Source organism: Pinus tabuliformis, chromosome 1_1 (genome assembly GCF_031772625.1).
Source record: "Pinus tabuliformis cultivar Carrire ecotype Pingquan chromosome 1_1, CPIR1, whole genome shotgun sequence".
Taxonomy (NCBI): domain Eukaryota; kingdom Viridiplantae; phylum Streptophyta; class Pinopsida; order Pinales; family Pinaceae; genus Pinus; species Pinus tabuliformis.
Genome location: NC_142297.1, coordinates 971339571 through 971483749, shown reverse-complemented (window position 1 = coordinate 971483749; position 144179 = coordinate 971339571).

The following is a 144179-nucleotide window of genomic DNA, read 5'->3' as shown; positions in this document are numbered from 1 at the left end:
ACCTTTACTTATAAGTAAATCCACAATGTAGGACCACCATTGGAAGTAGTTGGTGTTGTCAAGAATAACTTGTTATGGACTTTCCATTTTAACAGAAATTGAAGTTTTAGATGTTGAAACTAAGGGTTCCAATGGAAAGATTTTGAAAAATTAGGTTGATTAAAAAAAAACGGCTCTGAAAACGGCTTCTAGATGAAGAAGTTATGGATTTTTGAAGAAAAGTTGTTGAAGATGTCGACAAAGTGTGTGAATGTGCGGAAGTGAATGATAATGTTATATTTAAAAAAATCCCCCCCTTTCAAAACTTAATCTAATTAGCTCACTTTAAAAAAAAATTATGTGACTCACTTTTATAAACAAGTGAAAGTCACTTTTACAATGGTACTTTTGAGCTACTCACTAAATTGTAACTTAAATAAAAGATAAAGAGACTTTAGAATTATAAGTGACTCACATTTTATAATGGGTGAGAATAATTTTACATAAAGTAACTTTAAAACATAAGTTACATGTGCTTTTTGAAAAAGTAACTCAACAAAAAGAAATAGTTGAACCCAAGACCTCTATTCTCATAAAGTAACTTTGGACCAAGTGAGCTAGTTTTTTAGCCACTGAAGCTTTGGGGTGCGTGCTTACTTGGAAAAGATGATTTTTCCTACAAAACAAAAAACCACACAACCCAACATGGACATGCAAAAAAAAAAAAAAACCTTATGGCTTGAAGTTAGCTTTCGCTGGAAACAAAATATTTTTCTCAATGTTTCTGATTTTCCGATATCACACTAAGGCATGGCGGAAAAGAGCATATGCATGAGAAAAATTCTTCCTTTCTATTTTTGATTTTCCTAGATCGCACAGAGACGCGGGGAAAAGAGCATGCGCAGAAATGAAAGGTAAAGATCTAGTAATAAAAAACAAAGAGCTAAATAAACCGAAATATACAGAGAGATGAATAACTAGAACTGCAAATAAAGACTGTATACCTCAAGATCTTAAAAATGATGTAGCTAGGGCTACCGTAAACCTTTTCGCATGAAACGAAAGGGGTTCCTCACTGGAATAGATGCTCCTAACATAATAGAGCAGTCCTCTTGGCCCGAAATCAGTCAGAAATAGTAGATCTAGGAAACGACAGTCGGATGTAGTTGTACCGGCTTCGGATTTGGATCACCAACAGATGTGGCCCTCAAATAGCTCTGATACCATGTAGGAATTTACAGGGTAAGTTCCTCAGATAGAACAACAAAGGACACTGCTCACAAATAGATCACAGATCAATACACCAGTATTCTTAATGTGGTTAAAACCCTCAAAGAGGGAAACAGTCCATGGCTTGAGCCAATGCGGCCACTTCAGGTAATTTATTAATAAAAGAATCAAAATTTACATAAGCTTCTCTCATGAATGGTCACCCTAATAATGATCCTCCATGCTCTTTAAATAGAGATCATAGACCAAGCAGGCGTTAAGCCACAGATCAAGTGTTAGTAATACCAAGGAGAGAATGAACCATCAAATCACTTCATGTCTAGAACATATTGCGACCGTCGGATTGTAAGTTGCAAAAGTACATAGTAAAGAAACACACTTTACCTAACTCTACACTAGACCAAGTTATACTTAACTATTTCCTATGTGTTGGAATATCCTAACATTTCCATTATCCTCTTCTTCCGAGTATCCTCAAACTGAAAGTAAAATCATTGAAAAACATATTATCAACCAAGGTAATAAACCCCAGTAAGTCCTTTCTTGCAAGTATCTATACACACCACAAACTCTTTGTCTGGATCTGCGATCTTTAGAACTAGAGCATTTGTAAGCAACTACTTCAACTACTCAAAACTAGCTGCACATTCTTTTGTGCATTCAAATTTATTACCTTTTCACTACATGGATGTAATAGGATAGGAAATCCATGAAGTTATTGATGAACTTATTGTAATAGCCTGCTAATCCCATGAATGATCTAACCTCATCCACATTCCTAGGAGTTTCACATTCCATGATAGCTCTTATCTTTTCCAGGTCCATTTTTATGCTTTCCTTAGAAACCACATGCCCCAAGTAATGTACCTTTTTCTGAAAGAAACTGCAGTTACTAAGATTAGCATACAATTGATGCTCTCTTAGCAATCTCAATAGTACTGCTAAGTGTTTGACATGTTCTTTCTCATTCTTAGACTATATCAATATATCATCAATAAATACAATAACAAAATTTTCCAGATAAGGACATAATACACTATCAAGCACATAAAAGTAGTTGGAGCATTAGTCAAACCAAAATAAACTACAACAAAATCTTAATGCCCATACATGGTCCAAAAATCAATCTCGTAGTTGTCATCTTCTTCAATGCGTACATGATGGTATCCTAATATCAAATCAATCTTTGAGAACATTGTTGCTCCCTTCAATTGATCAAACAAGTCATCATCCTTGGAAAAGGGTATATGTTCTTGATGGTTACCTTGTTCAACTTCCTATAATCAATGCATAATATAAGAATACCATCATTCTTCTTCACAAACAACAATGGTGCACCCCAAGGCAACACACTTGGCCTAATGTATCCTTTTTCAAGCAATATCTTCAACTGCAACTTCAATTCCACTAGCTCTAGTGTGCTCATCCTGTATGGTGCCTTTGATGCTGGTGCCACCCCTCATACCAACTCAATATAAAAGTCCACTTCCCTGTGAGGCAGAAAATTTGAAATCCTTGTTGGCAATACATCATGGAACTGCTGCAAAATCGGATACTTCTTTAAGACATCTGCATCCTCAACATCCCTACCTTTCTCACTAGAAATATGTAGTGCAAATAATACACATCTTTTTCTGCGACTATGCTTGGCCTGCATAGCTATAACCATCCTCCCTGGTGTTTCCTTTTTCTTACCTTGCAAGGTTATTTTTTCTCCATTGTCATACAGACACTCAATTTCCTTTTCATAACAATCCACCTTGGTCTTGTGAAGATACAACCAATCCATACCCAAAAACATATTTTATGATCCCAACGGAAGTACATTTAGATGTGCTGATGTAAGCATACCATTCAACTCAAATGCACAAGCTCTTATGTAATGATGAACCCTTTCCTTAGTACTTGTAGCCAACTACACTAACCAAGACTCTACACACACTTATTTATTCAAACAACACTTATCCATGAGGTTAGGGTTAACATAACTATAATTAGATCCAGATTCAATCAAAATAGAAAAAAATTGATCATAACACTTACCGTCCATATCGATAATAGATGCTTGGAGATCCACATACCTAATATCCAATGCTGCATAAATCCGAGGAATACTCTATCCAACATCCCCCACAGTCTGTGCCTCCTGAGCACTATAGATCTCCGGTCTTCCACCCTGATGTTGTGGAAAATCTCTCCTACAATGATCTCCACCACAAATCCAACATTGTAAGGTATTCCTTCCATCACCCTTGTTCTCCTCCTTAGACAGAAAGCCCTGTCCACTTCTAGATGCATTGAAATTATTGTGTGATGTTGCATTCTATTTATTACTTGTGCCTTGAGGTATTATTCACTTATTATCACACTTTCCCTTATTATTATCATTACCTTTCTAATCCTATTTAGATCCAAACCTATGCTTTGATTTCTCATAACAATGCTTCAACTTATTGATGGCTTCCTCCAAAGATCTAGGCTCATCAAACTCAGTCCGGTCTTTGAACACTACTAACAACCCTCTGATGAATCTCTGAATCTTAGCTTTCTCCTCCTTCAAATAAGTAACATACCTCAACAACTCCAAGAATATGCTAGTATACTCCTCATCGGTCACAGATACCATCCTCAAGTCATAGAACTCCTTTTCCCTGTCATCATAGTATCTCTTATACATACACTTCTTCCTAAAAATTCTCTCGAACTCACTCGAATTCAATTCCTCTTCTTGAATACCTCTGGCATTCTTTACATCTTCCCACCAACTGTATGCTTTACCTTTCAGAATAAGCATAGCTATTATGGCCTTCATGTTCTTTGAGTAATCATGTAACCAAAAGAAATTATTCATCCCAAGGAACCACGCTTCTACATCCTGTGACTTCTTCATTTCTCCATCAAATGTAGGTGGTTTTTCTTTCGTTAACTCATCCGACAAATATCCCCTGTCACTCCTCTTGTAAGGATGATAAAGATGATGACCATGGTACCTATCTGAACTAGAACTAGAGTAAATCCCATTTCTATTTTCTCGTCCATCAGGTGTATCCAAGAACCTTCCATCTCTAATGGTATCATCTTTATCTGACATGTGCCCACCATGTGACCTGCTACCTTATGCTCCATTAGTCCTGTCCATGAATGATCCTAAGTGATCCTTTTATCTACAATTCTGACAAACTTTGAAGGACAACTGCATTGACCTCTGCTTGTTTCTCCTGTGCCCAAGCAAGTCTCTCTTGTGACTAAATTATTCTATCGTTATATTCTTTTCAATTTCTTATCTCTACCTTCAAAATTCTCAAAGTGTCTACTATGTGAGAGGAGTACTCATCACCATGTTGCTCATTTGATCTATAGGGAGCGTCAGGTGAATTGTAGTCCACCAGTTTTCTTGGCATATTTGATCTTCTTCCTACAAACATACTATTTCAGATAAACCAAACATAAACATAATCAAACATACCTCAGTGAAATTCAAAGGAGGTTATCTTGTCTACAAGATCAATCTAGATTAACATAATACATGTATAAACATAATCATATCAATATTCCAACATCATGCATGACAACACCAACTGCATACCATGACCTCATGCATGACAACCATGCCCACACAATGCATGCATAACAACATATATACACTGACATGTATAAAAATAGATATACATTCGACATGCATTCATGCCAAACACATCCCAACAACACTTCATCAGATTCTACATGACAACACAACTGTAATAATGACTACCACCATGCATACATAACAAGAACATATACAACCTACATGCATGCATGACAACACATTCCATCCATCCAGTCCAAGGGTTGAACCATGCTCTGATAGCACTCTGTAACACCCTCCTCCCACACTTACCCAAGCTTACCGGTACGCTGGATTAAATATGTGATGAAGAGTTACTATGATATGATTAAACTTCCTAAGTGCAGCTAAGGAAGTGGAATCGACAAACCAAAACTTTATTGACCTCCCTCAAGTGCTACCAGATCCGTAGGAGCTAACCAACCACTCCAGGTGCCCAACCTCTGAGTTGACTTAGATTTTCACTGACCTGGGCTCTAATTCTCTTTTATTACAAGATAAGAAAGTGGTTGGGACCCTTCAGTCACTCCCTAATCCTGAATCCCAATGAATGTATACTTTTTCACCAGGTTCTATGTCCACGACTGTGAGATCTGAGGAACTTTTTCAGGGCTAGGACTCAAACCTCTACCCATAACTTAATGAAACACTTAGGAATGATAAATAACAAAGAGACAAAGCCTTTAACTCAGAATTACATCAAGGACTTAACCTGACCCATCCTAACCATGACATACATTACGTCATACACATCATGAGCATGTAATGTATAGGTCACAATTGCACATATGAACACAAGCATCGCATTATACTTATCTTTGAATCGTTAAGAAGGTTTGATTCCCTCTCACAATAGGTGCATCATCATCTATTAGGGCATACATTCATTAACATTTATTTTACTAGCCAAAACTTGATGAGAGCCATAACTCAAGTCTATCATAAAACCATGCCTATAACTAGCATATAATCATAATAATAATGATGATAAAACAATCATCAAATCCACATGATAACAAAAACATTTTATTATGAAATACGATGCAAAAAGATCTCTTACTATCATATGCAAAAGCCAACCAAGTTAGGGACTTCCACGTACCACTCGACCATAGATTGGCCTAAACCAAATCTCCCTTTCAGCCAATCACCCCTGCTCCATATTCCAAGCATGATTGTGGAATCTCATGGAAATAACCAACCAAAACCAAACCAAGGATTTTAGAGGCCAAACCACCTCAACACTTAGCTAGTGATTCCACCTCATGGTCAGACATCACTAACCATCACCAGATCGATCTCTACCCAAGCTATCTAGGGCTCCAGAGTGTTTGTTCAAACCAAAATCTAGGACTAGTAACTCAACCCATAGCTGCGGCAGGGCCCCAAAGCGTTTGTCCAACAAGACTAGTAAGTCAACCCATCAAGGGCTCCAGAGCATACGTCCAACAAGACTAGTAAGTCAACCCATCAAGGGCTCTAGAGCATTTTTTCCAACCAAGGCTTCCAGGACTAGTAACTCAACCCAAGTTATTCCAAGGCTCCAGGAACTAATAACTTAACCCACAACCAAAAGGAACACGAGGAAAAATCAGGAAACAAAATGGGAAAAGCCCCAACACCATGCCTATCCAGGAAATGGAAAGTCTAGGAAAAACCATTGTCAATCTAGGAAATCGTCCATGTCAATGACATATCATAACCAAATAACCACATGCATACATCATGCATGCCAAAAATAGAAATGAAATCATACATGAAACTGGGTACCTACAAAGTAAACCCACTATAGCTATCGATCCCTCTATCCTCTTTCACTTTTCTACTATTCCTTTTCCTTCTTACTTCAAATCCAGGGTATGCCACAATTCTCTAAGAGTGTTCCAAGAAAACTCTAAGTGTGAAAGAGTATGAGAGAAAGATATTAGAATAGAGATATCCACCATAGAACTGTCAAAAGTTGTGAACTAATCCTCAGAAGCCTTTTTATCATTGAGCTCTCTATTTTCTTCAATTTTCTCTATTTTCCTTCAATTTTCTTCTCACATCCAGCCGGTGACCTTTCACCTTCCCTTTCTCCTATTTCCATTATTTTCATAAATAAAATGCCAATTGATGCCACTTTTCCAATTCCTTTTCCTATTTCCATAGCCATTTATTATTCACAAGTGATCCCCATCTCTATGTTTTTGCCCAACATTCAGCTTGGAATATGTGTCCCATGACCTTGTTCTTATTTTTCCTTTATTAAATTTATTACATGGTTTTTTAACGAAGGTTGTTACTATATTCATTGATGATGTATTGATATATTTTAAGAATGAGGAAGAGCATGCAGAACACTTAGTAGTAGTGTTAAAATTGTTGAGAGAGAATCAGTTGTATGCTAAGATTAGAAAATGCAGTTTCTTTTAGAAAGAGGTACACTACTTGGGACATGTTGTTTCCAAGGAAGGCATAACAGTGGATCCAGAAAATATCACAACTATCATGGAATGGGGAGGTTCTAGGATTGTGGATGAGGTCAGATCATTCATGGGGTTAGCAGGTTATTATATGTGGTTCATCAAGAAATTATCACAGATTTCCTATCCTATTACATCATTGAAATGAAATAAATTTGAATGGATAGAGGAATGTGTAGCCAGTTTTGAGTAGTTAAAGCAGTTAAAGTAGTTTCTTACAAATTCTCTATTTCTAAAGATTATGGATCCTAATAAACAGTTCGTGGTGTGCAGAGATGCTTGTAAGAGAGGACTTGGTGGATTCCACATGCAGGAAGGACAAGTAGTATGCTATGAGTCAAGGAAACTGAATGAGAACAAGTAAAACTATGTGACTCACAATATTGAGTTGACAACGATCATTCATGCATTGTAGATGTGGAGGAAATATCTTCTTGGAGGAGATTCATTCTATTAAGTGACCATAGTGGACTAAGATACTTATTTAATCAACCTAATTTGAATGCTAGGCAAGCTAGGTGGTTGGCTACGTTCAGTGAGTTTGACTTTGAGATCATGTAAGTTAAGGGTAAGGAGAACATGGTTTCATATGCTCTTTGTAGAAGTGTATAGGTAAATCACATAACAACTATGAGTTCATATGGGACAGATTTACAGGATCAGATATTACATGCAGGACAACAACATGATAGGTACATGGAGCTTAAGCATAGCTTATAGCAGGGTCACTACAAGAAAAAAGGACATTGGTGAGGGACGAAAAATGTCACCATAAGCTCATTAGTGACGGTCAAAAGAGCCTTCGTCACCAAAAAATGAATGTCACCAAAGGTGGCGTCGCCAAAAGTATAGGTGTTGTAGTGACATTCAAAGTCCATCACCAATAATGATTTATAATGATGAATAATTACCGTCACCATTTCATATGAGCAATGGTGACGGACCATAGCCTCTGTCACAAAAAATTGAATGTCACCAAAGGTGGCATCGCCAAAAGCATAGGTGTTGTAGTGACATTCAAAGTCCATCACCAATAATGATTTATAATTACGGATAGCGATTTTCACCATTTCATATGAGAAATGGTGATGGAACATAGCCTCTGTCACCAAAAACTGAACGTCACCAAAGGTGGCGTCACCAAAAGTATGGGTGTTATGGTTACGTTCAAGGTCCATCACGAATATCGATTATAATGGCGGATAGTGACCATCACCATTTCATATGAACAAAAACGATTTTTTGTGATGGATAATTCATGGCCATCACTATTGGTGCATATATATGATGACATTCACTGACCGTCACCAAAAGCAACATTTCCAGAAGTATAGGTGTTGTGGTGAAATTCAAGGTCCATCATGAATAATGACTATAATGACAGATAGCAACCACCACCATTTCATATCAGCAACAATGATTTATGGTTACAGACCTTTGAGGGTCGTCACTATTGATGCATATATATGGTGGTGTTCATTGACCATCACCATTTCATATTTTAGTGAACGTCGAAAAATATCACCAAAGCTCATTGGTGATGGTCAAAAGAGCCTCCGTCACCAAAAAATGATCGTTGCCATTCCATATGGATGTCAGGGAACGATGGAATCGAACCACCAACCTCTTGCTTGTAAAGCAGGTGCTCTTCCTTTGAGCTAGCACCCTTTAAAGAATTAGACTTTTAAAAATTAGACCTTGAAACTTCATAAATTGTAAATTCTACATCATTCAATAAATTAAAGTCTCGGCAATATTTTACTAAACAAGAAAAGCAACATCAAAGTTGCAGGTCCCTACCTAATGGTTATGGAAGTTATGAAAAGTGGGTGGATGGAAAAATAATTATGTATAAGAGAATCAATATGTTCAGTTGAATACTCAATTAGAAGTGAAACTCTGAAGACATTTATAATATATAAATGGCCTATAACTAGAAAATGCGCCAAATATTGCAAAGGAAATGTCATAAGTGGATAGCATCTGGAAGAAGAACATTAATGAAGACAGATGTAATATGTTATAGGTTGAGTGAAAGAAAAATCTCAATTTTGTTGTTGTTTGGTGTTTAGATATCTGAATGATATCTAAACTTCTGTGCAAATGTAACACGGATCTCCGGAAACCATGAACGACATATGATAAATAAATAAATAAATAAATAAATAAAATATATATATATATATATATATATATATATATATATATATATATATATATATATCCCCTTTACATAAACCAACATGTAATTTGGAATTTCACAAGTCCGCACTCAAAACATGACAACAACCAACAAATAAAAGAAATTGACTTGGACAGAAAGCAATAGCTTCACCTTCATTCTTGAGTTGCTTCTATTTATTTGAATTTGACTTGTGACATTCTTTATCTGACAAGGAATCAAAATCATCACTAGTATTAAATTCATCCAACACAGACTTTGGAGATCCCACTGACATCTGTGTTTTTTTTGCCATGCCTAAAAACCATGGAGATCCATGTCGATAGTAGAATAAGATGTGTGTCTACTACTCAAGAACACATTCCTTATTAACCATTGTTACCTGACAGAAACCAAAAAGACAACACAATATCAATGTACACAAAATCCCCTACCGAAATATAATCATAACCTAGATAAGAAGTCTAAAAGACGTTCTTAATTAATAAAAATTGTATTTGGAAATTTGTTTCTTTAGATTTAAAAAAGACTATTGTACAACACTTCTATCTATTTATCCAGAAAATTATATCATAACATATGTCACATGGTAGCAATCTACAGTACCTAAAGTAAAAAGACAAATTTGCTCAAGAAAATAGATTTAGAAAAGAGCGTTGAAAACTATATGTTTGTCATCAAAGCTTTAATTTGTTTGACAAAAAACTAGTTGGAGTTTGAAAATCAAAATCATTCATAGGAAACGAACAGGAAAATGACCAAAGTTTCTTTCATAAAAATAAAGCTAGAGTCACTATTGTCATTGTAGATAACTGAAATTTGGGTAGTGGTCTAACAGTTAGAGCTTATTTGCAGGGAAGACTCATCAATACCATCATTTTTTTCCATGGTCTGTTGTGTCTCTAGATCCAGATCAGATAGCTTGCTATTCTCAAGTTCTACCTTTCAAGTGTTGATTTTTGGCTCACCCTTTAAAACAAAATTCTACCACTCCATTTGATTTTGTTTTGTCAAGAGAATTGGTAGGAACTTCCCATCCTCTGTTTTACATCAATCAATAACCATCCATCAATGATATAAAGAATAACAGATACACAACAAAGGCCAAAGATGCACTTGTTGTATACCTATGTTCTAGGAATCATCTGACCTTACTGGTGCAAAGAGCTCACCCTAAAAAAATAACATCCACATGGAATTTACAAAAAAAAAAAATCAAGCTCCAAGTAAACCAATCAAAATATGAGCATCCTTTTAATCAATAACATCTATGACTTAAAATAAAAGTGGCTTAGAATTGAATGTTATATCAACCATGTCAAGTAACTAACATCGGGTGAGAAATATAGGCCATGCATATTGGATTAGTGAAATAATTGATGTGATAAAGCTCAAAATCAAACATATGACTTACATCTAAGAAACAAAAACAAATGACTTACAACTAAGACAGGAGGTTGCCCTTTCAACCCTACTGTGAAATAACTCTTCTTTATGTCACGGACCATTAAAATTTTTCTAAGACCAGGTGTAAGTCGTATTATAACATTAACCTATGATAGAGTCTGTGTCCATGACTACTTCTCAAGATCCGCTTCATTACCAGCATTTGGGGCTATATAAGATACATGCAAAAACCATCAACATGAAAATGAAATCTACATCCTTGTAAAAAAATGGGAGGAAAAAAAAATCCACAAATTGAAACAAACTGTAGGATAACTCATTCCTACAACATGATTATCCTGTCATGAACAATAAAAAAGGAAATAAGGAGAAATGTAATTTTTGCCACATTTTGGCAATCATTTCCTTTTGCATATTCTATGAGAAATTGATGAAAAAAGTTAGCTAAAGCTTGTCAACATCAAGATTATAGTAAAACATAAAGGAATCGCTCCAACACATATAATCCTAAACATAAGTATCTATACATATAAGTATTTATTGAGGACATTGTATTTTGTGAAAATATGGAAGTTAAATCTTTGAAATAACACAATTTATGGTACCACTGCCTTACGAAGTCCATTCATTCGAGTATTTACAAAGTCCATTCATGAATTTCTTCAAAGTTCAAAGTTCAAACAATTAACATGTAGCCTAAAAAAAAATCAGATTTGAAAAGGAGATAACCCAAATATGTAGAGTATATATCTCACATTTATATATCCTAATTTCCAGACATTGAAATGACACTTATTAGCATACTATTGTGAATTCAATCCAAAATGATAGAAAAAAATATTGATGGTTATTTTTGTTAAAACTGGAAACTAGGGCCAAATTCCACTTTGAACGGCTCCTTTTGGGAATATAATTATGGCATTGAATTCCTCTTTTAGAGAGGACCAAAATTGATCTAAAGATCATCAAATTTGGATAAGTAGAAGTGGAATTTTGAATTATGTTTCTCTCATGTAAATTATTTAGGTTGGCCTCAACTATATGTCAGCTTAAGAAGATCAAAAGTCACGTCCCCTCAACTCCATTGAATTGTATATATAGAGGAGAATTCTCTCTCATTTTGGACACATCAATCAAAAGAAAAAGATATCTCTGTGGCAATGAAGATTAAGGAGGATAAATTATGTTTATTGTTGGGACTGTTTTGTTTAGGGGTTTGTCATAACAGGTCTGAGTTTGGAAGCAGTGCTTCGCTGTGGTTAAGGAAAATATTATATATTGGTCATGACTTGTTTTGTATGGCACTTCTTCTTGTATTTTGGTCGCAGCTAGAATATATTCGCACAGTTTGACCGTAGGCCTTGAATCACTTGCCCAGGAAGCTGAAATAAAACAGAAAGTCGTTGACCTTATATGATAGTATTCAGGTGTGTGTTGAGGATGACATGGAAACTTAAAAACATGCTAGGACTACTACAAATATTAGAGCCCTTGTAAGAATAAAAATGCCACACGCTTTACATAATTCAAGCGCTGGAGCAACATGCTTCAGAAGCCCTAATCAAGAACTACAAATATAATATCAACGGTGACCTTAATGTAGTCATAAACCAGCTCCTTAAGCTAGTGAAAGGGAGCATCATGTGAAATAAGGAAGGTCACAGTAGAAAGGAGGATTTTTGGTTCAATCAACTTATAAAGTAGTGGACTGTTGTTGGCCTAACCAAATTGATCTTGTACAACAATATGATTTGTCCTCTATGAACAAACTGCCCAGATTATAGGATTGAATGGATCTAAGAGAAGTGATGACTGATCTTCATATTGGAAAGTTATTTTATAGCATTTTAATATCTCTCTTTCTCTATTGAACATTTGATGATAATAATAAGAAGATTCGATCAAGGGTTTTCCCCATCTTGGGGTTTTTCCCTGGATTGATCCATATTCTCGTGTCTTTCTATCTTGGCTTGTCTTCTGCATCTATAGTTTATGTTATTTCGTCAGTTACTGTTATATAATGTATAATGTGATTGGTAAATGGATTAATGGGAATATGGTTGAATGAAGTATCTAACCTAAGCAAATAACATGTTAACTGAAAATTAACATGATATCAGAGATTAGGTGAGGACAAGCCCAAGCTTAAAGAGATTGCAATCACTAAAGAATTTCATTGATACCTCCAGCTCTCCATGGTAAATCAAATCAGAGTTCAAATCTGGGTTATTTCTCAAGGCCTTCTTCAAGCCCTAATCAGTAAACATGGGCACCAATCCTAAAGATATTCAACTATCACGGGCAAAATTTGGAAGACAACAAGGTATGTTCTTGTACTTTATAATAGTCCTACTCATCAAGCTTAAGACTATATCATCATCGTAAGCTTATGGAAAGATATTTTAAATGATCCTTGGAGGTAAGTTCAATCCTCTACAGATCTCTGTTTGAAATACTATTCTCATCTCTAGAGGAATGATCAAGTGCAGGAGATATCTATCTAAGATATATCAAATACTTCAGATAACAAGTATAGGCTTGCATTCATTCTATCATTACTTTTGAAGCTGAGATTCTTTCCTAAGAAGTTATAGTCCTGGACATCGATCAAGAGTACCAAATCCTAGACCAAAACATATTTCAGAAGGGTCCCGGAATCTAAAATCCCCCGATCAAATTATGAGCATGATCACCATGATCATTGATTAGTATCAATTGTTTAGCACCTATTCTCTCTATCAGTGCCTCTGGTTTTGGAAGGATATTTCTCTTTGAATAAGGTCAAGGGATTGCATAAGAGAAAAGCTAAAGAAGGATCATATTGATCTCAAGAGACATATTATGGTTATGTTGGAGGTATCCCTAAAACAAGGTTATCGATAATATGAGCACTAGAAGGTTTGATTAGTCAACACTTGGCACTCAATGGTCATTTTACACAATATCTCGGCCTCCTTGAAGGTCATTGTTGCAGTGAAATTATAGTATATTGATGTTGGTGAAAGCTGCAATAACTATGCAGACTTGGTTATTATTATTTGGAAGGCTCATATCTGAACCCTGTGGCATATTGAACTTGCTCCCTAAATGAAGCATGATAACCTTGTCATTAACATAACTCTGTGGCCTCCTTGAGAGAGAACTGATTCATTATACCATCCTACAACTCGCAAGTTGATTTGCTATTAACTTTAGATATATGTGAGCATGAAAGTTTAAATAAGTCATCTTTGTCAATATTCTGACAAAGGTAAACTATAGCAGCAAGACCAAGATGACTCTATTTGATGGAAAACAATAACACAAATGAGACTAAATGAACACAGTCCACATAAAAATGGTTTTAAACTTATATTGTTGAATATCTTAAAAATGTGATAATTATCATCAACACATGTATCTATTGTCCTTTGATAACACTACAATTTGATAACATAAAAACAATATTGCTGAAACACAAACAAAAAATTTACTACATGTAGAATTGCTTGCCAAGACTCTCATCAGATTTGTAGTCATGCGTTTGTGCATTATTGTTATGACACTCACTATTTCCAAACTAAGGAAAACATGGACAAAGATAAAAATAACTTAGTGAAGTTGAAGGCTCTATTTTCCTTATTAACATGTTCCTTTGACAAAGATATTGGTCATCTATAGGTCTTTGGGCACTCAGCACTGGATGTTAATTGGATGAATGCACAAGGTCAGATTCAAGATATTTCCTTATCTCCCTTAGATACTTTGATGAAATAGCTCTCTATGTAGTTCCAGATGATCAGAACCTCTCATGTGTTCAGAGAACTTAATAGGACAACATATACTCTCTCAAAGGAAGGAATGCAGTTGTAGGAGAACTAAGTTTTGGAGAAGGAATTCCTTAGTGGTCATTTATTTTATTTAAGAGAAAAACATAATAGGTTCCACAACATGGAGACCTTCCTTCAGAGCATTCATATCAAACTACAGTTGTTTAACATTTTTAATTTTCATTAAGCAGAGAAAGGTAATTTTATTGATGTCCAACAAATGACAAAAAGATATGCCAATGAGACTAGAATGTACAATCAGTAATTACCAATCTGTAGGGGTGTCTTGGGTTACCCTAAAAGCATAAAGAGAAACCTGTTTAGTTTTGTTAGAGTGCACTTGTGCCAAAGTCTTAATTCTAAATTTGGTTGCTCTTTACAGAAAACTTCCATACAAGACTCCCTCAGATCCCACTTTTATCAATAAATGGTACCCACATTTAGTGCAAAAACCACTAGTGGAGTTTTAAGGCCTCCTAGTCATTAGGGAAGTTAATTATTAGGATTACTTGTGACATCATATGTATTTTTCAAATGCCAATACACCATATATAATTCTTATGTATTTTAGAAACTCCAATACAAAATCAATAATACTAGGAGTCATCAAGGCCAACAAATATATCTTCAACCATATAGTTGGCCTTGATGACTCCTAGTAATATTGTTTCCTTCACTAAATGTATATGTAAGATGAATTCTACTCACATCCAAATATATGATTCTAAGAAATAGCTTGTAGGTTATTAAGGATCATTTAAGAGATAATGTCCAAATCATGCAGGTTAATTTTGTGTGCAAGAGTTGTAAAATTTAAATATACCTGGCTCTGGTGTGCAATGATCTATTCACATTTTCCTAAAGGCAGACAACATCATGTACCTCATGTGTCGTGCTCTGTTTACTTTGTCCTAAAGGTAGATAACATTGACTAGAAGTGGTGAGGTATACTCATTTGGACAATTGAAAAAAGCTATTTTGTTAACTGTCATGTCTTGAGGCTCCACTTCTCAACATACCACAAACACCTTAAATAGTGTCGGTGGAAAGGCATGACACCATGGAAAAGGTTGTACCACACCTGTTAATGAACTTGTATGAACCTGAAGCTTCTGTAATTCCTGGAAATTGTTTGTATTGATGTTGTTGCTTACCCTTCCCTTTCTTCTTAGAACGCTAAGAAGCATAATGGCCATCCATACTCGAAGCTTCTACAATTCTTGCAAACTATTTTACTATTATTGTTGCTTACCCTTCCCCTACTTCAAGATATTGAGAAGCTTATTGGCCATGCTTCTTGCACTTGATATGTCTAATATTATTCTTCTACTAGTTAGAATAGCTTGAATCTTCCTTCTTCTTCTAACCCTTCACAAATCCTATTTTATTTCCTCCTTTCCTCACCCTCCCAATGAGGTCTAGCTCTGGTACGTCCTCATCACTAGCTGAAACCATCTCCAATCTCATTTCCTCCTCGATAAATGCATCCCACAAAATTTCGATTGAGGGTAGCTTTTCACAAGCACATACAAACACATACAAACTATACAAAATGGTGCCAAGATGGACCAAAGCCATTCAAACTGATCCAAATTAGTCCATTCTCTTCTACCTTGTCATCAAGTGTAGCTCGTTGATCTCTCAACTCTTGATCTTTATGAGATAGATAACTACTGTAGTAGTGTTGCTCATGCAAGTAATCGATGATTTCTTCATTAAGAGCATTCTCTTAGACATGTTCTCTCTCCAATACAATGTACTCAAGGTAATATGCATTTCCCTATCAATCATTTTCTCTACAATGAAAGGGGTTAGATGATTCTTCACCAAATACAAAACTATTCATTCCAGTTTGACCATTTTCTAATCATGGCCAGCCAACTCCATGGTATCTTTTGAAAGTAAAATCTCCTTCTCCATGAGGTACCACAATTCAACCTCTTCCAAGAGATGTTGCATCATGAACTATAATAGAGTTGGAAGTACCCTCAAACATGTGACAATCCTAAATACCCTAACTACTTGTGATTACAACTCTTTAAACAAACATGAAAACATATCGGGAACTAAGAATCAATCATGCAACCTCTTATAGGTGGAAGTCGCCCTAAGAAAACATGCAAAATAACACTCCAATCCCTGGAGCAACTGGGACATCACACCCCATGGGCCACAACCTTTAACTAGTCGAAATCTGCTTCACTTGCTGAAACTCAGGCATCCCACCCTTAAAACCCTTCAACAACTCCCTCTAACAAATTGCAATCCTATCCATGCACAACTTCCTATTAATTTCAGTGAAAGTTCTTGGATACCATGTAATCTAGACAATAGTAAGTAAATTTTTCACTAAAAGAATATTCCTAATATCCTAGGTAATTTAAAGCCCTTGATGGGTATACTAGAATCTACAAAAACACATAGCAGAAAAATAATAAGAGCATGTACACAGATCTGAACTCTCAGTCACATCTACCTTTTATTGAATGCAGAGCAAAGAAAATACAATGCAATACCTCAAAATCAAAAGCTTGCTAACCAACAAAGAAGTGTTCACTACATCTCCTTTATAGAATAGGAAGATGAGAAAAGATAGAAAGTATTTGGTCACATGCATGAAGCACTCAAGGTGATTCAGTCAAATGCCAGCCCAAGTTTCATCATCTAGAGTACCCTTACTGCATGGATAAGTGTGTCAGGTAAGTGCATCTCATTTGGAAGACAAATAGAAGCATCCATCCCCTTCCTTGAGAATTGTGCCCCCGTCTAGACTGGAACCTTATCATGCAAAAGAACTCTAATTATATAGGGTTTTCTACCTTCCAAATATTAGATCATGCATGCAGAACTGAAATGAACTGAAGAAAAAATGGAATTTCTTAATCTTTTTTTTTTTTTTTTTTTCTCTGTAAAACTAGCTAAACTTTCAAATTATATGTACAAAAAAAATTTACAAACAGATAGACATGTCTTCCAGGGCCTGCAGAAGCACCCTGGGAACCTTGACTGTAGACTTGAAAGCTCCCTCGCAGGGGCAGCATCGACAGGACTTCTCAAAACTTTTCATGACTACAAAAGCCCCCACCCAGGGGCATAATCTATCAGAAACTCTGGGGAATATCCATGCAGGGACTATCTTCTGAGAGCGCATGGTAGCCGTGGTGTTTAATGCATTTACTGTAACCCCATATAGACCTAACAGAAGTGAGACTAAACCCAAGACCAGACAAATTTGAACATAACAGGGACACAAGTAACGACTGCCAGCAAACATAACCGAAAGACAAAATCAGAATACCCGTGGAAGCATTAATCCTGGGGTCGGGCGGTGGATGGAGGGCAGGCTGCCAGATGTTCTTCCGCCTCGTCACAGAGGCTTTTGTCCTCGACCACATATGCCCATCCGTCTCCTTCTTCGCGTCCTTCCCACATTTTCCTCCATACCTCTTCGTCGACGCCTGGAGGGGCTGGCCCCAAAGGTGGTAAGAGGGCATGCGAATTGTGGTCCTCCTTGCCTCCGGCTTCAGACGACGGTGGCTCAGTTTCAGTGACCTCTTCCACAGCTGGTTCTTCTCCAGCGTCAATTTCCCTTTCAGAGCTTTCCATTGGCTTCTCCGACGTGCCGTCTCGAACATCAATTTCTTTTCCAGCGCTTTCCTTTGGCCTCTCCAATGTGCCCTGAGGATTTCCATCCTCAGTTCCCTCCGGAGTTCTGGTGAATAAGATTGAAATGTGGGCATTGATCCCTGCATTGTCTGCAGAGTTGCCCAGCGTGAATACCACAGAGCCAAAGGCTGGAAGCCCTGACTTCCCTTCGCTGGAACTCCCAACCTCCAGGAATTGTCTAATGGGGAGCGGGGTTGCTCGGGCTCGTCGATGACAGTAACAGCAGCAGCAATGATGATGCTCATCTGCTGCAGGGGCTCGTGAGGCAGAGCCTCTCCATGGTCCCCTTCTGCTGGGCTGTCGTTCTCGTACCTTAACCATGGTGTCCCTAATGCCTCCTCTGAGAGCCTGAGAATGAACTTGAACTTGGTAGCAGTGCCAATACCTTCCCTTTTTGTCCTCTGGTGCACAGAACTCAGATTGAATTCTCCCTCTTGGTTCCAGACCATTCCATTTTCCCAATTGTCGTTGGTGGTATTCCAATTGCCTTCCTCTCTCAGACCAGTGGCAAGGATGGCCACACAGGCAGGCTTCAGCTGAGCCACGGGGTGATGAAATCTCCACCGGCTTGAACGCACTATGCTTCTGCACCCTCCAGAACTCGGCAGACCAATATTCCCTGCTCGACACATTAAGCTCCTCATATTCTGTTTCAATCCCTCGTTGCAGGCGCTCCATAACTGCGCTCTGCTCTTCCATCTACCCCTTTCCTCAGCCATCAATGGCATTAACTGCTGCATTGCACGGAAGAGGAGAATGAATGCCAGTTGACGGCCTCCTTCAAGGAGCCATGGGTTTAACACGGGGCGACACATGCAGGGCATGTGGCCCGCCCCTTCTCCGCACGTCAGCACCCGCATCCGGGGCTTCATTATCCCTGTGGATGAGACTCTCACATTCCTGTTTGCGTTGGTTGCTAGGAATGATGTCCAGGTTGCCCTCAAGGAAGGGCTGGTCTGAGTCTACCCCAATATTAGCAAGGAGATCTGCTATCTTGTTACCTTCTCTTTTTGTGTGATGGAAGGAGATGGCATTGTAATTGCGTACCTCATCAGCCATGCTGCTGAGTCTGGCTTCTAGTCTCCAGCTATTGGCTACCTTCCTGGCTTGCGAGCCATTTTGAATGCGGATGGCCATGTTTATCAGGATTTGAGAGTCGCCCTCCACGATCAGCGGTTGGAGATTATGACGTCTTGCTGCCAGTATCCCTTGCCACATTCCCTCCAGCTCTGCTGAGTTATTGGTGTCCCAACCTATATTGCCAAAGTATATCTGCTGTGGGATTCCTTTGTGATCCCTGATGATACCTCCAAATCCTGCTGGCCCAGGATTACCTTTCGATGCTCCATCAAAATTGAGCTTGTATGAGTGTGTAGGTGGAGCTTCCCATCCTCCGTCTTCCTTGCCTTTGCAATTTGCTGTCTGCTGAGCTGTTGGCTCTTGTGGCATTTGCAGCCCCCAGTTGTTTAGGATGTTTTTCTCATTGTCTGCAGTGGGGAGATCCTGTTGAGTCCACGCTTTCAGTAGCATGGTTTCTTGGAGGTTATCATGCATTCTGTTCCATATGTCCTCCATATTTGAGCTGAGATTTTTGAATATGCGCCTATTCCTTTCCTTCCAAATATTCCATAGTAGGATGCCTGGGATTATGTTCCATAGGTGGTTGAGCAACTCACTGTTGTAAGGTCTTTTCGGCCATTGCCGAATGGTGTCTATGATGCCTCCCGCCTCTCTGCATCTCCTTTGACTTCTGAATTCTACCTTCTCCCATATCTGAGTAGCAAGCGGGCAGGTATCCAGAAGGTGCTGCAAGGTTTCTTCACTTTGAAAGCAGTTATGGCATAACGAGGGTCCGTGGAAGTTGCGTTTCCTCAGTTTGTCCCAGGTGAGGATCTTTTTATGTCCCACCATCCAAAGAAAATGAGTTATTTTGGGCCAGGCTTTGAAGCTCCATATTCTTGCCCAGAGAGGATCCGGCATGGTGGGGGTGTCTTCTAATAGATTATAAGCTTCAGAAGTGGTGTAAGAACCCTTGGGAAGATAACCCCATCTAAGAATGTCCTCCCTATTATCATACCTTATGCTTCTCTTTTTCAATTCGCTTTCAAGGGCTGCTGCTTCCTGGGTGCTGGTTATGTTGATTATTTGGTTACTAGGTAGCCATTTCCTGAAGCCAGGTCCCATTTCCTGTATCCAAAATTGATGCACCTTGGCCTGCTGCTGCTCCTGTCTGCCATGAATTATTGCTGCCGGCAGAACATTTGAGAGTTTAGGTAGCTGGTTCCAAGCATCGCTCCAGAATCTGGCTTTGTGACCATTTCTTATTTCCCAGAAGCTGTGTTTCTGAATCAGCTGGTGATTCTGTTTGGCCGCATTCCAAATGAGCGATCCTGGGATAGTGGGCTTGTATCTTATGAGCTCTGCTTGAGGCATGTTGTTGGTGTATTTGGCTGTCCAAATTTTTGCCCATAACTTGTCCTGATTTGTCAGCCATTGCCACCAGATTTTAGCGGTCATGATGATGTTACTGTGCTCAGGATCTCGTAGACCGATGCCGCCTTTGTGCTTGGACTTGCAGGTGGTGTCCCATTTTACTAGTGCCCATTTGCGGTTAGTAGCTGAGCTTCCCCAAAGAAAGTTGCGTTGCAGATTCCTCAGTCTCTTTAAGACCCACTTTGGAGCAGCCAGGATGGAAAACAGATAAAGGGGCATTGCTTGGAGGATGGATTTGAGAAGCACGGCTCGGCTTGCCAGATTGAGGGAACGATGCGTCCATAAGTTAAGCTTGAATTCCATCTTCTCAAGGAGGCTACGCCAAGCAGGTTGCTTTATGGCCGAGGCTGTGAGAGGCGCCCCCAGATAAATGGAAGGGAGAGAGGCGGTCTGAAAACCAAGGATGCGGGAGACGGCAAGTTTTACAGAGGGAGGGGTATGGAAGAAAAATATTTGGGATTTAGTGTTATTGACGTGGGTTCCAGAGGCTTTTGAGAAGTCATTGAGCAAGGATTTCAGACATGAGGCTTCCTGAGCAGAAGGGTAACCATAAAGCATGGTGTCATCAACAAATTGTTGATGAGAGGAAGCTGGGGTATTATGAATGGAGATTCCTCGAAGTTGATTGGAGTGCAGAGCCTGCTTGATGTGTCTGCCTAAACCTTCCGCCATGATCACAAATAAGAAGGGGGATAAGGGGTCCCCTTGTCTGATTCCCCTGGAGGGTTTAAAGGGACGAGAGGGTAGCCCATTGACGAGAATGGAGAAGTGGGAGGAGGTAATAAGGCTCATGATCCATCTTACCCAGGTGGCGCTAAAGCCAAAGGCTTTCAGCATGTGCTGTATGTAGGACCAGCTGAGCTTGTCGAAGGCCTTAGAGAGGTCAAGCTTGAGTAACATGCCCGCTTGTTTGGATTGCTTGAGAGAGTGAATGATCTCATGGGAGAGTATAATACCATCCAGAATCTGTCTGCCCTCCACATATCCAGATTGCTCCGGAGAGATGAGCTTAGGAAGAAGGGGCTTAAGTCTATTGGCAATAACTTTGGTGATGACTTTGTAAAGGACGTTACAGAGAGCGATGGGCCTGAATTTGTCAGGGGTGATGGAATTCTCCTCTTTGGGAATGAGAGTGATGAAGGTGGAGTTAAGAGATGGCAGCAGCCAGCGAAGGGCCCGAGATTCCTCCACTATTTGCCAGACCTCTACCTTAATCATATCCCAGAAAGCATGGAAGAAAGTAGTTGTAAAGCCATCAGGGCCAGGAGCCTTACCTTCTTTGAGCTGCGCCATTGCTTCATCAACCTCTTGGATGAGTATTGGACCCATGAGCAGTTCGTTTTGCTCTTCTGTTACTAGCTTGGGAATGTTGCTGGTGATTTTCTCAATCGCTAACCTCCGGTCCGTCATCGGCTCTTGGTGAACCTGCTGGAAGTGATTGAGGAGGATTTCCTCTATTTTTTCATGCTCCTCCTCTTTGGCCCCTTCCTGATTTTGGATGAAGGAAATCTTGTTGTGCATTCTTCTTTGCACTGTTGTGTTATGAAAGAATTTAGTGTTGCGTTCCCCTTCTTTGAGCCACCTGATCCTTGATTTTTGTCTCCAGTAAATTTCTTCCTGCTTCCTCCTTTCTTCGAGCTGATTATAGATGTGCTTTTCTCTGTCTAAGGTAGCCTCCGTATGCCCTGTGTTGATTATTGTCTGGTGGAGTAGCTTGAGCTCCCTATTGAGTTGCTGTTGGGCTTCAAAAATATTCCCAAAGGTCTCCCTATTCCAGCGCTTGAGGTGGCCTTTTAGGTATTTTAGTTTCTGTTGAAGCTGGAACATTTTGGTGCCTGCTGGAGGGACAAAGGAGGCCCAAATAGTTTTGACGAAGTCCTTGAATGCCGGGTGTGTTAGCCAGAAGCTTTCAAATCGAAATGGCTTCCTGGTGCTGTTCCCCGGTCGCTGCCAGTGCAGTGCTATTGGCCAATGGTCTGAGCCTGAGTGAGCCAAAATCTCCGCAGTGAAGTCCCCCCCAAGGTGCACCGCATTATCCGAAATCAGAAAGCGATCCAGTTTGGAGGCGATCTGATGTTTGCCCCTTCTGTGATTGCTCCATGTAAACGTTCCATTGCAGAAGGGCATATCTATAAGTGAGGCGTGTTGGATGAAGTCCTTGAAGTGTTCCACTTCAGGTTCCAATCTAGTTCTTCCTCCCGTTTTATCCTCGATTTTGGTAATCATATTGAAGTCCCCTGCAACAATCCATAGCGGGTGCTGTCTGTTAATGCTGAGCGCTTCGATGGTGTCTAGGAGCGCTTTTTTGCTGCCTCCGTCCTGCGGGAAATAGACATTGGACAAGTTTCCATGTACCTTTGTGCCTAAAATGTGAAAGGCAGCTTGAATGAGATGATGGGAGGCGTGGAAGTCAGTGAGTGCTATTGCCTGAGTGTTCCAGGCTATGGCAAGCCCTCCCGAGGCTCCGGTAGCATCCACAGCCACTGAATGGCAACCTGGCCAGGCCTTGGAAAGTATTCGACCCAGCGTGTGACTGTTACATTTGGTTTCTTGAAAGAAGCAGATTTGCGGTTTCTCCATCTTGATCATGTTTTTGAGCATTCTGTATTTTGCGGGGCTGTTGAGCCCTCTTAGATTCCAAGAGACTAGCTTCATTGATAACTGATTGGGGTGGGGCTGAAGTACTTCGTAAGCTTCGCGTATCTGCCTGAGTCCACTAAGACTTTGCCGACCTCTATTGTGCGTTGAAGCACTGTTTTTCGTCCTCTTTTTTTGAAATCTTTCGGACGCAGTCTTCCATCCCAGGTGCCTCCAGCTTGAATCCCTAGCTGATGTTGTTGGTAGGCTTTGGAGATGACCATTTCTAACTTTTCTAAATCAGTTTCAGCTATGGATTCATACGCTTCTTTCCTGCATGCCAACTCTAGCTCGTTGATATCCAGACCATGAAGGTCTACATTTTCGGTTTCTTCCTCCATTATTTCAACAACATTGGTGTCTTCCTGTGTGGTCTCTGAATTCTGAGTGGGCTTCGATTTCCCATCTATCTCCATTTTCTTAGGGGTATTCACAGGGTTCTCTTGGCTCCTGGTTAGAATGGTCGGGATTATAAAGGGGGATTTCGAGTTGGGAGGGGGGCTGGAAGGGGGGGGGCGGCTTGAGGAGGATGGGTGATCGGAGTTGCTGGTGTTTTCCAAGGGCTGGTCTTCCGGAATGTCATTGAGGGTTTCAAAGCTGTTCTTGGACGCTTGATCTTTGGAGTTATTCTGCTGAGACTTTTGCCCGCTGGTATTTTTCCTGTGCGTGCGTCTTCTGCTGGTTACTTTGGTGAACCCGTCTTGATTGGGCTTGGCTGAGGGGTTCTGAGACAGATCTGGGACATTCAGAGGACAATCCCTAAATAAGTGCCCAAGAGCATGGCATCTCCTACACCGGAAGGGCACATGCTCATAGTCCAAGGGCTGGACCCATTCTTCATCCCAATGGGAGAGCGTTATCGACTCTGGTAGCGCTTCATTCAGCCTTATGAAGACACATATGCGGGCATATGATATGAATCTGCGTGTTTTGGTTTCTTCAGCTGTTCTGATGTATTCTCCCACGCCATTTCCAATTCTCCTGAGGGAGTCTTCGTCCCAATATTCATCGGGGAGTCCGTACAGTCGAATCCATACTGGTGCCCAGGTTAGGTCTTCCTTGTCTGGGTTGAATCTGGGTATCCAGTCTCGCATGTACAGACCCGCTGCATTGAAGAAGTGTGGGCCTGTTCCTAATACTCTGAGTTTGTCTTCAACACAGTAGAAAATGACTGTGAAAAAACCCTTCGGTCCTAATTGCAGCAGGACATCCCCTTTTGGTTTCCATTTGGCAGCTATCCATCCATATAGGGCTCTTTCCGTAGGCCAGAAGCCTATAAATTTCCCTATTATGGCGTGTTCTTTCATGAATTCGATTCTGGCATTTATCAGGTGACCTTGAAGTTCGATTCTTGGCCTTTCTGCAGCTACAGGTTTGCAGGTAGCTGAGGTGACTTTTGGCGCCTCCTCCTTGTCTTTTTTCCCTTTGTCCTGCGGTCCGACGTCTTGGCCGTGATGATCTTCCGAGTTTTTTTTCTCTTGCTGTGTCGAATCTTCTCTGTTCAGGATCTCCCTGTTGATCGAGCCGAAAAGGAGGTCGTTGTCCTGCTCCTGCTGCATTGGGGAGGGCCCTGTTGCCCCCCCTGCGATGCCTCCATGGCGCCTGACTGGCGCAGCACTGGTGCTTTGTTCTCTCAGAGCTTGATTAGGTATGGTTGCAGGGTCTTCGGTCGGCTGTTTGCGCCATCACCGGTTGCAGAGAAACCCTAATCGCCTCTTGCAGAGCAAAGGTCCCGTCCAACCTGAAACTGTCAATCTTTGAATTTCTTAATCTTAAACAACATGCAAACTGAAATTAATTGAGGGTAGAAAAACTAGAAATATATTGTCTACTCTCTTACATAACAACACCTCTCTCATGCTATAACGTGCACAAAAATCATGCCAAACTACTGCCATTATTACTACTGTATGGACCTGCAAAAAGTACACCCTTACTACTGTTGTACCTGCCAATTAAGTGCACTCTGGTACTATGGAGAAGACTGTCAGAGTTAAACAAAGGTAGAAAATCTAACAAAGGATATGAACCATCTGATAAAAAAAAATTACCACAGTGATAAATTGAATCCTTAAAAGAGTGACTAGCGTGGGAAGACACAGATTTAAGTCAAACAAGGTAAAAATATTTTCCATAGATAAGACAAAATTTACTGCATCGTTTTAAGAAAAATCATCTCAATGGGAAAATAAATTGTTTCAAACCCCAAGATTGAAAGGAAATTGACTTAATGTACAGAAAAATGTTGTATTTTGTTATGCTACATCTGCATTTACTCAGAGGTGTTGATTTGATGCTATATAATTCTTAAAGCCATGTTCAACCTACAATGAGTCTCTAGCTTTTTTGTTGTTAAAGTTGCAGGCCTATTTTAGCAAAGCCATAGTCTTTGGATCATGATGAAATGTAGTTAAAGGGTTTTTTTCAGGATTTATATATTTTTCACAGTTTAGTTTCAATTATGAATTTCTCCATACCATGTAAGAAATAAAACAAACCATTAGTAGACAAAGAACATATCAATCAAAGCTAAACATGTAAAATAGAAAGGATAAGGTTTATAAAAATGCAGAATGGAAAGTTTTAACTCAGAAACTGAATAGACAGGTGGTGTTAATAGTACCTATATAGCAGAATTTTATATCAGGAGTAAAGACACACCAAGTCCATTGAATATCTCTTTCCAAGAACCCTTAGTAAGAGTTTGCCAAAATCCCTTTGATTTCCCAAATGCGCTAGTTTACATCCGAGCAAAAGTTGTGTCCAGTGGCTTTCTAAAACAAAATAAACCACCACATAACATAGTGTTTATGTATAAATTTGAGCAAGAAATGTACAAGTCAAAATACCAAAATTTGGCTAGAAAATCCAAATCACTAGGACAAAGCACGAAGAAAAGGAGTTGTACCTGTGTGATAATTATCACACGGAGTAGCAGCTACAGCCAAATTTTCCTTTGTTCCCATATACTTGTTCCTATGTTTCAAGTAAAATCTCTTAGACTATAACTATAATAGTATTGGTTAAATTTCTGATGTATAATTACTTGATGAAAATTGAATAAGCTAAACTAATGGTAAATAATATCACAAGTAATTATCTGTAGATAAGAAAAGGTTTTTCAAGATGGTATCAGGGAAGTGAGGCAGTGGAGTGTGTCTTAGTGGAATGATCTTGCATCAAACAAATCTGTGTATTTTCCCTGGAACTATTTTATCTGTAGATCTGAGAATTCAAGCGTGCATTACTTAAAGATCCATTAGCTCTAGCACCATTATTATACACAACTGCTTTTGAATTTTTGTTTTATCTTATTCTGGAACAGGTGTAAGGAGGTGAGAATGATCATTCTCCATAGTCAAGTTGAAGGGAGTTGTAGCATCAACTGTGTGGAACAGTAAATATTAATTCATGACAATTTTCAATCCCAAGGGCATGGTTTTATGCAGTCTCCTCTACTCCGATTTTCTTTGAGCACCACAAATATCAAAAAATGAAGGCAAAGGCAAGGGGAATTGCAATAATATTACTCTATATTCGAAGAGTTATCACATAATTTCCAGACATGCATTGGAAGATGTACATATATATGGAAAAGATAGACATACTATGCATGCCCAAGAATGTCATATCTGTATAGAGAAAGCCATAATAAACCCAAAAACATGAAAGAGCAAGACCCCCAAACACGCAAAAACAGACCCAGAAAATGCTTACCCAGATAATAGACGAGAAGTTAAGAAATAAACTCACAAACCGGATCAACAACATATATCCATATTCTATCAACCCTCAGGAACAAAACTCAGTCACGGGTAGCTCCATCTCACCAGCTGTAGGCATCCTCCAGACCCGTTCCTTTGAGCGCACAAAGCTTGGAGGTGGGTCGCTCCATCTCACCAACTGCAGGCATCCTCCAGACCCGTTCCTTTGAGCGCACAAAGCTTGGAGGTGGCTCTCAAGTGCAAGCATGCTTTAAGAATTCAATTTTTGTTGTTTTACCAACACCATTAGGACTACCAGTAAACTTCAATGGCTTGTAGAAGGTAATGACAAGGATATTTTCTGGGATTTCCTCTATCCCATCGATGGTATCATTTCTCAGTTCAAGTAGAGCCAAAGAGTCCAAGCGAAAGCCATTATCATTGACCCATATTATCATATTATCAAGAAGGGAACAATATTATCATTGACCCATTTGTCTGCAACTGACTGGTTGGCAGAGAGACTGACAATATCTTCATTCCTAACCATCACAGAGACCTTAATACTGGTGAGAGCGCCTTGAGAATCACTGGATTGGTACTGTAGATTTTAACCCTGCCGACCTTTAATCTCTAGATCAAGTCAATAGATTCTAGTACGGAGGGAAGTTTGTCACCAAACTACTCATAAGCGACATCGATGGTGTAATCCTCTACATATGTGCAACAATGACAAAAAGAAAAAGATAAAACATTGAAAAACTAGTGAAAATCATGCAGGATCTATATATAATCAAATACATAGGAATGATAGTATAAGGCATAACAAGGCCTGGAATTTCATTGGAATGGTTGAAAACAATCAAAATACTATGGGGCCAAATGTGAGCTCAATCCATCAAATTTTCAGAAAAGGGAAGCACAATGAATATCAGAAGAAACATGTAGATTTTTTTTTCAAATTAAATAAACACATTATTTCATTTTTCCAAAAGTATCTTAAAACACCTTGGCACAACAATATCAATAGCAACTAGCGCGGATAATCCCTACTGCCTTCCAAGAACTAGATCCAAATTGTAGCCAGACAATTTACAATGTAAAATTATGGTATTTTACTAGGTAGACTTACCTAGTGCAGGATTTTTTCAAGGGAAACCTGATCAACACAGTAGGGACATTCAAAGACAAAACATTGGAAAACCATTGAGATTTACTTGTATAGACTATTGGTTGAAATAAGGGAAACCCCATAGGAAAATATATGCTAATACCAACAGGAAAAGATAAGGGAACCAGAAGCAGATATATGTTAGTACTAATAGATTATTTATTGGGGTTATTTAGGGTTGTTTGGCTGAATAATTATTATCTTTCTCATTTAGATTCAAATTTTAGCCAGTGATATGATGAGCTATAATGCCTTGATAAATATGTTTGTAATGGCTTTGTGCTTATGAATATTGTTGTATTGGCTTCCAGATTTGTGAATTCTGAAATGATTACACCTGTGGGTTGATTTGTACCAACAACTTCACTCTAACCCTCCTACTAAGAAAAATAAATCGATTTCTTTCCTCTGGAAAAAATGTCAGTACCATAAGGAACCCAACCCATGGAATGTTAGTACCAATAGGAAAAAGATAAGGAACCCATGGAATTTTCGTCCAAATTTCTTCTGACAGAGGATTTATCCCAAGAAACAAAATCAATCACTATCAAAAGCCCATAAGCAAGGCAAAAACATTATTGTATCGCTTGAAATTGCTTCACGAGTATGCAACTTATGAAAACAAGCAAAACCAAAGTGATATTAAAAGAAAATATATAGATGAATGATTACTTACAGGCATGAATTATGACTCCAAGAATAGCTAACAGAAGCCAGAAAACCATTGGTCCTGGAGTTTGCATTGTATCAGTACTTCCCATTACATGAATAATTTGCAGTACCCAAACAAAAATTTCTTAATTTAAAGAACCGAATGTAGAATTTGTTGTCAGGTATGAATGCCTTTCACGTAGATACTCTATGAATGTTGTCACGTATGAATGCCTTTCATGTATGAATATTGTATACTCTAATCCAACTCATACAATGCTTCCCAAATGCTTCCCTTTAGACCAAAGGTTATGAGTTATGACTGTGTGCAGAGGCATGCCTTTTATACATTCTAATAAGTCTTTAGAAAGAAGAAGCCTCCATGTTGATTTGTGTTGAAGGTAGAGCCCGGTGAAAATAAATTTCAAAAACTAAGATTACTACAATTTCTTAATGCAAGTTTTTACTACAGGTTTGATGTCATTACTGTCGACAAGGATTGGCTGAAGGACAATGAATCGAGATTAGAGAAAAACTACGCTTTCCTCTTAGACCAAGGCAATCATCGAAGGTGTTGGTAATGAAATCAAATCCATCTTAGACCAAATGTCCGACTGCTTCTACACTTTCCTCGTATGAATGCCTTTCACGTAGATACTCTAATCCAATACAGTTATATGGGAGACCTGGTCAGTACACCCATCGGTTAAATACAAAAATCTTAGCAATGGCCCATCAAATGATAAGATTCCTACTTATTTTCATAATTTAAGGTTTTTCACCGATCTAAAAATAGAGAATGAATAATGGAACAGGAACATACTAGTTTTGACATCACGGTAGAGGCTCTGCACTGAGATCATTCAGGTTTTCTGCTCTTGCTCCTTTATTATGATAAATGGTTTCTCAAACTCATCAAATGTCAATGCCCTCCCTGCAAACAGTAACAAAATGCAACATAGGGATTAAAGCCTAAACATACAAGTGTGAAGCAAAAAAACAATGGATTTTGAACCAGAGACCTGAGGTGTGTGTACTCCTCTCCTCTCTGTGTGGAAAACTGAAAATGCAGTGAATCTCCTCTTTGTGTGGAACACTCAAAATGCAATGAAATTGAAAATGAAACATACCTTGGTGCAGTCAATGGAGTGAAGATCAGTTGGTGGGGTTAGATAACCCTAATTCACAACACTCTTAAATCTCTTTTTTGCTCCGGCCTTGTGAAAAGTGAACATATACTACCTGTTCTAGAACTTAAACAAAGATGGGGCTAGGAGGGATTTTCAAATATGCTAAAATTTTCCCTCCTAAAAAAACAATAATTACATTATTTTATTTTATAAATATATTATTTTATTTTATAAATACATTATACATTATTTTATTTTCTTTTGGACAATATGTTTTTAGTTGTATTTCATAAACTTGGTGTATTATCATAATAATAATAATAATTTAATTTTAAGATAATTGTTTTTATTCAAGTTTATGGAGGTGGACAGACTCTATTTTTGGAATTTGAATGTGAGACTTGTCAAAAGGAAACATGTACTCTTAACTTGCTTGTATTGAAAATATTTAAGTGTTTTTGCATATTAAGTGGGTGCAAACAAAAGAGAGTATATAGTAAGTCGATTTAATAATTAAAAACAAGTGTTAGTTTCTTAAAAGTCATATGACAAATTTGGAAGGAGTAGGGTATGTACCCTAGGTTAAATATATTCAAATTATTGTGTGAATGGGTTTGTAAGACCCTATGTTTTTATCTTGATAAAATGGATTCCTCTCCGAGTCACTCACATAGTTTAGGTTTTCATAAGCAAAGTAGGTGCTTTGCCTTAAGATGTAAACATTTCATTTTCAATAGTGTGATGATGTGGTTTCTTCAAGGCATTAAAATATGGAACAAGCATGCACATTTGGGATGCTAATGTTATGTTCTACTCGAGGCATGGGTGCATGTCCAAGAAGACTCTAACAAGGGTTGAAGAGATGGAATAGTTAGAGGGGTTGGGGGGTTGTGGTCTCACTTAGAGGTGTAGAAAAGAAAGTTATGCACCATGAGAAGTTGTGAAGCTAACTTAAGACATTTGACAAGTTGCAGAAAGGCAACTTGGTAGTGATACTAAGTGAACATTCTTTGATCAAAGTTGATAACCTCTCCTTGTGCTACCACTTTGCAAAATGAAGAAGAAATGTGAAATATATGTGAAACCCACTAAAGAGGTTGGCAAGGTTGTTGCAATATATATAGGTGGTTTTTTCATGTTGTAGAAGGAGGTATTGGAACTTGGAAGGTGACCATTGGAGTATATTTCTCATGGGGTGTTAAGGAGGTGCAAGGATTTGATAAAGATTGAATTACACAAATCTAACAAATAGGCCATATTGGATTAGAATAGTATTTTTTTTGGACATCCAAAGTTGAAGGTGCATTTTGTGGAGGTGTAGTCTAAGTGCTTGGGTGTGGGCCACATCTTACGGTTATCTTGGACTTTTGGTGTGTGTTAGTGGTGTTAGTGCATTGTGTTTGATTAACACTAGCTAGAATATGTTCCATGAAGGCAAAAAGCGCACGAGTTTTAGATGGTTTAACCATTTCACATTGTAAGGTTTGCTATGTCCTAGTTTTTAAGAGACATTTAGAACCATATTAGAGTGTGATGTTTTGTACCATGGACTTAGGTCCACTTGCATGGGTTGAGGTGTAAAGGTACCCCATGAGTTGAGGAAAATGATTCCAATGCTTACCTATATAGAGTGTTTATGATATAAGATTAATGATTTTTTGTTGGGGAATGGAAGAGGAAGATAAGAAAGGAGAGGCACTAAAGTTTGTTGTAAATAAATGAAAAGGAAGGAAACATGTCTCCTATTATCAAGATTTTTCAAGTTGCCTATTCAATAGGACTAAATTTTAGTTGGATCTAGGGAGTTGGCCTCAAAAGCAATGATTGGGTACTCTATAAATCCAAGACCTAACATATCCAAGATAGTCCATTAAATAGATTCGTCTTGGGAAAAGTTTGCAAAGGCTAAGGTTAAAATATCCCCTCTTTAATGTGGGTTTTAAGCCTTCCATTTGAGAATGCTAAAAACAAGGCCATTGTCTTGAAAGGAAGTCCTTTATTATACTAAAACCTAATTCCAATTCTTAATCCATGGTGTGATTCTTTCTATTTGAGTTTGAACTTGAACGTTGAGATCTATCTTTCGGTCCAGTTATCAATTTGTTGTTTCACTTATGTGTTGAGAAGGTCTTAAGGGCTATAGAGGATAAAACAGTTATTTTCCTATACCCATCCCTTGAAGCCTTGTAAAGAGATAGTGTGCCCCATTTTTTTTCATAATATTTCAACCTCAAGCTCTTCCTATGAGGATTCCCTTGAAGGGAGGGTTTGTAAAAGAAGTGGAAAAGAAAAAAAAATCATGTTGAGTCAGAGGAGGGGTTATAGATTACAGGTGTCTCTAAAGGTCTTGACAAAGGTAAAGGGGAATGGAGTTTTACTCCTATTGCAACGCCTTCTATTCCACCATTGAAGGTGCTAAAGGGAACTAACTATAAGGGTCATAGGTGAATTATCACAAAGATATTAAAAATGAGAAGGTAGGTGTGATTCAGTATAGGATTGATTCTTCAATGGTTGACGTTTTGGGCGAGCTTTCCTAGTAAATGGAAAAAATTGAAGCCCTACTACCTATAGATTAAGTAGATTATGAGAAAATGTTTTCTAAGATTCAAAGAGTCTCTCCATATTTTGTCCATGAGATCCATGGAAACTATGTTCAAGTGTCGATAACTCCTGTTAAGATATCATCCTTGATTCATGGCACATATACCTCTTCGACTAGTGGTGGAGATTCTAACTAATGAGTAGGAAAGGTTGTTCATTTACAAGGTTGGAATCAATCAAGAATTTTCCCTCTCTGCCCAACTCTATGATGAGGAGTGTGCATAATGGATTTATTATTGTAAAAAATTACAAATATTAGATTATCTTGAAGTTTGAGTGCTTGAAGTGATTTCCTCAACCTACAAATATTTAAAGGAACTATGTGTTTTTCAATTAGACCCTTCTGGTAAAGGAAATACAAAAGAGTAAGGCCTTATCGTTATTTTTAAGGGGTTGGCTCGGCCTCACCTATGTACTAAATTCTTTTGTCAAATGACAAATGAAGCTTTGGTTATTGTTGCAAGAAACTAAATTTCTCTCTTCTTACTTGTTTATAATGTATATTATTGATCCCAACAAATTAGATGATGTGATAAGAAACCTCTACTTGAAGGTTTTGGAGAAATTATTCAATATTGTAAAAGTTTACAATGTTTATCTTTCACTAACTTTCTCATGAACAAGGCCTTTCAAACTATTCTAAAAAAATACCTGGAACAATCAATGCTAATATTATCCCTCTTTATTGACATTCATGGAGGAATGTTATTGTTGATAACAAAAATAGGTCACACTTAGTAAGTAGATTTGAGATATCCAAATGGATTGACACTGCGAGCTACCAATGAAAGCCTAAGATTATAGAGAAACCAATGAACACTAAAACACTAATGAAAGTTGAAGTCGTGTTCTAATCAGGGTTGCAAGGGAAGCTACAAAAAGAGGTTACCCTATGGATTAAGGTTTTAATGGTGGAAGAGGGCTTGTTGGTGTTCCAGAACCCAAGCATGATAGTGTAAACACCTAGTACTGGGGGAAGGACCTAAAGGGAAGGATTCTACTGAGCAGGGAACTATGAGAATGTCACGAGGATGGATGAAGATGACTTTTGAAAGGCCAGGGATCTAAGAGCGCAAAGGAGAGCATGTATGGTGTAGAAATGGCTAAGGGCCATGCAGGTGATTAAAAGGCGATAGAAGGAATTGCACCAAGTAGGAGTGGTGTTAAGAGATATGGAAGAGGGAGAAAGTATGGAAGGAAGTTCAATGGGAAGGGCAAAGACAACCACAACCAAAGTGGGTCCAGAAGGTGATAGGGACCCACCCCCGCCAATGGAAATGGGGATAATTGGTAGCGGGGTGGATATGAAATCAACACTAGATGTTGTGCCACAATATGTTGGATCAATTGGAAATGCACTGAGGTACGAGATTTCCCTATCTTTAATGGTATAGATTCAGTAAATTCATTTATCAACAAGATTGATGCAACGATTATTGAAGAACATAAAGTACCTCTACTAAATGTCGCATTACAAGCGACACCGCCAATATGGTGGGGAGTTAACTGCAACTACCTCTGAGAATAGGAGAAGATCAAAATATCCATGGAAGTAAGATTCAGACAAGTGGGGGAGTATGCTCAAGATTTCGTCAAATACAGGGGGGACTCTAATCCTCGACAACATTTGCAAAATTGTAAGGAGAGATGGAATTGGGAAGGAGTTCCAAAGGATTTATGGGTGCATGGTTTTATACACACCCTGAGAACCTTTCCAAAATCTTGGTATGTGCAAGAAGAAATAAGGAAACATACTGGAGATTGAGAACAATGTAAACTTTGAAACAGGAACTGATACTGTTACCCGTTTCGTAGAGATAGCAAAAAGTGACCTGATTTTGAAAAGGGGTGATGCAGAACGAACATGTTTTTTTTAGAGCATAGTTTTTGACACTTTGATTTTTTTATGTACATTACGTTTTAGAATCGTTTTAAAATGGTAGTGATTTTCATGCTGATTTAAAAAAGTGAGTATTCTGCATCACCCCCTTTTTTTAAAAGACCTGTTTTTTGGCTTTAAATTTTATAATGTATAAAATGTAAATAATTATTTTGTAAATTTGATCATTTTTGAATTGGTCGTTTTCTTCACATTTTCTTGTTTTTTATTTTAATTTTAACTCTTTTTTAGTGAGGTTTTTATTGTTTTGCATTTTTAAATTAGGAGGTCGATATTTAAAATTTTCGATATTCTACATATTTATACATCCTTAATTAATTTTTCAATCCACATGAAATAATTGTTTCTGAAAAATAATATTTTTTAACAATGGACATAAAAATAACCATTTTTAACATAAATATAACTAAAAAACTACACGTTTTGATAATTTTTTGCTAGAATTGACATGTCAAAATCACAATTTTTATATGATAATTTTAACTAAAAATGGTTAAATAATAGCTTTTTTTATGAATTTCATGTCAAAAAAATAATAATAATCACTTTTTTTTTCAAAAAATAATGATTAACTTAAAAATCAATGCGAAAATTACATATTACAAATATTGAACGTATAACAATCCTAATTGAGTGTTTATTCTTCTCATAAAATGTCAAAGTCAAAACATTGCAAAGCTTGATTTACAAGCATAACTTAAATTTAATCAACAATGTCACGTAATCCAAACTCTTCGTCCTCTAGAGTTTCATCATTGTCTTCTTCCACAATATTTTCTGTTTCCTTTTGCTCATTTTCCTCTTCTAATGGGTCTTTGATGTCTGTGAATCTCCCAATGTATGTCTTTCCAAACATTCCATGTAATGGTGGTTGGGGTTCCTTTGCCTTTTTTGCCACACGTGATTCACTAAAGTCCCCTTTCTTCATCCCAATTTCTTGCATTGCATCTGGAAGAAATCGAAGAGCATTAATTCTTTGCTGAATGAAATTGCACTGTACTGGATCTTTTTAAATTGCAATGCAATTTCTTCCTTTTTGAAGGCAACATGCTAGTGTTGTACCTAATTATCAAGCACTAAAGAAATAATGAACTAAATTAATACAATGACATATTAATTAAAAAATAACATATTGAAATTCAATTCCATATAATAAAACTTACCTGAGCCAGAAAATAAATCTAGAACCCAATCTCCTTCATCTGAACAAATGTCTATAAGATAGTTAATCAATAATTGTGGTTTTTGATAAATGTTAACTATCTCTCCTTTTGCTTCTTTGTCTTCATATGTTAGTTTTCTCACAACAGCATCATAAGTCAGTATTTGGCTATGACTCTTTTCGTCTACCCGATTAAAAATCATAGACATATGGCTATCATCTTTTGCTCAACTATCAATATGAATGAACTCACAATCATTTATAAATTGTTGATCTTCATTGTTAAGAAGATTTGACTTTTTCCTGTAACATGAAATAGTAAAAGTTCAATTGACTTGTACATAAATAAATTTTTCAACATTAATCAAATATACATTTTAAATGTCTTACCATGTATGCTGCATCCTTCAATTTGTTTTCCCCTTGAAGCTTGACAATATCATTTCCAATTGTGTGTATGAATGAAATGTCACAAATCTCCATAATGGTGATGACGTGACTTCTACAAATCCTGCAACCACTTTACTAAGAGCTTGATAAGTATAAGGGTCACTATCATAGTCAATGTTTGGAATATTGAAACCATGGGGAATATCTGCAATGACTAGGGCATAATCCCTTTTAGGTATGAGTTTAGCAATGTCTTCACAGCCGCCTTGTATTACTTGATATTGAATAGTGTCTAGCCCATTCCAAATGAAATGATTAAGACTTGGATCAAGTTGAACATTCTTAATACGTTGCTTTTTGATTCTTTCGATCTTTATTTTTTCAATAAAGGTTTTGAAACTATCTGGCGCTCCATTATCATCCTTCCTCATATTTTATAAAATAAACAAATATATGTGTAAGTTATAAATTAAAAATAGTACACAGGTGAATAAAAATGAATGTATAAATCAAGATACCTTTTTAAATGCAAGATAAAAAGCTTTTAATGTTGATGTAGAACTTGAATCTGGATAGTTGCGTACAACATCATCCCAACTATCTTCATTCAACAATCTAACCATTTGTTCTTGAATTTTCATATAAACTTTGTGACTGCATAGATAAAGTAACAAAAAGTTAATATAATGATATGTATAACAAATACTACCAAGAACAACATGTTTTATTTAAAATATAATTATAATCTAGAAATAAATAAAAATAATTCAACAAACTTACTTTTGAAATTCTTCAGACATTTCCTCCAATGATAATTCCCCTGACCTCACACGAGATAATATTGTTTTGACAATTTTATCATCTTTCACTCCTTGCACCTCCCTCCAAGGTGTGATAGTCATATCGTCTGGAAGCTGCTTCATTTCAGGAGCTAATTTACTGTTGCCACATATCAATGGCTTAGACTTTTTGACCTTCTGGTTTTTAATGGCAATGTCTTCCCACATGCTAAAAATCTCATCAATCAACTTCCAAACATCTCCAGTTCTAAATGCCAATTGGAAAATGTTATCAACACCTCTGAATAAATCGCTATTTTTGTTTCCTTTTCCACCTTTTGAATTGGTTTTCTCTGCAATTTGATATCCTATTTCCATACAACATTCCTTTCGGAAATCTGCAGTAACATTTATCCTATCCCCGCCACATTTTTCTTCAAATTCACTATGAATAAATCTAACCCTTTGGATGAAAGTCATAGACATCCTATATTCATTATCTGAATTATGATCCCATACCACTAACTTTGCTTCTGTATCTGATAAACCAGCATAAATGATACATTTCATTGTTTCAAAACGTGGGCTATTAGGATATTCATCCATCAATTGTCTTTGAGCTTCTATAGAATGGTTCCCCCCAAGCACATAATAATTGTATTCAAAACATTTTGACTTATCAAAAGATTCTTTGTTGGGAACTTGAAGTGGATCAACAAGAAGCACATAACTAACCACATGAGCATATGGATTGTACCTCATCAATGTCTTCAAGTTGTGAACATGCATATGATGTGGCTTTCTAACTTGATATTGACATTTTCCTTCACTTGCTTTATAGGTTTGCCTAACATTAAGTTGAAATGTGCGACCGCCATCAATTAAGTTTCTCTTTGTCAGGAGTTTGGAAAAAGACCAACTTCCTCAGATCATATCTCTGCAAATATAGCGCGAAAAGATCTGAAATTCGGACCCAAGGTTCAGCGTGATTTCTTCTCAAATGGGTTTTTTTTGCGACTTCTAAAACATCACAGAAAAAACGTTATAGCGAAAATTCCACGATGACCTATTTGGAGCAGCGAAACCCTAGAATCCAAAGCTCTGATACCAAATGTTATGAAACCAGCTCAAGAAAAGATAGAAAAGATAGATCAACGCCTTAGAATTCAGCCTCTTCGAGGGGGAAACCTCCTTTACATTACATAAATGAACAATTCTTTGATGATTCAAATGACAAAACCTCCTTTCTATATATAGGAGTCTAAGGAGTCACAATATAATCCAGCCGACCTAACAATAATAATATAAAGCCACAAAAATAACAATAGAGGGATTCTATGGGGCACATTAATAACAATATGGGGGCAATAGGGGCACAACAATATTAATAAGGGGTATAACTACAATAGTAATGGGGTAATCACTAGTATTATAGGGACCCAACATGCCCCTCTCCTTCAAAAAAGTGTTGTCCTCAACGCTTGAGTAGTTCTGGATACTTCTGCATAAAATTCTCATCCTCCCATGTGGAATCTTCAGCGGATAAGTTCTTCCACTTGATAAGATACTCTGAAATTGATCGATTTCGTAGCTGTCGAGTTCTTGTTTCTGTGACTGCTTCCGGTTCCAATATAATTTTTCCTTCCTCGTCAAGTTCTGGCAATATTGTTTGAACTGGGAGCTTGTCGCCTATAACCTTCTTTAAACATGAAACATGGAAAACTGGGTGCAATCGAGAAGCTGCAGGAAGCTCCAATTTGTATGCCATAGTACCAATCTTTTGCAACACCTTGTACGGACCATAATACTTTGGTGATAATTTATTATCCTTCTTAGCTTGCTTGAGGGACATTTGCTTATATGGTTGTAGCCGTAGGAATACCCAATCACCTACATCAAAACTTCTTTCACTGCGATGTTGATCTGCCTGTTGTTTCATTCTATTTTGTGCCAACACGAGGTTATCCTTTAAGAGTTGGAGGACTTGTTGTTGATGTTCGATGTGATGTTCCACTGCCTGAACCTTAGAATTTTCTCTTAAATATGATGTGATGGATGGTGGTTGATACCCATAAAGTGCCATAAATGGGGTCATTTTTGTTGCTGTATGGAAGGAAGTGTTATACCACCATTCAGCCAGAGGCAACCATTTGACCCATTGTGTCTGTTTATCAGATACAAAGCAACGAAGATATCCTTCCAAACATTTGTTTACTATCTCAGTTTGCCCATCAGATTGAGGATGATAAGATGAGCTATGAGCTAACTGAGTACCAAGACAAGAAAATAATTCTGTCCAAAAATTTCCAGTGAAAATGGGATCTCTGTCACTTACAATAATCTTTGGGTTTCCATGTAGCTTTTGAATTGTTTCCATAAATGCAGTAGAAACTGTACTGGCTTTAAATGGATGTGATAATGCACAAAAGTGTGCATACTTGGTAAGTCTGTCAACTACCACCATGATGACACTCTTTCCCTCAGACTTGGGTAAACCTGTGATAAAATCCATTGAAACCTCCTCCCAACGTTGGCTTGGAATGGATAAAGGTTGTAATAGACCCGGTGTCTTAATTGTTTCAACTTTATTTTGTTGGCAAACCAAACATTCTGCCACAAACTTTTGAATATCTGATTTAAGGCCATCCCAAAAAAATTCCTTCTTAACCCTGTGGTAAGTTTTTAAAAATCCTGAGTGCCCTCCTAAGGGAGAAGTGTGCAATTCCATAAGAATCTTTTGTTTTAGCTGGGAATTCTTACAGAGGTATAAGCGATCTTTGTACCATAACGAATCATTTTTCCAGCTAAATGTATCAGAAGTACTGGAATCTTGTTGTAACTTTCGAATAAGTGCCCACACTTCTTCGTCATTCTTCCATTCCTCCCTTGCTTCGTTTATCCAATCTGGTTGGATAATAGAAATGGCGCACAACAATGCTTCCACATCCTCATCCTTTCTTGAGAGTGCATCTGCCACCACATTTTGCTTCCCTTTTTTGTAGATGATTTCAAAGTCATAACCCAACATCTTTGTGACCCACTTTTGTTGCTCTTCAGAGGATAATCTTTGTTCTAAAAAGTATTTAAGGCTATCATGATCCGTTTTTACCTTGAAGTGTCTTCCCATTAGGTAGGGTCGCCATTTCTTAAGTGCATGGAGTATTGCCAACATTTCCTTCTCATAAATAGCTTTGCTTAAAAACTTTCCCTTGATTGGACGACTTTCAAAAGCAATGGGTCTTTCATCTTGCATTAGAACAGCACCAATTCCATTTCCTGAAGCATCACATTCCACAATAAAGGTTTTTGTGAAGTCCGGTGTAGCTAAGACCGGTGCTTGGCACATTGCCTCTTTAAGATGTTCAAAGGCCTTTGTTGCTTCCGGAGTCCATGAAAATGCATCTTTCTTCAATAATGTTGTTAGAGGTGCTGCTATTCTCCCATAATTCTTAACAAACTTGCGATAATACCCTGTCAACCCAAGAAATCCTCGCAGATGCTTTATGGATGTGGGGATTTTCCATTCCTTAATGGCTTTAATTTTGCTAGGGTCTACCTTAACTCCTTCATGAGATACAATATGACCCAAATATTCCACCTCCTGGACTCCAAAGAAACATTTGGATCTTTTTGCATATAATTGTTTCTCCTCCAATAGTTGTAGCACCCTGTCAACATGTTCAACATGATCCTTCCAAGACTTGCTGTAGATTAGTATATCATCAAAAAATACTAACACAAATTTTCTAAGGAATGGTTTGAAAATTGAATTCATCAAACCTTGAAATGTTGAAGGTGCATTGGTAAGGCCAAAAGGCATGACCAAAAATTCATAATGACCCTCATGAGTTCTAAATGCTGTTTTCGGAATGTCTTCAATCTTCATTCTGATTTGATGATATCCTGAACGAAGATCCAACTTGGTGAAGTAAATTGATCCATGCAATTCATCAATGACAGGAATGGGGAACTTATCTTTAATAGTGAGCTTGTTGAGCTCCCTATAATCTGGACACATGCGCCATGATCCATCCTTCTTGTGCACCAATACTACTGGAGCAGAGAAAGAACTTTGACTCGGTTGAATTATACCAGCCTCTAGCATTTCTGCAACCATACGTTCAATTTCACTCTTTTGGACATAGGGATATCTGTACGGCCTGATGTTTGGAGGAACACTTCCTGGAATCAGATGAATAGCATGATCATGATCACGCATAGGTGGGAGACCTTTGGGAGTCTCAAATACCTTGGAATGATTGTCCAAGACTTTTTGGAGATCTGGAGAAATAGATGATTCCAATGTGGAAACATCTAGCGAACATAATTGTGCAATTACACCTCTTTGCTCCTTTTTTAGAAGCTTTGTCATACCATTAGAGCTGATTATCTTTCCTGGTTTCCCTGCAATACCCCTTAATTCAACTTCCTTTCCTTCCGTAGAAAATTTCATGAAAAGTTCTTGAAAATTAAAAGCTATTGTACCCAAGGATTGTAGCCATTGGACTCCTAGTACAACATCAGCACCTCCCATTGGAATGGAAAGCATTGGGCTAGTCAATACATATTCTCCCATGGATAGCTTGATATTATGGCACTTTCCAGAGCAATTTATTGTTCCTCCATTTGCAATCATCACTTGACACTCTGGTGCTGGATATAGGAAGCAATTCAATTCTTTTGCTACCTACAATGAATAAAATTGTGGGTGCTTCCTGAATCAATCAACACTATTACCTTTTTCTTCTTGATTTGTCCTTCTATCTTGATGGTTTGAGGAGTGGTAATTCCCGCCAATGCATTACAAGATATGGTCGGATTTATTTGTTCTTCATCTAGGCTTTGTTCCTGGAGTATATCCTCTTCTTTTGACCTTTCTTGCTCCTTTTCTTCTTCCTCTTCACAATCTATGTAGAATAATTTCTTCTCAGCACACTTATGACCTTTAGTGTATTTGCTATCACAACTGTAACAAAGCCCTTTTGCTCTTTTTTCTTCCAATTGTTGTGGTGTCAACCTTATAGGTTGTGGAAGACTAGGGGCAACAACACTTCCGTCTTTATAGTTGTGAGTGGTATGCTTCCTGGTTGCCATAATTTTGCTTTCCATTTTTCTTGCTAACCTGAATGCCTTCTCTAATGAATCAGGTTCCCAAAGGCGAACATCATGTTGGATATTATCCTTTAAAGACCCTATGAACACATCAATCCTATGCTCCTCTGGAATATCTTTTACCCTTATGTTCAATTTTTGGAACTCCTCAATGTGCTCCATTATTGAACCCTTTTGTTTGAGACTTATCAATTGGCTAAAAAAAGTGTTGCTTTTTGTATCCTCATAATGTGCTACCAATTCTTCCGTAAAAATTGCCCAAGTGATAAATTGTTTACGAGAGCAAAGCCATTGATACCATACAAACTGATTTGGTTCCAAATATAAAGTTGCCATACGTACCTTTTGTGTGTTTTGCACATTATTGAGATCGAAGAATTGCTCCATCTGTAATATCCATGTGGCAGGATCCTTGCCATCAAACTTCCTCATATCGATTTTTGGAATATGGTGAGTCTTCGATCCAACATTAGCGTCTATGGAATCATGATTAACATTTCTTTTATTCTCATCATGAGTTTCCTTTAGTACCCTTTCACCCTTAGTGCCCATTTCTTGTAGCAACTTATTCATATTTATCTTCAATTCGTCCATGTTTGTCTTCAAATTTGTCATGTCTCTCTTCAAATCTGTCTTCGAATCATCCATCTTAGCTTCCATACCCTTTATCTTAGATTCCACGCCATTTATCTTAGCTTCTGTTAGCTTTTGTGAGCGTGACATTTGTTGCACTTGTTCTTGTAATTTTGATATATCATGTAGCATTTCTTCCTCTTCTTCATGAGTCATGCTAGAGCTTTCAGGTTCCTTACTAGGTGTTTGCATTTTCTTTCCTCGGGGCATCAGTTACCGATAATAATGCTTTACTATGCCCTTTGAATTCCTTCAAACCAAGCTTACGCAAAAATTTAAAAAAAAACTACACACCTTTTTTCACTTTGTAGAAGCCTGATATTGAATCTGATGTATCTCTGTAATTTCGGATCATCCAGTTCTGAAATTGTGACTTGTAGTAGCCTTCTATGTCCTCTTTCCAATGCCACAAGTCTGACCCAAATTGGATTCTCCAAGGAAGAGTTATGCGAAATCTCCCACAGTGACTTGATTTTAGACTAGTTCAGTAGAGCGAACTTGTACGACGTGCCACAAGTCACTGTTTCGACCTTTGGATCTGAAAAATGCATACAAGAAACTACAGTCTGTCCTCTTTCTGTACCTTCTTACGAAATTTCAATCCAATCTTCAGAGAGAAAGTTATGACGATTTTCCCCAGGTCACCTGTTTAGAATGTAATTCAGGAGTCTGCAAAAAGACCAACTTCCTCAGATCATATCTCCGCAAATATAGTGCGAAAAGATCTGAAATTTGGACCCAAGGTTCAGCGCGATTGCTTCTCAAATGGGTTTTTTTTGCAACTTCTGAAACATCACAGAAAAAAAGTTATAGTGAAAATGCCATGATGACCTGTTTGGAGCAGCGAAACCCTAGAATCCAAAGCTCTGATACCAAATGTTATGAAACCAGCTCAAGAAAAGATAGAAAAGATAGATCAACGCCTTAGAATTCAGCCTCTTCAAGGGGGAAACCTCCTTTACATTACATAAATGAACAATTCTTTGATGATTCAAATGACAAAACCTCCTTTCTATATATAGGAGTCTAAGGAGTCACAATATAATCCAGCCGACCTAACAATAATAATATAAAGCTACAAAAAATAACAATAGAGGGATTCTATGGGGCACAGTAATAACAATATGGGGGAAATAGGGGCACAACAATATTAATAAGGGGTATAACTACAATAGTAATGGGGTAATCACTAGTATTATAGGGACCCAACAGCCATCCTCTAAATCAGCTCCTGGTGTAATGATTTCTCTGCTTTCTTTTGAAGTTTCACTAGGTTCTTGACTGCTGGTAATGACTGCTTCAAAATTTTCAACTTTACTTTTCTTGGTCATAACATTCCCAACAGATTTATTCTTGGGCATTGTTACTTTTGGTTTTTTATGGATCTTCTCAGTTCCAATGTCATCTTCAGTAATGGCAACATATGCTTCACTGTCAATTTCAACTTCATCGTTATCAAAACTAACTTGTTTACCCTTGCTAAATTTATCCACCAGAGGCCTTTTTTTCTGATTCTTTGGATGTAGTTTTGTAGCATCATCAATTACTACATTTTGCTTATTTTCCATATCTTCTTCTGACACTGAGTAAAAACTGCTGACAACTTTCATGATATCATGCTCTATGAAATGAATGCCTCCCAACCTAATTGAACAACTTTCAACAAAATTCTGCCAAACAAAATATCATATGTCAATAAAAAACAAAGCTAAAAAATATAGCAAGACACTTTCAAGAATGCAAAATACAAATATAAATAACAATACTTACGATGTTTTGTGTCATCTCATTTACGATTTGTTTACACAACTTTGTAGATACATCTCTCGTGTCATACAATGAATATGATAGTCGGTATTTAATCCTTTCATGTGACTTGTGAGCCTTTGTAAGTATGTAAACAACTTCAGTGTCTGGTATCGAACACATATCTATGACTCTTCCCATCACCTCAAAAATTCCATTATCATTCGGTATATCAATATATAGATATATATTCACATTTGTGCTTTCTCTTTCTTTCACATACCGGATTCTTGATGGAAATTTCACTTCTTTCGAATTCTTCCAGTCTGAAATCATCTTCTTATCACTTGAAAGATTTGTATTCATGAGCTCAGGTGGAGTTCGTTCACCAATGTTTCTTGAAGATGCACCTTTAAGAGTCTTTGGTCTAGAAAGATTCACTGAAATTCTCTTTGATGCCATTTTCTTGAAAAATAGAAACATATAAATCAATAAATAATAAAAACATATTAACTTAATTTAACAACGAAAATATATCATAAATTTTTTATTTATATGATCAACAATTTCCCCACCCATCACCCCTCCCACCCCCCCTCCCCAACCCTCCCAACCCCCCCCCGTCGGCCCGGGCGCCCTGCCAACCCTCCTTTGCCCGGGCGCCCACATAACCCCCCGCGCCCCAACCCTCTCAACCCCCCCTCCCCCGGCCCGAGCGCCCTCACCCACCCCCCCAACCGACCCCCCACTCGGCCCTGGCGCCCTCACCCGCCCCCCACCCCGGCCCGGGCGCCCTCACTCGCCCCCCCGCCCAGGCGCCCTCACCCGCCCCCCCACCCGACCTAGGCGCCCTACCAACCCCCCCCCCCGCCCGGGCACCCACACAATCCCCCGTGCCCCAACCCTCTCAGCCCCCCCGGCCAGGGCGCCCTCACCCGCCCCCCCCAACCGCCCCCCCACCTGGCCCCGACGTCCTCACCCGCCCCCCGGCCCGGGGGCCCTCACTCACCCTCACCCGCCACCCACGTCGGCTCGGGCGCCCTCACCTGCTCCCCCGCCCGAATGCCCTCACCCACCCTCACCCACCCCCCCGCCCGACCCAGGCGCCCTGCCAAAACCCCCCCCCCCCCCCCCCCCGCCCGGGCACCCACACAACCCCCCGCACCCCAACCCTCTGAACCCCCCCCCCTGGGCCCGGGCGCCCTCACCCACCCCCCCAACCGCCCCTCCACCTGGCCTCGGCGCCCTCACCTACCCCCCGGCCCGGGCGCCCTCACCCACCTTCACCCGACCCCCACCTCGGCTTGCGCGCCCTCACCCACCCTCACCGACTCCCCCACCCGGCCCGGGCGTCCTCACTCGCCCGGGCGCCCTCGCCCGCCAGCTCGCTCGGCGCCCTCGCCCACCCACTGGGTGCCCTCACCCCCCCACCCGACCCAGGCGCCCTCACCCGCCCGCCCGCCCGCCCGGCGTCCTCGCCTGCCCGCCCGCCCAGCACCCTCACCCGCCCCCCCCGCCCCCCCGGGTGCCCTCACCCGCCTGCCCGCCCGCCCGGCGCCCTCACCTGCTCGCTCGCCCGGCGCCCTTGCCCGTCGGCTGCCCTCACCTGCCCGGCGCCCTCACCCGACTCACCTGCCCGGGTGCCCTCGCCCGCTCGCCCGCCCAGCGCCCTCACCTACTCGCCCGCCGGCCGCCCTCGCTTGCCCGCCCACCGCCCTCGACCGCCCGGCGCCCTCACCCGCCTCACCCACCCGGGCGCCCTCGCCCGCCCGCCCGTCCGGCGCCCTCGCTCGCTCGCTCGCCCTCACCCGCCTGCCCCCTTGGCGTCCTTGCCCACCCGCCCGCTCAGTGCCCTCACCCGCCTCACCCGCCCGGCGCCCTGACCCGCCCGCCCGGTGCCCTCACCCGCCTCACCCGCCCAGCGCCCTGACCCGCCCGCCCACACCGGCGCCCTGACCCGCCTGCCCCCCCGCCCGGGCGCCCTCACCCGCCCGCCCCCCGGGCGCCCTCACCCGCCCGCCCCCCGGGCGCCCTCACCCACCCTCCCTCGGCCGCGCCCCCCGGAATCGCCCTGCCGCCTGCCGGGCGGGGGAGCGGGCCGCCCGGGTGGCGCAGCCGAGGGAGGGTGGGTGAGGGCGCCCGGGGGGGTGGGCGAGTGAGGGTGCCCGGGCGGGCGGGCGGGCGGGTCAGGGCGCCGGGCGGGCGGGCAGGTGAGGGCGCTGGGCAGGTGAGGGCGCATGGGCGGGCGGGCGGGTCAGGGCGCCGGGCGGGCGGGCGGGTGAGGGCGCTGGACAGGTGAGGGCGCATGGGCGGGCGAGCGGGTGAGGCAGGTGAGGGCGCTGGGCGGGTGGGCGAGGGCGCCGGGCGGGCTAGCGGATGGATGACGGCGCCCGGGCGGGTGAGGTGGGTGAGGGCGTTGGGCAGGCGAGGGCGTCGGGCGGGTGGGCGGGCGGGCGGGCGAGGGCGCCCGAGCAGGTGAGGCAGGTGAGGGCGACGGGCGGGCGAGGGCGTCGGGTGGGCGGGTGAGGGTGCTGGGCGGGTGGGCGGGTGAGGGCGCTTGGCAGGGGGGCAGGTGAGGACGCTTGGGTGAGAGGCGCGGGTGAGGGCACCTGGGCGGGCGGGGCGGGTGAGGGCGCAGGGCAGGCGAGCGGGTGAGGGCGCCCGGGCCGGGTGGGCGGGCGAATGAGGGCGCCGGGCCAGGGGGCGGGTGAGGGCGCTCGGGCGGGTGGGGGAGCGGGTGAGGGTGGGTGAGGGCGCCCGAGCCGGGGTGGGGGCCGGGTTAAGGTGGGTGAGGGTGCCCGGGCCGGGGGGCGAGTGAGGGCGCCGGGGCCGAGTGGAGGGGTGGTTGGGGGGGCGGGTGAGGGTGCCCGGGCCGCGGGGGGGGTTGAGAGTGTTGGGGCTCAGGGGGTTGTGCGGGCGCCCAGGTGGGGGGGGGGGGTTGGCAGGGCGCCCGGGCTAGGCGGGGGGGCGGGTGAGGGTGGGTGAGGGCGCCCGGGCTAGGCGGGGGGGCGGGTGAGGGTGCGTGAGGGCGCCCGGGCGGGGAGGCGGGTGAGGGCGTCCGGGTCGGGGTGGGGGCCGGGTGAGGGTGGGTGAGGGTGCCGGGGCCGAGTGGGGGGTCGGTTGGGGGGGCGGGTGAGGGCGCCTAGGCCGGGGGAGTGGGGGGTGAGAGGGTTGGGGCGCGAGGGGTTGTGTGGGCGCCCGGGCGGGGGGGGGGGGTTGGCAGGGCGCCCGGGCCGGCGGGGGGAGGTTGGGAGGGTTGGGACGGGGGGGGGGGTTGGGAGGGCACCCGGGCTGGGCAGGGGGAAGGGTGAGGGCGCTCAAGCGGGTGTTGCGTTGGGTTGGTAGGGATTAAGGGGGTAGGGGTGCGGGGTGTGGGTGAAGGTAGTGAGGGTGTCGAGAGGGGGGTTGGAGGTAGGGGACGAGTCGGGCTGTGGCGCCCACCCTAGCAGCTCACCTGCCCGTCGCGGTGATTGGGCGATTCTGAGAATCGCCCAACCCCACGACAGGCGGGTGAGCCGCTGGGCCACCCCCACACCCCCTATCGCCCCCCACGCCCTCACACCCAGCCCGCCCACCCGACCTCCCCGCCCACCCCGTGACACCACGGCGGTCCACCCATGGGTATTGGGCGATTGAGTTTGATCGGGCCCATCATGCTTACGACGGATGTAATTGTTATTTTGGCTCAGAAAAATTATTAATTTAAAAAAAAAAATCTTTGAGGAAAAAGATTTAACTTACCTTTAAATTGCGAGAATTCTTCGTTGAATATGTTGTTGATAGCGATGTAGCTTCTCCACAAATTCACGAGTCTTTCAACGTTTTTCAGAAAGCTTGGATGTGATGTGATTAATAGTGATAATGAAATTTTAATATATAAGTGAAATTACGGAGATGTTTTACTGTATGGTTAATGTGGGATAATTTGTTTTAAAATAGTATAAAGCGAATATTGTAGAATTGTTTTACAACGGGTTGAATGTGGGATAATTTGTTTTAGAATATATTATAAAAATCTAAAAAATAAAAATTCAATTGTTTGGTAAATATTATATACTTTAACTATTAAAATAATTAATGTAGAAGTTGTAGTTTAAAATTTTAATTTTAATGATTTATTTCATAAAAAAATTTAGTTTACATTTTTCAATAAATTGTAGAACAAAATAAGGAAGGTAAATAAATCTAACATACTTTTTGGAGGGAAATATTTTTGCGAAAATTTTTGGAGGGAAATATTTTCGCGAAACGTTTTGGAGGGAAAATTTCATTCTTTAAGCTATATAATATCTTTAGGAGACTCTCCATTTGTATCATTCAACATCTTCTATTTGAAAGGGATGGATTGTTCTGATAGTGAAGTTTCGATTTATACACCATCAACATCTTCATCGCGTAACAACTCTATTCATATCGATGAATATAGCGGGAATTCTTCCACTATGAATAGAAAGTCAATTCTTCCACTTAGTCCCGATTCTAAGGACTATGAGAGCAACATTGATGAAAGAGGGGATGAAGAATTTCAAATAAATAAAGAGTCACAGATTCCACTTAGTCCTACTTCTAAGGACTATGAAAGCCGCAGTGATGAAGAGCATGATGGTGAAGTTCAAAAGAACGGAGTGTCACGATGTCCACTTAGTCCTAATTCTGAGGACTATGAGAGTAGCAGTTTTGAAGAGCATGATGGTGAAGTTCAAAAGAATGGAGTATCATGGTGTCCACTTAGTCCTAATTCTAAGGACTATGAGAGCAACAATTTTGAAGAGCATGATGGTGAAGTTCAAAAGAATGGAGTATCACGGTGTCCTCTTAGTCCTAATTCTGAGGACTATGAGAGCAGCAGTTTTGAAGAGCATGATGGAAAATTTCAAAAGAATGGAGTGTCACAGTGTCCACTTAGTCCTAATTCTAAGGACTATGAGAGCAGTAGTGATGAAGAGCGTGATAACGATTTTCAAAAGAATGGAGTGTCAAAGTGTCCACTTAGTCCTAATTCTAAGGACTATGAGAGCAGTAGTGATGAAAAGCATGATGTTGAATTTCAAAAGTATGGAGTGTCACGATGTCCAGTTAGTCCTAATTCTAAGGACTATGAGAGTAGCAGTGATGAAGAGTGGGATGATGAATTTCAAAAGATTGGAGTGTCACAGTGTCCACTTAGTCCTAATTCTCTGGACTATGAGAGCAATAGTTATGAAGAGCATGATGATGAATTTCAAAAGAATGGAGTGTCACTGTGTCCTCTTAGTCCTAATTCTAAGGACTATGAGAGTAGCAGTGATGAAGGACAGGATGATGCACTTAGTCCTAATTGTAATGAGTATAAAGGTAGTAGTGACAAAGGACAGGATGTAGCATCTTCAATAAGTAAACAATCACATTTTCGACGTAGTCCTAATTCTATGGACTATGAGAGTAGCACTGACAATGCACATGAGGAAGAATATCCATTAAACATCGAGCCATATTTTCCATTCAGTCCGAATTCTAAGGACTACGACAGTAGCACTGAAGAAGCAGAAGATGAAGAATATCCTCCAAGTCAATATTTGAAAAGCAGAGCTGATAATAGTGTGGATAACATTCCTCTTAATGATGATGAAAAGCCTTATACAAATGATGATCCAATGATGGATATGTTGCCAAGAAATATTGTATCGAGGAGAAGGAGCAGACCTTTTCGTATCAATGCAAGTTGTTCTAGTTATACAAGGGGTAGAGCAGAATATCTGACTAGAAGAAGTTCTATCAGTGCTCTCATTTCAAGTGAATGTTGCCAAAAAGATTGCTTGAAACATATGGATTTCAAATTTGCATTAGAAAGCACGAAGAGATATTTGTCAATGAATAAAAGCATGAAAAATTCATATTTAGTTGGGTGCATGCAATCAACATTGTCAGGTTATGATTATCATATTGGGACTTTATTTATCTGTAGAAAAGGTTTCAAAATGTTTCATTCCATTGGGAATTTTCGTCTCTCGAGAATTCAATAAAATTTGGAAAAGGATCCCACATTTTATTCAGAAGTACGTCATAAAAGACAGTTTGGGCCATTATCAAATATTGCAATGTCATGGATGAAAGATTTCTTTTCAAAGCATGGAGAGTGTATGCCAAATAGAGAGACAATACATATTCCAGATAATTTTTCAAGACGAGAAATCTACAACTTATATAAAAAATATGCAGAAGGTGTCAAGGGACATGGCCAGTTTATTACATATCAATATTTTGTGAAGGTATGGAAGAAAGAATTCAACAATGTCTGTATTCCTAAGAAGACAAGGATGGGGATTTGCAGTACATGTGCTTCTCTTAAATCAAAAAGGGACAAATGTGAAGGTTCAGAAAGAGGTAAGCGTTCATAACTTTAACTTTTAAAATTGTATAGTCATCAACTATGAAAACATATTTCTTAATGAATTTCTTTTATGTTGTATAGATTTAATTGTCAAAGAACTTCAAGAGCATCGTGAACAACAAACAAACGAAAGGAAGAAGTTGTACAAGCATAGAAAGAATTGTTATGATAATCCAAATAAATATTTGGGTTTGATAATTGATGGTATGGACCAGAAGAAAACACTTTTACCACATTTTGTTCGCACACCCAAAAATTTACAGGAGGAATTTTTTTTTCAATTTCACTTGGTCGGTTGTATGGTCTTCAATGGGAAAATGTTGCCAAGGGTGTACTTCACAGCTCCAAATATTCATAATGATGCAAATCTGACCATAACCATAATTCATGATGTGATTTCTCATTGGTCTGGTAATCTTCCTGAAGTTTTGTATCTACAATTGGACAACACTTTTCGTGAAAGAAAAAATTAGGTTGTTTTTGGATATCTAAACATGCTTGTTGAATTGAGAATTTTTCAAAAGGTAAAGGTTGGTTTCCTTCTTGTTGGGCACACTCATGACCATATTGATCAGATGTTCAGTCGTTTTTCAGTCACATTGAGGAGGAAGGAAGTTGGGAGCTTGCCATCACTAATTGAATGTATTAAGAAATCATACATGCCAGAGCCTACTTTTGATGTGTTGGAAGAAATTGTTGACATGCGAAGGTTTATTATGGGATCATATGGTGAGGGGAAATGCATTGAACAACTTAATGACATTAGCTTCCAACATCAATTTCGTATCAAAAAAATTGATGGGAAAACACTAATATGGGGCAAGAAGTATTCAACTACTGCAGAATGGTTACCGTCATCAGGTTTGCAATTTTTGAAGTTCATTCCAGATCATCCAATATTTGCATCAAAAATATTGTTATTACAATCAGTTGGTGAAGTTCAGAATGCACGCAGACAGAACAGAGATATAAATTATTTTGATTGCCTGGAAGAAATTAAAAAATGTATTAGATATACATATGAGTACTTTGACATTACTGATTCAGTTTGGTGGGAGTCATTTTTCAATAATCAAAGTGATATCATTTCAACAACAAAAAATGAAGATATACCTTTGAAAAATCCATTTATTTGGCCACAAAATGTGTCGAATGAACATGAGGAAGTAAACATTGTTGAACAGCAACAATCTCAAGGTATTATTAATTCTTCACAGGCAGCGGAAAGAGAGATGTATATTGGTTCCAGAAGATCTCGTGCACAACATGAAGCCATGGAAGACCTTTAGAGGGGTTCAATACAGGATATTAAGGAGGGTTGCATGATTGCAGTGCTAGCAAATGGAGATCCCAATGGCTATCCATTTTGGGTTGCTAAAGTTATAAAGGTATTTACAGAAAATGAGGATGTTACAAGTGTTGAAGTACATTGGTATGCCACAAATACACACCCATTCAATGGTGTGTATAAGCCAGAGATGGTAGTTGACAAAAAAAATGGTGGAAAAAGAAAAAGAAAGGGTACAAATATAAATCGCCGCCGCACAGACATATTAAAATTGGAGGATGTTGACATACTTGTTTATGACTTCAATTTAACAAAGAGAGTAACTCTTCGCTTCAAGACGATAGAGATTCTGAAAAGGTTGTTACCAGAAGGAACAGTGTTGACGTGGGAGTCTGCTGAAACCAGTCGTAGATCTAGAAGAATTTTGAAACCTAAAATGTTGGGCATGCATGTGGACTCAGATGGGGCACTAGTTGATGAAAGAGAATAATATGGAACATCTTGATGGGAAAACACTAATATGGGGCAAGAAGTATCCAAGATGTGAATTCTGATGGTGTGAAAGAAAATATGAGTGATTTTGAATAATTGTTTAAGACAGTTTATATAACTGATGTATGCATCGTATCTTTTTCCATATTGTGTTAAATGAGAAGTTTTGAGGCATTTTTATGTTGTTGGATTATATGTCTTAATTATGATAAATTTTATTTTTTAAAATATCTACAATGCAATATTAAATTAGAGATATAATGTATGTTTTATTCAATATACAAATAATGACTTTTGAATTCATCTAGTGATGTAATTTGTTCATAATGTCATGGTTTTTTAATTTTATAGTTGAAAAAATTTCAATTTCTTTTGTATCTAGCATGTTATGGTTGAAAACATGTTAAATTTATACTTAGGAAAGAAAAATGATAATCTACCAAAAACATTAATGTATTTTTTTTCCTCATAAACAACTTTGTTTGACACATAAAAATTTGGTTTTATTAGCATTTTTTAAAAATTTTGAAAATTGACCCTAAAAAAAAATCATTATTCCAATATCATCACTTTCATTTTGAAGCTATATTTTGCACGAAAATTTCATAGTAAATTTCGTAGTAACTGCCATTTTTAAAACATGTTCAAAATTAACGCCTAAAAAATAAAAACATCGTTCCAGTATACACACTTTTCGTTTTTAGCATTGTTTTTTATGTTTTTTTGGGGTTTTTTGGCCAGAGTTCCCATTTTGAGTTTATAGTTCCCATTTCAAAGTTTACATTGTTTGAAACATTTTGGTTGATTAGTTTGTCAGTAGCTTTTGATTTTTAGACCACAAAAAGAGGCTGACTGAGGTGTTGCAGGCTGTCAAGCGGATTCTTCTCACCTCGAGTCAGCTAATGGAGGGGTGCATAGATCATTATACTTTACAACATATCTACGAGTCCAAATATCATGAAGCAATAGCCTGTGGGAAGGTGGACAAAGACCCGGATAAAGATGATTTGGAGGAATTATGACATCTGTCATTCCTCAAAATTGAAGAGGAAAGGGATATCAAGGATGGACTTGTCAACGATGATCCACATTTACTCCCATTGAATTTGCGGAAACATAACATCAGGACCGATGACAAACCCAAGTTAGCCTCAATTGGAGATTTTTAGGATAAGCAGACTACAAAGGAAATTTTCAACCTCCTGAGAGAATATGAAGACTTTTTCCCTTCATCAGTCGCAAAATTGAAGTGGATCAAGGGAGATATAGGGGAGATGAAAATCATGCTAAAACCATATGGAAAGCTAGTAAAGCATTGACCATACCCACTGAACCCAAGGGCTAAGGAGAAAGTGAAAGAAAAATAGACAAGATGTTAGAAGTAGGTCTTATATTTCCAGTGGAGAAGGAAGAGTGGGTAAGTCTGATTGTGATATGAAAAAAGAAATACATTATAGAGATAAGGGTCTATGTGGACTATTGCAGTATGAACAACGCTTGTGTGCATGATCATTTTCCTACACCATTCAGTGATGAAGTTCTAGATAATGTAGCGGGGAATGAAGCCTACTCTTTTATGGATGGATTCTTTAGTTATCACCAAGTTAGGATTATAGAAGAGGATAAGAAGAAAACTACATTTACCACGAAATGGGGATCCTATTCCTACCATGTTATGCCATTCAGTCTCAAGAATGCACCTGCAGTGTTGTCAAGAATTGTGATTTCCACCTTTAGAGATTACGTCCACATGTTCCTAGAAGTCTATATGGATGACTGGATAGTCTATAGTATGTTGAAGAAACACTCCAGTATGCTCAGAATCATGTTCGATTGATGTATACAGCTACAGATCTCGCTAAATTTGAAGAAGTATTGCATATTTGTAGTCCCTTTTGGCACGCTTTTGGGCCACATAGTGTGCAAAGAAGGAGTATGTGTAGATCTTTCTAAGGTTGCAGTGATCATGAATATGGACCCACCCACAAGTGTAAAATAGCTCAGATCCACCTTGGGACATACCGGGTACTACAAGAGGTTTATCCGCAACTACGCCTCGATTATTGCACCGATGGAAAATATATTGAGGAATGTTGGATGATTCGTGTGGTCAGAAGAATGTGAGGGTGCACTCAACATACTGAAAGAAAAACTAGTAATTACATTGATCTTGGTCTACCTCGACTGGAAAAAACAGTTCCATGTCCACATTTATGCATCAGGCATTGCTCTAGGTGTTGTTCTGGCTCAGTCGGGGGAAGGCAGCCTCAACCACCCAATTTATTTTACCAGTAGAAAATTGTCCACAGTAGAAAAGAACTATACTACAACTGAGAGGGAGGCACTTGTGATGGTATATTCACTCCAAAAATTCATAAACTATTTACTAGGAGGCCCATTCAAGTTTTTCACTGACCATTCCGCTTTGAAATATTTAGTGAACAAGCCTGTCCAATGTGCTACTCCAGTCCTATTGCAGAACACAAAATTGATCGCTCAAAGCCTTGGGCCTATTTTGATGGCGCCTCTCAAGGTGAGCCCTACTGGGAGGGGTAGGAAACATCTTGCATACCAGTGAGTCTCATGTAATCAGATTTAAGGTAGGCATTGGTAAAGGATTCAACAACAAGGCTAAGTTGATGGCAGCAGAATATGGGTTTCCAGAATTTCTAATATTTGACAATTCTCAATGTGCTATAAAATGACTCAATAGGTATATACTATAAAAATATCTACCATCACTAATGAGGAAATTCTTGGTATTGTTGAGGGCTTACCCAAGTTTCCTTTGCTCACATTTTCGGAGAAAGAAGTCAAGGGGAAGATCTCCTATCAAAAGGTCTCGACCTTTAGCCTGGGGAATAGATTGTTTAAGAATATTTAAATGGGATGCACACTAAATATTCCCACTTGCCTTTCCTTTGATCAATGGACTCTTGGATTATTTTTTTATTTCTCATAGTTGAATGTACATTTTTTGTATGAGAGGATTGTTTAATTTTTTTGCATCAGAACTATACGCCAGCCTACCTAGAGGTATGCAACAATAGAAAGAAGCAAAATATGCATAGTTTTTTGGAGGTAACTTCTAGAGATGAATAGGTCTAGTCTTTTATAATAATATCCATGAACAAAAATATAACCTTTTCCTCGTAAAAAAAGGGCCTAGTAAATACCATGTTTAAGGAGAATTTCTCTAAGAAGTACAGGAACATAAGCGAAAAGAGTTCTGATCTTTGTCCTCAATAGATACCAACAACACCAGTAATAGATAATAGGAGGCCATCAAATCCAAAAATAGGCATATTGAATGCATACCTCTTGTTCCATCCCTGAACGCCTTGGTAACATGCAGTGGAGTTTTCTTCAATCCATCTCGGTTGACATTTTCGCCCTAACGCCTTCAACAACACTGTCACAACAACCACGATGGTGGGGTTCGAATCCGATCCCTCATATTCATCTGTGCTTGCATCTGGGTATGGTTTTAGATCAATATCGATTGAAAGAGTGGTTCAACCATTCTCCCACTCCCACTCCCGCATTGGCGGAGGAAATTTCATCCACCAAATAAATAGAAAAATGTTTTGGGTTATGGAAATCTGAGGTAGAGAGGACTGTAAAACAAGAAAGGAAGAGATATGGTTTGCCTACAATGGTATTCTCATCTCTCGAACCTGGAGTGTGTAAGAGAAATAATATTAGAGTGATAATATTTAAAAAAATTAGTCATAGGAGAAATAATATTAGAGTGATAATATTTAAAAAAATTAGTCATAAGAGAAATAATATTAGAGCGGTGTAATATTTAAAAAATTTAGTCATAATGATCCATATGCTTTGATACAAAATAAATTTTAAAATGTCAATTTTTAAAATCTCTTGTGTAGTTATCTATTGTTAAGTATAATATCACAATAATTTATGTCTGTAATAGTGTGATCATTTCATTTTTTTTTTAAGGAACTTTTTCTAAACCTACACCCCATCAAGCATAGCTCATTTTAACATATACCTACTTTTGAAGTAATATAAATCATCGTATGGTTATCCTCAAAAGAATTATCACCCATAGCCTTAGTGATAGTGTAAGGCCCATGTCAAAGTGGTATGAGCTTCTTATAGGATTTTGTCAATTTCCCTTTATGCAAGTCCAACCATAACTCGTCACCAACCTCAAACTTATGTCGAACTCACACTACCAAAAAAAAGGACATTGGTGAGGGGCAAAAAATGTCACCATAAGCTCATTGGTGATGGTCAAAAGAGCCTTCGTCACCAAAAACTGAACGTCACCAAAGGTGGCATCGCCAAAAGTATAGGTGTTGTAGTGATATTCAATATCCGTCACCAATAATGATTTATAATCACAGATAACGACCGTCACCATTTCATATGAGCAATGGTGACGGACCATAGCCTCCATCACCAAAAACTGAACGTCACCAAAGGTGGCGTCGCCAAAAGTATAGGTGTTGTAGTGACATTCAAAGTCCATCACCAATAATGATTTATAATGATGGATAGCGACCATCACCATTTCATATGGGAAATGGTGATGGACCATAGCCTTCATCACCAAAAACTGAATGCCACCAAAGGTGGCATCGCCAAAAGTATGGGTGTTTTGGTGACATTCAAGGTCCGTCACAAATATTTATTATAATGGCGGATAGTGACCATCACCATTTCATATGAACAACAACGATTTATTGTGATGGATCTTTCATGGCCGTCACTATTGGTGCATATATATGGTGACATTCGTTGACCGTCACCAAAAGCCACATTTCCAGAAGTATAGGTGTTGTGGTGACATTCAAGGTCCGTCACGAATAATGACTATAATAACAGATAGCAACCGTCACCATTTCATATTTTAGTGAGGGTTGAAAAATGTCACCAAAGCTGATTGGTGATGGTCAAAAGAGCCTCCATCACCAAAAAATGATCGTCGCCACTCCATATGGATGTCAAGGAACGATGGAATCAAACCACCAACCTCGTGCTTGTAAAGCAGGTGCTCTTCCATTGAGCTAGCACCCTTTAAATAATTAGACTTTTAAAAATTAGACCTTGAAACTTCATAAATTGTAAATTCGACAACATTTAATAAATTAAAGTCTCAACAATATTTTACTAAACAAGAAAAGCAACATCAAAGTTGCAGGTCCCTACCTAATGGTTATGGAAGCTATGAAAAGTGGGTGGAGGGAAAAATAATTATGTATAAGAGAATCAATATGTTCAGTTGAATACTCAATGAGAAGTAAAACTCTGAAGACATTTATAATCTATAAATGACCTATAACTAGCAAATGTACCAAATATTGCAAAGGAAATGTCATAAGTGGATAGCATATGGAAGAAGAACATTGATGAAGACAGATGCAATATGTTATAGGTTGAGTGAAAGAAAAATCTCAATGTTGTTATTGTTTGGTGTTTAGATATCTGAATGATATCTAAACTTCTATGAAAATGTAACACAGATCTCCGGAAACCATGAATGACATATGATAAAAGAAATTATATATATATATATATATATATATATATATATATATATATATATATATATCCCCTTTACATAAAACAACATGAAATTTGGAATTTCACAAGTCCGTACTCGAAACATGACAACAACCAACAAATAAAAGAAATTAACTTGGATAGAAAGCAATAGATTCACCTTCATTCTTGAGTTGCTTCCGTTTATTTGAATTTGACTTGTGACATTCTTTATCTGACAAGGAATCAAAATCATCACTAGTATTAAATTCATCCAACACAAACTTTGGAGATCCCACTGACATTTGTGCTTTTGTTGCCATGCTTGAAAACCATGGAGATCCATGTCAATAGTAGAATAAGATGTGTGTCTGCTACTCAAGAACACATTCCTTATTAACAATTGTTACATGACAGAAACCAAAGAGACAACACAATATTAGAATACACAAAATCCCCTACCGAAATATAATCATAATTTGGCTAAGAAGTCTAAAAGACATTCTTAATTAATAAACTTTGTATTTGGAAATTTGTTTCTTTAGATTTAAAAGAGATTGTTGTACAACACTTTTGTCTATTTATCCAGGCAATTATATCATAACATATGTCACATGGTAGCAATCTATAGTACCTAAAGTAGAAAGACAAATTTTCTCAAGAAAATAGATTTAGAAAAGAGCTTTGAAAACTATATGTTTGTCATCAAAGCTTTAATTAGTTTAACAACAAACTAGTTGGAGTTTGAAAATCAAAATCATTCATAGGAAACGAACAAGACAATGGCCAAAGTCGCTTTCATACAAATAAAGCTAGAGTCACTATTGTCATTGCAGATAACTGAAATTTGGGTAGTGGTCTAATAGTTAGATCTTATTTGCAGGGAAGACTCATCAATACCATCATTTTTTTTTCCATGGTCTGTTGTGTCTCTAGATCCAGATCAGATAGCTTGTTATTCTCAAGTTCTACCTTTCAAGTGTTGATTTTTGGCTCACCCTTTAAAACAAAATTCTACCACTCCATTTGATTTTGTTTTGTCAAGATAATTGGTAGGAACTTCCCATCCTCTATTTTACATCAATCAATAATCATCCATTAGTGATATAAAGAATAACAGATACACAACAAAGGCCAAAGATGCACTTGTTGTATACCTATGTTCTAGGAATCATGTGACCTTACTGGTGCAAAGAGCTCACCCTGAAAAAATAACATCCACGTGGAATTTAAAAAAAAATAAAAATCGAGCTCCAAGTAAACCAATCAAAATATGGACATCCTTTTAATCAATAACATCTCTAAATTAAAATAAAAGTGGCTTAGAATTGAATGTTATATCAACCATGTCAAGCAACTAACATTGGGTGAGAAATACAGGCCATGCATATTGGATTAGTCAAATAATTGATGTGATAAAGCTCAAAATCAAACATATGACTTACAACTAAGAAATGAAAATAAATGACTTACAACTAAGACATGAGGTTTCCCTTTCAACCCTGCCGTTAAATAACTCTTCTTTATGTCACAGACCATTAAACGTTTTCTAATGCCAGGTGTAAGTGGATTATAACATTAACCTATTATAGAGTCTGTGTCCATGACTACTTCTCAAGATCCGCTCCATTACCAGCATTTGGGGCTAGATAAGATACATGCAAAAACCATCAACATGAAAATGAAATCTACATCCTTGTAAAAAAATGGGAGGAAACAAAAGAAAATCCACAAATTGAAACAAACTGTAGGATAACCCATTCCTACAACATGATTATCCTATCATGAACAATAAAAAAGGAAATCAGGAGAAATGTAATTTTTGCCACATTTTGGCAATCATTTCCTTTTGCATATTCTATGATCAATTGATGAAAAAAGTTAGCTAAAGCTTGTCAACATCAAGATTATAGTAAAACATAAAGGAAGCACTCCAACACATATAATCCTAAATATAGTTATCTATACATATAAGTATTTATTGAGGACATTGTATTTTGTGAAAATATGGAAGATAAATATTTGAAATAACACAATTTATGGTATCACTGCCTTACGAAGTCCATTCATTCGAGTATTTACAAAGTCCATTCATGAATTTCTTCAAAGTTCAAAGTTCAAACAATTAACATGTAGCCTAAAAAAGCTCAAATTTGAAAAGGAGATAACCCAAATATGTAGAGCATATAGCTCACATTTATATATCCTAATTTCCAGACATTGAAATGACACTTTTTAGCATACTATTGTGAATTCAACCCAAAATGCTAGAAAAAGATATTGATGGTTATTTTTGTTAAAAATGGAAACTAGGGCCAAATTCCACTTTGAACGGATCCTTTGGGGAATATAATTGTGGCATTGAATTCTTCTTTTTGAGAGGACCAAAATCAATCTAAATATCATCAAATTTGGATAAGTAGAAGTGGAATTTTGAATTTATGTTTCTCTCATGTAAATTATTTAGGTTGGCCTCAACTATATGTCAACTTAAGAAGATCAAAAGTCATGTCCCCTCAACTCCATTGAATTGTATATATAGAGGAGAATTCTCTCTCATTTGGGACACATCAATCAAAAGAAAAATATATCTTTGCGGAAACGAATATTAAGGAGCATAAATTATGTTTATTGTTGGGACTGTTTTGGTTAGGGGTTTGCCATAACAGTTCCGAGTTTGGAAGTAGTGCTTCACTATGGTTAAGGACAATCTTATATATGGGCCGTGACTTGTTTTGTATGGGACTTCTTCCTCTAGTTTGGCCGTAGCTAGAAGATATTCTCACAGTTTAACCGCAGGCCTTGAATCACTTGCCCAGGAAGCTAAAATACAACAGAAAGTCGTTGACCTTATATGATAGTATTCAGGTGTGTGTTGAGGATGACATGGAAACTTAAAAACATGCTAGGACTACTACAAATAATAGAGCCCTTGTAAGAAGAAAAAAGCCACATTGTTTACATAATTCAAGGGCTAGAGCAGAATGCTTCAGAATCCCTAATTGAGAACCACAAAGATAATATCAACGGTGACCTTAATGTGGTCATAAACCAGCTCCTTAAGCGAGCGAAAGGGAGCATCATGTGAAATAAGGAAGGTCGTAGTAGAAAGGAGGAATTTTGGATCAGTCAACTTAGAAAGCAGTGGACTATTGTTGCCCTAACTAGAGTGATCGTGTACAACAATATGATTTGTCCTCTGTGAACAAACTTCCCAGATTACAAGATTGAATGGATCTAAGAGAAGTGATGCCTGATCTTCATATTGGCAAGTTCTTTTATATCATTTTAATCTCTCTCTTTCTCTACTGAACATTTGATGATAATAATAAGAAGATTTGATCAAGGGTTTTCCCCATCTTGGGGTTTTTCCCTGGATTGATCCATATTCTCATGTCTTTCTGTCTTGGCTTGTCTTCTGCATCTATCATTTATGTTATTTCATTAGTTACTATTATATAATGTCTAATATCATAGGTTGGGTATCTTTGAAACCCATCATAGAGTGTTTGGCTATGATAGACAATTGAATGTTTGTGTCATGTGGGCACTACATCGACAACATGAACGATTGGCTCATAGGGTCCCTGTTGTGTAGCCATTCATCGAATAATGGCGTTGGAGATAATATTGTTTCCATAAAGAAGAGAACCAAAAATAGGCTCATGAATGCCATCAATATCTACTAGAGGGGTTGCAATTAAAGAAATAATGAATACAAAAGTTGTGGTCAATAGGATAGGGATCATCAAGATGTTGAGCCATCCAATGTAAAGATGGTTTTCAGTGCTAGTGATCTAGTCACATAAAAGATCCCATAAATTTGTGCTTTGGGATACCCCCAAGATTCAATAAGTAATCCAAAGTGAGAGGATTCATTGATAAGGTGACAATGCCAAAAAGCTTGAGTTGACCCAAAGTGACACCTTGTGAGTCTTTCACAATTAGGGTGCCAATTTGAGCATTAAAAGGAGGCACAATTTCACAAGTGGCAACATCTCATATTTAGGGCACTTGGCCACAAATCTTTATGCGTTTTTCCATTGAGAGTACCTTTAACATTTCCTAAGGCACAAATCACATATTTGGAGGAATTTTGGATGACTTGTCACATTCCACTAGCTTCATGCATGAAGAGGTGCTCCCATCCTTTAAGAATATTTTGGATAATTTCATGGCATAGTCAAGGGTCACATGTATAAAAGAAGAACACCATAGTCAAGAATATGAAAATTGGCATTTGTATCACGTGGTGTAAAGGAGAAGGACATAGGTGAAGAGTACTCCATTTAGAAACATCTAAAATATTGTTTATGTCCTCTTTCCAAAGAAGAGAAGATACCTTGTGACAAAAGGCCCAAACTGCCAACGAAGGAAGACTAGCGTAAGGGTTACTTTTTCTTTCATATGTTGAGAGACATTATGTATTTTAAGGCATGTTTTGTTGTTGAGTTCACATATTTGGAAGCACAATTGCACAAGTGGAAACATCTCACATTTAGGGTACTTGGCTACAAATTTGTATGCATGTTTTCTATTAAGGGTATCTTTTACATTCCCTAAGGCACAAATCAAATATTTCACTGGCTTCACACATGAAGAGGAGTTCCCATCATTTAAGAATGTTTTGGAGGGTTTTCATGGCATAGTCAAGGGTCACATTTACAAAATAAGAACTCCCAAGTCAAGAAGATGTAAAATATGTTTCCAAAGGATTGTTAGACGTGGTAGGTGTTATGGCATGTCAAGATGTAAACTATGTTTCTTAGTTGTTTTATGGCCATGGTTAAACGTGAGCCTTGACTTGGTAACTTGTAACTTGTTAAGTGGGATAAGTTGAAATTGGACATGAGTAGCCTAAGATGAGTTATATTTAGTTCTTATATGAACAAGGAACAATCTAGTTGTAGTAACCGTAACTTGGTCAGGTTGTTGTAGTCGAGGAAAGACTTGGTTGGGTTTCCAAGTCCCAAAAAAATTAAGGGCAGTTGTGAGGGAATGATAATTAAGGCGTTTTGAGGCATGTCAAGGAATGAAAAGGCGTACTAACACATGACAGACAATTTAAATGCATGTTGAGGAGTGTTAGGGAGTGCAAAAATATCAGAAGGGAGAACTAGGTCAAAATGCATGGAAATGGATGAATAAGAGCATGTGCCAAGGAGTGTCAATTGATTCCAAGTGTCTCAAGGTTAAAGTGTGTTAGGAGAAGGTCAAGATAATACTTGTAGGATGAAATCCTATGGTTATAATAAGGGGTTGGACAAAGTAGTTTCAGACAAACGGAGACTTTGGGTTGGGCAGAACATTTGTTTTTCCAATGACTTGGTTGGGTTCCCAAGTCACAAAAAAAGTAAGGCTATCTACGAGGGAATGAAAGTTAGGGAGTACGAAGGTGTGTCAGGGAATGTCAAGAAGTAATAGCACATGCTAGATGGTTCCAAGGTATTATAGGCATGCCAAGATGTGTCAGGTTCCAGGGTGTGGCGTGAGCGTGTGCTAGGGAGTGTGAGGATGAAGTGGCAGGGAACACAAGGGAGCACTAGTTTCAAATGCATGGAAATGAAGTGTTAGTGAGTTACATGTGTTCTAAGGAGGGAGTGAAAAGGTATTATAGGTAGTTCTAAGGCATGATAGAATGATAGGTAAACATACCAAGATGTGTCAAGTGAAAAGGTGTGCCAATGCGTGCTAAGGAGTGTTAGGGAGTATGAGGGAAACACAAGGGATCACTAGGTGAAAATGCATGGAAATGAATAAATAAGAGTGTGTGATAGGGAGTGTCAGTGAGTTCCAGGTGTGTTATGCTAGAGTGTCAGGGCGACATGCATCCAAGATGTGCCAGGTGGCAGGGTGTGCAAAATGGGTATTGGCACCAACACTAGGTGCCAGTAGGTGCCAAGTGCCAAGTGTCAATTCATTTGAAGTGCCAAATCTTCCTCTGTTTCTTCTCATATAGTTTCCAATAATTGATCTCAAATAACTTTAATATTAAACCATGCCAAATCATTCCAAGTCATCTCAACACATGCCAAACATGCTAAGACTTTCCTAGTGCCAATGTGCAGTAGGGAGTGTGATGCATGCTATAAAGTGGCAAAGAATATATAAGAGTGCTAAGGTGTGCTAGAGAGTGATAATGCATGATGAGGAGTGTTAGGGAGTACTAGCACAACACAAGGGAGCATTATGTCAAAATGCATGGAATTGAATGAATATGAGGGTGTGTCGGGGAGTGTAAATGAGTTCTAGTTGTCATGCTAAGGAGGGAGTGACAAGGTATGCTAAGCATAGGTAAGGCATTCCAGGGAATATCATGGAATGCAAAGAAGTGCTAGAGTGTGATAGGTAATTCCGTGGTGTGCTAACATGTGCCAAATAGTGCCAAGGCATTCCAGGTGCTAAGACATGCTAGGATGTGCAGGGTGCCAAAGTATGCCAATATGCGTCAAGGAGTTTCAAGGAAACAAAAGGAATAACCAAGCTAAAATGCAAGGAAATGAACACATAAGAGGGTTAATAAGTCGGGACTTTATATTTTTCAAAAGGGGCATGCTAGGCACACTAATAATATGTTCCAATACATGCCAAGTGCCAATGTGTGCCAAGTGCTAATGTTTGTCAATGAAATATTATGCCAAGGTGTTCCAGGGCATGCTAGGGACTACAGGGAATGCCAACACATGATAGGGGAGTGCTATGCGGGCATGCCAACATGTGCTTGGGCGTCCTACTCATGGCAAGATGTTCTAGGTACAAATATGTTCAAGGTACAAAGATGTTCCAAGACATGCAAGGTGCCAAGGAATGTTAGTGTACTATTCCAATGCATGTTAAGGTGTGCCATGAGTGTTGAGGAGTGCTAGGTCTCTCTCATTAATAGAATTGACAGGGCTTGATTATGTATTAAATAATATAGTTCCTACATACACTAGTGGAAATTTATTTAAAGGAAATCTTCTAGATAATAAACCTAATAGAGATGAATCATGTGTTGACTCATAGGAAAACTATATTCTTACGACCTGAGGGAAATGATACACACTAATTACTTCTTAACAAATTGACTAGCTGTTATAACGACTATGACCTTGGACACATAATGAAAAAGACTCCACAACAATGGTGTTAAATCGTTATCTTTTGACAAAAATTATAGTAATAGGTACACAACATCATCAAAAACTCATTGGAATGATCAATGATGAACACTTTTTGACCATCACCAAAAGTAACCAAAAAGAACATTGTTGAGGGTCAATAAAAGATCATCACTAGAAGTGTCACCAAAGAGAGAATTAGTGATGGGCCTTTAACGACCCTCACCAAAAGTGTCACCAAAGAGAGAATTAGTGATGGGCCTTTAACGACCCTCACCAAAAGTGTCATTGAAAATGGCTTTGGTGACAAACCTTAAAGGACCATCACTATATACACTTACAACAATGATTTTTTAAAGACCGTCACCATATGCGACATTGGTGATGGACCTTAAAGGTCCATCACAGGCATGAAGCATCATAAAAAACTCATTGGAATGATCAATGATGACAAACATTTATTGACCGTCACCAAAAGTAACCAAAAATATCATTGGTGACGGTCAATAAAAGATTGTCACTAGAAGTGTCACCAAAGAGAGAATTAGTGATGGGCCTTTAACGACCCTCACCAAAAGTGTCACCAAAGAGAGAATTAGTGGCGATCCTTTAACGACCCTCACCAGAAGTTTCATTGAAAATGGATTTGGTGACAAACCTTAAAATACCATCACTATATACACTTACAACAACGCTTTTTTAAAGACCGTCACCATATGCAACATTGGTGATGGACCTTAAAGGTCTGTCACAGGCATGACCCTCACCAATGACCTTTTTTCTTGTAGTGTGCCTTTTTTTTTCATGTTTACAATGCAAGAGTCATGTTTATATTCCTTTTTTTATACCATCTGTAAGCAATTATCTTTCTTTGCAAAAATTTCCTAATAATCATGTCAGACATAATGACATTTTCATAGATATATCAGTATGTATGCAATAAATAAGTACATGTGTAACAACATTAGGGTTAAGAAAACTCCCTTTTACCATTTTGTTGTATATCCATTTTATGGACTCAACCAACATATTTGGCTATCACATTGTTGTTATGTGGCATTTTTTCCAACCACTTATGTTTTCATATTCATACTTGGTATGTAGTTCATGTATTGCCCCATTTTGAGAATCAGTGGCTTCCCTGACAGCTCAACGAACTTGCTTCAAGACACCCAAGTATCAAATTAACGATCGATTGTAAAAATCAATAGGTAATGCAAGAAGCAACAATAAAAGAATCATCACAAAAGGAATGAAATATATAATCATAACAAAGGAAATTGTAATCAAAACAACATGATATGCATACTCAATAATCATTAAACAGCCGGTCAAAAGCAAGTACTCCATGTCCTGAGACTAACACTCATGGTATTTTCAAACATCAACCATGCATATATGTTTATAACAAAATTAGTCTACCTTCCAACACATAATTATACCTCTTGGTCCATGTTGTTCTCAATAAATATGCTAGAAATTAAACGTAAGTGTCATCTTCTTCAGAGATAATTCCATTCCTACTCACAATAAGAAATCAACACTGAGAGCCACTAAAGTCATATTTTGTGCCAAAATATGTGAGTATACAAATGAGTGAGAAATATCCTCAAAGCTGGTTGTGTTTCAATTACTTACCCTAATACATATTTTACTTGCTGGAATATTACTATTTATATGGTTTAAACATGTTCACTGAAAAATTTCACTTGATGCATGGACCTTAGCATCATTTTTATCATCAATAGGTTTTCCTCTATGCCTTCTAACTCCCATCCTTTACAACCTTTTGAGTCCCAAAATTGAAGGATGTTAAGGATGAAGGAAATGTAGATATACAATTATCAATGCCTAAATATTGCTTCCTACAATCAACATTACTATTGATTTCTTTTGTAGAGGAATTTGTAAACTTCCCTATCTATGCTATCTCAACATATCTTATCATATATGCCTCACTTATTTTTTAATTAGTATAATAGGTAGATTAGTATAAACAACAACTATGATTAAATATGAGATAAATTTCGGTGAAAATCACATCATAAGAAATATGTCGACGTGTTTTGAACCATCTAGTGTGGTTCATCGTCAGGACAAGATGGAGAATCAAATCAAGGCAGTAGATCAAATAGAGAGATTAATGTAGAGACACTTAAAAAATATTAACGATTAAATAAATGGCTTGTTTTTAAAAACGGAATTTAGAATATTAAAAAGGCCTTAAGTCAAATAAATAGATTAAGTCAATTATTTATATTCTTAATATTTATTATTATTTTAATTTTAGGTTAAAATAAAGATTAAATTAATAAAAGCTTTATAAATTAAAATAATAATAATTAGATTAAATAATTAAACTTAAAATCAAATAATTGAATCAAATCCTTAAAATTAGGTCAAATAAAAAGATGAGAATTCAAACCTTTAAAGTTTTGAATTCTCATCTTTTTATTTGACCTAATTTTAAGGATTTGATTCAATTATTTGATTTTAAGTCTAATTATTTAATCTAATTATTATTATTTTAATTTATAAATATTTAATTAATTTAATCTTTATTTTAATCTAAAAGTAAAATAATAATAAATAATAAGATTATAAATAATTGAATTAATCTATTTATTTGACTTAAGGCCTTTTTAATATTCTAATATCCGTTTTTCAAAACTAGTTTTTTATTTAACTGTTAATTTTTTTTAAGGGTCTCTACATTAATATCTTTATTTAATTTGTTGCCTTGATATGATTCTCCATCTTGTCGTAACAATGAACCACACTAGATGGTTCGAAACGCATCGACATATTTCTTATGATGTGATTTTCACTGAAAATTCTCTCATATTCGATTTATGGATCACATAAGCGTTAATTCAGAAGCTATAGATTAATCGTAGGATAGTGATAGGATAAACCCATTGTCTTTTCCTTCAGAAGAGGAAGAGACGAAGGGATAATAGAGCCTTAAAATTTGTCAATAGTGACCACACCAAATATCTTGGGCTATTTAAAGAGCTCTGGTCTCGGTAACTTCTCCTTTGTTAACAAAGGTCATAAAACTCGCGCCAACAAAATGGCACTAGAAGGAGGGAAAATCTAACAGGATGGCCTTATAGAGTATTTGTTTTTTAATGTTGTTTATTGCTCATGGCTCCTTTCCTAACATATTTTTTTTCAGCATGATTTTAGTTCGTGTCAGCCTACTAGGAGCATTCCCAAAGAGATAGTCAACTACTTGTCAAAGCTAAGATTTGATGATGAGGATACAATTTCTCCTCTTAGAAATCTTCGTCGTTTTCTGTATAAATCTAAATCTTTTAGAAATCTTATTGACGTTGAGTTATGAAGGTTGTTTACTCTAATTTTCTAAGGGAGAATTAGAAATTGGCTCAAAGCATTGCTAGTGAAATATATCAATTCATGGAACCAATTCACTGAAGTATTTCTTAACACTCATCAGAAGTACAATTGTGGCATGTTATGCTAAACAATAAATAACCTTTTAATGCATCAAAATGAACCTATTGAAGAGTTCTCTTCTAGATTTTGTTCTCTTCATTGTAGATTTACCATTTATGGAAGAGTTAATATTATTATTTTTTGTTCTTGTTCCTTTTGAAAATAAGTGAAGCGAAACAAAAAATGTTGAAAACAACATATATTTTTCTCAGGATCATTAAGACATAGATCCAATGGTTAATCTTACTTGTATTCTTAACTCTTCGATGCCAATCAATGAATCTAAAACCTTTTCACAACCACACATGCTCAGCGATCTAAAAGTAATTTAGATCTTAATCTTAAATCTAAAAATATTCCTGAAATACTTCTTGATGTTGGTTGTGAAGATAAAAAATCATTAAGTTTCATAGAAAATAATATTTAATCAGCGAACCTGACAGTGATGATTCTTCCTTAGATCTTAATCGAGAACCAGTGCCTATTATTTTAAAAGAATATTAACCCATTGATCAAAGCTTAATTAATAAAAACATGGTAGATGTCTAATTTCACAATCATGAAAATCAAATATTCTCTGGTAATCATTATTTTATGTATCCTGATTTGTTTACCGACCTTAATACATATGATAATGATTCATTTCATCTTCATTCTCAAACTCCAATTTTAACTAGTTCAAATTTAAGTAAAGAGGAAATTCATGTAAATCAACAGAATGAGCTTGACGAGCTTTCCCTAAACTCTATTCATGAAATTGAGGTTAAAAATGATCTACATGTTAATGAATCTCTTGCATATCCATTTGTCGATGATAATGAGTCTAATCGTTGTCATGGTTTGTGAGAAAGGGAAGTTCGTTATGATAATTATGATGATGTTATGCAAAAAGATGGCATAGAACTTCCTAAACATAAGTCTGAAATATCAATTTTATGTTCTTCTGGTGGTAATATTTCACCCCATGAACCTATTAATGCTTATCAATAGGGGGATTAAGAAATGATTCAAATCTATCTCAAAGTGTCTATTTTAATTATTTGGTTAAATCTATGTCTAACGAAGAATCTTGTTCTTATAATAATTAATTACTTGAGATTGAAGATGATAATAAATCAAATATGATTATTGGTTCCCATCATGATATTGGTCAGAAAGCCTTTGCATCAAATGGAAATAGTTTAAAATGTTGGTTAATATGGTTTCTTCATCTCAAATATTAATTTTGAAGTATGTGAGATCATTAAGAATCATCAAGAAAATGAGACACTTCCTTTTCAATTTAAAACAATGACAAGTTTTCATTCTCTTGATGAAATGTCTGAAATCAATCCTATTATAAACATTGAGATTCTTTCACAAGAATTTTCATTTTCCAATTCCTTTAAACAATTCAATGTCAGTATTGGTACATACCAATATATGAATGGAGATTGGTTTGAGCGATCTTATCGATCAAAGTTCCTAGAGAGTGGTAATATTATACTTGATTTATTTACCAATGAAGATTATGAAAGTAAATATGATTTATTTCATTTTTATTTTACCACACTCCAATTTACTTTACTAATTTAGGTTTTCTTTGTCATTACAACATTGGAGTCGATTCAAGGGTTACACTAGAAATATGACTACACTTAGTTTTGTGACCATCTATTAGTTTAGGTTAGGTTTTAGAATATATTAGTTTTTGTTTGATTTTCAATTTTTTTTTGTTAAAATAATGCAGTCATGGAAGCATCAACTGAAGGATGAGTCACCATTATGGCACCATCAGGGAAGTTTTCTTTATTTTCCATCTTTCTTTTTTATGTTCTTGTTCATTATGTTTTGATACTTAGTATAATTATAAATATCTTGGAACAAGAATATTTAAAGTGAAATAATTCACTTTTGATTACTCATAAAATTTTCTTTTTGTGGAATTGTTATGGCTTTTATCAGTATCATGATTGCACATTTGATTTTGAGTTATTTTGGTTGAGCATTTTGATTTCATTTAATAAGATGGCCAAGTCTATGAAACATCATATACAAGGTTTAATTAAATTCAATTTTAGACAAACATACTATTAAAAGGATCAAATAGCGAAATATTTAAAATGTTCAATGATACTCTTATCTCTCGAAGTTTGATCCTTTTTTAACTTGCGATTTGGTATTTTTTTATGTTGGCCAACCTCTGTTCTTTTCCTTTTATATCCTTTGACAATGGTTTCACTACTTTGGTCTATTTTTATATCTCTCTCATAAGAAGTCTAAAGGCCAGCGTTAAGGAAATTATTTAAGGAAATTCTTGTTCGCTGAAATCTATTACCATGATACAATATTTATTAAGTTTTTAGTAAAAAAATTCAAATATTATCCAAAGACAATATCCATTTTTTTCATATGTGGTTCACGGATACCCATGGTCACTGGGTAGCCGCTACGTCCACAGTAAGAACTGGGTAGATCGACCTCGAAGGGGATCACACCCCTCGGCCTATATCTAGACCTGACCCCAAGAGCTTTCGGGAATGACCCTGTGACCTCCTGATTGGCCAGGTACTGATTTGACTGGTTGAGCTAACTCTTGGGGCTTTATCCAAAGACAATATCATTTCAGAAATAATATAAAAAGAAAGATCACTTTTAAAGGAATTTATTTCAAGGAACAAAGGGAAGTCAATGACTCTAGTAAACATTTGACCTTTTATGCCATCCTATCTCTTAAGGAGATTTTAGACTTTCTTCCCCATTTACTAGATGATCTCAATTAAGATTCATAATCATTGCTCATGGTTCTAAATCCTCTTTATTTTATCTTCCTAGGATAAAAGTGCTCAGGTAAAACGAGTCTAAGAGACATCCATGCTGAGGTTATGGATGCATGCTGGCAATAGTGCCTTCATCTATGACATATGTGATTCCAAATCAATATTGAATAAACTTATGTGTAAATATTTCAGAATCTACATGTTATCCCACACCTTTAAGGGGATTCTGAGTCTACTTCAACAGTAGCAAATAGGAAAAATGCTTAACTATGAACCTATAACTAATATAATGAGACTCGAGCATCTAATCTGGGTTTTAAGGTATCCCTGTCGAGGCTATGAATGTCTACTGACAACATCGACCATATCTATGGTATTGAGGTCATCCTACATACTAGTTATTCATCTGACTACCTAGAAATTTTATAAGAATTGATTCCTGATAAAGTGTACTTTGTTAATAATAATTTTGTTTCTTATTCTTCAAAGTTCTTTGGATAGTATTGGAAATATTTTTACTAATTCTGATAACTTTTAAAAGATCAATTAATAAATAGAAATCATGGTATCAATAAATAAGAAGTGCAGGAAGACCCTTATCCTTCAGTTCCTTGTGTTTGTGAACCTTTAGTTTATGTTACCAAAGATAACTGGTTCACCCCAGTATGTCTCCATTTTTTGGCCTGCCAACAACTCCCTTACATTTTGACTCAAAATGAAGGGGCCCCCATTAGAATTTTTGAAAATTTGCTCTTCTAAATGCATTTGTTTGATCAATAATTTTCCCTATCCTCATTATTTGGCTTTTATGCTTGGGGTCATCACCTTGATGGTTTGATCATGAGTGGTTTTTCCCATCAAGTTCCATACTCCTTTTTGCCTTCGCTTCTCCTAAAAAGCTATCCAGTGATTATAATTTGCTTAATCTCGATATCTAGTTTTGAGGATTATATCAGTTTGTGTCAGTTTATTTACCTTGGGAATGTATATAATTTTCCATAAATATCAACCTAATTTAAATAATTGTATATATATATATGTATATATATATATATACATATATATATATATATATATATATATATATACATATATATATATATATATATATACATATACATATATATATATATATATATATATACATATATATATATATATATACATATATATATATATATATACATATATATATATATATATATATATATATATATATATATATATATATATATATATATATATATATATATATCCCCAAGGGTTAGCTTAATTGGTCAAGTCTGCATTGTTAACTACCTCGCAGATTGGGAGGTCACAGGGTCAATTCTCCTCGACGCCCTTGGGGTTAGGCCCTGCTAGTCTAGCCAATGGGCTTTAATAGATTCCCTTCGGGGTTGATCTGCCCATATTTTTCCAAAGGAATATATATATATATCTATATATATATATATATATATATATATATATATATATATATATATAGATATATATATATATATATATATATATATATATATATATATATATATATATATATATATAACACCATTTTATATATATGAGTAATAATAACTCACAGAATAGAAGAATAATAAAAAAAAATATTATATCATATAAAAACAAAAACACATTATATATGTATATATTATTAAAACTATATGTTTTAAGAACCCCTATGTTTAAATAGGTCGTGGTAGCCTATAATTCTTTATGAGGGAAGAACATCATTACTAGCACAACCACATTAAAAATATTAATGTGGTTGATATATGCACACTAAATGTGGTTGTGCTATATCAACCACATTAATATTTTTAATGTGGTTGTACTAGTTTAATATAAATAAATTGTTATTCTTTAATTATTATTAATATTTAATTTAATTATTTATGTTGGGATAGGGTCCCCTGGGGTCAAGTTTTGGTACTTAATTTTTGTATAATTGTAAAGTCTCCATGATTTGTGGAAGTGGAGCGCAAAGGTAATAAGAGTCAAAGGGCTTTAGTCCCTTAGGTTGTTAGGAGATAAGAAGTTTTGAGACCCGCCCATGGTCCACGGACCATGGTATTGTAAAAGCAAAGGATATATATAGAAGGGTCATAATGAGTCGAGGAGGTAACATGGGGATAGAAAATCATTGTATGGGCAAGTAAGCTAAGGCAGGAAAGTCTATTTCCTGTACTTAGGTGAAGGGGAAGGCTCCTACAGCTGAGTGCACGGAGACCTTGGTAAGTCTGCAGGCTGAGTGCATGGGCCCCTGCAGCTGAGTGCGCAGGGAAGAAGAGTCTGTACTTGAAAGAATACATCTAATAAAGACAATTTTGATCCATAAATTGTGCATCTGTGTATCTGTATTTACTTCTGCATTTTTCTGTATTTTCACTCTGTATCTAAAATTATATGAATGAATGCTTATCTTATGCACGAAAATAGTAGATCAATATGATTTATTGATGTTATGAATGTTTAAAGGCCTTCGTGAAGGTATACTTTTTGTTTATATGAATTACTGCAATTATCTGTTTTGGGAAGGATAGGGTTCACGAAGACAAAACTAAGCCCTAGAAGCCACAGGAACCCATCACACGGAACTCTGGATGTAGAAACTTGGTTTTGTCATCCCCCAATACTGCTTCGGGTGAGATTGCATCCTTCCCTACGCCGGTTGTTTCCGAAAGGTCCAGCAGTTTAGGATTTTGTTGGTTGGAACAATTAACTTTGAACCTGGGTCAGGGCCCATCAAGCCAACAAATGGTTTTGTTGCCAAGATCGGGATCTATCTGAGGAATGTATGATAAATGGTTCGCTACTAGGAAAGAGATTGAAAAGTGCATAGATCGAAAATTGCACGGAGGAAGAGTGGATGAATAGATACTTATTCATAGATGAACACATGATATTGTTCTGCTCTTTTGCCTGCGAATTGCATGAGTGGCTGTCCAAATTGGTGGATATTTAGCATACGTGGAAGCTTAATGGCTCTATTATATGGACCCCAGAACAAGTGAAGCACTTGGAGACTTCAAAAACCAAAATCACGCAAGCCGTCAATCATTGGATCGATAATATTTGAGGAGGATTCATTACTAAGTTCGCAATCGATACATCCACCAGTTATAGTGAAGCAGAGCACAGGTTTTTCAAGGGACCAAGAGGTAAGTACTTGAAATCCCTGAAGACCTGGATTAAGATGTTATTGTGTGAAAAATGGGTTATGCCTTTAAATTGATGTTTGGGACTACATGAAGTGGGAGAGCATTAAGAAGGAACCTAGATTCAGGTTCTGAATATAGTCCGCTATTAGGATTATCTAATAGTGATGAAAAAAATAGTATTCTGAGGGAACCCCAAAGTGCGCTGCAAATTGTAAGCTAGGGTATCACAGGGATACCTCACCCATCCACTCCACCTCCACCTCCACCTCCACCCCACACACCTACACCTTCGCCTCCACCTCCACCTCCATCATTTAACATGGAAAACACGATGAAGATGCTTGTATTTAAGGGTTTGGGGACTGAAGACCCTAAGAAATTTTGGTTCATTGCAAATTTTGTATGGAAGGCACAAAAAATAACTGATGGCAATATGAAGAAAGCACAGCTGGTCACAGTGCTACATGACAGAGCACTGAGTTGGTATATCAAGTTTTTCTTAGGTAAACCCAACGCGAATATGCTAGAAACCCAACAAGCACTGAACAATGAGTTTAAGAAACCCAAATCACAAGCCCAGTCAGTAACATAATTTAAAGAGATTCAGTAGAGGGTGAATGAGTTTGCATGGGACTTTGATTAAATATTGAAGTGTCTGATTCAGCAGGCTAGTATGATAATCATAGATGATCAACACAGAAACTGGTACATTGCTTCGCTCCTACCTCACCCGAGATTGAAACTACCACAACAAAAAATAGGAGAGCAAGATGAAGCCTTGGAGATTCCCATGTAAATGGAGGCTTCACTTGTGAAGGATACAAATTTGGGGGTACGACAGATTCAGTCACAACTATCCAGCCTGCACATGGCATTATAAAGCCTTAAGAAAGGAAAGGAAGTCTAGCCCGAGGTGCGTGTAGAAGTTTGGTGCCTAAAGTATAAATTCCATGGTCATGATAAAGACCGTTTCCTAGTTTATCAGAATTACCTTATTGGGGAAGGTCCTGTCCCCCTGAAGCAAAAAAACACCATTGGGTCAAGCACAAGAGTAGCCTTATGGTGCGCTATTAGTCAAATCTCTGGGAAACACGTGACTGATAACTGTAATCTCCTACAAAAGTTTGTGCAAACTCCGCAACAATTGTTCTGCACTTTCTACAAATCATTTGGGCATGATGAGCGCAAATGTTGAAGCTATGAAACAATGATGGAGCGGACCCCTACATATAGGATGTAGGCAGAAAATCAGCCTCAAGATCAAGGCGCGGGTGCAACACATGGAGGATTCCAAGGCCAAGGAAGAGGACAAGAAGGAGGAGCCAGAAGGGTTCGCAGACATGTTATTTGTTACAATTGTGGGGTGGCAGGTCATTTCACGTGTGATTTTCAGAATCCAATACACCCCTCCTATCAGTATTGCCAGCAGTTTGATCATGTTATAGAAGATTTCCCTGTACTTATAGCAAAGATGCAAGAAAATAAATCTTATACATCTACGCAGAATATTCAAATGGTGAGAGAGGAGACTCGTGAAGAGGAGCCTAGCGTCAATATCGTGACACGAAGCAGTATAGCCACATGAGATGATAAGGGCAAGCAGCCAGAGGCTGAAGGATGGGTATGAAAGGATGTTGAGAAGGAAGTTGGGTTTGACCTAAGTAGTACAAAGGAAACTTTTATGGAAGCTAGAAAGCGCTTCGTAGAAACCTCTACATCAGGAAGTCAGGAGAAGTCTGGCGGAAACAATAGTGCACAAGATGTAGACCCTTCATTGTTAGCAACATTTTTGAAGACTTGTATGAAGCTCTTACGGGATATAAGGGTGTTAGAAGGGCTACAGGAGCTAATTTATAATTTCATAGGTAAGATTAAAACTCCTCCAAAATAGCAGGCAGTATGCAAAGTGGGAAAAATAAAGAAGCGAACGGGTTGCGAGATGAGACTAACTGCACAAATTGGGGAGTATGATATGGGCTAGGTAATTCTCAATCTAGGATCTGATCCGAATGTTCTGCCGAAGAAAACATGGGAAAGAGTGGGGAGGCCTGTGCTGCAATGGTCTCCTATCCAGTTGCGTGTGGCAAACCAGCAAAAGATCATTCCTATGGGGCACTTGTATGGGGTCACAATAGATATTGAAGGAGCAAGCACCCTATCTGAATTTGAAGTGATCGAGATAGTTGACGATAGTAACCCTTATCCTGTGCTACTAGGCATTGATTGGGATTTTGATATGGATGAAATTATTAATCTTAAGAAACATCGAATGACATTCGAAAGAAAGGAGCTCCGAGTCATTGTTCCATTCGATCCAACAGAAGGTGCACGATATACTGAGCCAGTCTGCGATTACGAGGAGGATGGCGATATTGATCAGATTTATAAGATCACTATGCACGATGAGGACTGGATTAACCCTACAGCGGATGGATGAATCGCATGGGATAGGGATAGTTCCTACACTTCAGATTTTGATGAAGAGCTTGAGCATTGGCAGAACCAATTACATGAAGTCTCCTCGTTGCGTTGAAACATGCTGACGAAATCGCTTCGCTGCATATCTACCAAGGTAAGGAAATTGCCTTATTATGATGGTTTATAATATGTTAATTTATTTTTGGACAAATTTGAGAGGGATGTGCCAGAAGAGCATCGGTTCCAAGTGCTAGATTTGGTACTGCGAGCTACGCCTACCCGTTGGTGGGGTACGCATAAGGAAAGCTTCGCCGATTGGAAAGAATATTAGAGGATGATGAAGCTAAGGTTTAGGTACACCAATACCCGTATGACAGAGAATTACATAGGGAAGGACAATCTGAATGAACATTTGGCGGGATGGACTCAAGCATGGGGAAAGGAACCGCAGCCAGAATGGGTTCACATATTTTGTCACACTTTGGATACCATCCCAATGAACTGGTACTTGGAAACTGAGTTGCGACATGGGATGGTTGAATGGGATATCCTGAAGGAAAGCTTCTTGTTAACTTTCATCTTTGAAGATGGTTTTGAATCTATTGACGAGGAGATCCAATAAATCAAAGTTGTGATCTTTAAAATAGAATCGATAGCATGGGTTCAACCAGATTGGAATACACAACTGCGCCATGCACTGGAATGTTATAATGTGACTTTAGAAGAAAGCGAAGATGACCCTAGAAACATTAGTATTCCCAAGTCCAAAGGACAACGTGAGGTTGAGGGACCTAAAGCAACAATCCCAGACATATTGGAGCCCTTAAAGACTAAGCAGGTAAATATTGGATCAGACGCGCAACCAAAGTTTGCTAGGATAATTGACTATTTGGATGAAGATACAGTTAATAAGGTCACAGAGCTACTACGTGAGTATCAAGACTTGTTTCCCATCAAGTTTTCTAATTTGAAGGGGATCATAGGGGATTTGGGAATCATGAAGATTAATTCGAAGCCAGATGCGAAGCCTTTTAAGCAGTGCCCCTACCACTTAAATCCCAAATATAAGGAAAATGTGTGCAAGGAGTTGGATAAGATGTTGGAAGTTGGGATCATTGAACTTGTGGAGGAATCAGACTCGGTGAGTGCCATGGTATTCCAAGAAAAGAATCAGCATGATGAAATTTGGATATGCGTAGACCTAAGGAAGTTGAATGATGCATGCATCCATGACCCATTCCCTACGCCATTTACAGACTAGGTGTTGGAAAATGTTGGATGGTAGGAAACCTACTTGTTCACTGATGAGCTCTCGTGGCACCATTAGATCAATATCGTGCTAGAGGATCGAAGTAAGACCACCTACATGACAGAATGGGATTTTTTTCAATAAACGGTAATACCTTTTGGGCTGAAGAATGTATTGGGATGGGGTCCCTTGGGTTAGTTTGGGGTTAAGATAACCCAAATTTTGGTACAATTTTGTAAATAATGTAAAGTCTCTGCGATTTGTGGATGTGAAGTGCCTAGGTGAATAGGATTCAAAAGGGGCTTAGCCCCTTGTTTTGGATAAGTTTTGAGTCAATTTTGAGATTCACACATGGTCTGCAGACCATGGCATTGTATGAAAAAGGCTATAAATAGTGAGACTTAGTGAAGTAACAAGAAGAGAAACTAGATGGAGCGAAGATAGAGAATTGGATTGATTGAAGAACCTAGGATAGGAGCTAGGGAATTGTTGACGGTGCTAGACCTGTTAACATGTCAGGGGATCTCCCCAGTAAGAAGTCCCAATTAGACCTCAGACTGTTTGGTGTAGGAGTCCCAGCAGTGGGTCGTACGATAATGCCTTGACCGCGATTTCGCATAGAGGCAAGTAAGATGTCCTTGTTGGTAGCGAGGGTGTGAAAGTTGTGACGAGACGAGGAAGGTGCATGAATGGTTCTAACACACGAAGAGTGGGGTGAGTGTGCCCCTTGGAAACCTGTAATAGTACGCAGCTTGGAAGGGAACACATGAGCGAAGATGCATCACAAGCTGGAAAGCAAGTTAGCAAGAAATCCAAAGTGATGGTTAAACCAACAACACATTTCAGAAAGATTCATACATACTTATACAGAATAGTCCATACATGCATGTGTAAGCAAACAAATACATATATCATTTAGATTAAACAAGATAGCTGGAATACAATACAACATATGCATGAAACGTGATGGCTCTGTTATATTAAGAAGTGTAAGTTCCATTCATACAATACATCCATGTCCAACCACTAATTCTGATAGCGGAACGTTACAGCCACAACCGTTTGCTCCTCCAAAGAGATATACTAGCTCTGCGTAGTGGAGAAGCCAAGGCTCATTACAATACTATCCAAGCTCTCTCTAAGATTGTCTTATCGGAAGCTTGGTTGACCAAAACCCTATACAATAAGTTATGAGGTATTATTTATAGCAAAGGGTGGGGTGAACCTTGAAATTCCCCTTCCAGACCGTTCATCTATCCTCATGACTCTTCAACTACTCTATGACTGTTACATTCAGCTATAGAAACTTGAACTTCCACTTGACAAGACATTACATTACAATGCACATGTGCGCATATGAGACAAAATGACTTGAGCAAGCCATGCAAGACATCATTGACACTCGAACCATTGTGATAAGACCAACTCTTTGACATGCTTATGATGGTTGAAGGAGGCGAGCTGATGCCAAGCTTGGTTGTCCGTGATGGTGTTCGTGCGCTCGATGGTGACATCTTGATGAAGTGAACTCTTGCCTTCGTTGTATCCGAGTGCACTAATATGGCTCCTCTGTCCAACTCGTCTGATAGCATGCGCATGGTCATCCTGGTGCAACCAGATCAACAACATGTTGATGCATAGTGTCTATGCTACTCTCCAAGCATGTGCTGGTGGCCGTGCGCATCAAATTGTTGGAGTACATGTTTAGCTCCAGCCAGACTTGCTTCTTGTCTCCGCCTTGGTGAGTTTGCCAAAAGGGTGGGATTGCATGCATGCGCATAATGACATGTATGTTGTTGCATTCCCTTGCATGTGATTAACAACATCGCTCACCTTATCTGCTTCGTGTCAGCTGCTGGGATGGATCTATAACTTGTATGGACATAGTTTCATCCGTGAGTGGATGTTGTGCCCCCGGCTATACCTGTTGCTGCTGCAACTGATTCTCTCGTCTATGTAGCTCTTGTTCCTCCTCGAGTTGTTGCTTTAACACATGAAACTCCTTCTCTGTTCCGTTCTCTGCCTTCATGTGATCTTCATGTCGTGCCGTCACCTCATAGCCTGAGTCTCTAAAGTTTCTTTCATCACAAGTGGATCTACTTGAGCTTGCAACTTTGTTCTGCCTCTCTGTTGTCAACAACCTTCCTCTTACATTCATCGCATGCAGGTGTGTTGCTTTCTGCTGCTACATATGGTGTTTCTCACTGTGATGCTAATCGTTGTGATGATGCTACCATCTTATTTTGATGTCATTGTCTATGAACAAATTGATGTCTTCATAGGTAGGCAATCTCATAGACACTTTCTTGGCTGCAACCCACGTTGTGCTTTCAACAATGTCCTTTGACTCTGCTCTCCTGAAGGCCATTGTACTTGTGCTACTAAGAGGCAGATGAACACCTCAAATACCTGGAGACATGGCAACACTCATGGCAAACGATGTGTCAGTCGAAAACCAAAACAAACATGAGAACTGAATTGCAACATACCTATGTGACTGGTCATGAAGGTTGCGTAATTTCTGCTGGGAGGTCAGGAGACTGACTGCCAAAACTGCACAAGGCACAGTCTAGGCTGTCAAGGGGCTGACTGACTGTAGGAACTACGTAATGCAGAGTCCAACCTGGCCTGCTGAGGACTAAAACTGCGTAATGTGCAATTTCAATCAGCAATGACATGCAACCAGCAAACTGCATTGCGTAGTTTCTGGGCCTAAGAGGACACTACCTCCAAGAATTGCGCAATGCAATCTTGGAGGTCAGTGCCTGGTTAAAATTGTGCAATTTCTAGAGGGAAGGTAGAGCCTTCGCTTTTAGAAATGTGTAGTGATAGTCAAGAAAGGCACGGTTCAGGCCAAGGAAACCTAGTCTAAGCTGTCAGGAGGCTGACTGGCTGTTGGAACTGCGCAATGCACAATCCAACATGGCCTGCTGAGTACTAAAACTATGCAATGCACAATTTCAATCAACAGTGACATGCAACCAACAAACTGCATTGCGTAGTTTCTGGGGCCAAGAGTACATTGCCTCCAAGAATTGCGCAATGCAATCTTGGAGGTCAGTGCCTGGCTAGACTTGCGCAATTTTTGGAGGGAAGGTAGAGCCTTTGCTTCCAGAAATGTGCAGTGATAGTCGGTCAAGGCACGGTTCAGGCCAAGGAAACCCAGTCAAGCTGATAGGTGACTGAAATCGTGAGAAGTGTGAATGCATGGTGAGATGAGTTCAAACAAGAGTGAATGATCATTCATGCAAATAGAAAGTGCAGGATTCAAAAAATGGGAAAGCATGCATGTGTGTAAAGCGAGTTGCCGCAATGATGACCGTCTGTGCAAAACAGTGTCATGCATGCGACAGTAGTGAGATGCAAACGAAAATTGAAACGATGCTTATACAAGCTAACATACATGAAAACGATAGAAAGTGCTCATTGAAATCAAGCAGACAACACTCACACGAAGCGATATACAAAAAGAGACAGAAACGCAATGCAAGACATGAAAAGTGGGCTTACTCCAAAACAACTGAGTTGAATGTGCTGACGACTCCTAGATGAAATGTGGGATGTCAAAGCTGCAAGGTCGATGCGAGGAAAGAGATCTGCAGTGCCTTATTCACGAGTTTTGATAAAATAGAAGATGTGATGCGCGTGCCACAAATCTAGGAAGATCAAAACTTGGTGGGAGGCTTATGAAATGATTCTTATATGCAACCTCCAGCTGCTAAAAATAGATCCCTGAATCAAGGGATGCCTTTGCATGTTGCCTTGGGAGAAGCAGCCCATGCATGCAAATCAGTTTTGCTCAGTCCTGGAGGGAATCAGTCAATTCATCTGCCATTAGGGGATTTTTGAGGTCTAAAATGGGCCTCCTAAGGAAATTATAAAATAATAGTGGAAATAATAAAATAAGATTAGATTACATCATCAAATTTTAAAGGGAAAAAAGAAGAAACTATTTTTTCAACTCGCATTTTCAACTTATCTCTTTATGGTTTACTCAAATTTCGAGCGAAAATACTCATTGGATGCATAATTTGATTCCTCATGCAAGGAGTACCCATGTTGCATACTTTCGATGGACCCTGCTACATGAAAAATTAGAAATACATGAAAAACGTGATTGCAATCACGTTTTTCATGTATTTCTAATTTTTCATGTAGCAGGGTCCATCGAAAGTATGCAACATGGGTACTCCTTGGATGATGAATTAAATTTTGCATCCAATGAGTACTCCTGCTCGAAATTTGAGTAAAAACTTAGGGAGATAAGTTTAAAATACGAGTTGAAAAAGTAGTTTTATTATTTTATTATTTTTATTTTTTTTACTCCAAAAATGGTGAATCATCCCCCATGGTTGACATCATCATCTTGAATCCTATTGGTTCTTATAAAGTTTATTTTTGTTGTACATTTTTCTTATGAATCCCATTTTAGACCTCAAAACTCCCCTAATAGCATGCAAGAGTCTGCTCAGCTGGGAGGAAAAAATGAGCATTTTTGGGAGGGAGTTGGGCTGGTTGCCCAGAGGGATTGCACAAATTTTTAGTACAGCAATTGACTGTTGCCCAGAATTGCACAATTTTTGGGCTGAGTAGTCCTGTTGGGAGGAATTGCGCAATTTTTCCAGTGAACAGTGACAAGCAAATTTGTGCAATTCCAGAGCCCAACAGGCTGCCATACAAAATTGCACAATTTTTGTAGGGAAGACTGGTTCCCCTCTAGAATTGCGTAATTTCTTAAGGGAGTTGCTCAGCCTGCAACTAGACCAAGTCTGGTGAAACATCTTGTGAGGGGGATGCAACAAGCTTTGATGGACAGGCTGTCATTCTGCAAGAAAACCATTGAAGCTTGTGTACTTGACAAGACAAGACATGTTGTTGTGAAAGGTTGGTAGGGAAGCTCCGTAATGAAGCTAAGGAAAAATTTTGGAGGGTGGTTGTAGCCGTTACAATAGGAAGGAAGGCTCTGATTCCTATGCTTAGATAGGGAAAGAAAGGCTCTGCAACTAAGTGCACGGATGCCTAGGAGAGTCTGCAGCTGAGTGCGCAGACCCTTGCAGTTGTGTGTGCAGGGCAGTTTGAGTATGTAATCTTGAATTGAAGATCAATAAAGATAGTTTTCCGAAGAATTCATGAGTATTTATGTTTATCTCCGTTAATTTTATATGTTGTTGATGAATGATTTGTTTCATGAGATATTCATTGTATGGTACGCGATTTTCTTGAATAAGTCTTGAAAATGTATGAAATGTATGTTTAAATACTTTCGCGAAGACTCTGGTGATTTCTCTTATGTTTACTAATGACTTAAGTAAATCTGCGTGAACACTAATTTAGGACTACTCTCTGATGCACGTAAGTAGGAAAATTGATTGTTAAGGTCCGTAAGGACTAATCGTAGAACTTCGTGAAGGTCTCAAAGTTGTTCTAACAAAGTACAATGATGAGCCCTAAGAGATTATCGATATGCGCAAAGACGGATCTAAGGCACTGGAAGACATCACACTAGTCTCTGGATGAAGAAACTTGGTTCTTGCATCCCCCCATACTACTTCGGGTGAGACTGCATCCTGCACTATGTAGGTTGTTTCCGAAAGGGCCATAGTGTAGGGTTTTTTGGTTGGCGTAGCTAACTCTAAACCTGGGTCAGGACCCCCTAAGCCAACAAATGATTCTGTTTCCAGGACCAAGATCTACTTGAAAGAAATGTGTAATTTCGCATCATTGGAATCCGACCAAGAAATAAATTGAAAAGTGGTTGGATCGAAAGATTCATGAGTTCGCGCACGCAAGAAAATAGGAATCTGCGCCTGTTAGAGGAATAGTGGTTGAACATGTATCTGTATACGAAAATAGACGAGATCTTCTTCTGCACCTTCCCCATTGAACTGTATGAGTGGTTAGCTAAATTGAAAAACAGTCAAGGAAGTTGGAAGTGTTATCACTTAGGTTGCTCCCCAGGAAAGCTCTTAGGGGGGGAATACGGCCGAGGTAACCACTAACCAATCTTTTAGTTGCAGATTCTAGCCAATCTGCAACCAGAGAGGGCTCTCCCTTTATGATTTAGATTTGTTTTGTTATGTGTTAGGCTAGTTATGAAGCACAAGTTTTGTTTGGTGTTTGGAAGATGACATTCAGTAGAACAGGGCTGTAATATGAGAGAAGTTCAGACCATTGGGTTGATGGAGTCCAATGAAAATAAACCTTTGAGTATGGTTTCTTTGGTAGAGTAGGACTACAGAGCAAGATAGTTACACATAGAACAATTTTCAAGCTAGAATAAGATGAAGTGAAGTCAGGGAATGAAAGGCAATTAAGAATCTTTCATTATGCTAACAGAGGGAAAATGATTAAATATTATCAAGGAGCAGTTAAGAATTTCTTCATTATATTTAAGGTGTAAGAACCAGGGAGACAAGAGCAGTCAATAATTCTTGCCTATATTAGTCCTATAGAAAACATATAAAATTACAGGAATTGAACACAGAGTACAGCAAAGTAAATTCTGGGTTATTCTTTCTTCCTGTAACTTAGAGCATGATATTTAGATGGTAAATAAGACACAAATACAGTAACACAAGAGTAAAGAAAACTTATTGATCCATGTAATAACACGATAATTCTGCAATCTATTCTTCAGCCATTGATTCCATAACCAGCAAATTCACCAGCAAAGCATTCCAGCAATTTTATTTCAGAAGAGTTCTCAAAACATACAGCGCAGGTCCAAAATGATATTCACCAACCAACAACAATACATCTCCAAGGGAGGTATTTATACAAAAAGAGTTCACAAAATATCTCATAGAGAAAATATCAAGACATAAATTCATCCATCTACTCCTTCAAAGGCAATAAATGACATTGAGAATCGAGCATAATGAATGTAGGAGTAACTGCGCTGTACTGGCTGCCTTAGGTGGTCTGCTGTGTTTGACTTTTTGACTCAATAAGTCGGTTGGTAGTTGTGTCTTTAATGTGTATGGTTCTGCATTAATGAGCTGCTGTCCCAATCTGATTTCTTTTTCTGCTGTTCTCATTCTTTGACAGGTGGCCTGTGCATTTGAATTTGCTGATACGTAGATGATCAAAAAAGAAAAGGAACCAAAATTACCTTGGTAAAACCTCCAGCATCTCCTGCCACCATTGTTCTGTAGGCAACTGATGTCTTTGTATTTTTATCAGTGTCTCATTAGCTTTAGTATACCTATAGAAGTTGGGCTGGACATCAAAAAGATGATTTATTTCATGTTCAATGTAGAACAGATTTTCCAGTTTGTCATATAAGCTCTGCCCAGTGGGAGGTCCTGTGCCTTCTGAAGTGCTTGATGATGCAGTGATCTGGTTGGCAACATAATTATTTCTCTTGTGGGCATACTGTTCATGTGTCAATAGCCTTTGATTGCTGGTCACCAAACTGGGTAGACCCCTTTGCTGTAAGGCTGTGAACTTTTCTGTAAAAGCATTTATTTCAGCCTGCATTTCTTGACATTTTCTTTCTAGATTTTGAACAAAATTCCTGAGGGTCAGCACCTTTTTCACTATCAAAATGGTTTCTGTTTTGTTCCTAATATCTAGCGCTGCTAGTTGCTCTCTGGTTTGAGTATTCAAAAATTGAATAAGTCTATTAGCCTGTTCAGGCATGTTTCCCAATGATGCCCTAGCCCTTTGCATCTCTACTCTGGCTATTTCTATTAATTCAATTTGTTCATGGATTGTCTGAATTGATTGCCATTGGTCAATGATAGACTGGCCAATTTTGGTCCACAAATTTTTTTTAATATCTGGTAGAGGTTTGTGAAGAGTGAGATCCTTTTCCAAGGATTTCACCTTATTCTCCAGGGCTTTAATCTCTCTGGTTTTTTTCTGCCACTGTTATCTTGGATTTGTCATAGCTTACCTCTAGCTTGGCCAACTTTTCTTTGGCCTCTTTCAACTCTGACATTTGGAATTCTAGCTCCTTCACTGCTTTCATCATTTCTTCCATGCTCATGCTAGAGTCTGGTGCTGTTATTCTTGTTGCTGCTGAAGCATCTGTAGCTGATGTACCTATTGTTGATGCTGGGATGAGAGGAGGGGCCGTTGTTGTGCCTGTAGTAGGAGCAGTAGTGACTATTGGAGCTGTTTCAGGTGGCTGGGAGGTCGACTCTCCTTGCTTGGCTTGCAATGCTTTCTCCAACTCTTGCTCCATTTGAATTATCCTTTGATTCATCCTCATTAGTAAATCCATCATGTCTTCACCAGCCTTCTCTTCTGCAAGTTTTGTAGTTTGAGGGTACATGGTTAAAGGCAGCCTCAATTGCTTTCTAAGTGCAGCAATATCTTCTTCTTTTTTCTTCATGAGGGCCTTGATGCCCTTGGCATCCTTAGGATCATGCCCTAACTCCATAATGATTTCCTCCAAGGTCTTTATTCTGTTGTCTTTAGCCAAGGAAGACATTTTCTCCAAATCCAATTGAGCAAATGTATTGCTGAATGATTCCTTCAATTGGTGGGCCAGCATTGCCTTGTCTGCTAATGTGGCATAGACCATTTCACCTGTTTTCTTATGTAGCTCAATTTGGTCCATTGGGTGTCTGTTTTTGGCGAGGACCTCTAGGTTTGTCCTTACGTAGTCTGCAGCTGTCTGTGGTTGTGGCACTTTAGGCTTGAAATGACTTAAGATCATTTTCTCTAATATCATAAGCTGTCATTAGTCTTTGTTGTTTGGAGGGTGTTGTTTTGAGAAATTAATCATACAGCTGTATTCTCAATAACTCATTTTGGGCTTTGATTTCCTTGAATGTTTCTTTAATACTTGATGGTTGCCTAGTTTTCTGCCTAGAGGAGGACACTTCCATACAATGTTGCCTCTCCATTTATTGTCTGTGAGAGTTGGTGGATTTCTGTTGGCTTGTTGAGCTATCCCTCCGTGGACTCCCTGTGATTTCTTCACTGATTTCTTGCTCAGGTTGAGGGTCTATTCTTTGCCTTTTGGCCTCTGGCTGCTCAGTTGACACACTTGCTGGTGTGGTTTCTTCCCTGTCCCGTTTCTTGCTCCTTTCCTCATTGAGAGGAGTCTGTAATGCTGGCACCTGTGGTGCCTCTATCTGTAGTGAAGGGGCTTGCCCTTGACCCTGTTCTTTTGAGGTAGTTGGCTGGTTTGTCATTGTTTCTTGCTCTGTTTCTACTACCTCCTTGTCCTTTGATGTCCCTGTTGCTGGTGTAGTCCCTTCTTGGGCAGCTTGTGAATCTGCAGCAGTTGATGTGCCTTCCCCGATTTACTGTGGCAGTTTGAATGACACCTGCCCAAAAGAATCCAAGTCAAGAGTCTTTTCCAATTTTTTCACAGTTTGCTCCATTTTCTCTTCCTTAGTGAACTGTTCAACTAGTGTGCCCTCTACCCACTCATCTTGGTTGGCATATTGTTCTATCTCTGGGATTCTGCAGTGTTCATAAGCTGACAGCCTATATTTTATTTTTCTTACTTTGATATAGCAATTTGGGTCATATGGTACCCACCAAAAGCTTCTTTTTAATATGAGTTTGTCACCCAATATCTAATCAGCCTCTTGCCATCCCTCTTTTTTGTTCATGATATAGGGGCCTAGTTGGTCTCTGAATTTCAATTGAGCCTTCTTCTTGGTGCTATGGAAATGAGTCAAATCTGAATTAATAAATTTCATGTAATATTCCAAGGCAAACAGTCTCATTGGCACATATCTTGGCATCTTGCAGGGGCACAACTCACAGCCATATATCCTGATGACAGTGTGATTCTGGTAGAAGTACCAGTCACCTATTTTGTAGTTTTTTGAGAGCTGCAATATTTTCTGCATATCATAAGACAGTCTGGGAGGAGGATCTCTCTTTAGGAGGGAAGAGACCGGATAGACAAACATGTCTATGAACTCATAGTAGGTGTAGGGAGAGTTGTGGACTTCATGAAAGACTGAGGTCCAAAAAATCACAGACCTCTTTTCTCCTTTAGAGTCCAATCTTTTGATGGGGAATTGGAAACAGTCTAGCTGATAATACAGGAGCAGATGATAGATGTAGGATGAATACTTGAAGACACCCTCCCTTTCTAGATTCATGAGTTGATCATGTATCTTGTTGGAAATGAATTTGGCATAATTGTATTTGACAGCAGGGAGTTGCCCTGGGGTAAATGTGGACAGTAAGACCAATATAGTTTCATCAATATGCTCACTTGTCTTGAAACCCAGCACATAAGATATCATATCAACAAGTAATCTGCCCACCTCATTGAAACATGCATACTGAAAAGGAGGTGGGTCTGTAGGCTGGCGATCTGCTCTCATAAATACTTGGGCAATTCGAGTTATCTATGAGCTGGAGATTTTGGGACCTTCATCAAGCAAGAACTTCATAGACAGAGGAAACAACAGCTGAGTTTGTTTGAAGTTTAGCATTTGGTTTATAGAATCAGGAGTTATATGAAAGAGGATGCTCCCAGATGGAGATTTGACTGCCCTTTGGGTTGGTTCATAATTTTCACAGCAGAGGTGGATTATCTCAGGGAAGACATTGACAGAGGGGAGGAAGTATATGGGAAAATTTGATTCCCATATCCCATAGAAAACATTGTTATTAAGATAACTATTCCTGAGCTCACAGAATGTCAGCAGGTGGTTTCTGTCACCAACCAAGTCTTGGATTAGATAATTCCTATCAGCCAAAGGTAGTGATTCTAACTCCCTGTGGGGTGCATTGAGAGGAGTGATATTCAAGGCTGCTGGAGTGGCCATCCTTAATTTATCTGTGTTTTTGACTGAAATGTAGATGCGTGCAGCAATAGAATACTGAGTATTAGGTCTGAGGTTTTCCCATGGAATTTCCAGACCGAGTTTGATATAGCAATGGCCTCACTGGGCAGAATTCACAGACAAGACAATGACTGCAGCGTATGATTGCGAAGCTGGAGGAAACAGAGGGAATGGTGCTTTTTTGCAGTGGTTTTTTAGAAATTAACTCAATATATGGGCAGTTTTGAAGACTTTTCCAGCAGAAATGGGCTTGAAGTGCGGTTTAATGAGCAATTTGCTGAGGAGAGCAGAGTTTGCAGGTTTTCTTTGAAACAAAGGATCAAACAATGACTTCCAATGGACAGGATTGTAGGTAGGAGCACTATTTAATTTGAATTTTAGTTTCCCAGCTGATTTTAACGGCGAAAATTTGGAAAAACAGGGTTTATGGGTGAACAACGGGCAAATACCTGTTTTACAGGCAACTGGTACGAATTACAGGTACAGTACTGAGCTGAGGGGGCGAGTTTGCAGAGTAAGCTTGCCTGGGTGGCGGACTGGAATGTTGGTGGCGAATTGGTCGTAATTCGCATGCACAGCTTCCGCAAACGAACCAATAAAAATAAACATAAAACCATCACTTTCATGACTTTTAACAACATTTTGGCTTTTTCAGGCTTTTTGGCGCGTTTTTGTGATGATGTCATCATGACGTACCTTTGTCCTGTAGCGGGTACAGAGGGTGACGTGTCGGATGACGTGGCAGGTGATAAGGAGTGGAGGTGGTGATGTTAGCAGATGACATGGCACTGATACAGAGCGGGGGCGGGCGACGTGGATGCGACGTCAGCAGGTGACGTGGGTATGACGTCAGGGGGTAGGTGGTGAGGCGGTAAGCGGTATTCCCCACACCGCCTTTGGGCCAAGCTGGTTTCAGAAGGGGGGGCTCCGATCACGCCGGGAGGACGACGCGTGGCAGGGATACGGCAGCAATACCGCCCATCCCCCGGACGCTAACGTTTGGCAGATGGGAGCTCCCGATATTTCCGCCAGCCGTTGGATCTACAGCGCTAGATCGGATGGTGGACGGGCGCAGTAAATGGCGGGGGTTTATGATACGGGACCCACGCATATTTAAACATTTAATAATGGTTTTTCGGGGGTTTTAAACTTTGGGTTATGGGTTTTATGTGGTCTATGCTGGCGGCCATGGTTATTTGTTTAACCAAATGTTAAACAAAACCCAATATTTACATGCGCGCCAGGTTTAATATATGGTTTATGTGGGGGGGTTTAGTGCGGTTGTTAATTTAACCAGATGTCAAATCAACCCCTAATGTGTTTTGAATGCAGAAGGGTTATTATTAAGGTCCCAAGTGGACTAATAATTCCCAAACTTGTGTTACATGGCTATAGTTGCCAAGGGTAAGTATATTTAGGTATTTTTTGGGTTTTTGTATAGTTTTTTTATAAAATAGGGGTGCGAAAATGATAAGGGAGCTATACAATAGAGTTAAGGTTAATATGATTTTATGGATAGATAACACTAAGTTTATAAGGAAATAACTTAGGTTTTTAGGAAAATGAAGTAGAATGGTAAGATCTTTTACACAAGAAATGTGGCTTATTTTGACTAAGTAAACTCAGAGTTCAACTTAGTATTTCTCATAAAATGAAGTGAAGTAGGACTACTGGGCAGATCCCAATGTCCTTGAGGGGATGTTAGCAAATGATTTTTTTGGGGGAAAGAGAGGGGAAATTAGTCATGCTCCAATGTTTTGCAACCAAACCACTGCCATGGTACCTGTAACATCCATGAGATAAGTCTTTCTTGACAAGACGCAAATTGTTCACAAACCTACTTCTGCAACCTCAAACTGCCTACCCAGCCTAATACACCTAGCATTTTTTATTCCTTTTGATTGGGTGCATTTGAATTAGAAAACCCTGATTCTCTTCTTTTGTTTTGAATGCCCTCCTATCTGTCTACCCTTATTTCTTCCAAGGGCCCAGATTAAGCAATTGAGCTCCTTTGTTTCTCTACCTATCTACTCATCTGCCAAGCTTGAACTGTTTGGACAGATCTTTTTTCTCTATTCTAAAGACAAGTAAATTCAAACATGATCTAGCCAGGATTGGACTGTCTGGCTATTCATCAACTGTGGCAAGAGGCCACCACCTGTACATCATGAAATTCATCAAAAATGGAACAGTAGTGGCATTTGAACTAGCACACTTTCCTCGTCTTTGGTTTGGGGTTCATTTCTATTATTTTTCTCTTGACCACTTCTTTCTGTTTTCCCTTTGATTTTTCTTTTAGGGCATACCCTCTTTTCATTTTTTAATTTTCTTCATTTGTTTACAAAATATGGAACCTTTGCAGCATGAAAGGATGAACATATTTGGCTCTTCTACTGTCAATCATGAAAAATGAAACTTATTGGTATAGGAACCTAATAGTGGCTCCACTTGGGGATGGCTTTTCCTGGTGAAAAGTCAAGAACAACAGGTCAAATGGCCCTATATTCAATTCTTGCTGCATTCTGTTAACACTCAGGTTGTCCCTTGGCTCCTTAAGGGATACGGCCGAGGTAACCACAAACCAATCTTTGGATTGCAGGTCCTAGCCTACCTGCAATCAGAGAGGGCTCTCTCTTTAAAATTTATCTTTGTTTTGGGTTGGTTTTAGGCTAGTTATGGTGTACATGGGTTTTGTTTTGATTTTGGTGGGAAGGATGATGATTTTAAGCAGAGTTGGGATGCATAGTGTGAGAAGTTCAAACCATTGGGCATGGAGTCATGGATTAGGGCTTTCTGTTGCGTTTTCTTGGTCACAAGAGGAATACAGAGCAGGATAGCTACACATAGAACAATATCAAGCTGGAATAAGGGTGAAATGGAAGTCAGAAATGAAAGGCAACTAAGGATCTTTCATCTAACTAATAGAGGGAAAGGTGAATGAAATTTATCTAGGAGCAGTCAAGGATTCCTAAATAACAGTCATACATGGATGAAATAGAGCAAATATGAGCCATGAGGTATTCATATTTATGCCTAAATCAGCAGAAAACATATAGAAATCACAGAAACTGAGCATAGAGTGCTGCTAGGCAAATTCTAAGCTAATCTTTCTTTCTGCAACTTGGATCATGACATATAGATGGTATAACATATATAAATTGAAAAATAGAGACAAGGAAGACTTATTGAGCCATGTGGGAGCACGAGAATCCTGTAGTCACTCTTCAGCCATTAAAACATCCAACAGAAAGTCCATCAACAAGCTCTTCAGCTATCTTTGATTATAGAAGTTCTCAAACATACAATGCGAGTCTCTCTTGAAGCAAATCAACCAACCAACCCTTTTTTCATAACAGAGGGTGGTTTAAACAGAAAAAATATCTACAAACAACAGATCTGAGACAGATCTCATGAAATGAGTGCTTCTAACCTAACATATGCTTGACATAAATGCCTAAAATATCTACATGAGCTACGCAGGGGACAGCTGCCTCAAAAATGGATTAATACAGTCCTTTGCCGCTATGTGCTAGCTCTTTAGCCATAACTGTGCTTTAAATTCATTCATTTGTGCCTGCAAGTGGTTATGCTGCCTTAAGTGGCCAAAACTATGAGTTGGTGAGCCTTTATGGCTCAGAGCTGCTTTATTGACTTTGTTGGGGGGCTCTTTAATGTTTTCTTGCTTCAGGCCACTGATATATCTTCACTGCTACACTTTGCCACAACATTGATACTCTTTTAATTGAATCTGGGCTTTATCTTTCCTCTGATACACTTTGACTATCCCATCGTCCCTTTATTTGCCAATTTAATGCAAGAATAACCGTTGTAATGATTTCTGTGGCCTTTGGAATGCTATCGGTGCTGGCTGATCAAAAATAGTACTAAGCTCTGAAGAAATGCCACAAAAACTAGGAATTGCATGCTACTGACTGAGCTGAGGCCGAGGCTGGCTTTCTGGAGCAAAACAGGGCTTTGGAGCGATCCAAGATGGCTAAAGGATGCATGAATTCCCTTTGAATGGGTGCGCGCGGGCGCAACTGTGAAAACAACGAAGAAAATGGCCCCTTTTCCTTTTACACAGCCAAAAAACCCATGTACACGTAAAAATCACAAAAATCCGGGGCGGGAGCGACACTGTTCATCAGATTAAATCCTGGTCGTTGGATCCGGCGCGGGCCGATCCAACGGCTGGCGCTAACTCGGCGATCGACGGATCGGCGGTCCTAACATATAAAACCTCTGATGAGCGATATAGAGGGCAGACCGGAACTGCTTGTAGGCCCACCTTTATTTGAAATCGGGTCTGGCCCATCGACGAACCCAAATCGGAGGAATTCATAGTGGAATGGGTCTGTGGACCCGAAATCCTTAAAAACTGTTTTTCATTACTTTTCGGGTCACGAAATGGAGGGTACAATACTACCCCCTTTCGGACCCGACACACTTTTAGGCCTTCTTTATTGTTATTTCGGCTCCACCATATCGGAGCATTCCCGCTTGGCTGTAAAAAGGGCCCCTTTCGGACCCGAAATATATATATGCCGCGCTTTATTACTTTTCGGTCCGCTGGTAGGAGCCATATATGGGGTTGCCGCGATATAATATGAGCCGTTTGATCTGCAGGCCTGAATGGGCGGCTGAGATTAACTCAGCACTGCGGCAATCGGCGGGGCGGATGGTATATACATATGTGCGATCGCCGAAATGGGCGATCGCCGAAACGATCTGGACCATTGATCTGGGCGGGATGATGGACGGCCATGATTACATCGGGGCTTTACCAACGGGATTATTTGCGATAAGGCTTGCGATATATGAAATGCGGGGTTTTTACGTTATAAATTAAGTTTTATAAAAACTTAAGTTTAAACGGTAAAGCGGGGAAATTACGATATGGCGGAGATATATGTGTATTGCGGGAATGCGATAAGGGGCGCTTTCCAATGCGGTACGCTTTCGGGTGCGATAGCGATATCGCTATCGGTGGAGGAGTGGGGGCATTGTAACATGGGAACGAAGCATTGCGATATGCCGATGCGATGTCGCGATTGGCGATAAACCATCGGACAACACATATATGGGCCCTTACATATCACTACCCCCTTCCAACTGCGATATCGCATCGGAGGGGGTACAAAAGGGAGCTTTTGTATTCGGAGCAGGGTTTTAACACTAAAGGGAGGCGTTATGAAATCGGAGGAGCCCTTTAATGTTTTGAACGGATTTCTAAGGCATCGGAAGGGGTCCGATAATAAAAAAAGATGGGTTTTAATGCTTGGAAGGAGTCCAAATGCATTGGAAAGGGATCTGAGAGGAACAAAGGGGCAAATGAGGGTTCTTGAGGGTTCTTGCCAAGTTTTAGATAAACTTAGCAATTCCCAAGTGTACTTATGGTTATTTTTCAACCAGGGGGAGGGGATAAGTATATAGGGGAGCTATTTAACATAGTTTTAGTAGGGTAAGGGGAGATAGATAGGGAGTTACATAATAGAGTTAGTAGTTAACATGATAATTATAAGAAAAAGCGCTAAGTATGTAAATCTTAGGCTATCAAGGAGAAATGAGACTTGTAGAGGAAGTATGGACATTCCTTGAGTACAACAGATCTTTTACCAAGGCAACTGATATGAAATATGATGAAACTAAGAGATATCAAGCATATCTTGATTTCTTTAGGGGAAGGTAGTGAGTGATTTGGGTAAGAGGAAGAAGGGGGAGTTAGACATGCCTCGCTTGAGCTGATCCAAATGGAAAACTGCCTCATACTTGTGATCTGAATAGATATAACACTTGAAAACATGACATGGATCACAATTCTTTATTGTGAAATCCTTTAAAAAATGGAACTTTTGCAGCATGGAAAAGATGAACATTTTTGGCACTTCCATTGTCAATCATGAAATATGAACACCTATTGCAATAGGAGGCTAATAGTGGCTCCACATGGGGATGGCTTTTCCTTGTGAAAAGTCAAGAACAGCAGGTCAGAATGCCTTAGTCTTCAACTGTTGTTGTAATCTGAAAAACTTCCCTTTGCTGGCTGCTTTATTTATGAACATGACAGCACACTTGAAGAGCTTAGGGCCTTCACTTCGGGCTTCAACTGCAGCAAGCTTGCTATCCAAACAAAAACCAAAATCCTACCTACTTACTCTAATCAGCCTTCTGTTTGTTGGTTAGGTAAAATGAAACAGCCAGTGCAACCACTTAAGCAACTGTAGAAAGAAATGAACTGCTTGACTGATTGTCAGTGAAATCGGAGGCATAATTCTATCATGTGCCCCCATAATCAAAATTGTGACATAGAAAGGCCACTGCTGATATACTTGGTCCTCATAGAGAAAACATGTTACAGATTTGGAGTTGAGAAGAGCCTCCATATAATCTGCTATAGGATCAACAAAAGCATAATATGTGACAGATTCTTCTGGGCCTTTTTGTTCCATATTTACAGGGATGAATGAAACAGCAGGAAGAGATGGAACAACTGGAACAGCTGGGATGAAAGAGGAAATAATAGAAGGAGTATGTGTAGTGGATGAAGGTGTAGGGAGGGTGCTTTGAGAAGTAGATGTGAAAGCATGCTTATCCTCAATCTGCAAATCAAAAGGTAGTACAATTTCCTCATGACTTGGAGAAGGAAGATTTCACAAGAATTCTTTAGGGTCGCGAAAATCATAAGACTGGATCCGAGAATGCAAAAGTTCAATTTCATTTTCATATCTTTCAATGACTAAATCAAGAAAATTGTTATGCGGGAGTCCTGTTGTTTTGACCTTTAACAACACCAATCTAAAAAAATCTTCATCGGGCTCTATTTGCGATAACTCCTCTCTGGCTTCATCTAAAACTTGTTCAAATGAAAGATCTTTCATGAACCCGGTCATCCTGTCTCACTGTTAATACTCTGAAATGGGATTACTTGGCTGTAGTGGTGTTTCTGAAACTTGAAGCTTTGGATCTTTGAACAAAAATATTTTGATATTTCTCTTTCAGGTTCGTTCCTCCAGTGGAGTCTTGATTGAAAATGAAGTGGAGTCGCCAGGTGGATGATTTTAACTTTGGTGTGTCTAATCCCTGTCCACCATCATAGATTAGAACTGAACTTGTAAAATGGTTCTGAAGAAAAGGATGACTTTCTCCAGAAAACGAGATTTCCTCTTTGGAGCCAGCTTCTAACTTATTTTTTGGAATTTTCTGAAGATGTCCCCAGTGGAGTCGCCATTATGTTAACACTCAGGTTGTCCCTTGGCTCCTTAAGGGATACGGCCGAGGTAACCACAAACCAATCTTTGGATTGCAGGTCCTAGCCTACCTGCAATCAGAGAGGGCTCTCTCTTTAAAATTTAGCTTTGTTTTGGGTTGATTTTAGGCTAGTTATGGTGTACATGGGTTTTGTTTTGATTTTGGTGGGAAGGATGATGCTTTTAAGCAGAGTTGGGATGCATAGGGTGAGAAGTTCAAACCATTGGGCATGGAGTCATGGATTAGGGCTTGCTGTTGCATTTTCTTGGTCACAAGAGGAATACAGAGTAGGATAGCTACACATAGAACAATATCAAGCTGGAATAAGGGTGAAATGGAAGTCAGAAATGAAAGGCAACTAAGGATCTTTCATCTAACTAACAGAGGGAAAGGTGAATGAAATTTATCTAGGAGCAGTCAAGGATTCCTAAATAACAGTCATACATGGATGAAATAGAGCAAATATGAGCCATGAGGTATCCATATTTATGCCTAAATCAGCAGAAAACATATAGAAATCACAGAAACTGAGCATAGAGTGCTGCTAGGTAAATTCTAAGCCAATCTTTCTTTCTGCAACTTGGATCATGACATATAGAGTCCTATAGTCACTCTTCAGCCATTAAAACATACAACAGAAAGTCCATCAACAAGCTCTTCAACTATCTTTGATTATAGAAGTTCTCAAACATACAGTGCGAGTCTCTCTTGAAGCAAATCAACCAACCAACCCTTTTTTCATAACAGAGAGTGGTTTAAATAGAAAAAATATCTACAAACAACAGATCTGAGACAGATCTCATGAAATGAGTGCTTCTAACCTAACATATGCTTGACATAAATGCCTAAAATATCTACATGAGCTGTGCAGGGGACAGCTACCTCAAAAATGGATTAATACAGTCCTTTGCCGCTATGTGTTGGCTCTTTAGCCATAACTGTGCTTTAAATTCATTCATCTGCGCCTGCAAGTAGTTATGATGCCTTAAGTGGCCAAAACTGTGAGTTGGTGAGCCTTTATGGCTCAGAGCTGCTTTATTGACTTTACTGGGGGGCTCTTTAATGTTTTCCTACTTCGGGCCACTGATATATCTTCACTGCTACACTTTGCCACAACATTGATACTCTTTTAATTGATTCTGGGCTTTATCTTTCCTCTAATACACTTTCACTATCCCATCGTCCCTTTATCTACCAATTTAATGCAAGAATAACCGCTGAAATGATTTATGTGGCCTTTGGAATGCTATCGGCGCTGGCCGATCAAAAATAGTACTAAGCTCTGAAGAAATGCCGCAAAAAGGAGGAATTGCATGCTGCTGACTGTGCTAAGGCCGAGGCGGTCTTTCTAGAGCAAAACAGGGCTTTGGAGCGATCCAAAATGGCTTGAAATGCATGAATTCCCTTTGAATGGGCGCGCGCGGGCGCAGCTGTGAAAATAGCGAAGAAAATGGCCCTTTTTCCCTTTACACAGCCAAAAAACCCATTTACACGTAAAAATCGCAAAAATCCGGGGCGGGAGCGACACTGTTCATCAGATTAAATCACAGCCGTTGGATCCGGCGCGGGCCGATCCAATGGCTGGCGCTAACTCGGTGGTCGGCGGATCGGCGGTCCCAACATATAAAACCTCCGACGAGCGATATAGAGGGCGGACCCGAACTGCTTATAGTCCCACCTTTATTTGAAATCGGGTCGAGCCCATCGGCGAACCCAAATCGGCGGAATTCATAGTGGAACGGGTCTGCGGACCCGAAATGCTTCAAAACTGTTTTTCATTACTTTTCAGGTCACGAAATGGAAGGTACAGTACTACCCCTTTTCGGACCCGACACACTTTTAGGCCTGCTTTATTGTTATTTCGGCTCCGCCATATCGGAGCATTCCCGCTTGGCTGTACAAAGGGCCCCTTTCGGACCCGAAATATATATATGCCGCACTTTATTACTTTTCGGCTCCGCTGGTAGGAGCCATATATGGGGTTGCTGCGATATAATATGAGCCGTTTGATCTGCAGGCCCGAATGGGCGACTGAGATTAACTCGGCACTTCGGCAATTGGCGGGGTGGATGGTATATACATATGTGCGATCGTCGAAACGATCTGGACTGTTGATCTGGGCGGGATGACGGACGGCCATGATTACATCGGGGCTTTACCAATGGGATTATTTGTGATAAGGCTTGCGATATATGAAATGCGGGGTTTTTACGTTATAACTTAAGTTTTATAAAAACTAAAGTTTAAACGGTAAAGCGGGGAAATTGCGATATGGCGGAGATATATGTGTATTGGGGGAATGCGATAAGGGGCGCTTTCCGATACGGTACGCTTTTGGGTGCGATAGCGATATCGCTATCGGCGGAGGAGTGGGGGCATTGTAACATGGGAACGAAGCATTGCGATATGCCGATGCAATGTCGCGATCGACGATAAACCATCGGACAACACATATATGGGTCCTTACATATCATTGCCCCCTCCTGACTGCGATATCGCATCGGAGAGGGTACAAAAGGGAGCTTTTGTATTCGGAGCAGGATTTTAACACTAAAGGGAGGCTTTGTGAAATCGGAGGAACCCTTTAATGTTTTGAAGGGATTTCTAAGGCATCGGAAGGGGTCCGATAATCAAAAAAGATGGGTTTTAACGCTTGGAAGGAGTCCAAATGCATTGGAAAGGGATTTGAGAGGAACAAAGGGGCAAATGAGGGTTCTTGAGGGTTCTTGCCAAGTTTCAGATAAACTTAGCAATTCCCAAGTGTACTTATGGTTATTTTTCAACCAGGGGGAGGGGATAAGTATATAGGGGAGCTATTTAATATAGTTTTAGTAGGGTAAGGGGAGATAGATAGGGAGTTACATAATAGAGTTAGTAGTTAACATGATAATGATAAGAAAAAGCACTAAGTATGTAAATCTTAGGCTATCAAGGAGAAATGAGACTTGTAGAGGAAGTATGGACATTCCTTGAGTACAACAGATCTTTTACCAAGGCAACTAATATGAAATATGATGAAACTAAGAGATATCAAGCATATCTTGATTTCTTTAGGGGAAGGTAGTGAGTGATTTGGGGAAGAGGAAGAAGGGGGAGTTACACATGCCTCGCTTGAGCTGATCCAAATGGAAAACTTCCTCATACTTGTGATCTGAATAGATATAACACTTGAAAACATGACATGGATCACAGTTCTTTATTATGAAATCCTTTAAAAAATGAAACTTTTGTAGCATGGAAAAGATGAACATTTTTGGCACTTCCACTGTCAATCATGAAATATGAACACCTATTGCAATAGGAGGCTAACACATTCTGTCATTTAACCTTTGCTGTACACAAATGATGCCTCTGCAAAACTTAACTGTTTCTCATGAATTCATTCACCTAGCTACATCTCTGTTTGGGACAATCTGTCTGAATATTTGTCACCCTTTTCACAACTCCCAAGTCTCCTTTTCCAACTTCTTCTGATACACTCAAATTGAAATATCATTAGGTGTCACCATTCCTCACTTTTTCTCAAAATTTGCTGCTTCTTATTTCCTATCATATTGCTGTAATAAACTTTCAGAAAGAAAACACTATTATGTACAAACCAAAGTGCTGGTTTCCTCAATAAACAGGGTCAAAATAATGCTTGAGAATTTGACCATTTACTAGCCCATCATCTGCCTCTGTGCCATCCAAGCTTTTAAAAAAATACGTGTTATTTCCTTGTACAATCTGAATGATAAATGGTCCTTTCCACAAGAAATCAAATTTTCCATGTTTTCCTTTATCTTCTCTTCTGGAATCCCACTTTAAAACTTTATCCCCAATGAAGAAATCCTCTGCTTTGGTTCTTTTATCAAATATCTTTTTAAGTTTTTCTTGCAAAACCTGAGATCTTTGATATACCTCCTCTCTTGTCTGTTGTAAATGGATAGTTTGATTGACCCTTCTCTGAATATCGTTAGGTTCGACCTGTATTTCTTGCAGCAGCTTTATCACCGGGATTCCTAAATAAGAAGAGAATCTAGCTTCCATTCCATAAACCAATTCATATGGGCTTGTTCCAATGGATCTTTCGGTGGTCAATCTATCTGCCCATAGTGCATTTACAAGTTTTTTATGCCAATTTTTCTTGTTTTCCTCCAATACTTTCTTTATGACATTGATCAAGCTCTTATTGGAGGATTCAGCTAAACCATTACCTTGGGGGTAATAGGCTGTGGAATGGCCCAAGGTAATGTGGTACTTATGACAAAAATTGATCATTCTTTTGGATTTAAAGGCAACAACATTGTTTGTAATAATCTTCTCCGGGCAGCCAAATCTAGACAGAATATTGGTTTCTAAGAATTGCATGATGATCGAGTCATTGGCTTGCCTACAAGGGATGGCCTCTATCCATTTAGTAAAATAGTCTGTGGCTGTCAAAATCCATCTATGCTGGCCAGAGGATGAAGGGTGGATTTCCCCAATGAACTCTAAACCCCATTGTTGAAATGGTCTTTCAGTTGAAATGGGTTTGAGGGGAAAAGGCAGCAGCTTTTTCTTGCCTTCAAAAATTTGGCATTTGTGGCAAGAGGCAACAAATTTTCTAACATCAGCAAAGAGGGTGGGCCAATAAAATCCAGCCCTTAGGATATTATCAGCAGTTGACTTCCAATACAAATGTCCACCACAGTCCCCTGCATGAAATTCCTTGAGTACTTTGTCAGTTTCATCCAGTGTTAGGCAATTAAGCAAAATACCTTCATGGTTTTTCCAAAACAACACATTATCTATAATACAAAACTTTGAAGCTTTCATTTTCAAAAACCTCCTCTTAGTTCTGGATAACCCTAGAGGAGCTTGCAAGTTTAACAATATATAACATATGTGAGCATACCAAGGTGATTATAAAAAGGCTTGATTGATCTGTGGAGTCGCCATCTCCTATTCGTTATCCAGTTTATTGATGTCAAGGGCTTGAAAATTGGTTTCAGTCATCAGTTTGGCTAATCCTTGTCCTTTTATCAGTTTTGTTGGCTTAATTTCAATGTCTTATTCTAAAATGTTAGCTATCCATTTGCCCCTTTTGCTTTCAATTCCTTCTTGGGTTAGAATGCCTTTGACCACAACATTTGGGACATAAGCTATCACATGAGAATACAAGATATAAACTCTGAAATACTTGATGGCTTTTACAAGGGCATAAGCTTGTTTTTGCATGATCTGATATTTTAATGGTGCATCTCTGAGTGCTTTGCTGAAAAAAGCAATGGGTTTCTCACATCCTTGGTCATCTTTTTGCAATAGGACTGCAGCAATAATATGCTCTGATGCAAAGGAAAAGATCATGAAGGCTCTATCAAACATGGGGCTTGTGAGGACTGGTGTTTTTATTAAAGCTATTTTGATATCCTCAAAGGCTTGTTTAGCTTCTATTGTCCATTTGACTTTGAAATCTTTCTTCAGCATGTTATTCAACAATCTTATTAGTTTAGCCAAGTTGGGTATAAATCTTCTTAGGAAATTGATCTTTCCTAAAAAAGCTTGTAGTTCTTTGATATTTCTTGGGTGAGGCACTTGGAGAATAGCTTGTATTCTATCTGGGTCAATTCTAATGCCATCTTTTGAAATTATGTGACCTAGAAGTTTTCCTTCTTCTAGGCCAAACAGTGATTTCTTTGGGTTCAATGATATGCATATTTTCTGCAAATTAGAAACACCTGTCTCAAATGTTCTAAATTTTCTTGGTTTGATTTTGAAAAGGCAGTGAGATCATCAAGATATATGACTAAGAAATCATGGATCTCCTTAGCAAAGGCTATGTCCATTGCTCGTTGAAATGTGGCCCCTGCATTTTTAAGACCGAAAGGCATTTTCACATACTTGAAGGTTCCCCAAGGTGTTGTAAAGGCAGTTTTATCTTGATCATCTGGGTGAACTAAGATCTGAGTAAATCCTGAGAATCCATCTAACAATGAGATCCTAGAAGCACCCACTACCCTTTGTAAAATGTGATCCATCTTGGGTAAGGGGTAGTGGTCTTTGAGAGAAACTTTATTCAGATTTCTTAGCTCAACACACAGTCTTATCTCTCCTGTTTTCTTCCTAGTAGGCACTAGATTTGAAATCCATTCAGAGAATTTGATAGGTGCAATTATTCCAGCTTCATACATTCGTTTGAATTCCTTTTCAATTAGGGGGAGGAGGACAGGATTCACCCTTCTAAGTTTTTCTTTGAAAGGTTTTTGGTTTTCTTTCAAGGGTATTGTATGTTGGATAACAGAAGTATCATAGGACTTGAGGTCCTCATAACTCAAAGAAAAGACATCTTGAAATTCTTTAAACAGCTCAATGTATTTCAACTTTTGGTTAGGAGGCAATGTTTTGGACAGTTTTACCATTTTGGGACTTTTTGTGGTTCCAATATTGCAGTCCTCAATTTCTGCATTTAATGGTTGAATTTTTGGTTTTCTTGGAATATCATTTGAGTCAAAAATATCCTCCAAAGGAGTTAGGCCTGTGGGCAGAAAATTATCCTTCAGTTCAATTACTTCAGATTCTCCCTCAGCCATTTCATCAAGGCCCATTTGCTTCAGCTCTTGTAAATTTTTGCTGGTAAAAATTGTAGGATGCAAAATGTGATTTGCTTTTTCAGCTGATATAGTTTCCTCAATTTTGTTTACTTGTTGTTCCTCACAAATGATGCTTGTATCCATGTTTGTGCTTGCAAATTCCTCCCTTAAAGTCAAGAAATTATTGATTTGTGTATCATTTTCAAACACCTGCCAATTTCTGACATTGTCTGGAACAGAGGGCCTGTGTTTAATTTTAGCAGTAAAGTGGTGATTAGGCTCAAAAGGAAGCTTGCAAGTACTGGCAAAAGTTGCCAAACTGTGAGCATGTAAATTGTGGTTTCTAGGGATTTTGGTTAGCTGAGATTCTAAGAAGGTGTTGAGTATTTCAATGGCTGCCCCTCTATAAGACCTTAGCCTGAGATCATTTGTAACAAAGTTTCCCTTCATCTGTTGGATAATCAAGTCGGAGTCCCCTAAAATGGAAATCCTTGCTACCCTTAGACTTTTAATCAGTTTGAGACCTAGTAAAAGGGCTTCATATTCGGCCATATTGTTTGTGCATCTGAAATTTAGCCTATATGCATGTTCTTGGGCATGGTCATTTTGCATATTATGTATCCAAATCCTTGCCCCTGCTCCTAACTTGTTTCTGACCCATCGAACTCTAAGTACCATAAGATTTCTTGATTGAACCTAGCCTTAGGAGCTTTGGAAACTGTTGTAATAGGCAGATTTGGATTTTGTAAATGATATGGTATGTCTTGTTTGTTTGTTGCATCATTTATTTCAATCATTTTTTGATATTGGGCAGTAGATTCTTCATTTATGTCTCTTGCTTGTGCTAATTCTAGCAGTTTGTCATCAGTTTTGGGACAGAGTTCAGCATTGTATAAGATAAACGAATCCATATCAGAGTGTATGGAATAAATGGGGAAGTTTTGTGGCTTCTCTTGACTGTTGACCACATATTTCATCAATGTTTCTCGGTATAATCTCTTTGGTTGGCCAAAGACTGAAATAGTGGCATATGACATATCTAGCTACAAAGATCCTTGGAGTTTTGCACCCCAAGATCTGGATAAAAGCATTCCATATTTAGGTGGGATATCAGCTACCACCACATCCATTAGAATTGTTTTGGCTGGATACTGGACTAGAGATACACAAAGGTCTTTGATTAGGCCTAGACACCTGACCTGGCTAGAATCAAAAGAAAACAAGTCTTTGTAGGGTCTTGTGATGTCTATATCTAGCTTTTCCATCACAGACTTAGGCATTAGATTATGGGAAGCTCTTGAATCAAACATTGCATTATGCAGCACTTTGTCATGAATGTTTAAGCTCACATAGAATGGAGGGACTCCTCCATCTACTGTTTTACCATTTACTTCAGGACCAAAAATTAGTTCTGGTTGGTCATCTAAAACATTAACTGCATCTCTATTCTCTGATATTTGAAGTGATCTGTTGATTTGTTCCCTATACACCTCATGTTTAGCCAATTTTGAGAGTGGAATTTCTATTTTTAACTTGCATATATCTGTTTCTAGGTTGAAGGGTCTTTCCATTTGAATTTTAGTGTTGTGGACAGCAAGATTTTCCTTTTCTGTTGTGTTTTCAACGATCTTTTCTTCCTCATGAGTGTTGTTGTGAACTAGATTTGTTTTGAAATTATTTTCAGGAGAACAGTTTAGATTTTCTTTTGAGGGAAAGGAGGTGGATGGCTGATTTTTTGAGGGCTGTACCTCCGATATTTCCTCAATCGTGGGTTCCTTTGGGTGGAGGTCTGTTTCAGTTGGGAGTTCTGTTGAGGAAATCTTATCCTTTGCTTCCTTAGGCTGCTTGGTATCTTTCAACTTGCTTGGTTCAGGCACATCTATTGTTCTGCTCCTTAATTTGTATTGTTTATGAACCTCATTGACAGCTGCATCATATCCTTCTCTAAAGTCAAATGATTCTCCGGATTTGGTTTGAAATTGATTGAAATTATGAGCTTCTTGGTCATCTTGGGTCAAAAAGATTTGTTGTTCACTGTTCAAACCCATTAAGTTGATGTGAGGGTCCTCTGTAGGCTCACTAGAAGTTGAGGCTTCGGCATAATTCTCTTGAAATGGAGGTCTGATATTTTGATCAGGACCAGCCCTTCCAGCATTTGGGTTTTGATTTTTTCTAAAGTTTGGGTTTCTTGCTGTGTTGCTTGGTTGACCCTCCCAAGACGATTTTCTCTCTATGGTCTCTACCCTATCACCAAGTCTGTCCATACCTTTGATGATCGCATCTAATTTTTCCTCAAATGCAGAAGGCTCTTCTTTGAAAGTGGTTCTCCTTTCAGTTCTAGCCCGATTTCTCTTAGATATCAAGTTGGCCTCTACACTAACCGCTATGCTTTGCATGTCTTCTAAGCTAGGAGGAGCTCTTTCCCGTAATTGATATGCCATGTTAGAATCAAATCCATCAGGGAATTTGATCAAGGCTAAGTCAGGGGGAGGTCTCAAGTTTTGAGGAATGGAATTGTACACATTATTGAATCTAGCACAATAGCCTTGGACAGTTTCTTGTGGGCCTCTTTTCAGGCTTTCATATTTAGACAGGATATGCAATGGGTCTTTCTTCTTTTCCCATCTATTCAAAAAAATTTGGTAAAGGGCAACTGGGTTAGCGATAGAGTTTGCAGTAAGTGCTCTAAACCAGGTCCTTACTTCGCCAGTTAGAATTTGGACAAATATTTTCATTCTCACATCATCATCATCAATTTCATAGTTATCAAAATAATCTTGCATTTTCTTTGTATGTTGTTGGGCAGTATAGGTGCTAGTGCCATCAAAATATGTTATTTTGCTTTGATAATGAGGCATAGCCCCTGGATTTGCAGGCAGCACCAGAGCAGTATATCTATTTGACATATTTGCAGGGATAAAGGGGACAGCAGGAAGAAATAGGATAGCTGGGACAACAGGGACAAGAGTGGAAATATGGGCAATGGATGGGGGAGTGGAGAGAATGCTTTGAGAGGTGGATGAAGAACTAGGAGAGGCTGTAGTATTGATAGAAAGGACTACTACCCTCCCAGGGGTAAGCTCAGATTGTGTAAGATTTTGCTGAAGTATATCAAGGTCCAAATCAAATTTAGCAAGACTTTCTTGTCTTCTAAGACTCTTAGAGATCAAGTTAGGATTTTCAAAAATAGCTGGAGGATCTGGATCAGGATTTGACCTGGTGTAACGAGTTTTATTTTTTGGAGCTAGCTTCTAAATGTGTTTTTGGTATTTTCTGGAAATATTTGAAGATTATAAGTTTCAGCAATATTTTGAAGGAAGCTTTTTTGAAATATAGGATGCTTTGGGCTTTCCTTTCAATATCTTTGAAACAAGGAAACTGATCAAATCTTTGGGACAACTGTTTAGAGCCTAAAACTAGACTGGATATTGACTGAAGCAGCGTTTATTTACTCCTGTAAATGAAAAGCAAAAACAGTTTCAAAGGCTATCTGGCTAACTTCATGCTCCATCTGTAGCTTTAGAAAATAAACAACGATAACAAATAGTCATTCAGGTCCCCAGTGGAGTCGCCAATGATGTTATCACTCAGGTTGTTCCCCAGGAAAGCTCTTAGGGGGGGAATACGGCCGAGGTAACCACTAACCAGTCTTTTAGGTGCGGATTCTAGCCAATCTGCAACCAGAGAGTGCTCTCTCTTTATGATTTAGATTTGTTTTGTTATGTGTTAGGCTAGTTATGAAGCAGAAGTTTTGTTTGGTGTTTGGAAGATGACATTCAGTAGAAAATGGCTGTAATATGAGAGAAGTTCAGACCATTGGGTTGATGGAGTCCAATGAAAATAAACCTTTGAGTATGGTTTCTTTTGCAGAGTAGGACTACAGAGCAAGATAGTTACACATAGAACAATTTTCAAGCTAGAATAAGATGAAGTGAAGTCAGGGCATGAAAGGCAATTAAGAATCTTTCATTATGCTAATAGAGGGAAAATGATTAAATATTATCAAGGAGCAGTTAAGGATTCCTTAATTATATTTAAAGTGTAAGAACCAGGGAGACAAGAGCAGTCAAGAATTCTTGCCTATGCTAGTCCTGTAGAAAACATATAAAATTACAGGAATTGAACACAGAGTACAGCAAAGTAAATTCTGGGTTATTCTTTCTTCCTGTAACTTAGAACATGATATTTAGATGGTAAATAAAACACAAATACAGTAACACAAGAGTAAAGAAAACTTATTGATCCATGTAATAACATGAGAATTCTGCAATCTATTCTTCAGCCATTGATTCCATAACCAGCAAATTCACCAACAAAGCATTCTAGCAATTTTATTTCAGAAGAGTTCTCAAAACATACAACACAGCTCCAGAATGATATTCACCAACCAACAACAATACATCTCCAAGGGAGGTATTTATACAAAAAGAGTTCACAAAATATCTCATAGAGAAAATATCAAGATATAAGTTCATCCATCTACTCCTTCAGAGGCAATAAATGACATTGAGAATCGAGCATAATGAATGTAGGAGTAACTGCGCTGTACTGGATGCCTTAGGTGGTCTGCTGTGTTTGACTTTTTGACTCAATAAGTCGGTTGGTAGCTGTGTCTTTAATGTGCGTGGTTCTGCATTAATGAGCTGTTGTCCCAATCTGAATTCTTTTTATGCTGTTCTCATTCTTTGACAGGTGGCCCGTGCATTTGAATTTGCTGATGCGCAGATGATCAAAAAAGAAAAGGAACCAAAATTACCTTGGTAAAACCTCCAACATCTCCTGCCACCATTGTTCTGTAGGCAACTGATGTCTTTGTATTTTTATCAGTGTCTCATCAGCTTCAGTATACCTGTAGAAGTTGGGCTGGACATCAAAAAGATGATTTATTTCATGTTCAATGTAGAACAGATTTTCCAGTTTGTCATATAAGCTCTGCCCAGTGAGAGGTCCTGTGCCTTATGAAGTGCTTGATGATGCAGTGATCTGGTTGGCAACATAATTATTTACCCTGTGGGCATATTGTTCATGTGTCAATAGCCTCTGATCGCTGGTCACCAAACTCGGTAGACCCCTTTGCTATAAGGCTGTGAACTTTTATGTAAAAGCATTTATTTCAGCCTGCATTTCTTGACATTTTCTTTCTAGATTTTGAACAAAATTCCTGAGGGTCAGCACCTTTTTCACTATCAAAATGGTTTCTATTCTATTCCTAATATCTAGAGCTGCTAGTTGCTCTCTGGTTTTAGTATTCAAAAACTGAATAAGTCTATTGGCCTGTTCATGCATGTTTCCCAATGATGCCCTGGCCCTTTGCATCTCTACTCTGGCTATTTCTATTAATTCAATTTGTTCATGGATTGTCTGAATTGATTGCCATTGGTCAGTGATAGACTGGCCAATTTTGGTCGACAAAATTGTTTTAATATCTGCTAGAGGTTTGTGAAGAGTGAGATCCTTTTCCAAGGATTTCACCTTATTCTCCAGGGCTTTAATCTCTCTGGTTTTTTCTGCCACTGTTATCTTGGATTTGTCATAGCTTACCTCTAGGTTGGCCAACTTCTCTTTGGCCTCTTTCAGCTCTGACAATTTGGACTTCTAGCTCCTTCACTGCTTTCATCATTTCTTCCATGCTCATGCTAAAGTCTGGTGCTGTTATTGTTGTTGCTGCTGAAGCATCTGTAGCTGATGTACCTGTTGTTGATGTTGGGATGAGAGGAGGGGCTGTTGTTGTGCCTGTAGTAGGAGCAGTAGTGACTGTTGGAGCTGTTTCAGGTGGCTGGGAAGTCGACTCTCCTTGCTTGGCTTGCAATGCTTTCTCCAACTCTTGCTCCATTTGAATTATCCTTTGATTCATCCTCATTAGTAAATCCATCATGTCTTCACCAGCCTTCTCTTCTGCAAGTTCTGTAGTTTGAGGGTGCATGGTTAAAGGTAGCCTCAATTGCTTTCTAAGTGCAGCAATATATTCTTCTTTTTTCTTCATAAGGGCCTTGATGCCCTTGGCATCCTTAGGATCATGCCCTGGCTCCATAATGATTTCATCCAAGGTCTTTATTCCGTTGTCTTTAAACAAGGAAGACATTTTCTCCAAATCCAATTAAGCAGATGTATTGCTCAATGATTCCTTCGATTGGTGGCCCAACATTGCCTTGTTTGCTAATGTGGCATAGACCATTTGACCCGTTTGCTTATGTAGCTCAATTTGGTCCATTGGGTGTATGTTTTTGGTGAGGACCTCTAGGTTTGTCCTTATGTAGTCTGCAGCTGTCTGTGGTTGTGGCACTTTAGGCTTGAAATGACTTAAGATCATTTTCTCCTCCTTAATATCATAGGCTGCCATTAGTCTTTGCTGTTTGGAGGGTGTTGTTTTGAGAAATTGATCATACAGTTGTATTCTCAATAACTCATTTTGGGCTTTGATTTCCTTGAATGTTTCTTTAATACCAGATGGTTGCCTAGTTTTCTGCCTTGAGGTGGACACTTCCATACCATGTTGCCTCTCCATTTCTTGTCTGTGAGAGCTGGTGGATGTTTGTTGGCTTGTTTCGCTATCCCTCCGTGGACTCCCTGTGATTTCTTCACTGGTTTCTTGCTCAGGTTGAGGGTCTATTCTTTGCCTTTTGGCCTCTGGCTGCTCAGTTGACACACTTGCTGGTGTGGTTTCTTCCCTGTCCCATTTCTTGCTCCTTTCCTCATTGAGAGGAGTCTGTAATGCTGGCACCTGTGGTGCCTCTATCTGTAATGAAGGGGCTTGCCCTTGACCCTGTTCTTTTGAGGTAGTTGGCTGGTCTATCATTGTTTCTTGCTCTGCTTCTACTACCTCCTTGTCCTTTGTTATCCCTGTTGCTGGTGTAGTCCCTTCTTGGGCAGCTAGTGAATCTGTAGCAGTTGATGTGCCTTCCCCGATTTACTGTGGCAGTTTGAATGACACCTACCCAAAAGAATCCAAGTCAAGAGACTTTTCCAAATTTTTCACAGTTTGCTCCATTTTCTCTTCCTTAGTGAATTGTTCAACTAGTGTGCCCTCTACCCACTCATCTTGGTTGGCATATTGTTCTATCTCTAGGATTCTGCAGTGTTCATAAGCTGACAGCCTATATTTTATTTTTCTTACATTTATATAGCCATTTGGGTCATAGGGTACCCACCAAAAGCTTCTTTTTAATCTGAGTTTGTCACCCAATATCTGATCAGCCTCTTGCCATCCCTCTTTTTTGTTCATGATATAGGGGCCTAGTTGGTCTCTGAATTTCAATTGAGCCTTCTTCTTGGTGCTATGGAAATGATTCAAATCTGAATTAATAAATTTCCTGTAATATTCCAAGGCAAACAGTCTCATTGGCACATATCTTGGCAGCCTGTAGGGGCACAGCTCACAGCCATATATCCTGATGACAATGTGATTCTGGTATAAGTACCAGTCACCTATTTTGTAGTTTTTTGAGAGCTGCAATATTTTCTGCATATCATAAGACAGTCTGGGAGGAGGATCTCTCTTTAGGAGGGAAGAGACCAGATATACAAACATGTCTATGAACTCACAGTAGGTGTAGGGAGAGTTGTGGACTTCATGAAAGACTGAGGTCCAAAAATCACAAACCTCTTTTCTCCTTTAGAGTCCAATCTTTTGATGGGGAATTGGAAACAGTCTAGCTGATAATACAGGAGTAGATGATAGATGTAGGATGAATACTTGAAGACACCCTGCCTTTCTAGATTCATGAGTTGGTCATGTATCTTGTTGGCAATGAATTTGGCATAATTGTATTTGACAGTAGGGGGCTACCCTGGGGTAAATGTGGACAGTAAGACCAATATAGTTTCATCAATATGCTCACTTGTCTTGAAACCCAGCACATAAGATATCATATCAACAAGTAATCTGCCCACCTCATTGAAACATGCATACTGAAAAGTAGGTGGCTCTGTAGGCTGGCGATCTGCTCTCATAAATACTTGGGCAATTCGAGTTATCTCTGAGCTGGAGAGTTTGGGACCTTCATTAATCAAGAACTTCATAGACAGAGGAAACAGCAACTGAGTTTGTTTGAAGATTAGCATTTGGTTTATAGAATCAGGAGTTATATGAAAGAGGATGCTCCCAGATGGAGATTTGACTGCCCTTTGGGTTGGTTCATAATTTTCACAATAGAGGTGGATTATCTCAAGGAAAACATTGACAGAGGGGAGGAAGTATATGGGAAAATTTGATTCCCATATCCCATAAAAATCATTGTTATTCAGATAACTGTTGCTCAGCTCACAGAATGTCTGCAGGTGGTTTCTGTCACCAACCAAGTCTTGGATTAGATAATCCCTATCAGCCAAAGGTAGTGATTCTAACTCCCTGTGGGGTGCATTGAGAGGAGTGATATTCAAGGCTGCAGGAGTGGCCATCCTTAATTTATCTGTGTTTTTGACTTAAATGTAGATGTGTGCAGCAACAGAATACTGAGTATTAGCTCTGAGGCTTTCCCATGGAATTTGTAGACCGAGTTTGATATAACAATGGCCTCACTGGGTAGAATTCACAGACAAGACAAAGTATGCAGAGTATGATTGCGGAGCTGGAGGAAACAGAGGGAATGGTGCTTTTTTGCAGTGGGTTTTTATAAATTAACTCAATATATGGGCAGTTTTGAAGACTTTGCCGGCAGAAATGGGCTTGAAGTGCGGTTTAATGAGAAATTTGCTGAGGAGAGAAGAGTTTGCAGGTTTTCTTTGAAACAAAGGATCAAACAACGACTTCCAATGGACAAGATTGTAGGTAGGAGCGCTATTTAATTTGAATTTTAGTTTCCCAGCTGATTTTAACGGAGAAATTCGGAAAAACATGGTTTACGGGCGAACAACGAGTAAATACCTATTTTACAGGCGACTGGTATGAATTGCAGGTACAGTACTGAGCTGAGGGGGCCGAGTTTGTAGAGTAAGCTTGCCTGGGTGGCGGACTGGAGTGTTGGTGGCGAATTGGTCATAATTCGCATGCACAGCTTCCGCAAATGAACCAATAAAAATAAACATAAAACCATCACTTTCATGACTTTTAACAACATTTTGGCTTTTTCGGGCTATTTGGCGCGTTTTTGTGATGATGTCATCATGATGTACCTTTGTCTTGAAGCGGGTACGGAGGGTGACGTGTCGGATGACGTGGCAGGTGATACGGAGTGGACGTGGTGATGTCAGCAGATGACATGGCACTGATACGGAGCGGGGGCGGGCGACGTGGATGCGACGTCAGCAGGTGACGTGGGTATGACGTAAGGGGGTAGGCAGTGGGGCGGTAAGCGGTATTCCCCGCACCGCCTTTGGGCCAAGGTGGTTTCGGAAGGGGGGGCTCCGATCACGCCGGGAGGACGACGTGTGGCAGGGGTACTGCAGCAATACTGCCCATCCCCCGAACGCTAACGTTCGGCAGATGGGAGCTCCCGATATTGCCGCTAGCCGTTGGATCTACGGCGCTAGATCGGACGGTGGACGGACGCAGTAAATGGCGGGGGTTTCTGATACGGGACCCACGCATATTTAAACATTTAATAATGGTTTGTCGAGGGTTTTAAACTTTGGGTTATGGGTTTTATGTGGTCTATGCGGGCGGCCATGGTTATTTGTTTAACCAAACGTTAAACAAAACCCAATATTTACATGCGCGCGAGGTTTAATATATGGTTTATGTGGGGGGGTTTAGTGCGGTTGTTAATTTAACCAGATGTCAAATCAACCCCTAATGTGTTTTGAACGCAGAAGGGTTATTATTAAGGTCCCAAGTTGACTAATAATTCCCGAACTTGTGTTATATGGCTATAGTTGCCAAGGGTAAGGATATTTAGGTATTTTTTGGGTTTTTGTATAGTTTTTTATAAAATAGGGGTGGGAAAATGATAAGGGAGCTATACAATAGAGTTAAGGTTAATATGATTTTCTGGATAGATAACGCTAAGTTTATAAGGAAATAACTTAGGTTTTTAGGAAAATGAAGTAGAATGGTAAGATCTTTTACACAAGAAATGTGGCTTATTTTGACTAAGTAAACTCAGAGTTCAACTTAGTATTTCTCATAAAATGAAGTGAAGTAGGACTACTGGGCAGATCCCAATGTCCTTGAGGGGATGTTAGCAAATGATTTTTTTGGGGGAAAGAGAGGGGAAATTATTCATGCTCCAATGTTTTGAAACCAAACCACTGCCATGGTACCTGTAACATCCATGAGATAAGTCTTTCTTGACAAGACACAAATTGTTCACAAACCTGCTTCTGCAACCTCAAACTGCCTACCCAGCCTAATACACCTAGCATTTTTTCTTCCTTTTGATTGGGTGCATTTGAATTAGAAAACCCTGATTCTCTTCTTTTGTTTTGAATGCCCTCCTATCTAAGTCTAGGTCCTTATTTCTTCCAAGGGCCCAGATTAAGCAGTTGGGCTCCTTTGTTTCTCTACCTATCTACTCATCTGCCAAGCTTAAACTGTTTGGACAGATCTTTATTCTCTATTCTAAAGACAAGTAAATTCAAACATGATCTAGCCAGGATTGGACTATCTAGCTATTCATCAACTGTGGCAAGATTCCACCACCTGTACATAATGAAATTCATCAAAAATGGAACAGTAGTGGCATTTGAACTAGCACACTTTCCTGGTCTTTGGTTTGGGGTTCATTTCTATTATTTTTCCCTTGACCACTTCTTTCTTTTTGCCCTTTGATTTTTCTTTTAGGGCATACCCTATTTTCATTTTTTAATTTTCTTCATTTGTTTACAAAATATGGAACCTTTGCAGCATGAAAGGATGAGCATATTTGGCTCTTCTACTGTCAATCATGAAAAATGAAACCTATTGGTATAGGAACCTAACAGTGTCTCCACTTGGGGATGGCTTTTCCTGGTGAAAAGTCAAGAACATCAGGTCAGATGGCCTTATATTCAATTCTTGCTGCATTCTGTCATTTATCCTTTACTGTACACAAATGATGCCTATGCAAAACTTAAGTGTTTCTCATGAATTTATTAACCTAGCTACAGCTCTGTTTGGGACAGTCTGTCTGAATATTTGTCACCCTTTTCACAACTCCCAAGTCTCCTTTTCCAACTTCTTCTGATACACTGAAAGTGCAATATGATTAGGTGTCACCATTCCTCACTTTTTCTCAAAATTTGCTGCTTCTTATTTCCTATCATATTGCTGTAATAAACTTTCAGAAAGAAAACACTATTATGTACAAACTAAAGTGTTGGTTTCCTCAATAAACAGGATCAAAATAATGCTTGAGCATTCGACCATTTACTGGCCCATCATCTGCCTCTGTGCCATCCAAGCTTTTCAAAAAATAAGTGTTATTTCCTTGTACAGTCTGAATGATAAATGGTCCTTTCCACAAGAAATCAAATTTTCCGTGTTTTCCTTTATCTTCTCTTCTGGAATACCACTTTAAAACTTTATCCCCAATGAACAAATCCTCTGTTTTGGTTCTTTTATCAAATATCGTTTTAAGTTTTTCTTGCAAAACCTGAGATCTTTGATATACCTCCTCTATTGTCTGTTGTAAATGGATAGTTTGATTGACCCTTCTCTGAATATCGTTAGGTTCGGCCTGTATTTCTTGCAGCAGCTTTATCACCGGGATTCCCAATGAAGAAGGGAATCTAGCTTCCATTCCATAAACCAATTCATATGGGCTTGCTCCAATGGATCTTTTGGTGGTCAATCTATCTGCCCATAGTGCATTTACAAGTTTTTTATGCCAATTTTTCTTGTTTTCCTCCAATACTTTCTTTATGATATTGATCAAGCTCTTATTGGAGGATTCAGCTAGACCATTACCTTGGGGGTAATAGGCTGTGGAATGGCCCAAGGTAATGTGGTACTTATGACAAAAATTGATCATTCTTTTGGATTTAAAGGCAGCAGCATTGTCTGTAATAATCTTCTCCGGGCAGCAAAATCTAGAGAGTATATTGGTTTCTAAGAATTGCATGATGATCGAGTCATTGGCTTGGCTACAAGGGATGGCCTCTATCCATTTAGTAAAATAGTCTGTGGCTGTCAAAATCCATATATGCTGGCCAGAGGATGAAGGGTGGATTTCCCCAATGAAGTCTAAACCCCATTGTTGAAATGGTCTTTCAATTGAAATGGGTTTGAGGGGAAACGGCAACAGCTTTTTCTTGCCTTCAAAAATTTGGCATTTTTGGCAAGAGGCAACAAATTTTCTATCATCAGCAAAGAGGGTGGGCCAATAAAATCCAGCCCTTAGGATCTTATCAGCAGTTGACTTCCAATACAAATGTCCACCACAGTCCCCTGCATGAAATTCCTTGAGTACTTTGTTAGTTTCATCCAGTGTTAGGCAATTAAGCAAAATACCTTCATGGTTTTTCCAAAACAACACATTATCTATAATACAAAAATTTGAAGCTTTCATTTTCAAGAAACTCTTCTTAGTTCTGGATAACCCTGGAGGAGCTTGCAGGTTTAACAATACATAACATATGTCAGCATACCAAGGTGATTGTAAAAAGGCTTGATTGATCTGTGGAGTCGCCATCTCCTGTTCATTATCCAGTTCATTGATGTCAAGGGCTTGAAAATTGGTTTCAGTCATCGGTTTGGCTAATCCTTGTCCTTTTATCAGTTTTGTTGGCTTAATTTCAATGTCGTATTCTAGAATGTTAGCTATCCATTTGCCCCTTTTGCCTTCAATTCCTTCTTGGGTTAGAATGTCTTTGACCACAGCATTTGGGACATAAGCTATCACATGAGAATACAAGATATAAACTCTGAAATCCTTGATGGCTTTTAAAAGGGCATAAACTTGTTTTTCCATGATCTGATATTTTAATGGTGCATCTCTGAGTGCTTTGCTGAAAAAAGCAATGGGTTTCTCACATCCTTGGTCATCTTTTTGCAATAGGACTGCAGCAATTGTATGCTCTGATGCAAAAGAAAAGATCATGAAGTCTCTATCAAACTTGGGGCTTGTGAGGACTGGTGTTTTTGTTAAAGCTATTTTGATATCCTCAAAGGCTTGTTTAGCTTCTATTGTCCATTTGACTTTGGAATCTTTCTTCAGCATGTTATTCAACAATCTTATTAGTTCAGAAAAGTTGGGTATAAATCTTCTTAGGAAATCGATATTTCCTAAAAAAGCTTGTAGTTTTTTTATATTTCTTGGGTGAGGCACTTGGAGAATAGCATGTATTCTGTCTGGGTTAATTCTAATGCCATCTTTTGAAATTATGTGACCTAGGAGTTTGCCTTCTTCTAGGACAAACAATGATTTCTTTGGGTTCAATAATATGCCATATTTTCTGCAAATTAGAAACACCTGTCTCAAATGTTCTAAATGTTCTTGGTTTGATTTTGAAAAGGCAGTGAGATCATCAAGATATATGACTAAGAAATCATGGATCTCCTTAGCAAAGGCTATGTCCATTGCTCGTTGAAATGTGGCCCCTGCATTTTTAAGATCGAAAGGCATTTTCACATACTTAAAGGTTCCCCAAGGTGTTGTAAAGCCAGTTTTATCTTGATCATCTGGGTGAACTAAGATCTGATTAAATCCTAAGAATCCATCTAACAATGAGATCCTAGAAGAACCCACTACCCTTTGTAAAATGTGATCCATCTTGGGTAAGGGGTAGTGGTCTTTGAGAGAAACTTTATTCAGATTTCTTAGGTCAACACACAGTCTTATATATCCCGTTTTCTTCCTAGTGGGCACTAGATTTGAAATCCATTCAGAGAATCTAATAGGTGCAATTATTCCAGCTTCATACATTCGTTTGACTTCCTTTTCAATTAGGGGGAGGAGGACAGGATTCACCCTTCTAAGTTTTTCTTTGAAAGGTTTTTGGTTTTCTTTTAATGGTATTGTATGTTGGATAACAGAAGTATCATAGGACTTGAGGTCCTCATAACTCAAAGCAAAGACATCTTGAAATTCTTTAAACAGCTCAATGTATTTAAGCTTTTGGTTAGGAGGCAATGTTTTGGACAGTTTTACCATTTTGGGACTTTCTGTGGTTCCAATATTGCAGTCCTCAATTTCTGCATTTAATGGTTGCATTTTTGGGTTTCTTGGAATATCATTTGAGTCAAAAATATCCTCCAAAGGAGTTAGGCCTGTGGGCAGAAAATTATCCTTCAGTTCAATTACTTCAGATTCTCCCTTAGCCATTTCATCAAGGTCCATTTGCTTCAGCTCTTGTAAATTTTTGCTGGTAAAAATTGTAGGATGCAAAATGTGATTTGCTTTTTCAGCTGATATAGTTTCCTCAATTTTGTTTACTTGTTGTTCCTCACAAATGATGCTTGTATCCATGTTTGTGCTTGCAAATTCCTCCCTTAAAGTCAAGAAATTATTGATTTGTGTATCATTTTCAAACACCTGCCAATTTCTGACATTGTCTGGAACAGAGGGCCTGTGTTTAATTTCAGCAGTAAAGTGGTGGTTAGGCTCAAAAGGAAGCTTGCAAGTACTGGCAAAAGTTGCCAAACTGTGAGCATGTAAATTGTGGTTTCTAGGGATTTTGGTTAGTTGAGATTCTAAGAAGGTGCTGAGTATTTCAATGGCTGCCCCTCTATAAGACCTTAGCCTGAGATCATTTGTAACAAATTTTCCCTTCATCTATTGGATAATCAAGTCAGAGTCCCCTAAAATGGAAATCCTTGCTGCCCCTAGACTTTTAATCAGTTTGAGACCTAGTAAAAGGGCTTCATATTCGGCCATATTGTTTGTGCATCTGAAATTTAGCCTATATGCATGTCCTTGGGCATGGTCATTTTGCATATTATGTATCCAAATCCCCGCCCCTGCTCCTATCTTGCTTACTGACCCATCGAACTCTAAGTACCATAAGATTTCTTGATTGAACCTAGCCTTAGGAGCTTTGGAAACTGTTGTAATAGGCAGATTTAGATTTTGTAAATGATATGGTATGTCTTGTTTTTTTGTTGCATCATTTATTTCAATCATTTTTTGATCTTGGGCAGTAGATTCTTCATTTATGTCTCTTGCTTGTGCTAATTCTAGCAGTTTGTCATCAGTTTTGGGACAAAGTTCAACATTGTATAAGATAAACGAATCCATATCAGAGTGTATGGAATAAATGGGGATGTTTTGTGGCTTCTCTTGACTGCTGACCACATATTTCATCAATGTTTCCCGGTATAATCTCTTTGGCTGGCCAAAGACTGAAATAGTGGCATATGACATATCTAGCTGCAAAGGTCCTTGGGGTTTTGCACCCCAAGATCTGGATAAAAGCATTCCATATTTAGGTGGGATATCAGCTACCACCACATCCATTAGAATTGTTTTGGCTGGATACTGGACTAGAGATACACAAAGGTCTTTGATTAGGCCTAGACATCTAACCTAGCTAGAATCAAAAGAAAACAAGTCTTTGTAGGGTCTTGTGATGTCTAGATCTAGCTTTTCCATCACAGACTTAGGCATTAGATTATGGGAAGCTCTTGAATCAAACATTGCATTATGCAGCACTTTGTCATGAATGTTTAAGCTCACATAGAATGGAGGGACTCCTCCATCTACTGTTTTACCATTTACTTCAGGACCAAAAATTAGTTCTGGTTGGTCATCTAAAACATTAACTGCATCTCTATTCTCTGATATTTGAAGTGATCTGTTGATTTATTCCATATACACCTCATGTTTATCCAATTCTGAGAGTGGAATTTCTATTTTTAACTTGTCTATTTCTGTTTCTAGGTTGAAGGGTCTTTCCATTTGAATCATAGTGTTGTGGACAACAAGCTTTTCCTTTTCTGTTGTGTTTTCAACGATCTTTTCTTCCTCATGAGTGCTGTTCTGAACTAGATCTGCTTTGAAATTATTTTCAGGAGAACAGTTTAGATTTTCTTTTGAAGGAAAGGAGGTGGATGGCTGATTTTTTGAGGGCTGTACCTCTGATATGTCCTCAACCGTGGGTACCTTTGGGTGGAGGTCTATTTTAGTTGGGAGTTCTGTTGAGGAAATCTTATCCTTTGCTTTCTTAGGTTGCTTGGTATCTTTTAGCTTGTTTGGTTCAGGCACATCTATTGTTCTGCTCCTTAATTTGTATTGTTTATGAACCTCATTGATAACTGCATCATATCCTTCTCTAAAGCCAAATGATTCTCCGGATTTGGTTTGAAATTGATTGAAATTATGAACTTCGTGGACATCTTGGGTCAAAAAGATTTGTTGTTCACTGTTCAAACCCAGTAAGTTGATGTGGGGGTCCTCTGTGAGCTCACTAGAAGTTGAGGCTTCAGCATAATTCTCTTGAAATGGAGGTCTGATATTTTCATCAGGACCAGCCCTTCCAGCATTTGGGTTTTGATTTTTTCTAAAGTTTGGGTTTCTTGCTGTGTTGCTTGGTTGACCCTCCCAAGATGATTTTCTCTCTATGGTCTCTACCCTATCACCAAGTCTGTCCATACCTTTGATGATCGCATCTAATTTTTGCTCAAATGCAGAAGGCTCTTCTTTGAAAGTGGTTCTCCTTTCAGTTCTAGCCCGATTTCTCTTAGATATCAAGTTGGCCTCTACACTAACCGCTATGCTCTGCATGTCTTCTAAGCTAGGAGGATCCCTTTCCCGTAATTGATATGCCATGTTAGAATCAAATCCATCAGGGAATTTGATCAATGCTAAGTTAGGGGGAGGTCTCAGGTTTTGAGGAATGGAATTGTACACATTAGTGAATCTAGCACAATAGCCTTGGACAGTTTCTTGTGGGCCTCTTTTCAGGCTTTCATATTCAGACAGGATATGCAATGGGTCTTTCTTCTTTTCCCATCTATTCAAAAAAGTTTGGTAAAGGGCAGCTGGGTCAGCTATAGAGTTTGCAGTAAGTGCTCTAAACCAGTTCCTTACTTCACCAGTTAGAATTTGGACAAATATTTTCATTCTCACATCATCATCATCAATTTCATAGTTCTCAAAATAATCTTGCATTTTCTTTGTATGCTGTTGGGCAGTATAGGTGCTAGTGCCATCAAAATATGTTATTTTGCTTTGATAATGAGGCATAGCCCCTGGATTTGCAGGCAGCACCAGACGAGCATATCTATTTGCCATATTTGCAGGGATAAAGGGGACAACAGGAAGAAATAGGATAGCTGGGACAGCAGGGACAAGAGTGGAAATATGGGCAGTGGATGGGGGAGTGGAGAGAATGCTTTGAGGTGTGCATGAAGAACTTGGAGAGGCTATAGTATTGACAGAAAGGATTGCTACTCTCCCAGGGGTAAGCTCAGATTGTGTAAGATTTTGCTGAAGTATATCAAGGTCCAAATCAGATTTAGCAAGACTTTCTTGTCTTCTAAGACTCTTAGAGATCAAGTTAGGATTTTCAAAAATAGCTGGAGGAACTGGATCAGGATTTGACCTGGTGTAACGAGTTTTCTTTTTTGGAGCTAGCTTCTAAATGTGTTTTTGGTATTTTCTGGAAATATTTGAAGATTATAAGTTTCAACAATATTTTGAAGGAAGCTTTTTTGAAATATAGGATGCTTTGGGCTTCCCCTTCAATATCTTTAAAACAAGGAAACTGATCAAATCTTTGGGACAGCTGTTTAGAGCCTAAAACTAGACTGGAGATTGACTGAAGCAATGTTTATGTACTCCTGTAAATGAAAAGCAAAAATAGTTTCAAAGACTATCTGGCTAACTTCAGGCTCCATCTGTAGCTTTAGAAAATAAACAGCGGTAACAAACAGTCATTCAGGTCCCCAGTGGAGTCGCCAATGATGTTATCACTCAGGTTGTTCCCCAGGAAAGCTCTTAGGGGGGGAATATGGCCGAGGTAACCACTAACCAGTCTTTTAGCTGCAGATTCTAGCCAATATGCAACCAGAGAGGGCTCTCTCTTTATGATTTAGATTTGTTTTGTTCTGTGTTAGGCTAGTTATGAAGCACAAGTTTTGTTTGGTGTTTGGAAGATGACATTCAGTAGAAAAGGGCTGTAATATGAGAGAAAATCAGACCATTGGGTTGATGGAGTCCAATGAAAATAAACCTTTGAGTATGGTTTCTTTGGCAGAGTAGGACTACAAAGCAAGATATTTACACATAGAACAATTTTCAAGCTAGAATAAGATGAAGTGAAGTCAGGGAATGAAAGGCAATTAAGAATATTTCATTATGCTAATAGAGGGAAAATGATTAGATATTATCAAGGAGCAATTAAGAATTCCTTAATTATATTTAAGGTGTAAGAACCAGGGAGACAAGAGCAGTCAAGAATTCTTGCCTATACTAGTCCTGTAGAAAACATATAAAATTACAGGAATTGAACACAGAGTACAGCAAAGTAAATTCTGGGTTATTCTTTCTTCCTGTAACTTAGAGCATGATATTTAGATGCTAAATAAGACACAAATACAGTAACACAAGAGTAAAGAAAACTTATTGATCCATGTAATAACATGAGAATTCTGCAATCTATTCTTCAGCCATTGATTCCATAACCAACAAATTCACCAGAAAAGCATTCCAGCAATTTTATTTCAGAAGAGTTCTCAAAGCATACAGCGCAGGTCCAGAATGATATTCACCAACCAACAACAATACATCTCCAAGAGTGGTATTTATACAAAAAGAGTTCACAAAATATCTCATAGAGAAAATATCAAGACATAAATTCATCCATCTACTCCTTCAGAGGCAATAAATGACATTGAGAATCGAGCATAATGAATGTAGGAGTAACTGCGCTGTACTGGATGCCTTAGGTGGTCTACTGTGTTTGACTTTTTGACTCAATAAGTCGGCTGGTAGCTGTGTCGTTAATGTGCGTGGTTCTGCATTAATGAACTGTTGTCCGAATCTGATTTCTTTTTCTGTTGTTCTCTTTCTTTGACAGGTGGCCCATGCATTTGAATTTGCTAATACGCAGATGATCAAAAAATAAAAGGAACCAAAATTACCTTGGTAAAACCTCCAGCATCTCCTACCACCATTGTTCTGTAGGCAACTGATGTCTTTGTATTTTTATCAGTGTCTCATCAGCTTCAGTATACCTGTAGAAGTTGGGCTGGACATCAAAAAGATGATTTATTTCATGTTCAATGTAGAACAGATTTTCCAGTTTGTCATATAAGCTCTGCCCAGTGGGAGGTCCTGTGCCTTCTAAAGTGCTCGATGATGCAGTGATCTGGTTGGCAACATAATTATTTACCCTGTGGGCATACTGTTCATATGTCAATAGCCTCTGATTGCTGGTCACCAAACTGGGTAGACCCCTTTGCTATAAGGCTGTGAACTTTTCTGTAAAAGCATTTATTTCAGCCTGCATTTCTTGACATTTTCTTTCTAGATTTTGAACAAAATTCCTGAGGGTCAGCACCTTTTTCACTATCAAAATGGTTTTTGTTCTGTTCCTGATATCTAGAGCTGCTAGTTGCTCTCTGGTTTGAGTATTCAAAAATTGAATAAGTCTATTGGTCTGTTCAGGCATGTTTCCCAATGATGCCCTGGCCCTTTGCATCTCTACTCTGTCTATTTCTATTAATTCAATTTGTTCATGGATTGTCTTAATTGCTTGCCATTGGTCAGTGATAGACTGGCCAATTTTGGTCCACAAAATTGTTTTAATATCTGCTAGAGGTTTGTGAAGAGTGAGATCCTTTTCCAAGGATTTAACCTTATTCTCTAGGGCTTTAATCTCTCTGGTTTTTTCTGCCACTGTTATCTTGGATTTGTCGTAGCTTACCTCTAGGTTGTCCAACTTTTCTTTGGCCTCTTTCAGCTCTGACATTTGAACTTCTAGCTCCTACACTGCTTTCATCATTTCTTCCATGCTCATGCTAGAGTCTGGTGCTGTTATTGTTGTTGCTGCTGAAGCATCTTTAGCTGATGTACCTGTTGTTGATGTTGGGATGAGAGGAGGGGCTGTTGTTGTGCCTGTAGTAGGAGCAGTAGTGACTGTTGGAGCTGTTTCAGGAGGCTGGGAAGTCGACTCTCCTTGCTTGGCTTGCAATGCTTTCTCCAACTCTTGCTCCATTTGAATTATCCTTTGATTCATCCTCATTAGTAAATCCATCATGTCTTCACCAGCCTTCTCTTCTGCAAGTTCTGTAGTTTGAGGGTGCACGGTTAAAGGTAGCCTCAATTGCTTTCTAAGTGCAGCAATATCTTCTTCCTTTTTCTTCATGAGGGCCTTGATGCCCTTGGCATCCTTAGGATCATGCCCTAGCTCCATAATGATTTCCTCCAAGGTCTTTATTCTGTTGTCTTTAGCCAACGAAGACATTTTCTCCAAATCCAATTGAGCAGATGTATTGCTCAATGATTCCTTCAATTGGTGGCCCAGCATTACCTTGTCTGCTAATGTGGCATAGAGCATTTGACCTGTTTGCTTATGTAGCTCAATTTGGTCCATTGGGTGTATGTTTTTGGCGAGGACCTCTAGGTTTGTCCTTATGTAGTCTGCAGCTGTCTGTGGTTGTGGCACTTTAGGCTTGAAATGACTTAAGATCATTTTCTCCTCCTTAATATCATAAGCTGCCATTAGTCTTTGCTGTTTGGAGGGTGTTGTTTTGAGAAATTGATCATACAGCTATATTCTCAATAACTCATTTTGGGCTTTGATTTCCTTGAATGTTTCTTTAATACCAGATGGTTGCCTAGTTTTCTGCCTTGAGGAGGACACTTCCATACCATGTTGCCTCTCCATTTCTTGTCTGTGAGAGCTGGTGGATGTCTGTTGGCTTGTTGCGCTATCCCTCCGTGGACTCCCTGTGATTTCTTCACTGATTTCTTGCTCAGGTTGAGGGTCTATTCTTTGCCTTTTGGCCTCTGGATGCTCAGTTGACACACTTGCTGGTGTGGTTTCTTCCCTGTCCCGTTTCTTGCTCCTTTCCTCATTGAGAGGAGTCTGTAATGCTGGCACCTGTGGTGCCTCTGTCTGTAGTGAAGGGGCTTGCCCTTGACCCTGTTCTTTTGAGGTAGTTGGCTGGTCTGTCATTGTTTCTTGCTCTGCTTCTGCTACCTCCTTTTCCTTTGCTGTCCCTGTTGCTGGTGTAGTCCCTTCTTGGGCAGCTAGTGAATCTGTAGCAGTTGATGTGCCTTCCCCGATTTACTGTGGCAGTTTGAATGAGACCTGCCCAAAAGAATCCAAGTCAAGATTCTTTTCCAATTTTTTCACAGTTTGCTCCATTTTCTCTTCCTTAGTGAACTGTTCAACTAGTGTGCCCTCTACCCACTCATCTTGGTTGGCATATTGTTCTATCTCTGGGATTCTGCAGTGTTCATAAGCTGACAACCTATATTTTATTTTTCTTACATTGATATAGCCATTTGGGTCATAGGGTACCCACCAAAAGCTTCTTTTTAATCTGAGTTTGTCACCCAATATCTGATCAGCCTCTTGCCATCCCTCTTTTTTGTTCATGATATAGGGGCCTAGTTGGTCTCTGAATTTCAATTGAGCCTTCTTCTTAGTGCTATGGAAATGAGTCAAATCTGAATTAATAAATTTCCTGTAATATTCCAAGGCAAATAGTTTCATTGGCACATATCTTGGCAGCCTGTAGGGGCACATCTCACAGCCATATATCCTGATGACAATGTGATTCTGGTAGAAGTACCAGTCACCTATTTTGTAGTTTTTTGAGAGCTGCAATATTTTCTGCATATCATAAGACAATCTGGGAGGAGGATCTCTCTTTAGGAGGGAAGAGACCAGATAGACAAACATGTTTATGAACTCACAGTAGGTGTAGGGAGAGTTGTGGACTTCATGAAATACTGAGGTCCAAAAAATCACAGACCTCTTTTCTCCTTTAGAGTCCAATCTTTTGATGGGGAATTGGAAAGAGTCTGGCTGATAATACAGGAGCAGATGATAGATGTAGGATGAATACTTGAAGACACCCTCCCTTTCTAGATTCATGAGTTGATCATGTATCTTGTTGGCAATGAATTTGGCATAATTGTATTTGACAGCAGGGGGCTGCCCTGGGGTAAATGTGGACAGTAAGACCAATATAGTTTCATCAATTTGATCACTTGTCTTGAAACCTAGCACATAAGATATCATATCAACAAGTAATCTGCCCACCTCATTGAAACATGCATACTGAAAAGGAGGTGGCTCTGTAGGCTGGCGATCTGCTCTCATAATTACTTGGGAAATTCGAGTTATCTCTGAGCTGGAGAGTTTGGAACCTTCATCAAGAAAGAACTTCGTAGACAGAGGAAACAGCAGCTGAGTTTGTTTCAAGTTTAGCATTTGGTTTATAGAATCAAGAGTTATATGAAAGAGGATGCTCCCAGATGGAGATTTGACTGCCCTTTGGGTTGGTCCATAATTTTCACAGCAGAGGTGGATTATCTCAGGGAAGACATTGACAGAGGGGAGGAATTATATGGGAAAATTTGATTCCGATATCCCATAAAAATCATTGTTATTTAGATAATTGTTGCTCAGCTCACAGAATGTCTGCAGGTGGTTTTTGTCACCAACCAAGTCTTGGATTAGATAATCCCTATCAGCCAAAGGTAGTGATTCTAACTCCCTGTGGGGTGCAATGAGAGGAGTGATATTCAAGGGTGCTGGAGTAGCCATCCTTAATTAATCTGTGTTTTTGACTTAAATGTAGATGTGTGCAGCAACAGAATACTGAGTATTAGCTCTGAGGTTTTCCTAGGGAATTTTCACACCGAGTTTGATATAGCAATGGCCTCACTGGGTAGAATTCACAGACAAGACAAAGTCTGCAGAGTATGATTGCGAAGCTGGAGGAAACAGAGGGAATGGTGCTTTTTTGCAGTGGGTTTTTATAAATTAACTCAATATATGGGCAGTTTTGAAGACTTTGCCGGCAGAAATGGGCTTGAAGTGCGGTTTAATGAGCAATTTGTTGAGGAGAGCAGAGTTTGTAGGTTTTCTTTGAAACAAAGGATCAAACAACGACTTCCAATGGACAGGATTGTAGGTAGGAGTGCTATTTAATTTGAATTTTAGTTTCCCAGCTGATTTTAATGGAGAAAAATCGAAAAAACATGGTTTACGGGCGAACAACGAGTAAATACCTGTTTTACAAGCGACTGGTACGAATTGAAGGTACAGTACTGAGCTGAGGGGGCCGAGTTTGCAGAGTAAGCTTGCCTGGGTGGCGGACTGGAGTGTTGGTGGCGAATTGGTCGTAATTCACATGCACAGCTTCCGCAAATGAACCAATAAAAATAAACATAAAACCATCACTTTCATGACTTTTAACAACATTTTTGCTTTTTCGGGCTTTTTGGCGAGTTTTTGTGATGACGTCATCATGACGTACCTTTGTCTTGTAGCGGGTACGAGGGTGACGTGTCAGATGACGTGGCAGGTGATACAGAGTGGAGGTGGTGATGTCAGCAGATGACATGGCACTGATACGGAGCGGGGGCGGGCGACGTGGATGCGACGTCAGCAAGTGACGTGGGTATGACGTCAGGGGGTAAGCGGCGGGGCGATAAGTGGTATTCCCCGCACCGCCTTTGGGCCAATATGCTTTTGGAAGGGGGGGCTCCGATCACGCCGGGAGGACGACGCGTGGCAGGGGTATGGCAGCAATACCACCCATCCCTCAGACGCTAACGTTCGGCAGATGGGAGCTCCCGATATTGCCGCCCGCCGTTGGATCTATGGCGCTAGATCGGACGGTGGACGGACGCAGTAAATGGCGGGGGTTTATGATACGGGACCCACACATATTTAAACATTTAATAATGGTTTTTCGGGGGTTTTAAAATTTGGGTTATGGGTTTTATGTGGTCTATGGGTTTGGACTTCTAGCTCCTTCACTGCTTTCATCATTTCTTCCATGCTCATGCTAGAGTCTGGTGCTATTATTGTTGTTGCTGTTGAAGCATCTGTAGCTAATGTACGTATTGTTGATGCTGGGATGAGAGGAGGGGCTGTTGTTGTTCCTGTAGTAGGAGCAGTAGTGACTGTTGGAGCTGTTTTAGGTAGCTGGGAGGTCGACTCTCCCTGCTTGGCTTGCAATGCTTTCTCCAACTCTTGCTCCATTTGAATTATCCTTTGATTCATCCTCATTAGTAAATCCATAATTTCTTCACCAGCCTTCTCTTCTGCAAGTTCTGTAGTTTGAGGGTGCATGGTTAAAGGCAGCCTCAATTGTTTTTTAAGTGCAGCAATATCTTCTTCTTTTTTCTTCATGAGGGCCTTGATGCCCTTGGCATCCTTAGGATCATGCCCTAGTTCCATAATGATTTCCTCCAAGGTCTTTATTCTGTTGTCTTTAGCCAAGGAAGAAATTTTCTCCAAATCCAATTGAGCAGATGTATTGCTCAATGATTCCTTCAATTGGTGGGCCAACATTGCCTTGTTTGCTAATGTGGCATAGACCATTTCACCTATTTTCTTATGTAGCTCAATTTGGTCCAATGGGTGTATGTTTTTGGCGAGGACCTCTAGGTTTGTCCTTACGTAGTCTGCAGCTGTCTGTGGTTGTGGCACTTTAGGCTTGAAATGACTTAAGATCATTTTCTCCTCCTTAATATCATAAGCTGCCATTAGTCTTTTCTGTTTGGAGGGTGTTGTTTTGAGAAATTGATCATACAGCTGTATTCTCAATAACTCATTTTGGGCTTTGATTTCCTTGAATGTTTCTTTAATACCAGATGGTTGCCTAGTTTTCTGCCTTGAGGAGGACACTTCCATACCATGTTGCCTTTCCATTTCTTGTCTGTGAGAGCTGGTGGATGTCTGTTGGCTTCTTGCCCTATCCCTCCTTGGACAACCTATGATTTCTTCCTCAGGTTGAGGGTCTATTCCTTGCCTTTTGGCCTCTGGCTGCTCAGTTGACACACTTGCTGGTATGTTTTCTTCCATGTCCCATTTCTTGCTCCTTTCCTCATTGAGAGGAGTTTGTAATGTTGGCACCTGTGGTGCCTCTGTCTGTAGTGAAGGGGCTTGCCCTTGACCCTGTTCTTTTGAGGTAGTTGGCTGGTTTGTCATTGTTTCTTGCTCTGTTTCTACTACCTCCTTGTCCTTTGCTGTCCCTGTTGCTGGTGTAGTCCCTTCTTGGGCAGCTTGTGAATCTACAGCAGTTGATGTGCCTTCCCTGATTTGTTGTGGCAGTTTGAATGACACCTGCCCAAAAGAATCCAAGTCAAGAGTCTTTTCCAAAATTTTCACAGTTTGCTCCATTTTCTCTTCCTCAGTGAACTGTTCAACTAGTGTACCCTCTACCCACTCATCTTGGTTGGCATATTGTTCTATCTCTGGGATTCTGTAATGTTCATAAGCTGATAGCCTATATTTTATTTTTCTTTCATTGATATAGCCATTTGGGTCATAGGGTACCCACCAAAAGCTTCTTTTTAATCTGAGTTTGTCACCCAATATCTGATCAGCCTCTTGCCATCCCTCTTTTTTGTTCACGATATAGGGGCCTAGTTGGTCTCTGAATTTCAATTGAGCCTTCTTCTTGGTGCTATGGAAATGAGTCAAATATGAATCAATAAATTGCCTGTAATATTCTAAGGCAAACAGTCTCATTGGCACATATCTTGGCAGCCTGTAGGGGCACAGCTCACGGCCATATATCCTGATGACAGTGTGATTTTGGTAGAAGTACCAGTCACCTATTTTGTAGTTTTTTTAGAGCTGCAATATTTTCTGCATATCATAAGATAGTCTGGGAGGAGGATCTCTCTTTAGGAGGGAAGAGACCGGATAGAAAAACATGTCTATGAACTCACAATAGGTGTAGGGAGAGTTGTGGACTTCATAAAAGACTGAGGTCCAAAAAATCACAGACCTCTTTTCTCCTTTAGAGTCCAATCTTTTGATGGGGAATTGGAAACAATCTGGCTGATAATACAGGAGCAGATGATAGATGTAGGATGAATACTTGAAGACACCCTCCCTTTCTAGATTCATGAGTTGATCATGTATCTTGTTGGCAATGAATTTGGCATAATTGTATTTGACAGCAGGGGGCTGCCCTGGGGTAAATGTGGACAGTAAGACCAATATAGTTTCATCAATATGCTCACTTGTCTTGAAACCCAGCACATAAGATATCATATCAACAAGTAATCTTCCCACCTCATTGAAACATGCGTACTGAAAAGGAGGTGGCTCTGTAGGCTGGCGATCTGCTCTCATAAATACTTGGGCAATTCGAGTTATCTCTGAGCTGGAGAGTTTGGGACCTTCATCAAGCAAGAACTTCATAGACAGAGGAAACAATAGCTAAGTTTGTTTGAAGTTTAGCATTTGGTTTATAGAATCAGGAGTTATATGAAAGAGGATGCTCCCAGATGGAGATTTGACTGCCCTTTGGGTTGGTTCATAATTTTCACAGCAGAGGTGGATTATCTCAGGGAAGACATTGACAGAGGGGAGGAAGTATATGGGCAAATTTGATTCCCATATCCCATAAAAATCATTGTTATTTAGATAACTGTTCCTTAGCTCACAGAATGTCTACAGGTGGTTTCTGTCACCAACCAAGTCTTGGATTAGATAATCCCTATCAGCCAAAGGTAGTGATTCTAACTCCCTGTGGGGTGCATTGAGAGGAGTGATATTCAAGGCTGCTGGAGTAGCCATCCTTAATTTATCTGTATTTTTGACTTAAATGTAGATGTGTGCAGCAACAGAATACTGAGTATTAGCTCTGAGGTTTTCCTAGGGAATTTGCAGACCGAGTTTGATATAGCAATGGCCTCACTGGGCAGAATGTTGGCATTATGTTTCTGGTATGGCTATATGTTAGAAATGTTGTACTTGATGGCAACTCCCATGGCAAGGCTCTCAATTTATTGAAAATTAAGAAGTATGCAGGAAAGCAGTTCAGAAGGTGCGTACCCGCAGGTACACCATGCAGGGACCGCGTCCAGATACGCAGGCCAGCCGTTCAGGAGGTGCGTCCCCCCAGTGCACACATTTCAAGGCAGAGAAAAACACACGTGGGGGTTTCTTATGTTTTACTCTTGGTATCTAGCCGACGGTATTGTGTTATTATGGTGTCGGCTCATGGTATTGTTCCATGATTTGAGGAGGAGCTTGCCTATATAAAGCAAAGGAGATCACTTGGCTAAGCATCTTTTGCAATTGAATATCTTTAGATCTGAAATATTGGGTTATGGTATTAAAAGCTTGATCTATATGAAAGGAAGGTTGAAGGCGAATCTGAGAAGGGTGATCTCTCGAGCGCATGATCAGATCTGAGCAACTGTGCCACTCTGGTGGACTGTCTATTCGGCCCTAATCAGAAGGACGCAGGTGTTTAACAGAAGAGCTGCGTGGGTACGCAGCGCAGAAACAAGAGATCTGCGTCGGTACGCAGAGCAGAAGAAGGATACCTGCGTCGGTACGCAGAGCAGAAGAAGGATACCTGCGTCAGTACGCAGAGTAGAAGAAGAAGAGCTGCGTGGGTACGCAGAGCGACGAAGGTTCAGGTGCGTCCCTGCAGTAACAGTACGCGGCGCGATAGTATCTTTGGGTGCGTCCCTGCAGTAAAAGTGCGCGGCCCGATAGTATCTTTGGGTGCGTCCTTGCAGTAAAAGTACGTAGCGTAGTTCAAGGAACAGTGCGTGGGCACGCAGTGCGACAGAAGGATCTCTGCGGGTAGACGCAGGAAAGCAGAAGGTGGACTGCGTAGTGACGCAGGACACAGAAGGGAAAACTGCGTACTTGTCTTAAAAAGTTCTGTTGATTGAATTTTTTTGTTGATAAGGTGTTCTGGGTTAGTTCTGTTATTGCTGATCTGATAACTGTAGTGGACAGTAACTTTCATGTACTTGATGTTCAATTGATGCTTTATGAAAAGAAATAGGGGCTTGTAGCTCCCTTCCAGGAGAGACTGGAAAACGAGAGAGAGAGAGAGAGTTGTAGCTCTCTGCAGGTTGCAGCCTGCGTGCTGGTAAAAGACTGCACCAGTACAAAACCATTGTAAAAGAAGTTTCTAAGTTGAAAGAAGATAGAGACATATTGCAGCAGGTGGTTTTCACCCACATTGGGTTTCCACCTTACATCTTGTGTTCTTTGGTGTGACTATCTGTTTTTTTCTTTGTTCATGCTCATTATTTTATGGTACTGACATGAAAAAATAATTTAAAGAACAAATAAGGAAGTTTGATCAAAAGAATTAGATAATACTGATTCACCCCCCCTCTCAGTATTATTTCCAACACAGAATTCACAGACAAGACAAAGTCTGCAGAGTATGATTGCGAAGCTGGAGGAAACAAAGGGAATGGTGCTTTTTTGCAGTGGGTTTTTATAAATTAACTCAATATATGGGCAGTTTTGAAGACTTTGCCAGCAGAAATGGGCTTGAAGTGCGGTTTAATGAGCAATTTGCCGAGGAGAGCAGAGTTTGCAGGTTTTCTTTGAAACAAAGGATCAAACAGCGACTTCCAATGGACAGGATTGTAGGTAGGAGCACTATTTAATTTGAATTTTAGTTTTCCAGCTGATTTTAACGGAGAAAATTCGTAAAAACAGGGTTTACGGGAAAACAACGGGTAAATACCTGTTTTACAAGCGACTGGTATGAATTGCAGGTACAGTACTGAGCTGAGGGGGCCGAGTTTGCAGAGTAAGCTTGCCTGGGTGGCGGACTGGAGTGTTGGTGGCGAATTGTTCGTAATTCGCATGCACATCTTCCGTAAACGAACCAATAAAAATAAATGTAAAACCATCACTTTCATGAATTTTAACAACATTTTGGCTTTTTCGGGCTTTTTGGCGCGTTTTTGTGATGACGTCATCATGGCGTACCTTTGTCCTGTAGCGGGTACGGAGGGTGACATGTCGGATGACGTGGCAGGTGATACGGAGTGGAGGTGGTGATGTCAGCAGATGACATGGCGTTGATACGGAGCGGGGGTGGACGACGTCAGCAGGTGACGTGGGTATGACGTCACGGGGTAGGCGGCGGGGCGGTAAGTGGTATTCCCCGCACCGCCTTTGGGCCAAGGTGGTTTCGGAAGGGGGGGCTCCGATCACGCTGGGAGGATGACGCGTGGCAGGGGTATGGCAGCAATACCGCCCATCCCCCGGACGCTAACGTTCGGCAGATGGGAGCTCCGGATATTGCCGCCAGCCGTTGGATCTACGCCGCTAGATCGGACGGTGGACGGACGCAGTAAATGGCGGGGGTTTATGATACAGGACCCACGCATATTTAAACATTTAATAATGGTTTGTCGGGGGTTTTAAACTTTGGGTTATGGGTTTTATGTGGTCTATGCGGGTGGCCATGGTTATTTGTTTAACCAAATGTTAAACAAAACCTAATATTTACATGTGCGCCAGGTTTAATATATGGTTTATGTGGGGGGGTTTAGTGTGGTTGTTAATTTAACCAGATGTCAAATCAACCCCTAATGTGTTTTGAACACAGAAGGGTTATTATTAAGGTCCCAAGTGGACTAATAATTCCCGAACTTGTGTTACATGGCTATAGTTGCCAAGGGTAAGGATATTTAGGTATTTTTTGGGTTTTCGTATAGTTTTTTATAAAATAGGGGTGGGAAAATGATAAGGGAGCTATACAATAGAGTTAAGGTTAATATGATTTTATGGATAGATAACGCTAAGTTTATAAAGAAATAACTTAGGTTTTTAGGAAAATGAAGTAGAATGGTAAGATCTTTTACCCAAGAAATGTGGCTTATTTTGACTAAGTAAACTCAGAGTTCAACTTAGTATTTCTCATAAAATGAAGTGAAGTAGGACTACTGGGCAGATCCCAATGTCCTTGAGGGGATGTTAGCAAATGATTTTTTTGGGGGAAAGAGAGGGGAAATTAGTCATGCTCCAATGTTTTGCAACCAAACCACTGCCATGGTACCTGTAACATCCATGAGATAAGTCTTTCTTGACAAGACACAAATTGTTCACAAACCTGCTTCTGCAACCTCAAACTGCCTACCCAGCCTAATACACCTAGCATTTTTTCTTCCTTTTGATTGGGTGCATTTGAACTAGAAAACCCTGATTCTCTTCTTTTGTTTTGAATGCCCTCCTATCTAAGTCTACCTTTATTTCTTCCAAGGGCCCAGATTAAGCAGTTGGGCTCCTTTGTTTCTCTACATATGTACTCATCTGCCAAGCTTGAACTGTTTGGACAGATCTTTATTCTCTATTCTAAAGACAAGTAAATTCAAACATGATCTAGCCAGGATTGGACTGTCTGGCTATTCATCAACTGTGGCAAGAGTCCACCACCTATACATAATGAAATTCATCAAAAATGGAACAGTAATGGCATTTGAACTAGCACACTTTCCTGGTCTTTGGTTTGGGGTTCATTTCTATTATGTTTCTCTTGACCACTTCTTTCTTTTTGCCCTTTGATTTTTCTTTTAGGGCATACCCTCTTTTCATTTTTTAATTTTCTTCATTTGTTTACAAAATATGGAACCTTTGCAACATGAAAGGATGAAAATATTTGGCTCTTCTACTGTCAATCATGAAAAATGAAACCTATTGGTATAGGAACCTAACAGGAAGCTTGATAATCCTATAGTGTGGACTCCAGAATTAATGCGACGGCTAGAAACCTTTGAAAACAAGATCGTTCGGGCTTTGATCATTGGATCGATCAGATTCTAAGAGGACTTGTTACAGAACTTGCAGTTGATACCTTAGTCAGCTATAGCAAAGTGGAGTGGTGATTTTTCAAAGGACCGCGAGGTAAGTATTTAATGTCATTGAATACTTGGATTAAAATGTTGTTATGTGAAAAACAAGTGATTCCATTGCCTTGATGTTTGCAGCTACGTGAAGTGGACAATTCTTTAGAAATCACAAAGGATTAGGACCGTAGTATAGTCCATTGAGTGGACCTCCTTCAAGTGATGATGAAGGGGTGGGGAAGACTACGTTGTGAAGCATTGTTCACCTGATCACTCAGGGGATTCCTCAAGCAAATCATCCTTCCACTCCACCTCCACCACATACACTTTCGCCCACACCTCCACCTCCAACACCACCATTCAACATGGTGAACGCAATGAAGATGTCGATCTTTAAAGGCATAGGAATTAAAGATGCCAAGAAGTTTGGGTTTGTTGTGAATGCTATATGGAAAGTGCAACAGATTACTAATGACAATATAAAGAAGGCACGATTGGTTACCGCTTTGTAGGATCATGCGCTAACTTGGTACATTAAGTATTGTTCTGATAATCCTCTTATAACGCTAGTAGAGACTAAGACGTCTTTAAAAAAAGAGTTTAATAAGCCTAAGTTCGACTCACATTCAGTAATTGGATTTAAAGAGATCATTATGAGGGTCAATGAGAGAACTTGAGAATTTGATCAGAGCTTGAAGTGTCAGATTAGAGAGGCTAACATGCAGATCTCAGATAGCAACATCGCGAATGGTTTATAGCGTCACTTTTGCCCCACTTGAGAATTTCTCTATCACAATAGAAGATAGAAACACATGCAGAAGCCTTAGAGATCACAATGAGGCTACATGCATCACCTATCTAGGATATGAATCTAGGAGTACAGTAGATCCACTCACAATTAGCTAGCTTACACTTAGAGTTATAGAGTTTGAAGAAAGATAAGGAGACTAAACCAGAAGTGCACACAGAAGTTCGGTGTTTGAAGTGAAAGGGCCATGGGCATGATAAAGACCATTGTCTAGTGTACGTGAATTATATCACAGGAGGGGGGCCAATTCCCCTGAAGCTAGAAGCCCAAGCAGGACCGGGCATGGGGGTTGCGCTATGGTGTGCTATTTGTCAAGTTGTTGGACAACATGCGACGAATAATTTCCATTTACTTCAAAATTTCATCCAGACACCCAACAATTGTTTTATAAATTCTGCAAGTCTGTGGGCCACGATGAGTACCATTGTCGAAGCTATGAGCTGATGATGGAAAGGACACATACATATTGGATGTAAGCATAAACACAGCCTCCAGATCATGGCACCGAAGGAGCACATGGAGGTTATCAAGGTCGAGGATGGGGCCGAGGAGGAGAAGGACCTGGTAGAGGCCGCAGTCAGATTATCTGCTACAATTGTACACAGCCAGGGCACTACGCATGAGAGTGCCAGAATCCTACACACCCGTCATGTCAATACCACAAATAGTTTAACCATAATATAGAAGAATGCCCGGTGCTAATATCTAAAATGCAAGAGAAGAAAACATAGCGTCAGTAGCCTACACAAAATCTACAGATGATGAGGGTTAAGCCTTGCGAAGAATATCAAATCGTTAACATTATGCTAAGAACTGGAATGAAGCCTGGCACTGATAAGGGTAAACAGCCTGGAGAAGAAGGATGGATTCGTAAAGCACCAGAGAAAGAAGTCGGATTTGATCTGGATCGCTAGAAGGAGACATTTATGGAAGCCAAGAAGAGCTTTGTTGAGGCCTCCACCTCAGGGAGCGAGGACAAGATGCAAGAAATCAGAGCACCTGCAGAGGTTGATCCCTCTGTACTCACTACATTTTTGGAGACCTGCATAAAACTACTGCGCAATAGCAAAGATGTGGAGGGCCTGTACCAATTAATAAATAAATGCACCAGCAAAGAGAAATTCCCTGATGGATACCAGGTGGTCAGAAAAATTGGCAAACATAAGGCATGAACAAGGTGCGAGATGAGGCTCACTGCGCAGATAGGTGATTATGAGAGGGACCAGGTCATTTTTTATCTGAGGTCTGATGCAAACATTTTACCAAAACAAACATGGGAAAGGATGGGGAGACCTATGATGTAGTGGTCTCTGATTCAGCTTAGGATGGAAAACCAGTAGAAAATCATCCCCATGGGATGGTTATATGGAGTAACGATTGATATAGAAGGTGCGCGTGCAATGGCCGACTTCGAGGTTATAGAAATAGTTGATGACAGTAATCCCTACCCTGCACTCTTTAGAATTGACTGGGCTATTGACATGAATGTGGTCATTAATTTTGAAGAAAAGGAAGATGTCATTGGAAAGAAAGTTGTTGCAGGTTATAGTGCCACTAGATCCTGCAGAAGGGGCGTGATATACCTAACCAATCCACGATTATGAAGAAAGTGATGATGAACTGGATCAAATCTAAAAAATAATAGTGCAAGATCAAGACTGGATCAATCTGATGGAAGATAGGAGGATTGCATGGGATTGCGAGAGTTCCTGCACCTCTGATTCAGACGAGGAGTTAGAGCATTGGCAGAATCTCTTACATGAAGTGTCTACATTGTGATGCAATAAGATGACGAAGTCACTGCACTGTGTTTCGTCGAAGGTAAGGAAACTACCCTATTATGATGGTTTAACTGACGTAAATCTGTTTTTGGATGAATTTGAGCAAGAAGTCCTTGAGGATCACCGCTTCCAAACATTAGAGTTGGCGTTGCGTGCTACGCCTGCACGATGGTGGGGTACTCATAAGGATAGTTTTACTGGATGGAAAGATTACCGAAGAATGATGAGGTTACGATTTGAAAATGCTAACACCAAAATGACTGAGAAATATAATGGAAGGGATGATACGCATGATCATCTAGTGAAATTGACTAAAGCCTGGGGAACATAACCACAGCCAGAGTGGGTACACATATTTTTCCATACTTTGGATACAATTAACATGAACTGGTATCTAGAAACGGAGCTTCGCCATGGCACTGCAGAATGGGATATATTGAAGGAAGGGTTCTTATTGACCTTCAACTTTTAAAACGGCTTCGCAAGCATCGATGGAGCACTACAAGAGAATAAGGTTGTTTTCTTCACAACGCCGAAGGAACCTATGGAATGGATCCAACCAGACTGGAGCACCTAGCTGCACCATTCGTTGGAATGTTATAATGTGACCGTTGAAGAGGAAGATGAAGATCTAAGAAACATTAATATTCCAGAGGCAGAAGGGCACTGCGAAGTTGAAGGCCCACAAATAGAAAACCCAAACATCTCTGCACCTTTGAAGAAAAAAAAAGTAAACATTGGCACTGAAGAAGAACTGAAGTTCGTGAAAATTGGAGATTATTTGGACGACGCTATAGTGGATAAAGTTTCTGAGTTACTCCGCGAATACCAGGATCTCTTCCCCACTAAGTTTTTGGATTTAAAGGGCATAGTTGGCGATTTGGATATTATGAAGACCACTATGAAGCTGGATGCAAAGCCTATTAAACAAAGGGCTTATCACCTTAATCCTAAATACAAGGAAAAGGTTCGCCAAGAGCTGGATAAGATGTTGGAGGCAAGCATCTTCCCCACTAAGTTTTTGGATTTAAAGGGCATAGTTGGCGATTTAGGCATTATGAAGACCACTCTGAAGCTGGACACGAAGCCTAGTAAACAAAGGACTTATCACCTTAATCCTAAATACAAGGAAAAGGTTCGCCAAGAGCTAGATAAGATGTTGGAGGCAAGCATCATAGAACCTATTGAAGAATCTAACTGGGTGAGCCTGATGGTGGTTTAGGAGAAGAAACAAAAGGGTGAAATAAGGATTTGCGTAGATCTGTAGAAGCTTAATGATGTGTGTGTTCATGACCCATTCCTAACGCCGTTTACAGATGAAGTGTTAGACAATGTTGGAGGGCAGGAGGCCTATTCCTTTACTGACGGGTTTTCTAGGTATCATCAGATCAAGATCGTGCCATAGGATAGGAGAAAAATGACCTTCACAACAGAGTGGGGCTATTTTCAATACACAGTGATGTCGTTTGGACTCAAGAATGTGCCTGCAATATTTTCCCGCGTAGTCATAGCAATGTTCAAGGAGTTCATTCATAAGTTCCTAGAAATATACTTTGATGATTGGACGATGTTTGGATTAGTGAAGTACCATGTAGCAAGTCTGCACCTCATGTTGGATACATGTCGCAGAAACCAGATCGCGCTGAATTTGAAAAAAAGCATATTCTGTGTTCCTTTTGGGATTTTGTTGGGTCCGGTTGTGTGCAAGCAAGAATTGATGGTGGACCCTGCAAAGATTGTGGTAATTGTGAATTTGGAGGCCCCTAGGAATGTCAAACAGTTGTGTGCGACACTGGGACATACAGGATACTATAGAAAATTTATCAAATTTTATGCTCAAATTACTGCACCCATGGAGAAACTGTTAAACAAGGATGCAACACTCTGTTGGGACGAAGAATATCAGCGCAACTTAGATGTGTTGAAAGAAAATATTGTCACTGTGCCGATCTTGATATTCCCTGATTGGAAAAAGGAGTTTCATGTTCATGTGGAGGTCTCTTGCATTGCGTTGGGTGCAGTGCTAACGCAAGCTAGTGAATGATAAATGGACCATCCTATAACCTTCACAAGTACAAAGTTACCAAAGGCTGAGAAAAATTATTCAATGACTGAGTGCAAAGGATTGGCCATGCTGTACATGCTGCAAAAATTCAGGCATAATCTGTTAGGGGGGATTTCAAGATGTACACATGGAAAATTTTAGGGTTTAATGTTCACCCCCTAGGCTAATTTTCCATGATTTTTTCCACAAAAAAGTTTCGCCAATTTACAATTTTTATAAAATATGATTCGCCCAAATTTTAGAATATAAAATTATTTTACCTTAAAAATCGCTAACATTATATAGAGACTATATATAAAATCATTATAAATTTGAATAGTTTTACAAATATATCAATAAACATTTTATAGTTTGCATATTAGGGATTAGTGAGATTCGCTAATGTTTTTAAACTTTAAGAAAATTTTCCATCCTTAAAATTTTCCTTGGTACAGAGATCATTCTGCCTTGAAATACTTGGTCAACAATCCTGTGTTCAGGGGGGGGAGATCTGCAGATGGTTGCTATTGTTTCAGGAGTATGACATTGAAATCATTGTGAAGCCAGGAAGGTTAAATGTGAGACTTGGCCATCTGTCGCGGATCAAAAAAAGAGAGGAGAATAATAATCTAGAGGAAGGGTTTCCAGATGTGTAGCTCTTTGTGGTGTTGTGTAGCGGATCACAATTTCACAGACATTATTCACTTCTTGAATATGGGGATGGCATCGAACGGATATAAAGGTGAGCAGAAGAAGGAATTAGTAGTGGGTGTGACTGATTTTTCAGTTATTGCGGGACATTTGTATAAAATGGGTGCATATGAAATATTGCAAAGATATGTGTTGGACTTTGAGTGGGATAGCATTCTCGTTGAAGCTCATGGGGGAGCTGCGGGAGGCTGTTATGCATGCAAGGCAACCGTGCAGAATATTTTGTACGCAGGTCTATGGTGGCCAACATTACACAAGGATTCCAAGGCGTATTGTAATGTGTGCGATGCATGTCAAAGAACGGGTAGACCATTGTGAAGAGATAAGTTGCCACTACATCCTCAAGTATCTTTGCAGCCCTTTGAGAAGTGGGCAATTGATTTTGTTGGGCCAATTCAACCCCCTGGAAAGAAAACGAGTGTGCGCTATATTATCACTGTGACAGAATATCTAACCATATGGGTGAAAGCACAACTGGTTAAAGATTGTACAGGAGCCATGAGAGCAAAATTCTTGTTTGAATATGTCTTAACCCGATTTGGCTACCCGAAAGTGTTTATGAGTGACAGGGGTACGCACTTTCTGAACGAAACGATAAGCACGTTGATTGAAGAATTCTAGGTCTACCATTAGAAGAGTACACCGTATCACCTGCAGGAAAATGGAACTCTTGAAGCATTTAACAAGATTTTTGAAAACACGTTGACAAAGATTTGTAACGCGTAATGAAATGACTAGGATGTGCACATACATGCAATACTATGGGTTTATAGGACTACTTGTAAGAAGATGACAAGGAAAATGTTGTTAAAGTTAGTATATGGGGTTGAAGCCATAATGTCGATGGAGTACATTATGCCTAGCCTATGCATAGCAACTTGGACAGATATGGCAGATCACGAGACCTTGGAGGAATGGCTCGCGCAGCTGATGGAGCTTGAAGAAGATCGATTTTTGGTAGAAATCCATTAACAAGTAGAAAAGGAACGTGAAAAAGAATCGCATGATCGCCATATCAAGCTTCACACATTTAAGATAAACAATATTATGCTCTTATATGATAGTAAATTCACTAAATCTTTAGGTAAATTCCAGATGCATTGGTTAGGGCCATATATTTTCAAAGAAATTACAAATGGTGGTACAATTCATCTCGCGAAGCTGAATGGAGAACCCTTTCCGTGCAGACTAAATGAGAGCAGGCTGAAGTTGTATATAGGGGATCCTACACAATGACTATGTGGTAGTAGGATAGTCTTAGTGCTCCAAGCAGTTGCAAGGGAGCACGAGACTATAAACTACACTTCCCAGCTTGGAGGACAACGCAGCGAGAAGGCTGTGCGGAAAATGACAAAGATGCAACCTATGAAGCTACGCTCAGGAAGCTGCACCATTGGGAAAGGTACCACGAAGCGCAACAAGAAAATGACAGTTGGAGTTACTGTTCATGACTTGACGGCTAGAAGACGGTTAAGTGGAGTGGGGTGGTGGAAATTAAGCCAAAAATATTTGAAGATTTGCCACCAAAACATCATTTATTATGAAAAATTGAGGGGAACGGTCAGATTTGAATTCAAAACCCCTTATAAATTATGTGTGCTGGTCCAATAGAGAACACATTGCACTCTGAGAATTTTTTGTGAATTTCATTGTCTGTTTCCTATGCGCCAATCGGTTTGGGATGATTTAGTTGCAACCCTCATGTTTGCTGAATTGCCTGAGATAAACTAGAAGCTTATTCTTGAGAAAATTGTCCCAAGTCCTGTGGAAACTGTTAGTGCTGGCTACTGTGCCTATGGCACCGACATCATGTAGGTCGAACCATACACCTACCAGAGAAAACCAACCAGCCAAGTCAAGACAATCTGCGAAGGAAAATCCAAAGAATCTAGTGCCGGTGTGCACATCCCCAAGGAAGCATACCGACACATAGGAGAAGCAAAAGAAAGATGAGCAGCCAGAGAGAGTAGTGGACCTGGAGGTGGAAGAATTCCAAGGAATAGAGGATATTGATGCTGGAGGAGTGGAACCCATGACAAGGCTAGCTAAGTATATCCCTCCATGGAAGGGAAAAGAAAAGGTCACGAAGGACCCGGATACTGAGAAGTTTATAGTATCCACGACCATGCTGCCTGAGAATGTCCCTTTTGAAGGCCCTCGACTCGTGAGTATCCTATTGTTAAAAATGGAGGATTTGAACCTCACAAACCACACTAAGTTTCCACATTTGGCAACAGACAAATATATGCAGAAGGTCTATTATGAAGAAACAGGTGTTACAACATTGGAGACGAGGGAATGGGTCCGTGGTGTCAAGCAATCTGGATTTCTCAATCTGTTGTTGGTGTCACATTAGGAATTAATAAATAAATGTGCCAGCAAAGAGAAATTCCCTGATGGATACCAGGTGAGCAGAAAAATTAGCAAACCTAAGGCACGAACAGGGTGTGAGATTAGGCTCACCGTGCAGATAGGTGATTATGAGATGGACCAAGTCATTTTGGATCTGAGGTCTGATGCAAACATATTACTGAAACAAACATGGGAAAGGATGGGGAGACCTGTTCTACAGTGGTCTCCGATTCAGCTTAGGATGGAAAATTAGCAGAAAATCATCCCCATCGGACGGTTATATGGAGTAACAGTTGATATAGAAGGTGGGAGCGCAATGGCTGAATTCAAGGTAATAGAAATCGTTGATGATAGTAATCACTACCCCGTTCTCTTGGGAATTGACTGGGCTATTGACATGAATGGGGTCATTAATTTGAAGAAAAGGACGTTGTCATTGGAAAGAAAGTCGTTGCAGGTTATAGTGCCACTAGATCCTGCAGAAGGGGCGCGATATACCGAACCAGTCTGCGATTATGAAGAAAGTGATGATGAACTGGATCAAATCTACAAAATAACAGTGCAAGATCAGGACTGGATCAATCCTATGGCAAATGGGAGGATTACATGGGACCAGGAGAGTTCCTGCACCTATGATTCAGACAAGGAGATAGAGCATTGGTAGAATCACTTACATGAAGTATCTACATTGCGATGCAATATGATGACGAAGTCACTACACTGTGTTTCGTCAGAGTTAAGGAAATTACCCTATTATGATGGTTTAACTGACGTAAATCTATTTTTGGATGAATTTGAGCACGAAGTCCCTGAGGATCACCACTTCCAAACATTAGAGTTGGAGTTGCACACTGCGCCTGCACGATGGTGGGGTACTCATAAGGATAGTTTTGCTGGATGGAAAGATTACCGAAGAATGATGAGGTTATGGTTTGGGAGTTCTAACACCAGAATGACTGAGAAATATAATGGAAGGGACGATACGCGCGATCATCTAGAGAAATTGACTAAAGCTCGGGGAACATAACCGCAGCCAGAGTGGGTACACATATTTTTCCATACTTTGGATACAATTCCCATGAACTAGTTGTTATAGACATTTTTGTGCCTTACAGCATGAAGCATGAAATGTCCATAATCTAAGGGATCCAAAGTCCCTAAACATGATGTTCCTACCCCTAGAGGAACAAGGTCAGCAAACCACAGCACTTAAAATCAGTTCTCCACCTGAAAACACTCAAAAACAAGCAATTTCGGGATCATGTCAACTGCTCCACTGAGCATCTGCGCTGAATGTCAACTGCTCCACTCTGTACCTGCGCTGAATGTCAACAGTAATGAAGGCTACCTGCGCTGGGCGAAATTGGCCAAGTGGCACAGTCATTCTTCAAGGTGTCAAATGCCCAGGAAGCTTCCAAAATGACACTTGGATCAAGGAATTCGCCTTGTGATGAGTAAGAGGATCTAGAACTCCAAGTGGAAGCAAGGATCTCCAAGTGGACTCAAGAACTGAAGTATAACTGAAGTGGGAGAGGACACAAGTCAGCTTCACACCAGTCTCAAGCTGACTCATCCTTTCTCCATTTCTCCTATATATAGAGCTCTCTCATGAGGTCTATGGAGGCTGGAATTTTGTGAATGCAAGGAAGTGTTGTTGGTTTGAGGTTAGAACTATTGGGTGATTGCTTTGAAGGAGGTGAAGAGGAGATTTCTTTCTGCTGGGAGGTGTTGCTGGATTGGGCCTCTTATGGTTGTAACACTCTCAGAACTTTACTTCTTCCATTAATAAAGCATTTGAGGTTCTTCTATATGCATGTGTCTCAATGATGTATTGTTATACATGTGTATTTGATTTATTCTAATCCTTGAATCAATTATGAATGTATGCTTCTTGTAGTTTCCCTTTCTTGTTCTTTTGCAGGATCTTTGTGTAGCTGGGCTGGTGAAAGAGCAAGGAGTTGGAAGCAAGCAGCAAGGAGAGAAGATTGGATCAAACATTAAGCGAAAGACATCGGTTGGTGGATCCCTTTCTCCTCTTTTACTTTCATAAAGAAGAAATCTTAGATAGCTTTGCTTTTAGTTGTTGCTGAGGTACTATCACCCTTAGCGTGGGATAGGGTCATTCCGTATTGGATACTTTTCCCTACAACAAACTGGCGACTCCACTGGGGATCGTATCTTGTTGGTTGTTTGTGTTTTATCTATTCATTTCCTAAACACAGGGAGTACCGAATCGAACTGCATTTGGATATTTCAAATGCAAAGTAGAGGGCAGCTACTCTAGCTCAGTTGTTGGGCATGTTTATGATTTGAAGAGCTGATCCACAAGGACTCTGAACAGCTCTTAGTGATAGCTTTTCATCCTCCTTGTCATCCCTTAGTGTGTACTTGACTGATAGCTTCTGATTTGGCCAAAAACTGTGAATTTTTGAGCAATCTGTGACCCGGAAACCAAGAGAAACGAAAGTTTCGTTCTTCAGTGCAGGCTGTGTGAAGGCTGTCTGCATTTCAGCGTAGTTCCCGAAGGGACTACCTGCGCTGAATGTCAAACTGACAGTGTACCACCTTCGCTGAACCAGTCTTGCCTTGTGCTACTGGGGTTTCCTGCCGTTTCTTGCCCTGTTTTCACCTTTGTTTTTGCTGCCTGTTACCAGTCAATGTACCTATCTGAAACCAACTTTCCTTGCCACTATTCCGCCTCGGTTGTATAAAGAAACTGTGTTTGTTCTTTGTGTATTTCTTACATCATTTATAGTTTCCCATAACGAAAGTGAACTAGTCTTGTTGCGGCCTCTTAGATCTAGACCTGTGATAGGTGTCTTTCTGATCTTGAGAGTTAGTTTTTTTTGTTGTTCATAGCTGATTGATTGAGCTTTTTGCTTTCGTCATATGGTTTGAATTTATATATTTCTAGTGTCGAAACAAGTAAATCTTAAGGTGTCTTTTGATTTTGGAAAAACTTGTTGCTTTCACTTGAAATTGAATTCGAAATTATACAACAGCTTTCTTTTTGTATTACATCAACATTAAGAAAGAAAAAAGAAATACC